Here is a 126,789-nt window from a genome sequence, read left to right as displayed (position 1 = left end):
CACAGTTGTTCACCGGAGCCAGCTCAGATTAGACGCAAATTTAAACATTGAGGTTATGTCTACACGGCTGGGCAGATAAGCTCATGGGGAGCTGCACCTTCTCTGCTGGCCAAGGGAAACTGCAGCATGTGAGGATCTAAGGGCCCTTCCCAGGAGTGCTCTCACACAGACAGACCTCGGTGGGGCCACCTGGACTCCCTCCGACTCTGTCAGGTATCGAGGGCCTCTAGGTTATGTTGTGATGCCTTAGAGGCAGTGAGGACCTAGATGTGACTCCATCGCACTGAGATGCTCTGCAGAATTTACAGCTCACAGAAATGAGCACCAGCCCCTTGTGGCTTGTCTCTTCAAAAGTCTCTTTCGCCACAACATGCAAAATTGTGACTCAGCCAGCCAGCCAGCCCCACAAAGGCAAAAGCAAAGGGAAAAAAAAATCATTGTGGCAGGATCCCCTGCCAGCCTCCAGGTCTAGTACGTTCTTCATTACCCAGACCCACCATTGCCAAGGGTTAGCCTCAGGTAGGAGATAGCCCTCTGCAGAGGCTGAGGAAATCATAGATGTTCCCTCACCCATCTGCTAAAGGTAAATCCATCTGCCTGGACTCCCTAGGGGTCAGATAAACCCAACAGCAAGATGCCCAGGTGGCTGCTTGGCAGAGCAGTGGGGATAAAGAGGGACCAGGATGAAACAGCCAGGGCACTGGTGAAACTGCACCTTGTGGGCATATGGGCACAGCTGAGGGCTGAGTGAAACTAACACTCGAACGAAACCCATGTTTGTAGAAATGAAGTCGTCACAGGCACTAACACAATACAGCATACATTTTTCTGTGGTCTCAATGCAAGACTTAAGTCTGAAAAAAAAAAAAAAAAAAAAAGCAGGAAAGCTCTTGAAATAAGCTTTGCTATCTACCTTTTGGCCAAAAGTTGAGTTGGCATCAGTTATTTAAAAAGAACATGTTTTAGGAAAGGAAACATATGTGCTTAGAAAAGAAAAAAGAAAAAGAAAGCATAGGTTAAAAACTTCATGATCTCATTTGGACCATTTTATCTCAGTTACTGGCCTGGAAAGCAGTAGAGAGTCTTTGCTACTGAATGTAGGAGGAGAAAAAAAAAAAGGTCTATAGTCTATACATTCTAACATAATTTGCCAAAAATAAAAAAATAAAAAATTGAAAGACAAAATAAAATTCCTTAAGCTACAAGTACTCAAATACTAGAGAATTTTTATACATTGCCTATTTTGGCAATAATTTTATAGCTGACAACAGAAAACAGAATATCCCTTAAAATACTCTCTCTCAATAAAATGAGGAGGATTTGTTCCTGTTTGGATCCCCAAAGAAGCATTCACTATTGTTTAGCAAACATCTTTTTAACTGCTTTTGAACAAGTAGGCATATTCAAGGCTTTTATGTCAAATTATTCTTGTCAGATCTTGTCTCTGAAATATCTTCCCTCTCCATATGTCTAGTCAAGAGAGACACAATATGCTGAGATACTCACTATGTTGTTCCATGGGACTGAATTCCCTATAGAGGATAGATTGGTTTTATGCTCCCAGAATCCATTCCTTTTACTGAGACACTGGAGATTGTTCCAACACATGAAAAGCTTCTTGTATTTCTGTTGTATTTTAGTTACATGCATCAAACATGACTGTTGATTAGTTTTTCAACCTGAATCTTTTCTGATGAGTTAAATTTCTCATTTTCTGATTAAATTTCTCATTTAATTCTGTGTTGTAAGATATGTGAGGGAACATCTCCTTTGTTTGCATACTGTGGTGACTATTTAAAATAATAAATTAAAAACAAAGGAACAATGAGAGGTCATCAAAATATCATCTGGGGTGGAATCTCTCCTTGCTTTGGGAGCCACTACAATGATACAGTGATTGCACTAACTTACCACATTCTCTATACCACATATGGCATGAGCATGTCAAATATTAGCTTCATCAAAATTTTGTACAGTAGAGAACCTCATCTGGGCAGCATTTCCTGTATCAAACCATGCCAGCCAAAATGAAACATGAGCTACAGCTTGCTGAAGTTTTCACTTTTATAGGTAGAGATTTCCCCATTTCAGCTCTTCTGTCATCACAGAGGTCATTTATGTCTTACTTCTGTCTGTTGTGCAAGACTGGAAAATAATTAACACCTATTCCAACCAAAGAGTTTCCTTCATGCTCTGCAAAAGGAGACTCTCGAGGGCTGCCCATAAGACACTGCTCACAGAAGAGCCTCTCCTGAAGGTAGCAGGGCATTTTCTTCCAATACAAAACTAAAATCGCTATAGACCCCATGGACAGAAACAACGCAGATTTTGCTCTGAAGGCCATGCCTGGTAGAGCTGACCTCTGTTGCTAACCTCCAGCCTGGGGACATCACAAAAGCAGGATGTCCTGCCAAGCATGTTGACTACCTCAAATTCCCGCCTGATTGTATCCTGTGCTCATGCCTCAGGAGTCTGACACAATTCCTTCATTGCCTATCTCTGTTCAGTTTTGATCACATCTCTTGTGACCTTTCAGATACAAGACCCCTAGCCTCTCACTGTGTCAGGTGCACTCAGTTCCTTCCTGGCATTTCTCCCTGTCTTCTCCTTGGCCAGGTCTACCACCACCAGCAGGATGTGGCTGGGGATGCTTTGTCCGACCATCCACTTTCCTCCAGACACAAGCAGGAGCCTCCCATGGGCTTTCTCAAAAGGGATATGCTGGCTCCTTCTTCATCTGAAGGGCGTCCAAGCCCACTGAGCTCCAGAAGAGGCTGGAAACACCATCTGTTTCCTCCAGCTCTTCATGATGGGGAACAGGATACAGCCCAGGATCCTGTGGGCCGATGAGATATTTTTGTGCTTCAGCTTTCTGGCGATTTGCTGTCATTCAGGGGTTCTGGTTGTGATGAGCTGCTGCATTTTGCTCTCTCTTGTTGCTCTCTATATTGGGTTTTGTGCTATCCAAAGAATCAATGACCTTATTTTTCAGGTGCAGTGACCTCTCACGGCACTTGTGCTGCTCAGCACCACAGAAAATGTAGCTGCTGAAGTCTGCGGTGAGTTTTATTTACAAAGCTTTTTTCAATCTAAAAGTACAAATAATAGCTCTTTCTCAAGTTCTCTGGCGTCCATATGGCCACGAGCCGCTTCTTCCACATGGAACTTGTGAAAACCCCATTCCAAAAGAAGTTACTTGTACATACACTGAGTTGCTGGGAAGGGACTGGCCAAAGGACTGCTTTTAGTTCACACTTCAGCTAAAAATAAAGAATGTCTGGAACATTTTCCTCTTCCACTTGCTCTGGATTACTAAACAGATCAGCTGAGGAATTATCTTTTTCTCTACAGCACCCACTCCAGCCCAGATGGACTGCATCTTTAAGCCCAGAGAATGACACCAAAGGCTTAAATAACCCATTATTCTTAAATATGAGTGATGTAGGACTTCCAAAGGCATAGTGCCACCTAACTCCATCCCTGTCTCCTGTTCTGGGACACTTCGTCCTGGGAGGGACAGACTCAGAGCCCTTGGGTGTTAAGCAGAGATAATCCATGTTGAATTAGAGGAAGAGACAGTAAACTTCTGAGTGTGAAGTTTACATATCCTTATCAAAAATTCCTTACATAAACCAGATCTATGCCCAGAGCTGTGTCTCAATTCATAGTAAGCCCTTAAGAAAGGCTATGTGCAGCTAATGGAAAACAAATGTCTGTTTTGGCAGGGCCTGCAGCCAATGTCAGTTATTCCCCCTCCTCCACCCCCCTTTGCAGAAGAAATAAAGAAATTGTCAAAATGAAACAGGCTGACTGAAATGTTCTGGTTTACTCTTAACCATTTGAGTGCTTCTCTGATATGCAACATATGCGAAAGACCTTATCTTAGTGGTTCATGATGAGAAAAAAAACCTGCTGAAGAAACCATGTTCTTTTTCATTAAAACATATAATGTCCTCAGGAAGGAAGTTCAGAGTTGAAAACACTGATATGCCTCATAGCCTGATAGCTTTCAGTAAGGACTGTTTTAATTACTGTAGCTTCTAGACTTTGTTTTGCTGGAGTCTGGCCAAAAAAATGAACAAGAGTACCAAGCAATCTTTAAACCATTTTCTAAAGAAAACAAAGCCTAGGGAGAGCAGAATTATTAGCTGTGGCCTAATATCTCAAAGCAAATTAATACAAAGTATGGTTATTGTTCTTGTCTCAGGAAAGAGCAGTACTGTCAACACCAGCGTAGAAAACACCAGAAACAAATTCATCATCAGGATTATGGTCATTATCTCATATGAACTGTATCAAACCACAAATAGTGTTTTTAACCCAGAACACAATTGAGAGTCTGACTTTACCTCAGTAACAACATGAATTCAGGTCCCCACCTGCCTGTGGGTAGGTACATCAGCTTGTACCACAGTTGAAAAATTGGTGCTGCCGAAATTCCGAATCAGGCGGGACTCTTGCTGAGTTTTACCTTCCATGGGTGTGGAGGGTCTGATTCCCCAAAGCCTTGTCTCAGCTGGGACAGTTTGGTTTGCAGATCCCAGAAGCTGTGAGCATGTACAGGAAAAGAATCACTTCTTTTTCACATTCCATTTATTTAGGCTTCAGGAAGTTGAAGACAGCTATAGCCTCTTGACATCAAGTCAGATAGCTGACCAAGTACTTGAGCAAGTATCCTCAAGGCAATATAAGGACACAGGAAAAGCTGCTCCCAGATTTGAAGCAAGTGGATGTAGGGGATGGGCATTAACAGGGTGGCACATCACCAAGAGAAGCACCATGAGAGAGAAAGCGATCATCCAGCACACAGGCACAGGCACAAAGTCACTGGTGCTTGACACTGGGACTAAGCTACCACAGCATTTTCTGGGATAGGTGCTAGAAAACATGGCTTGGGACTGTAAGAAAAGAAACAAGTGTCTACTGTTGGACTTCACTTCTGTTTAAACCAGTGTGCTTTGCAGGCTCATTAAAAATAAGGAGATTTCACCAAAGAAATACCTGATTCCATCATCTATTTTTGTTGGCAATGAAACGACATTCAAACAAATGTTGGCTGTTCTGTAGAACAGAACAAAAAATAATAAAAGTGCAAGAACTAATTTTCAAGGAGAGGCTGTAATGGAATGAAGACAAACCAAACAGCAGAAGCATTTAGCAAGAAAGGGTACCCAAAGGAAGTAAAACAAATTTCAAAACAAAGGCTGGGGATGCTTCAAAAGGCAACTAAATCTATATCTAGAAACCTGTAAACCTTCATATTAGAACAAAATTAAGGCAGGGAGGCATGTCATAGATGAGCTTTCCAAACTCAAGGAGCAAAGCAAACCAGTGGCATGACCAGCAACCTAACTACTGAGGATCAGATTTTCCAAGAAATGGAAGAGGCCAGGAGCTTTTATGCCAGTATGGAAGTTGCTAACATGAGTCTTGCTGGAGTGACTGATTCCTCAGGCAGCTATTCCTCTACCTTCAACACAAGGAGCAATCCTGTGCAAGACAATGCCTCACAGCCAGCAGTGAGCAAAACAGTCTTCCTGAGCTTTTTTTCTGCCCAAACCCTGTCTCTTTGTTGTAAATTTCCCTCTGTGATTCAGCTCAAACGCCTCTGTGCTTGCTTGACCCTCACTGTTTGTCACCACCATGACCACAATATGTGGGCTAATAACCTGAGCTTCAGGTTCAATGCTCAGCATGTCCTTGCTCTGCTCCTGAGCTCATGCTTCTCCTGGTCTCTTTGCTTTTGTCTTCATCACAAAGTCAACCCCAGCCTGCCTGTCTGCTGGGCTTCTCTGCGCATACGCTAGCCCTGTGGGTGAGATGAGCTGCAGCAAGTAGATTTAAGAGGCATAAGATCCACGAAGAAACTAAAGACCTTAGTCAAAAGTCCTCACCAATGAATTGAACACACCAGTGAACTTTGTTAGGACATGGATTTCACAATCTTCTTGTAACCTACAAAGATCCAGGAAGAAGAGATGTGATTGTCTCATCTCAAATAAGGAAAACATCTGCCAGATTAAGGACACTGTTTGCTAACAGAGGCTTATTTCTCTTAGTTTGTTATCCAGCCCACGTAAATTTCTGGGGAGATGAACAGAAAAGAGATTCCATCTTGAAAATGTCAACTCTAAAAAACACTTAAGAAAAAGACAAAAAGGAGACAGAATATTTCAGGACAGAATCTTTAGCTCCCACATTTTAGATTCAGTTTGGCTCAGTATAGCATGGGGTGGATATTAAACAAATGCCTTCATTGTAATTTGAAAATATTTTTTGTTTAGGAATTGTCCCTATCTCAGATATTATCAATTGTATGGGATCAGTGCAGCAAAGACTGATACAGAGAGAAGAGGCTCATTAAACAACCACCTCATCATTTAGTAATTGCAATGGGGAAAGTTGTCTTACAGGCCATTAAAAATTGTTCTAAGATCTCCGGGACATCATTAATTTGGCCAAGAACAAAGACATCAGAGACCACCTAGGGTTTGACAAAGAGAAGTAAACAAAGTCATTGAAAAAATCGTAACCTGTACCACATAAGGGTGTTACCCTGGGTACTGTAGTTCATGCAGTTGTTTTTCCATTATGGGATTTAAAAGCAAGTAACATAGATAGGGGAAAGCCTATAGCACAGGGACTAAGTCAACAGAAAAGGCTGTGGTCACAGCAGGTAGTAGGACACAGAGTTCACTTTGGAATATCTACCAGTTACTACATGACAGGCCTCTCTAACCATCTTTTATTGCATTTAAATTATTACTTGATGATATCTTTGAAAAAATAAAATAAAATTCAGGGAATTGTAATAAGCAAGGAGGGAATTTCCAGCATCAAAAGCAAAATGAGACTGTGCACAACTGGCCGAATTTCCAGCCGTATGGTTGTGCAGAGTTTCGTAGTGTTATGCCATGACAGAAAGTTCATCTGGGGATTTTACAGGATCCTGGATAAGCTGCACGCACTTAGTGAAAATAGGAGAACATTTCTCTGGTCACCAGAATGCACCAAAACATTTCTGGAATTTGAAAAATCTGTTATGACTGCTCCTGTCTTGACTTTGTTGTGCCTCAAAGCTTCTAATATTGGACCCAGATGCTACCACATATGGCTTAGGGGCAGCATTAAGATACAAGAAGAACAACAACAAAAAAACCTTGAGAGAATGGTGGACTGGTACAGTAACCTAAGACCCTGCAGTTAAATAATTATGCTACCCATGAGAAGCATTTGAGTACTGAATGCCCTTGGAACCTCTTTCCTGGGACAATCATGTTTAGGACAGAGCCTCTTTCCCAGCCAGGTCTCTCAGTCTTCAGGAGTACAACGGGACAATTTGCAACCTGTCTGGGAAATCTGGAGCACTATGGTTTTAGAGCCACACAAAGGCTTTGGCATGAGCAAGAGCAGCCAGACAGCCTAGGTAAGAACTGAAGGTGCTTTTGGAGGAGGAAAGGACTCAATGGGTTTCTCAAAGGAGCATGTGAACTTGAGAAGAAATGCTTCTTCCTTCCCTTGGCAATATGTGTAGAACAAGACGTTCTTCCTGGCTACTCTGATGTTTTCTTGAAGGCAAAGGCTAAGTCAGAAAATAGCCTCAAACACACAAACTGGAAAGCAGAGACTTTGACGGCAGCAGAAGTCCTCATAAAGACCTTGTACCTGTACCAGGATCTTCCACACATTCCCATTGTGGGAATCCATCACATTGGACTTGATGATCCTTAAGGGTCCCTTCCAACTCAGGATATTCTATGATTCTATGATTCCCCCTTGGTCTGTGCATACGCTTTCCATTTTAACAGGCTTCTAAAATTCTAGGGGTTCAGAAAACTCAGCTTGTTTCTGCTCTAATCATTTCACCCAGGACCTCACTGTATGCCCCTAATCCAAAGGGAAGTCATTGAAATTCAGATTTGAGTTGTTGGTTCCTGCAGTAGCATTTCTTGGTGGTTTAGCTCTTCCTCTAGCACCTCTGTGCTGCTGCCTTGCAGCATATTCACAAAGTGGGAACACCAGGACCTCGTCTGGCTCATCAAGGACCAAGATCTGATCGTTTGAACCGTTTGATTTCCTGGGACCAGCTGCAGCTCCTTAGGACACAACAAGGCCCTGCACTCCCCCATCACAATTTTCCTGGGCTCCTGGGAGGCCTCCTGACACTCCTGGCAAGCTGCAGCTGCAAGGCCATGAGCTGAGACAGCACCTCAGCAGCACCTCTGGCAGCATCAAGCCATCTGCTGTGTTGACAAGAGCAGAGTTTTCATTGCTGAAATGGCTTTCACTGCCCTCAGGCTGGTGCTTTGCCTTCAAGGTCCGAGTGTAAGCAAGCAGAGGAGGGACATGGCTCCACAGAGAAGACAAATGCTGCAATAGGTTTTCAAGTGTTCTGACTCAGCGAGTTTTAGCAACTCTGCCCTTGTCAAAGATACGACGTGGGAACTATTTTACAAATAAACAGATGAACTTATGAATAAAAAATAGCGTACTTCTTCATTCTTATAATCTGGGAGGTTTTGTGGAAAAGATAACATCTTTTATTCATGTTGCTGAAAACAAGAAGTCTTTGTTCTTTCACCCCCCTAACCAAAGATGGGACAAAACATATCACAAGATCTCTCTGCATGGTCTTGTGTCTCCTGCTTCTTCCTTTCCCTCTCTGTCTGTGGCCACGAGGAATCCTCCTAACCCACCCCTCTGCATGAAGATGAAGAGATCATTCTTAACAGTGCACTTAGAGCAGCTCTCTAAGAATTTTTCCAGCAAACCATTCACCACAGCCCTCTGAAAAAGGTATGAAATAATCTCTCCATGTTAGTCTTACATTATTTATGCTTCATTCCAGCTATCTCCTTGTTTCCTGTGGACAACATGTTGATTTATTCATGCTGTCAGGCAACCTCCCCTGACCATGTTTCCAGTACAAAACTGAAAGGGAGATTTAGCCGCCTACTCCCCAGATGTGCAGTGGCTCCAGCTCTATGGCATCTGTGTAAACATCAGCAATAAACTTCTGACTCTGAGATTAAAAATGGGGAAGTTTGTCTTTTTACCCCATACTCAGACGTCTTGCATCAAAATGTTTTAAAGGCATCTTTGGCATTTTTTGTTATGAATGCATTTTGCACGCTATTCATCAAGGAAGTATGTCCCCTGGAATCTAGCCACCATCAGAGACAAGGAACGATACAGACACCCTCAGCAGAGGTCAAGGCTGTGATGTTCCCACCAGGAATGCGCCAAGGAAGAGCACAGCTCTGAGCTGCTCAGGTACTTGGCAGGGCTGGAGATGGCTGGCTCTGCTGCTGGTATCTCTTAAATGAGGATGCTGTAAGAGGGGTGTCTTAGGGTGTTTAAATATTCTTAAATTGTCATTTAAGTAATGACAAATACATAATGTAAGAAAAACAAAGAAAATAAAAAAAAAAAAAAGCAAAAATAAAGAAAATTGGAAAAAAAAAAAGTGAAACAGAATAGAAGGAAGAAAAAAAAAAAAAAAGAAAGAAGAAAAAAAAATCACCAACTTGGTGCCAAGTGATTAGTTCCCTGAAATCAGTGATCTGTTTTAGTACTTTATAGGAGTCAAAGCAATGCTTCTGTTTAAGCATATGCTCTAGAAGTGGCCTGGAGGAAGGGCACCAGTGGAGCGTAGCTGCCTTCGGTGAGCAGCGCATCATCTGGAAAGCTCTTTTCCACATGAGGCAGGTTCCATTCATTACCCTAATGACATTTTTTGCTCTTCTCATTCAGCCTGTACAAAACACGCCTTTGTACTAGGGCCCATAATTTGCTGAGGGGTAAAAGAAGGGGTACAAGAACAAAAGCAATTATGGCTTGTGTGGGGCAGCCACCAGGGCTAGATGGAGGTTCTCACTGACTCCATCATTTTCCTAATTTGATCTTAATGCAATAGGTTCAGTAGCTAGAAACTGAGATTGCCAACTCTCTACACCATACAGTTCTCAAAACAGTTTTCAAAAGCTAAAAAGCTTTTGAAAATGTTGGCAAAATTTAAGGGTCTGAGCTTAAATTCTTCGTGTTGAGTATTTTCTTTAACTAAGAGTAGTTTACTCTAACTGCCCTCTCGGCACTCTGAATAGATGTGGAAGAAATATTTGTTTCCCTATAATGAATAATTATTTGATGGCTTTGCTGAGGGGCTGCAGAGCCCAGCGGCTTCAGACCCAGAATTTGACCTTCAGGGACTCTGCCAGGCAGAGCTCTCCATTGCCTCCTGTACCATGCACTTTTGGCTGGGTTTTCAAGCTGCCAGAAAAGAGGGCTCTGCCTGGGGGACACTTTGGTTCTCCTGATGCTTCAGTGCTTGATTTTTCAAACACAGCAATATTTTAATATATTTTAATATAACTCTTAGAGCAGGCTTTCATTAAAACCCACCAAAATCACCCTTTTTCGATGATGAGTTTAATCCTTGAATTATTAATACCCACCAATGAAAGACGGGAGAATGATATTACTGCCCTCATTGGTACTGTTGCTGGAAGAAAGCACTACATTAACAGACAACAGACAGACCAAGGGCTGTAGACTTAGCTTGTGTGGTTGTTTTTTTGGTTCAGTAACAGCTGATTTCAATCACTTTTAAACAAACTTCTGAAGTATTTTGTACACCCGGTTAATGTCTCTATAAATATCTTCTGTTTAACTATGGACAAATTATCTCCCGTCATGAAAAGCCAACAAGGTTTTTTTGGGAGGGGAGTTGTTTCCTTCATCTGTCTATGACAAATAATTATCAATAAGAGATGAAATATTGCTTTGGAGCCCACGCCCAGCTGAATCTCACCACGTGTACCACGTAGATATACAGTACGAAATTGCACAGACCTATACAGCTTGGCAATCCTGGAAAAGACCTTCAGCTTTACAATTAAACAATCTGGCTTGCTTTTTGAGCTAAACCTCATAACCTAAGAGTGTCACAAACCTCAAGATAAAAAGAGGGGAGTTTTTCAACCCCGCTTCACTACAGAGGGGAGTGCATGTTCTCCTTGGGGCAGAGCACACCCTTCACCAGCAGACTGACCTCCAGAAAGAGCTGCTCACCATCTGCATCCCATCAAGGCCCAGGATGTGCTTCTCTCAAAGCAGGTGGCTGGCAAGCCAGGGAGGGCACGCAGCTAGATCTCACCTGGCCAATGCTTGGTGAAGCATTGAGCCCCACCTGGTGGGAAACTGCCCCTTGCACAGCCTGAAACCTGCTGCTTGTACCATCCCAGCAGGAAGATTCCCACTGGGTAAGAGAAGGTGATGTAATGCAGGCAACATCCTCCTGTGACCCCTTTATGTTTAGTCTTGTCACCATCTCCCCCGCCAGTGGTGCAAGACCAAGCAATGTAGGTTGGACTTTCCAACTCAGGCAAGCATTTCCTGACATGTTTTACCATAAAAAAGGACCTTTTAAATCGTTGCCATAAAAGCTGATTTGGCTGTGGGCTTTGTTGCATGTTTTATTTGAATGAAGCCGTATCTTCTTCACAATATAATAACTAACAAAAAGCTCCCTATAAATCCTGATGGGAATTACTGTAAGGATGATGGTGTGTTGCACATACCAGCCAAATGTGGTTGCACAACCACAGCCCTGAATAAATGACCCTAGTCACAGCTCTCATTTCCAATGGGAAGTGTGGCTATAGCAAAAAACATGGCTCCTGACGAAGGGTTTCGTCATTTTTTTTTTTTTAAAAAAAAAAAAAAAAAAAAAAAAAAAAAAAAGAACACTACTAGGGCTAAAATCTGAGTTGAAATAAAAGAATTTATTCTTTCTTAAATTCAAAATACAGTGTTTTGAAAGTGCCATATCCAAATATCAAGGAATTGGTGAAATCTCAATTTATGTTACAGTTAAACCCAGCTTTAGAACATCTGCCTATTGCCATACCATCATGAGCAGATGCTGCCTTCAAAGAATAAAAGTAAGTAGGGGGAGGAGGTTTCTCTTTCTCTCCCTCCCGTGTGTGTACATAACACATATACAGCAATCAAGACCAATTGCGCTTGAAAGAAAATATGGAGCTATGCCACAGTACCCTGGCATAATAAACACATATATGTATATAGATATCCATTACATAAGGGTGCTACAGCGTAGATTCATAACTTTATCACACTACAGTTCCCCTTGATTATACTGACAGTCCTAATATGTTTCAGACAATTTGGCCTTCACTATATCCTGCAGCTGAAAAAGCTTGGCAAGAAATAACTCAGCAGAAAACTTCAATTTTCCCCTACATACACTTCACTTGAGAGAGAGAATTTTGGCATACCATCCAGGTTTAAATAATAAATTTTAAAAGTGTAGTAGAAATGAAACCAGCATCTTGCTGTTACCTGCTGGCAATCAGAAGCAAAAATATAGTCTGTGTATGTATTGCTTTCTGTTACCCTCTTTTAAAGAGGTGTAGGTAAGACAATCCTCCTAGTGAGGCAGCAAACAAAAAACCATACCTGGGTCCCCTTCTTTTAAAGCAAGAAATTGTTGTATATTGGAAAGTTGTTGTGCACCATCAGTAACTAGAATGTTGCTATTATCGCAGTTATTTGAGGGATGCGGTGACTGCCAAGCAAAAAGGAACACATCTGGGATATGTCTAGGTAGAACAGAGTCCAAAAAAACATGTGTGCCTTCATGGGCTATGTCCCGAAGAAGACCTACTTATTGTTACTGATCAATAACCACTCCTTTATGAAAGGTGCAGTTAGAAATTCAGCTATTAGGTCTTCACAGGGCTGTGGTCTGCAGTTGCAAAGAGCTCCCAAGCAGTATTTATATCATTGGAAGTACTCAAAAGCACTTATAAAGACTGCCAGCACCATCAGCAAGAAAAGCAAGTTTGGATCTTGATGTCCTGGTTCAGGTTTGGCGTGCTGGGAGAGGAATGCTATTTACACAATAAGGAAAAAGCTTACCCCAAATCACAATTTTTCTTTCAAATGAGACAAATAAATGACTGTAATTGCTAAAAAGGGGGAAACTCACACCTGATTCATGTGGCTGCACTCTCTTCTTTCAGGATCAGGATTTCCCATGGGAACTAACTGGACCAGGGACTGGCTAAATCCAGAAGATGAGACTGCGTGTTATATCAGCAGGATCTTGTGAGTTACGACACCTTCCTCCTTTACTAATGAATCTGCCCCCTCCAAGTGACACAAAACCACTTTTTTCTTTCAGTGTGATTGGTTAAGTAAGTACGTCCTGCCATGCCATAATTTGTCACAAATTCATTTTCCAAAAGAACCACTACCTCATCAAATGCTCATCATTAATACAAGTACACAGGTGAAATCATTTGTTTTTCATTGGGAAAGGTATTTGAAGATTCCCTTGCTGAGTTTCTGTATGAAAATACCTAGTCTGACCTTTTTTTCTCATAAAAAAGGAAGAGCAAAAATCAGTGGGGTCCTCTATATAGCCAGGTGCACATGCAAGTGGAATATCCTCCTGGGCACCCATATCTATGGATGTCCTACCCAGCCAACTTTCTGAAAATGAAACCACTGATATACTGAGTGGCACTCTGTAAAGCATTCCCGGGAAATGGCTTTTCTCTTATTAAACAAGGATTTTTATGGTCCGTGAGCCTGGAGGATACAAGGCTGGGTGTACAGCTGTAAAAAATGTCTGCCTCCTGCTCTCCACACTGCCCTGGCGGCTTCAGTAGCAGGAAGGCCCCAGATGTCAGGCTGCCAATCAGTCCCCACTGAGAACCTTCAAATGTTGACCAAACACATGCATAACCGGGCACTAAAATTTTAATAATCATTTTTTAGAGAAGACTTTGCATTTAATGCCGGTTTGGTGTGACAACACCATTAAAATGCTTTGAAGCTTATGCAATGGAGTAATGGGATTGCCTTTGTCTGACTCCGTCCAGGGTGAACACAGCCTTGCTAAAATGCTGACCAGAGGGTTCCCATTATTTCATCTTCTACATGGAAAGGTAAAAAATCCTAGTGAAGTCTGATGTTTTTCGGTCAGGTATTGAAATCACTTTGTCTGTTTGTAACAGTGACAAAAGGAAACTGAAATTCCTGTTTCTGAGAATCTCCGTGACACCAATAAAACCAGACAGACTGAAAGATTAAAATGAAAGCCTAAAAAATGATGCAGTATAAATGGGCCATCCAAAAAGACTTTAAAGGTGGTTTCAGAAAATGTCAACACTTCCACATTTTTAAAAATGATGAAAAGCCTAAGTATCTAAAAGCATTTGATTTACGCCGCACGGGTGTTCTTATGCCAAAAGTGGATATTAGTCGTAAAAATGAGAATAAAAGACACTTCTGTACTCTTAAAGCAAGATAATGCTTTATCTATAGTCATCCACACTTCTAAAAGCAAGATATTAGACTGTAATGCATTGTGCTAAGAGATACCAAACCTGGAAAACACATCAAATGGCTACAACTTTAAAAAAAAAAAAAAAAACTATTTCAGTGATAATGCTTTGCAGAGAGCAGTGAAAATAATGACTTCAAATAAAATGCCGGTTTCAAATGCCGGTTCCATGCAGTTGATGACATTTGTCTGTGTGCTAGCTTTGTACAAAGTGAAAAGCAACAACAACAGAAGAATAAAAGCAAAAAGCCAAATCCCCTAAAATTTTCAATTAAACAGACCCCGAGTCAAAACTTCAGAGCTGAACACTTTCAAAGAGTGTCCAGAAAAAAAACATAAATCCCAACCTAATCTATGTAGATGAAGTTGATATTCACCTCCCACTCATGGCCAGTCAGTATAAAGAACAAACAGACCAATATCAGTTTGTTATCGGTTTTACATCCACCCAAAGCACCCTGTGGTGATGAAATGTGGCCATGCAGAGGTTGGTGCAACTTCACCTCTTGGTCCTGCTACAGCTCTGCGCAGGACACGTTCTCCTGCATCCTGTGCCAGCTGGACCTCAAATACCACCAAATCCCAACAGCACAACTGGATGGGTTCTGCACAACGGCAGTGAACAGGCACATGTTTATTTGACAAGGAAATAAAAAATAATTTAAAAAAATTGGTTTGCTGATTTTGAAAGGGTCAGACAGGACAACTTTTCTCTAGGATCAGACATTTCCTTCCAAATCACAGGGACACAGCAGAGAGGAGGTTTCAAAGCCCCAGGTCAACAGCCAACCTTTGGACAAGCAGTGTTTGGAGGAACCTCAGCCCAGGTGGACACAGCACTGCACCATTCCTGGGAAAGATGTTGCTGAAATCTCCCCTCTAGAGAAATTGCCACAGATAATTGCAAATAATGTGGGCTTTTTTAGGCAAAAGCAATCATTATCAACCCTAAAATCACTAAGGCAATACAAGAAGTGTTAAACTGTGACTTCAGCATGGAATAGCTGACCACTCAGCAGTTTAACCGAGAAGCTGGACACACTGACGTCTCAACTAGACAGAAAAACACCCGCTCCAGAGCCGCTTGAGGCCTCTCTAACTTCAAACAAACTTAATTACTTTCTTAGAAGGTGAAGGATGCAACACAACATCTCCCTGATGTGCACAGGATTTTACCATTCCTCCCGGTCGGCCCAGCCCTGCAGATTGCCTTGCTGGTCCTCCTTGTTTTAGGCCAAATGCCTTCTCCCTCACAGCACCTCACCATCTGGTCCAGCCCAAAGGTACGTCCCTGCTTTATCAGTTCAGCACCTCTTTTCACATTTCACATGAAAATGCACATGCGAGATAAGGAGAAATCTCTTCCAGATGTCAGGAACTGAAAATTATCAAATCCTTGAACAGACAGAGGTGATACTATGTGACGGGAACACTCTGGGATAATTAGAAAGAGAAAAAAAGTCTTCTTTTAGAGGTCAAGGTTTAAATCTCCTTGAAGACACTTTAAGTATTTAATGTCTCCCCACTACTCCCAGCACTATCTCATCCAGAATTTGTCTAAATAAAGGCCTGGGAACATTTCAGAAATATGTTCTATGTACTGGAGAATGACAAACTGCAAAGACAAGACAAATCAGCCATAAATCCGGACTGGTTCTGGGGTCTGTCCTGCCCAGTCTGTCCTGCCACAGGCTGTGCCCCACAACAGTTTCTCCTAAGGGACTCGGGAGCTCCTCCACCTCGAGAGACATCAGCTCAACCTTCCCACTGGTGGGCTGAGGAGTCGAGAGGTGTCCTCCGAATTGCAGCTACAAGCTCCATCCTGCACACGTGGGGCATTTTCCAGACACAAGGCACATTCACTTGGCTCCTTGCCACCACAACTTTCCATTTACAATGGGAACAAAACAAACGCAGCCCTTGTTCCAAAACCCTCGTGCGGTACATGCGCACAATTGAATGATTGCTGCCATGGTGGTGGTTTATGACTTACTCCATTTAGCCTGGTTCTTTGTAGCTGGGTGAATACATATTCGTCTGCTTCATATGAGAGTAAGTCTGGTTCTGATTAGGCTCACAGAGAGCTGTCAGAAAGTCAGACTCTAGCAAATAAGCCCCTGTAGGTTCACTTGGAAAAGCCCATAAAATGTCTGCTGTTCATTTAAATTAGGTTCAGAAAGAAACACGAACCTGAAAGCTGCCAGTGTTTATATATTTGATTAAGGGTGTTTTTTCTTTGGGGGCAGAGGAGGCTGGGAGAGGAATTATTTGGGGAATGAGCCTCGTCAGAGCAGCCATAGGCCCAGGTCCTCGTTCCTACACACAAAGCGAGGGACAAGCAGGCAAGGGCAGGCACCCTGAGCTGCAGTGTAGCCAGGGAAAAATCCCACCTCTGAACCAACGCCCAGAGGTGGAGGAGCAGCACAGCTACTCGGCAGTCAATTTGAAACCATGAGAGATGTGGCAGTGGCAAAAACAACTTCTCAACATAGATTTCACATCCGTGGCTTAATTGCAGTTTCTCAATGCACCTCCTCTGAGCACATTTGCCTGGGCTGCAGCCCGGATGGCAAAAGAAAAAAAGGCTGAAAACAAGAGGCAGCACTCCTGAGCTCACTGTGTCTAACAGTCTGAACACCATGCGTTGACTACACAATTGCAACTTTAATGTAGGCTCACCAAAAAAATGCAACAGCCTGGGAGTGACAACAGCCCCAAAAGGAGCTGTTCCTTGTGTGTGAGTGCACAAAACACCGCCTGCAGGTGATGCCCTGCATCCATCCTACCACTTCTTTGCTGCTCTGCCTCCTCCAGGGAGCTCGTTCTCCCATGTTGGGATCTCATTTCACAGTTTTAGGGTTCTCTGGGCACTGAAACATGCTACTTTAGTTATTGTTGCTGGCAGGCAGGCGGCAAAGGGCAAGCAACAGGCACTGCCCTTGTTCCAGTCAGACCTTCCTCTGTGCCATGGCAGGGTCAGGCTGCGTTCGGCTGCGCACACGTGTGCTAATTGTAGGAAGCAGTTAACAGGCACAAGGAATTATCTGTATCTTACCCAGTGCCGGCTTTCTATTAATTGTTCCCAAAGACTGAGGCTTTTCAGACTTTCATTTTAATTAGAAGGAGCAGTTGCCAAAAGCAATTTCTCTCAGGCATCTTTCAGTGTGCGTTGAAGTCTTCATTTATCTGATATTATTACAAGGCTGGGTTTAAAAAAAAATAAAACAACAAACATTAGAAGAGCCCATATTTTCAGGCTCTGAGAAGTCTCTCGGACAGCAGCTGGGGGGAAAGCTTGTCTCCTGTCCTTGGCTCAGCCACATCTCCTGAGCAGCTTTGCTCACTGAAGGCACTGTGATGTGTGCCAGGGCGAGCAGCGGAGGCTGCCTTTAAGCCTGTTCAAAAGCACAGGTAAAGGGGATGTTTATCTGCAGGACTGCTTAAAGGCACACTTGTGTTTCTTGGGTGATTTAGGGAAGATTTCTGCAGAGAGGCAATCTGCCTTTTGAGCATATTCCTTCTACTCCTCCCTCCCTGCCTGATTTTAGTCTTCTAATGGTTGCATAGTTCGTACTGATGGACCAAACCATCCCCAGCCTGGGGAAGGTGTCATCCGACCAAGGGAACGCAGTCTTCTAAGCTTGGGGTGGCCTGGGACTTGCAGGGAAGCAGCACAAACCCATGAGCCTTGCAGACAACACTTTCGCAGAGGTATTTTGTCTGTGACAGGTAACATGCACGTGTTGCAGAGATGGCCACCACATCCCCTGGAGAATTTCAAAGATGGATAGATGTGAATGAGAAAAATAAAAACGTTTCTCAAGAAATCAGAGCCATGTCATCAGTCACTGAAGAGGTAAGGAGTTAGATTTCTTACAAAATATTTCAGTTTGAATTTTAGCCCTTGTTGCAAAGCAATCCAGCCCACAAATTACATACTTTGCACGTGGAATTTCTCGTATTTCATTCTGTGAAAAGACAGATACATTCTGTGAAAGACAGATAATTCTCTCCATTAAGCGATGCTCTGTATTTCAACATGTTTGTAGTGACATTTTTAGCATTTATTTCTCCTCTTGGTAAAGTGGATGTAAATAGTGATAAATAAGACTCTTCCCCTCGTAACATCAAGCACCAGGCAGTTTCTTTTATTGCTGCCAAGACTGCGAGGTTCGTTGTTAAACTCTGCTCCACCCCATGGTCATTTTCAGTAACAGCGGCACACACCACATGTGTTATAGCATCCACAGACACCGCTGTCATGTTACGTGTGCAAATGGATGGCCTAAACTCTGATTTTCTAAAATAACCGTGGGAGGCCTTTAGAGATGGAAGATCAAGAGTCCACAAAAAAATAGTATGGTGATGGATTGACGTTGTAGGAGGAAAAAATGACTCATCAGTTTGAAACAATTGAGAATATAAAGCTTATTATATTAATAATAATACTGAGGTCACATACTGAGGTATCAATATGTGGTGGAAAAGATTAATATTGTCCATGATCAATATGATCCTATACGGCATTTCCTGAAGGGACACTGCAATACTACAATGAAACTGATAAACGCCATGATCCAAAGCTCTTGCTGGACCTTATCCTGAATGCCGAGCACCACTCCCAGCCATCTGGGCTCAGGGAAGATGGATTAAAAGAGAAATGCACTCAGGGCCATTCAAGCAGGGTAATCAAGGAAATGAAGAGCTCTACCTCCAGAGGAGATGGAAAGGATTGGCTTTTTAGGACTAAAGAAACAAAAACTAGAGGAGAGATGATTGGTCTCCAGGAACACATTAGTAGGGCAAATGCCAAAGGAGGGAACGAGCACTCCTGCAGATAGAGAGCGATACTGGCAGCAGAACAAAGAGCTACGGCCTGGAAGTGAACAAATTTGGGCTGGGAATCAGAAGAAAGCTTCCAACTTTTTTTTCCAACACTGCAACGAGATAGCACATGGTGCAAAAGAAACTTATTTTTAAAGCAGCAATTAATAAGATTAAGGACACGATTAGCCAAAGCAGTTACAGTGATGGTCAGGCTCAGTGTTGCTCCTGCCAGCACCGTGCTGATGGCTCAGGAGGTGCAACTGAGCCTGTCTTCAATCAGAAAATCAACAGAAGGCACAGCTAAAGGCAGAGAGAGTGCTTCTGATTTAAAGACTTCACAAAATTACTAGGCAAACACCTCTTTCAATCGTGGAGAAAAACAGAGCCTTTCCAGCCAACCATTGCAACTGAACAATCTCTCAAAACAGAGCTGCTTTGTCACCTGATGTTCTTCTTGAACTAGATAAGAAGTAAAAACAGTTTAAAAAAATGGACAAATGCTGAAAGTAGTTCAATCACATTTTCAATGTGATTTTCAGTTCGGGGACAGTGGAGCATGTTAAGTAAAAATTATTTGAAAAATCAGACTATTACCAGTAAATACCATATCCTTTGGAAAGGCTTTTTTTTTTTTTTTTTTTTTTTTTTTTTTAATGACCCAAAACTTTCTAAGCAAAAACCAGCTTCTCTGAATAATGGATTGATAGCGATGCTTATTGGTCACATGTCAGGGTTTTTCCCATTCTTATCAGGCAGCAACCCTCACCAGATCACTCAGCGAGCTACCTCTCTGTCTGACATCTGTAGATCAGCTGCTCAGATCTGTAACATTTATACACGTATCTGCAAACCTCTTTCGGCTGCCTGCTTTTAAAACCACAATTGAAGTTAAAAAGTGCTTTTCTCGGTGCATAAGGCAACAGTGCCACCTCGTGGGAAGCGCTCTGCTTCCTGAGCAGCGCCAGGGGAGAGATCAACAGAGCTGGGATGCTGTGCCAGCAGTGGTACCTAGAAAAAACCACCACAGGCTCACACAGAGCAGATGTCACCCTGAGCTCTAGCACCCGATGCCCGTTTGCAGTAACACCCACTGAGATGCAGTTTATTTTAAGCTCCATGCAGAGCTGCCCAGGTGCTGTTAGCATAAAACACAAAGACAGCGTAGGCTTGGTGTTTTATTAATCCTCTAACAAACGAACCAATTCACAATCCAGTTTTGAGCTACTAGTTTAATACATGACATTTATTCAGGCTAATTGAAATGGAAACATTATTCACATTGCAGTTAGTAACCCCAGAAGATGACTGGGTGAGAACAACATATGGTACTGACTGGTTACAGATTAATCAACTGAAAACGGTGAAATTCAGAATTTCATATGCATTTCATTGATTTCATGGCTGAAGAACCTGAAGACAGTACTTCATTTAAACCACAAGCTCTTTAGGTCAAGCAATACACCATACACTGATTGAAAATGAAAACACTAATTGTATTTATACATAACAGACTGGTACAGCTCATCTGTGCCTGGTTTTGGTTAGGTAGGTTCCTGCCCAAATTACAGCTCCGTGTAGAAATGATCAAGTTTACCTTTTATTAACTGAGTCAGCCATAAGAGATACAAACTGCATGAAAGGTCGTAGGGCAAAATGTTTTCTGTGAATACAGGATGATGCTTCCAAATAATAAACGTTTGTCTTTGTCAGGCTGGTGTGTGTGCATGTATCACACAGGCAAGTTTTCACTGAAGGTCCTGAAAACAGTTTACAAAGGTGTTATATCCGCTTTATGTGACAGACTATATTCCTCTACTCAAAAAGGCTGAACGCCAGTGACCACAAAGAGAAGACAATAGCTTAAAATGATCCCTCTGTATAAATTGTTTCTGTTAAAACAATTCATTCGAATGCAGACCAAAGCATATTAAGAAAAAACAGATTCACAGGAAGCAATACTAGCAGTGCTAAATGGTATCTTTACACTGACACTTTGTTTTAAAACAGTTAACATTTCCTTAAGAACTATGTTTCTGCAAGGCAGAAAGGCTGTATTCTCAAAGCCAGAAGAAAATGTGAATACACTACCTACTTCATTTGCGTCATGCTTTGCTCTCCCAGAAGTTGTATTACAGGGTGAGCTCTAAGTCTGTGCTCTGCCTCGAGTGAAAGGTACAGCTTCTATGTAGCCAACACACCTGTAGATCAGTGAGAGCCTGCCAGCTTTGCTTACACGTGCTGTTTTAAGCTATCAAAAAACTGCTTCCAATTTTTCAACCATAAAATGAAATGTACATTTTAGTAAAATTGATTAGTATGCTGTATGACTGAAAGAAATGCAGTACAGTTCTGAAACTTAAAACAATCTGAACGCATGCTCATATAGCTGCAAGCCATAACAAAGTGATTTTCACTTCTTTAATACAATGCTAGACTACTTAGTGCTACAATAAGAAAATCATTGTGCAGTTAGTGCCAGTCAAAACTGGCTGGTGAAGGTTACATAAAGCTGAAGGACAGCATTTATTTCTGATGGAGCTGTTACTGGATGACAAACTTCTGCATTGCATACATGCAGTATAAAAATGAAGTTAACAGGCTCAAGTCTTGGATGATGTACAGGCACATGTTTCTCTAGGGAGCATTTGGATAATTGTTGCCTTCACATTTACTTTCTTGGAGCCGTGGGGTACGTTTGCTTTAACTTACCACTCATGTCTGGAGCCTCCCACAAGGCTGAACCAGCAGCACAACTCACAGCCACCTAGATTAAGAGGGAGGGCTCCATCAGCTCCCAATTTTGTTTCTCCTATGTTAGCAGAATCCATCTAAGATAAGATAATTTCTGAGTTTGAACCTTCATCGTGCAGTAGCAAATTTAGCTGAGCCATTTGTCCTCAGTATCTGCCAGCTAGGCATGAGTTTGCACTTCATGTCATTCAGCTGCAAATACTGAAGAAGGAAGGCTGAAGATATTTTGATGACATTGTATTTTCCCAGAAGCGTGTAATAAAATACCCACATCTTTAGACTAACTGGGAGTCAGGCTTTGAATTAAGCCAGACATCATCAGCCTTCACAAAGCTGACGTGTGGTAGGAATTCTCCAGCAACCTCAAAATCCCTTACAAACACGCAATGGTGTCCTACAAGAAAATCTTGGCCCACAGGTGGTGCTTTTTTACACCTTGTACAGTCTCACTTCCATCAGTTCATCTCCAAAAAGTTTAAATAAGCTCAAAATCTAACCTTATTTCTCCTGATTATCACTTTGATCATAGGTCATACTATTCTAAAACTCTCTTGTAAGATAAGCCTTACTGATTTGTTATTGGTCACCTGTTGGCATCCATCCTTATAGTACTGTTTCTACTTTGCTGCTTTTACAACTGTGGCATTACCCATTCATTTAGAGAAAATAATTAAAAAATAATAATGATCTTACGATTTAAAAAATTCTTATTAAAATATCAAGTCATTAATTTCATATTCATTCTCCATTCATTCATAGGGTCTTGCAAGCAATTATAAGAGTCCTTTATCAAAAGAAAAGTCCTTTGCAATAGTCTCTTACAAGCTGTTTTGCATTTGATGGTTAATTACATATAATCTTTATTGGTATGCATTCTCTGCAGTTCTCATGTGGACAGAAAGAAGCACAGGAGCTCTTAATGTCTAACATGACACCAGCAGCAATCCCCTGTCTGAGCAATGGATTTAATTGGCTATAAATCAGCTGCACCGGCAATAAGTACAAAACTATATTCCTATGAAAAGATGACTTGCTGCAAAGTACAGCAGAGTAGAGTAAGAATTGTTTAACTAAGTGCTACCATGCTGCAGACTTCTCACTTAGCTGAGAATTGTTTGCTCTGCTCTGAAACATTATGCAAAAAATTCCTAAAGCTTTGTCACTACAAAAACAAATCGTTAGTCATTTCACCGGTTTTCTATTTTACCAAGCACTAGGAATCTCTATTTTATAGCATTTTTAACACCTGTTCCTAGTGTCATCATAGGTGTGTGCAAGTCTGGAACTACCCTGCCTCTCATGCTTGTCAAGAAAAAACATACTTCCTTGGTGTGGTCTTAAGTTTTCTGAGTTGGTATGGAAACTTATTTCAACTCAAGAACAACACAGACATGCCTTGGTAATTACATGCAGAAGACAAAAAATATACTTTCCAGTTTAAAAAGACCTACATCTCTTCAGCCTTTCCTAATTAAAAGATTTTGTGGATTTCTCCATTTTGTTGCTCAAAACCATACTTGGGATATCTTATTATCTCCTGTTGCCACACAAGTTGCAGGTGCTCAGTTTTTCCACAACTGATGTTTTGAGTCATGAGATCAGTGCAGAAATATGCAGGTTTACTGCAAGCCCAGATCCATGGCTAAGACTAACAAGTTGGCTCTTAGAATATGAAACATCTCGCTTGGCATTTTCTCTTGTGACTTGCTCAGATAACAAGACAGTACATATATACATACACCATTCATTTTTCATTTATTCAGAGAATCTTCTTCATTTACTCAGAGAAGCTCTGTGAATGACCTTCTGTGCTCGGGACTGCATTTTGCTTTTACTGGTTCCTAACAGGCCTAATTCCAATGAAAACACATTTGTAGAACAAGAGGCACAGCTGATCCATGGTGCATGAGGGCCAGTGCTAGTCTGCCTGAAGTTTGTCCCTGTGCCAAAGAGCCTCGTGCCAAAGTCTTAAACCACACAAGAAGTAGAGAGAAAGAGCATGGACATGTAAATCTGTACAAGGGATCGTTCCAGGGATCACACAATTTGTTCCTGTAACATAATTTTAAGGACTAAACAATTTTAGAACTAATAAGAATATTTTTGTTCATGCTATTATAGGAATACTAATGAACTGTCATGTTCCACTGCATAGGCTACTGCAACAGGAGGCAGAAAGGATTTCTTCTTGATTCTAATATATCAAAAATTGCAGATGAATTCCAGGTAAGTTCCACAGTCCTTTGAAACATCAAGTATTGACTGGAATGAGATGGTGGATTTGATGAATTTTGTATCAGATCCATTGTGACAAATCTTATGTTTCTATGTAAAAACACAAGACAACCCCAAATGGCCCCCTTTGTGGCTTGTAGTTAAGGCTGGTCCTATAGACAAAGTTCAGAGAAAGACTACCAGTTCTCCAGAAGACAAAAATGCTGGTATTAAAATAAATTTTTACAAGTGGAACAACCAGTATTTAAAATGGAAGAATGAAAGCCTTTCAGGTCTTCAATTTTTACATTTAAGATGTGATAAATGCGCACAGTAAGTGATAACTGGGCAAGTTCTTCGACTGTGTTTATAGGAACTACTAATTTATCAGGCTAGTATGAAGTCCATCAAAAGCAATACTGAATAGATTACCTCAAGAAAATATTTCAGGCCTACATGTAGTCATTGGCACACTTTTAGAATACTTTAAGGTCCAAATTAGAAATGAATATAAAAAAAATGTAATTTAGAAAGGACTATTACTACTTTGCTAAAACCACACATCCATGCTTTCAAAAGTAAAAGTCAATAAAGTCCTGGAGACTGATAGAGTATTGGTAGTTTATCACTGTTCTGTGCGAGTTTTGCATTGTAGCTAGAAAATTTAGATTACTGAAAATTACTTAGAGATGTTTCAGAGGATGCTGAGACTTGCACATTACAAGCTGATTGCTGCTTTCTAAAACTGTAAACAAGCACCAGATAATTAAATTGTTTTCAAGTTAACAGCTAACCTCAACATGCTGTAACATTCACCATTTAGGTTACATTAACACCCTGTCAAACTGTATCATTTGGTATCTAGGGAAGCCATTCGAGGTGCAATAATTCTATCTCCATCCGTAAGATTACAGCATGGGTACCTCAGTGCTCTGTAAACTTTGATAATTAGTACAATCCTGTATTGCATGCAATTTGTTTTGTTTAAATCAGAAGTGTTGAATTAATTTCTAAAGTCCTAAATAAGCCTTCCATAATAACAAAAACACACAAAAAACACACAACATGTAACGCTCCTTTTGGAGGGACAATTGCTGTTCACATTGTTACATTTGAGGTATTCCTTGAAGAGGAGAAGGCACCAGCAAAGTTGATGGATCCAGATGTACAGAACCACAGAAACTTATCCAGTTATCTTAACGTCCTGTTGGAGAAAAATGCACATTTCAGTACAACTGTTTTTCCTAAGTCTCTAAACTCCCTTGGCTTCAGCGTGCACACATTCATACTGTTTGAGATCACCCTCACCTCTTTGGATTTTAAAAGGCATGAAGCCGGCAGGCATGCAGCTAACTGTATCTCTTGTGAGGAAGAGAAGTCTTATTACTATAGACCTGGTCATGGTAAAGGCAACCAGCAGAGACAGAGCATGTGACAGTGGTCTGAGTAGAGTAAAAAGCATCTTCCCACGCAGAAATTTCAGCCCTCTCCCACACACAGAGAAAAGGGCTACCCATTTTAAAAACAAGACTTGGACAAGCATTATAGAGTCAAAGACCTTCAGCATATTATTTCTTGTCTTTGCTCAGTCTTTCAAGGGCTTAATTTGAAAATCATGAGTCATTAAGTACTAATATGCCCACGTACTTGGGCTTCCGCTCCTCAGTGGTGAAGGACTGCGGCTTCGAGATAACTGCAAGACAAAAGGAAAAGGGAACTCAGATGTGCCATAATACTGTACACAAGAAAGGCATCTGGGAACCCATCAACATTCAGAAGATTTGCACACTTTACTACATCAGTGCAACTCCACTGGTACAACATAAAATTCAGCAAGTTCCTAGTTTCTCTGAGTTTAAAGTATCTGATGCTGTTTGCACCAACAGCATTCAGCTGGGGCTTACATGAGATAGAAGAGGACTCACGCTACGGCTCCGGCTTCTGCTTCTACTTCTGCTCCTGCGAGACCACTACAAGAGATGAGATTGGCAAACCTCTTTTGAGAGAGGGTATTTATTAAAGGCAGACTCTGCAAGTAGATATGTCATGCTGGAGACAAGGCGTGAGGACAGATTAAACACAGAGAATTTTCTTCCTAAAAAAAGGCTCTGCCAACAATCATACACCTTTTACTGCATGATGAATACACAATAAGGTAAATGGAACTATTCACCCTAAATACTGGATGAGGTTTTAAACCTAACCAATACATAATATATACCACTCCAGCCACATAGGGGGATAAAAAATAATCAAGAATTCATCTTTTTAAATTTGAAAAGAGAGTTAAAATCTAATGAATACCCTTAACACGTTTCCTAAGGAAAAGTACATACCAGAGCTCCTCTTTTGGTGACTGCCTCTCCCTTCACAATTACAACATCATTTTCCATCAGAGCAGGCCATACGTGATAAGCCACCAAAGCAGCTGTGAAATCAGAGTCCAAACTACGATGGTACCTGTAGAAACAGAATGTAAGACATGTCTGCATATAAGTGCCTAAAGATAAATATGAATCTTCGAGTTACCAAGGCAGAATATTAGTACAGCTCATAATCTTTCTTGACAGTATTCACATATCACAAAAATAAGTTTTCTTTAAGTGAACTTCCAGAAGTAATGCATTTGTAAGAGCGACTTAACAGAACATATTTTCTATTTATACAGTCACCTCAATAAAACCTTCTCCCACTTCAGCTGGCTGATAGGCTATGATATTCTTGCATATCCCCAACAAAAGTCAAGGTCTTAGGACCACTGACTAAATCTCCTGAGCAGCATTTTGGCAGTCAGTCATCCTATCTTCTTGAAATTTCTTGTCAAAACAAGATCCATATAAAGGACATTAAAGAAATGCCCAAGATACTAAGATGTAAATTTATGGCCAAGATTACGTGACACGAGAGGCAATTTTATTAGCAAGATCTTCAGATACTGATAACAAAATATTGACTTTTCCAAAAATGATTTGGAAAGGCTGTAGTAATGCAGCAGATATCTTACCCCCATTACCTCCCAAGTCTACAAAATTGGCTGAATAATACATATATGGTTTGGTGAATTCAAATTCAAAACAATTACCAGATAACTGAAACAGAAAGTAGCAATGCATATATACATTAGTAATGTATATAGAATAGTAATTCGTAAGAACAATGTCATAAACAGGAATGAAACTCTGCTGGAGGAAGGTATAAGGTAAAATGAGGGTTGGCCAGCCCTTCTATAGAATGGCATTGCACCTGACTAACACACCTATTTCAATTTCCACAAGTTTTGCTCCATTTAAGTGTAGGACACACATGATATACATGTAAAAATATTTATGCCACATATCTATCCATACAGACAGTTATATGTATGTGTGTATGCACACACACACACACCTCCCACAGCAGCACATGTAAACACGTACACCCATTTTTTTGAAGGCCATACACATCAAGTAGGTGGCAAAAGTATCCCAAGACAATACTCTAGCATTGCTACCTTCTTAATTCAGAAAGTTGCTTTGGGTATCAAATAGCTAACTGCCCAATATTTGGACAGGACCATTAACTAGTTAACAACTTTGTACTCTGTTGAAGGACTACTTTTACCTTCCCTACTTCTCTCATTGGTTTCTCAAGCTCTCTCCTATATGGGATCCATTCTATTTTAAATTATTATTAGAAACCTCCTCATTTCTGTGGCATCTCTTGCTTTCAGAAGCAGTGTTTTTTTGGAGCTATCTCATTAGTTTTCTTGAAGGCCCAGGAGTACCCTACAGTTCTGTCAGCTAACAAAGCAGCCAGTCCTAACCCCATGGTAAAAAAAGAAAAACTATGTTACTGTTTCTTTAAACAAGAATCATGTTTCTAAAAGGCATTTTCCTTTTTGCTCAACTTTAAAACAGAAGAGACAGGAGTGTATTAAGATCCGTACGTCATGCAGCAGCCACAGCACATGTTGATGATCAGGCACTTACAGCCAGACCTCAGTAGAAATGACTTTTACCAAATGGGCCAAAAAGACAGAGCAAAGATGCAAGCATTTTTATAAACAGAGAAGGCAGACAGAGACTAAGCAGGAAAGGAAATATGATAATTTTCCTCTTAAACGATAAATGAAATAAACTCAAAGAGACAAGTTTATCCAGAAAATTGTTCTGCTATTCATTAAACAAGCTATTAACACTGGTCTACATCCTGGCATTTATATACCATTATAAACCTTAAAGACATACCGAATAGAAAATAGACCAGGAATATTTGCCCCAAATTAATGTTCATCAATCTTAAACCTTCACATTAATTAGGAAAGAAGTAGACTATACAACCTGGTGGATTTTTTTTCCATCTTTGTCTTCTAAAGAAAAAAAAGAATTCTTACTTGGTCTCACTGAAGAGTTCGCCATCTATACCAAAGGCAATATCAAGAGGAGGGGTGAGGGTCTGCATTGAAAAAGCCACACGGCAGAGCTCTCGAATCAAACTGCTGATCACAATGAAATCGACTTCTGGTGGGAATGAAATCTTTGGGTTCATGTTCATGGAGCGAATTACTTCCTGAAAATAAACACAATTGAAATAATCTGAACTCACTAACATTTTTGTTCATGAGGAAGTGTGGAAACCCCTCCTAAATGTGCCTCTCAGCTTTGACACACTTAAAAATCAGTATAAAAGACCCCCAGAAATGTTATCTTAGGCTATTCGAGAAAGCATTAGCATCAGAAAGAATGTGCTGTTGTTTTAGAAGTAGTGTGAGCTACATCATTGACATCAATCTTAAGAAGGAGATACAGTTTTTCAGCACAATGTAAAATTTAAGAAACACTAAAATTTACCTTATATTTACTTGATTAATACAGTTACACTGTATCTTGTCAACAAAATTATTCTGACAGAAACAGACATAGTCAGAGGCAAATAAAACAAGTGATAAGGCCGTGCTGCAATATTATTTTGGAAAATAAATTGCTACAAGACAAAATCCATGCAATACACTTCTCTTCCTACTCCAGACTATGGTTAATTTCTAGTTAGCTCCTCCAAAGTTAGCTCCTGAAATAGAATAACACATCCCTTCCCCAGCACGCTAACTTACATTGACACTGGCTTGAACATCGTACAGATCCTCGTGGCGAACAATATAATCCAGGACAGTGTCTTCAAGTGACTCAAGCTCTGTGTGACCTAAAGACAGAGTCTTTCTTACACGCATTTTGAATTGCCTGTAGGCCATCTTCGCTGTTTGGAAAGACTCCTGGAAATGTACAAAACATCTAGTTTAATCCAGGAGATTGTGAGGTTAGATATTTAGCAACAATCTGAAACAATGAACTTAGACCAATATCATAGCTTTAAGGAGGAAGATAAAACACTGCTGTAGAAGTGAAAGTTAAAAAATAGTCCTCCATTTAGGAGGACTTGTCTTTAAACCAAGTGTGAGTTATTTTTCTGAAGACAGGGTTAAGAAGCTTCCTACCTAAGCTATTTCTATAAAGGATTCCCTCACATACACACACAGAATCAATGGAATTACATTTGGAGATGTCAATAACATAATTTAATATTTGCATTTTATGTGCCACAGCCAAACATGTCAGACAGTACCACTCATCTGTTGGGAATAAACATTGGTTCAGAGGGTGTAAAGTGACTGGAAAATGTGGAAAAAAAATGCACTAAGTTAAACATGCTTGGGATCATATACATTAAAAGGGTCACTGCCTCTCTGATACGCTGATTTTATAGACAAGAAAATTTGCAAACAAATTTATTCAGGCTGAGTTTGTAGTAAGTGTGAGGGATATAAGTAATTTCAAGGAACCCAGCAAAACAGAAAAACACATAGCTGCAGGTAAGAGGAGAGCATGATATGGAAGTCTTTCCAAAAATATTAATTTAAAAGCAGCAGTGCTTTTTAGTGCAGGAACCATCTACTTTTGAAAGCCATTCAGAGTCTTCCTATGTCTTAATCTAATCTAGTCACAGTATTTTACAAAACTCTTCTGTGAAACAAGAAACAATTTTGTCCTTACCACAGCTGCAGTGTATATTATCCTCTGCACCATCTCTTTGTCGGTGATATATGTCCTCAGAAGGGTCTCTGCATCCAGGCGTTCATTAGCATAGATGTCACCAAAGCGAGCCACCAGGCAGGCGTGACGGGAAGCATTTGTCCGCCTGGCTCGGCCAGGTGAGCAGCTCCTCAGGGGGAGCGGGCTGGGCGACCTGCTGCGTCTTGGGGAAGGAGAGCGGCTCCGCACAAGTCTAGGAGAGGTGTGTAAAGAGAGAGGTGGGTAAGACAAGATAGAGACGTAAAGCTGCAGATTATTAGCTTAGCATGAAGGAACTTGTGTCAGTACATCTTATAGGATACATCTGGAATGATAAAATTCAACTGACTCCAAAACTGTATGTAGCCATGCACTGTGTTCTGCAGAAACATACTTAACTATTAAAACTTGAGAGGTTTGTTTGTCTTCCAGTACCACTGAAGAGCTGTAAAGTCCAAGAAATGAGAATATAATAATAATTTCTGCCCCATAAGGGTACAGTATGCACAGAGGACTTATAAACAAAAACTAGCCACCTGTTCCTGTACAGTTGCTCTGTCTATTTTGTAAAGCTGCTTTCTTTGCTGTAAGCTCAACATTACTGTTCAAATTTAAAATACTGGGCACTAGGATAAATCAGTTGAAGTGTTTACAATCCTTTACAACAAAGTACAGAAGTTTAACTTTTCTTCATGCTTCAATTTAAAATGAGGAGAGAATTCATGCTGCCTAACTTGAACAATTTCTCCAATCCAGTTACTTCTCCGGATAAGGCCCTACCTGCTCTGGAGAACAGACTTTTTGGCATCCAGGATAGAAATCTCATCCCGCAGCATCTGAATCTGCTGCTCATAATCATTCCAAGGATCTAACCTCCTCAGAGAGTCCTCCTCTCGGACACGGGAATCCTTCAGACTTAACCACATGGAATAAAGTTAGTCACAAGATGTCCTTCTACCAATGCAAACCAGCTATCAATTAATCCTTAACAAATAAGAAGAGAAAAACAGGAGAAGTATTGACCAAGCCAGACTCCTTATGCTGAAATACTGTGAAATTAAGTGCTAAAAACTCCAAAGCATACTCATAACTACACTTTAAAGAGTAAAGGTGCACTGTAGCAAGAGGCTGAATACACCAAATTGTGTTACAGGAAAGATCACTAACTTCTGGTGTCCATGCACTAGCCCATATGATCAGGCCTGAGAAAGACTTGTTTGTTTCTCATATTTAACATCGTTGAGAGTCAGAAATGTAGGACAGAAAACTGAGCTGACTTGGTTTTACCTCAGGTCCTCAGGTTCTTTTCCTTGATGGAATATCCAGTCAGAGGATGTCAGTAATTGTGTTCTTCATCAATATCAGAAGCTAATGATTCCTCTCTTGCTTCTCCCCATATAAAAAATGTTTCTCAAACATCTGCAGACAACCAGCTAAGCAAGTTTATTTTCTATCATTTACTTAATGTTAGGAACAGGTTCCACGGGAAGGCACAAAGATGATCAGAGGGCTGGAGCACCTCTCCTACAAAAAAAGGCTGAAAGAGCTGGGGCTGTTCAGCCTGAAGAAAAGAAGATTTCAGGGAGAGCTCATTGCCGCTTTTCAGTACTTAAAATGGGACTTATAAAAAGATGGAGAGCAACATTTTACTCAACCAGATAATGAAAGAATAACAATAAATGGTTTTAAACTAAAAGAGTTTAGATTAGATTTAAGAGTTTAGTTTAAACTAGGAGATTTAGATCAGAGGTTAGGAGGAAATTCTTCACTCAGAGGGTGGTGAGGCACTGGCACAGGTTGCCCAGAGGAGCTGTGGATGCCCCATCCCTGGCAGGGTTCAAGGCCAGGCTGGATGAGGCCCTGGGCTACCTGATCTACTGGGTGGCATCCCTGCCTATGGCAGGGGGTTGGAACCAGAGGATCTTTAAGGTCCCTTCCACCCCGAGCCATTCTGTGATTCCACGATTCCATGCAGTCTGCATTAAGACCCATTCATGGAAGTTCTGAGGGGCTTTGTTCTCAGCTAATTGCTTTAATCTGGAAGACAGTAGTCGGGTTACATCTAAGAATCAAGGAGTTATATGAGCTGCTTTTCAACCAACAAATCAAAAGAGGCCATTTTATGGAAATACAAGTTTAGTTTTTTGAATGGATACACAAGGCATAATATCTGAAGCAATGGCTTTCCTGGCAGAGGTTCCACAGATGAAATCTGACAATCAGTATTATTCCAGAAACAACGATAGATACCCAGAAATGAACAAGTGATACTCAACTTCATATAGAAGTTGTGACCATAATGACCTGAAGGATTTTTCTTTGTTCATCTTTACTGGGATTAGCTCATCCCCTTAATTGCCCTAAAATGAAGGAAACTCATGGGCAGTTATACCTTCCTACAGGGAAAGATCCAAGCCAGGTCTCCTTCATTCTGAAGTGCATTAACATTATTTAACTACAAGGCTGCGAGCATTTTTTATAAACAAGTATTTCTTTTCTTGAAGTGTCAATTATCACAAGAATTCACATGCTGTTGGAAGAATTTCTACTAACTTCATGTTGTTTTCTGATACTATAACCAAAAACAAAAAAAATCTAGGCTACATTTCATGAGCATGAAGAATTATTACTGCTTCCAGAAGTTCCTATAGATCAAGCCACAAAAGAAAATTAAAGATTACTGTATTGAAGTGAAACGGTAGGTCCCCCAGGTGCACTATTACTGATCCAGATTAACTCCCCAGATGTGACCAAAACACTTAGAAACTCAAAAAACATTTTTAAAACAGAGACAGCAACGGTACTAATATCCACATCTATTTCTGTGCAGAGAGGCAAAAGGATTTGGAAAGCACAGTCTGAAAGAAAAAGCCATTTAAAGAACCTTATCTTAAGATGGACAAAAGACATTTCATTCTCTCTAACACATGTGCTGCTTCCAAGAGCATCATAGACAGAAACCTTTGTTTGCAACTTGCTGCATTCAGAACCTGGATCTCTCCTATTAACTTCATCTACAAGACTCAAATACTTGATAGCTGCTCATCTCAAAGTAACTTTTCATCTAGTCTAAAGAGAAAAGGGTACAAGTTCAGCAAGAATAAGGGTTCTTCTCACATTTAATTTATGTTAATTCTTCCTATAATGCAAAGGAAAAAAAACAAACAAACAAAAAAAAAAAAAAAAAAAAAAAAAAAAAAAAAAACATGTCCAGAAGCTAGACCTGTTTTTCCTCTGTAGCTTAGGACAGTGTAAAATAAACAGAATTCACTCGGGTAGATGACAGACTGCCTCTGCATGCTGACATCTGCCACAAATACTCTAAAATTAAGATTTTTCTTATGCTGCTCTTAGCTGAATAATTTCAATCTTCTGCTGCCGGAAGAGTAGTGGCTGATTTGGTCTTTGTCTTCAAGAGCCAACTGGGTTTGTGCCAGGCTGCAAGAAACATTAATAACCTTCATGGTAAGGGCAGAGATTCTACCAGAGAATTTAATGTGACAAATCGACTATGTCAGCAGACCAAGTCTGTATCAATGTAACATACAAAAACCATCACAGTGGGCTTTGTGCAGGCTGTCAGCACACAAGCAGTGTGTAAGGGTCATATCTGACTAAGCAATAACAGAATTATTTTGCTACAACTGTTTATTTTTCATTAAGGCTCAACTGCAGTTGCTCCATCTATTTCAACAATTTATAGCACTCAGAATGACTTCACTGTCCATAAATGGGGTACTGAGAGACTTCTTTCATAGTCAAGAATCAAAATGTCTGCATTTATACACGATGAGGCATAACAGATACTAACATGAAAGCAGGAGATATCTGCAAGATTAGGATACAGAATGAAGTATTCTTTCTATTGAATCTCTTTCCTCAAATCCAGCTTGTGCAGCTTGCAGTCTTGAGAACATGATATTCTTGGAACCATTTAATAAATACGTTATTTTATATCACTTTTTGTATCAAAAAGGCCTGTGAACATTCATTGTTCTTGTGCTAGCAGAATGCATGAGAACATGTCTGTCACATGGAGCCACCTCTGAAATGTCCTTGGAGGTGGCACTAACTGGACCAATTTGTTTCTGAAGCAGATAAATCACTCCGAGACTACAGTGCTCCACCAAGTGTTTCATGCAACTGGATGACAACTGTTCAGTCCTAGTGACTTACATGAAAACTCTCTTTCTTCCTCCATCTGAGTTTTGATCTTATTAAATATTTACATGCAATTACATACCGTAACTAGTTATGATGTGGTCCTTCAATAATGGTTGCACTATACCTACTCAATTGATTTTTATCAGTGTTTGCTCAGCATACAACAGTCTGTCAACTATAACCAGTCCTTTTATCTGGAACACTGTTCCGTTTCCCAACTCTTCTGCCAGAAGCAAAACCTACCAAGTCAGTTGATGAAAGCAAGTCTGATTATATCATCTGTACCCTACTTTGGGCAAACACAGACAACCCAGAGCCTAGACATATTTTGAAGCACCGATTTTAAGCCTGAAAGAAAACACTGTACAAGTCTCTATCAGTATTTAGATGTCAAGAGAAAAATATTGAAAAGAAAAAAAGAGTTGCAGTTAATTTCCCTACTCTTGTTGCACTTGGTCGAGCTCTAGGCGCGTTGAAGTGAGTTCTTCCTGAAGTTCTTGCAGCTGAAAAGTCTGACTGGTGGCCAGTTGCCTCAGCTGCCTCTCTTTCTCAACTGAATCCTGAAATGAAACACAAAATGGCACTGCTTGACCATTCTACCTTACAAAACACTTCAACAACGTAGTGTAGCATTATTAGCACACACCTTTCTAAACATTTCTATAAAGATCATTTCCAAGGTAATTGAAAACAGAAGCAATTGTATACCTTCTAGAGACATAAGCAATAACTCCAAGGTGCACAAAATACTTAATTGTATTAGGAAAAATATTCACTTCACTTACACCTCATAATCGAGACCACAGAAGGTCTGCATGTGCATATTTATTATCTGTGTACGCACCATCTGCACATAGTGTTCTTGCACATGTGATAACAGTTTTTCTTAATAAAGTGTTCTGACCGACTATACCATCAACTCAAGTGAAGTTTTGGGGCATTCCTGTACACAGGATAACAGAAAACGTTATTAGAACAGATCAGGCAGCCACTGTACTTCAAGAAGCACATTGCTGTACATGCAGCCATGCCTTTAACACCCTACAGATTTGACTCATACTACCAGATTCAAATAGGCAGCTGTGCAGCAGGCTTTTCTTTGTATTTTGAATGTCATGTCCAATGACAAACCCGTAACAGGTACATAGTCATTTAATAACACCATAATTTTACATTTTGCTTTTCGTCAGACCCCTACTCCTGCAGCACACTAGAATCTGAGGGATCCACTAAGGGATATTACTTTTCATTTGTCTTTATCTTACTTGTGAAAGACTTTGATAGAAGAGGTCTAAAAATGAGAAGTTGGAGAGCATGGTAACATCACTGCCAGATCCCAAGATCTTCAACATTTTCCCCTTGTCTACATCAGCCTACACTCTTATTTTCTTTCAAAGCACACAAGCATGGAGCAACAGCAGATCTGTCTTCTCCTCCAAAGTGCTAGTAATATGACCCTTTTGGTAAATACTAAGTACATACCAACTCCAGATCTCAAGTCAGGCATGTGGTGGTATCATGATGGATATGAGCACTTTCTTTTTCCCCTCTAGAGATTATTATAATGCTTGGATACTCAGAAAATATTTTTTCTTAAATAATAATAATAATAATAATAATAATAATAATAATAATAGGAGCTCACTGATGGAAGTATGGGGTTTTATACACACCTTCAGCTTACATCTGGATTTTTACATACCGATAAATTTTTACCAACAGATATATGGTGTAAATGCTACTATAACATCTTGGCAAGTGTAAATGTAGCTAAATTCTTTGCCTAGAAAAGGAAAGCTGTACAAAAACATTGCTTCTCTTACCACGAAGATTCATCCATATTGCCATTCTTTATTATGAAACAGCACGAGCTCTGGAGGGCCAGAAGTAACCATAATGACCTCTTTGATTTCCCATTCAAAGGAGATGTAAGATGAGACAGAACAACAACATAGCTGTCACCATGAGCAACCAATAACATATTTCATTAAGCAAAATCAGGGAGGGATGCTATTGTTAACAGAAAGTGATTAGTGCTCTCCTGCAGGCATAAATTTACACCATTCTATTTCCTTAAAATAAATTTCCTGCGTACCTGAATGAAAGAGAGGCCGCTTTCAAAGAGCCCTCCTGAAGTAGCACAGGAAAAACAAGTTCCTAGCCATGGCAGAAGACGAGTTTTTATTGTTTCTACACCTGCATAGTGCCCACCTAAGAAAATACAATCATTAAGAAACTGTGAGAACACCTACAGAGGAAGACAGAACTGGAAAAGATGACACATGAAATGTGTTAGTACAGAAAAGGCACTGATTTACCTTCTCGAGACGTTTCATTGAGGATTGTGAAGAGCTGCCCTTGAATCACAGAGTTCATTTCTATTATTTCACAGCATCGGTTCAGATTCTGATCACAGGTATTAATCTGTAAATTAATGTGTATTAATATATCTGCCTGAGGTTTCCTGCATAGAATGACTCCAGTTATGATCACAGTATTAAAGGGTTGTTTGGGGGGTTTTTGTTTGTTGCTTTTTGGTTTTGTTTCCTATAATTATATCTTCTCATCCTTTTCTTACTGCATCATCTAGAAAACCCATCTTCAAAAGTGTCACGTTGTTAATAGGCACACAGAGAAGACATCAAAACTCCTAACACCCTGTTAATTCACCACTGGGGAAAACGTATTCCTTTCCCCAGTAATAAAGAAGATGCAACCACAAATAAATCTAAAAGAAAGATCATAAAGATGGGTTAAAATCTTTCAACACAGAATTTAGCATAACAAGATAGATTATTAGATGAATAAAACATCAGTCCAAACTATGACTTTGTGTATTAGCTGAAAGAACACAGATAAAGCTGTTATCTTGCTTTATCAACAGCCATGAGGCCTCCACGCAATTTTGCTTGATTTTTAAGAGTTATCAAGTGAAATAAAAAAGAATCGAGAATGGGCAAACCCCAGCATTAAGCCAAGGAAACAACAGAACAGTAAAGTTGCACCACTTTCAGCAAATACAATTCTAAAAGAGAGTGATGGAGTCCAGGAAGCTACTGCACCTGCCAGGGAAAAAACAAAAACAAACACACACACACACACTTCGTACCCACCACCTTGACCTTTATCCATAGCCTGGGTATCACCTTCAACTTGGATCACTCACCACATGGTTCCATATGCTTTTTAGGAGCTTTGAAAATAGGCACAGTTCTTGCCCATGCCCCAGTCACCCCGCACTGTGATGGCTGTGGCGTGCTTTCCTCTGTCCTCCAGGAGCAGTCTCGCCCTGCTAACATCCACCAGAGCACTACTGCAAATTGCATTTTTCCAGCTCATTACACTGACATGACACCCACAGTGCTCCCATCTGCCAGCTCCTCTCACCACAGCAGACTCAAGCTGCTCCTCTTTGCTTCCCATGACCTCGGGGACTACCCTCACCTACCTTCCTTTACCATGGGGAGCTCAGCTCCTGCTACGATCAGCCACCCCCAAGGCCCATCTCCACCATCCTTTTGCAAGACTAATGCAAGTGCTTCTGTTCTCCCTCTTCCAGCACCCTGCACTCTGCGGTGTCTTTACCAGCTACCTACAGACTCCTCCTTAGTCCCGTCCTTTGCCATGCACCCTGCAGAAAGGCTACCGGGCACTGTAACGCCTACATGTGAGGAGCTGACTTGAGAAGGCTGCAGCTCTGCTCAGCGCCCTCACTCACTGACTGCAGCAGGGCCAGTGCTCTGAGGCATCAGAGACATGGGGATATAGGAGTGAGGATCCTGTCCCGACTGCTTTTGCTGAGAGAATTTAGGATTTTCAAATCTCGGTTCCCTTTCTCACCTCACCTTCCCCTAAATTTAAACTCTTTTCTCCTGTTTCCATTGTAGCACCTCCTCGGTCCCCTGTTCTCTTACCCTGTGACCCTGTTCAGCCTGTCACGCCTGCCTGCAGCTGCCTTCCTCCCTGTCCCTGAAATCTCAGAGTCAGGGAGTTGTGAAGGTTGGAAAAGCCCTCCAAGATCATCTGGTCCAACCAAAACTACCACCAATGTCACCCACTGAACCACGTCCCTCAGCACCACGTCCAGCCTTTCCTTGAACACCCCCAGGGGCGATGACTCCACCATCTCCCTGGGCAACCCGTCCCAGTGCTTGGCTGCTCTTTCTGAGCAGAAACACCTCCTCATTTACAACCTGAGCCTCCCCTGGCGCAACTTGAGGCCATTCCCTCTCCCAGTCCATCCCAGCAGGGGCACCGGCGCTGCTGCCCCGCGGGGCCCCGGGGAGAGGCGGCCGAGGGGGACGGCGGCTGCCCCCACCTCGTAGTCCCGGTACCAGTTCTCCAGCTTCTCCTGCAGCAGCCGGCAGCTCTCGGCGCTCACCAGCCTCCTCAAGCTGTCGGCCATGGCTGGCCGGCAGCTCGCCCGAGGGCTGGGGCCGGGCTCGGGCCGGGCTGCTCGGTTTGCCCCGTCCCGTCCTGTCCCCCCCCCCGGGAGCCCCCGGCGGGCGGCACGGGGGGCGCTGGTTGTGCCGGCCCGGCCCCGGGCTCGCCGCTGCGGGCGGGGTCGCGGCCCCGCCGCCTTTATAGCCGCGATTGTAACGTGGGGCTCGGCCCGGCTGCCACGGCGACGAGGGCAGGGCGCGCCTCCGTTGTGGTAACGGGGCGGCAGCCCGGGGACACGGCACGGCACGGCACGGCACAGGGCTCCGGGCAGCGCTGCCCTGCGGCTGAGGAGGAGGAGGCGGTGGTGCAGGAGGCAGAGTTTCGTGGCGTTTCCCCATGCTGCGCTCTAAAATGGCATTTCCCAACGTGGAAAACAATAATAATAATAAAGGGTTATTTGGGCTAAGTCGCCTTTTGCCTTTCTTTTTATTCCAGTGACCACAATCTGCTCCCCGAGTGCTTCACCTCGGAGCGGGGGCACCCAGCAGCCCGGCTCCGGACCCCTCCCGGGGCCATGGCGGGGCGGTAGGGAGCTGCCCAGGCACCTCCCCTGACGGAGCCAAGCGGGGTCTCGGAGCCGGGCTCGCCGCCCCCCTCCCTCCCTCCCTCCTCGCCTCCCTCCGGCAGGGGGAGCCCAGGGCAGCCGCAGCGGCTGCGGAGGAAGATGGCGGCGGCCGCCTCGGAGCAGGTCTGTCCCCGCGGGCAGGGGCCGCGCCGGGTGAGGGGGCCGCGGGCGGGGCCGCCATTTTCGCTGCCATTTGGTGCTGGGCGCGGCGCCAAATAAACGTCTTCTCTCCCCAAAAAATATCTTGAGTTTTTGGCGTGGACGTGACCAGGGACGGTGCCCTGGGGGAAGGAGGGGCGAGGCTTGGGCAGTGCCTGAAAAGGAGCGGGTGGCGCGTCCCGCCCGTGTCCCGTTCCGCCCAAAGGGAAAAAATGTTGTCCCTTGTCGAAGCGAGGCGTTGTGGCATTCCTCCACATGAGCGTAGCGGCTCTGTGCGAGGAGGTGTCAGCCGCTAGTTTGTGATCCCAAGCCGTGAGTTGCTCGGTCAGTATAAATAGAGCGGGTGCGTGAGTCATCGGACGAGGGTGTGCGAGTATGGGAGCGCGGTGGCGATGTATAAATAAGACATCGGCTCTAATTCGGTCTCGGCCTCTGCATTGGAGTTTGCATGCTTCAGTGAAAGCTAAATTTGTGCAGCTTCAGGATTAGTTTCGGGTGAACAAACCTAATATCATCAAAAAGATCAAGCTCCTTTTTTGAACTGGATGCTTACGGTGCAACCTGCTGCATTCAGGAGAGGTGGAACAAAATACTGTACAAAGATACAGAAATACACCAAGGTTTCTTTCCTTCCCAATCAATATCTACAAGAGTTTCCCTTACATCAAAATTTGTCAAATTGTGGGGATACACTTTGCAATCTAAGCACTTCAAAGGAGTAAGTTAAAGCTAGGCCAGTCAAGTTCCCCATGCCAGCTTTGAAGCTTTGCAGTATTTTTTGTAATGCTGCATACAAGTCATAGAAGTTGAATGCAAACCTCGTACTGTCACAGCAACCTGAAAGCTGTCTCCACTACACTTCTTCCTGCATGTTCTGATAGGCTCCCTACGACTCTCCTGCATTAGTGCCGGGAGAACTAAAATCCTGTTCATTAGTACATGACCTGCAGGATCATACTCCATATCATCCCCAAGAGGTAGAAGCCTGATGAAGTTAATTACAGCTATTTTTTTTGTACTGCAGCAGAGTTGTAATTCCTAACTGTCATGATAAAAATGAGATATAAAAACAATTTACAAATTGTCTATAAATACATGGATTTTCATTTTGGTCATTGCATTAGAAGAGATTGCAGTGGTTGTAAAGTGTAAGTACCTAGCAGCAGACTGCAGTATAACATGATTCTGGATATAACATGTTCCACTAATCCATTTTGTATTTTTTGCATATCGTTTTGGTGGATTTACATGCCTTACAACAGCTAACCCATGCTTTGTATTACAGCAAAGTTCCAATGGGCCAGTGAAGAAATCTATGCGTGAGAAGGCTGTAGAGCGAAGGAATGTTAACAAGGAGCACAACAGTAACTTTAAAGCTGGATACATTCCAATTGATGAAGACCGTCTCCATAAGACAGGCTTACGTGGCAGGAAAGGCAACTTGGCCATTTGTGTGATTGTTCTTCTTTTTATTTTGGCTGTCATCAATTTGATTGTGAGTATAATGCTTGGGCTGTAAGCAATGTTAAGATGTCTATTAGAGAAAGAAAAGCTATTCCACTATGGCTGAAGGAGACTTCTCCTTTTTTCCTCTCCTTTGTGCTCCTTTGTAGTCTGAGCAGGATTAGACAGAAGAATCTTACCATTTTAGTCATCATTACTTCAGTATTGTGGTCCCATGAGGAACCTCCAATTTATCAAACAGAGGAGAAGGATATGCAAAGTGTTATTAGTGCAGTAGAAATGCATTTGGGATAATCTGGTAAGCCAGGAATATTGTATGTGTAATAACTGAGCAGCACATGAGCATTCAGAATTAATCAGCCACTGCACTTTAAACATCCATTGCTGTAACTACCACCTTTTTATTGCTTGGTCAGAGAAAAGCAATGGGTTTTCTTTTTTTTTTTTTTTTCCTGTAATGAGACATGCACATCAGAAGGTGCTTTCTTGTAGTTCAAAAGTATATTCTAAACTGAGATATTTTGTTCAGGGAATTTGTTTGGCTTATGATACCATGGCTACCCTTAAATCAGAAAAATATTAATTAAGGACATGATTTAATTTCAATTATATAAATATAGATGAATATTTTAGTTACCCTTTCAGATGAGTCTAGAAATCATGGAAAATGCTTTTAATAGTTACAGGTATTCCGACATTTCCAGCAGGAATTGCACACACTAAAGTAATTCACACCAAAAGCTCACTTAAATGCTAGCATTAATAATTACTTCAAATAAAACAACTAATTCATACAATAATTTTTGTGGGACTATCCAAGCAATAAAAGAAATCTTTGAAAATGTGTGTTTCTCTTTCAGATTACACTTGTTATCTGGGCTGTGATTCGAATTGGCCCCAATGGCTGTGACAGTATGGAGTTCCATGAGAGTGGCTTACTGCGGTTTAAGCAAGTTTCTGACATGGGTGTTATACATCCCTTATATAAAAGCACTGTAGGAGGCAGACGTAATGAAGATTTGGTGATCACTGGAAATAATCAGCCTGTAAGTTATATCATGAATTGAAAGTGTGTGAGCAACACTATGGAACTTCACTTGCATTATTTATAAACATTAAATGTGAAACATTGTTAACATAAAATACTGTTTCTGCAGATTGTATTTCAGCAAGGAACAACCAAGCTTAGTGTGGAAAAAGACAAAACTTCCATTACCAGTGATATTGGCATGGAATTTGTTGACCCCCGGACACAAAACACCCTGTTCAGCACAGACTATGAAACTCATGAGTTTCATCTGCCAAATGGAGTTAAAATCTTGAACGTGCAAAAGGCCTCTACGGAGAGGGTATGTCATTTTGAACTTTTAAAACTCTTTCTAAAAGGTAATTACTGAATTGCTCTAGTTGTAGAACAAGGAAAAAAATACTACTTTCAAGTATATTTACAAATTTGACTAGAAATGCAGCTCTGAAAACATAACTGATGCTAAAAATTAGGAATGAAAACTGACATTATTAAATGAGTATGACATTTGGAATACCATACTAGCTCCATTATCAGGATTAGAAAACTTGTGTGACTTTTTATCAAGCATTTATGCACTTCCTTGTACATGGATAACTGTTCCAGAAATAAAACCACTATGAAAAGCTTTTTTGTTGTTTCTAGCAAGAACTTCCAGAAGTAGCTACCAGAACTTCAAGTTTCTATTGGTGATAAATGTTAGTACATCAGAATTCCAAAAGCCTGAGTGGAAGTGTGGAGAACAATCACAGCATTACAAGAGTTGTGTTAGTTCACGGCTTCCAGGTTAAACGTGTTCTTAGTTTGGTTGCTACATTAAATATGCTTGATTTACCAGAGAACTAAAAAGCCTACATACTGGTAGGCGGGCATATATGTCAAATGTCAGTTAATGTCAGACTGAAATTTCTTGCACTCATAACGTCACTCATAATAAAGGCTTTTTAGACAGCAGTGCCTACAGTTCTATTTTGCAACACTAATGGAGCAGTACTGGTGGTTTTATAGAGGGTTATGTGTTATAGGAACAAAAAAGAGTTCAGTTTGATCTTCGTGTTATCTCTGCAGGCTAACAAACAGTAAACACTGGAGAGAAAAACAACAACTATATCCTTATATATGTAAGAGGAATAGATTAAATAAAAAGAGAAGAATACGTTTACATAATCACGTCTTACAAGGAAGCCTGCAATTGCTAGCAGTGTTAATTGCGCATCCCATGAAATTGTCGTACAAATCATTTCGATCACAATCAAACCATATGCAAACAAACAATTTTACTTACCTTCCAAAATTAAGTAAGCCATGTTTATAGACATAAATGTAGAAAATAAAAAACGGGCAGAAGCTTCATAGGCATAACGTGAGAGGGGCATAAAATACATTGAAGTTTTTTTTATTAAATTGTTGAGTAACATTCTTAAGGTAATTAAAATTACCTAGATAAACCCAAGTGGTACATTTTCATTGATCTCTAATACTTTTATTTATTTACATTCTCAGATTACCAGCAATGCAACCAGTGATCTAAACATAAAGGTTGATGGACGTGCTATTGTCCGTGGAAATGAAGGTGTTTTCATCACAGGCAAAACCATTGAGTTTCGAATGGGGGGTAACATGGAACTTAAAGCAGTAAGTATTTCAAAACAGCGTTTTTTGAATGTCTTAGTTTCAAATTCAAGCTGATAGTAAACTCTTGTAGCTTTGTATGGATTCAAATTTTATATAAAATAGGCATAAAAGTTTAGTTGTGGTCAGCACACGTAGTAGAATTTTAAAAGGGATTGTTACTTTGCTTTTAATTAGTGGTTCAGTGGTTTTTAGGTTACAGTGATTTATTTCTGTAAGACACGAAAAACCCACAAAGCAATTAAGGTAAACTATTGGTCTTTGTACTGAAATGAATACCAAAGGGAATATATATTCCATTCTGGAGGCCTTATTGTGGACAGCAACCTTTGACAGAGGAGCAGAGACTAAAATTAGGAGCACTGCCTTCCTGCACTGTCACAGCAAGGCTCACCAGCATTCATTTAAGTTTTTTGGAGATTCTTAACGACACACAGCGTATAAAATGATGGAAAAGTTTCAGGAAGGGGAAAAATGTACTTTGATTTCACGTGTGAATGAATTTCATGTACAAATTTGAACACTGATTCCCATTTCGTATACTTTTTTTTTAAATTCACTTAAGGTCCCTTTCAACCCCAAGACGGTCTATGATATGTTATTTATTGTGTAGATTTCTACAGCCATCTTAAAAATGTCATTTATTGGTTAAACTAGCTTATCCTTTTTAAAAAACAGTCTGCCTTGTTTAACTAAGAAGTTACACTTTTCTTTCCTCTTTCTTAATAGGAAAACAGCATTATCCTGAATGGAACTGTGATGGTCAGCCCATCGAGACTGCCAAGTTCTTCTTATGGGGAACAGTTTAACAATGGCAACTGGCTGCGCTTCAAGCTGTGCATGTGTGCAGATGGAACGCTGTTCAAGGTTCAAGTGACAGGTCATAACATGGGTTGTCAGACCTCTGTCAATCCATGTGGAGCCACGCACTAAAACAAAACACTACCAGGAGAGTTCTCTATGTGTTTACATATATTTGTATGAAGTAACTGCATGCCTTCAAGGATTTCTGTTTCTACAGGAGTTTATACTGTTTATTACATACTATTTTTAAGCGCAGACTCATGTTCAACAGTATTATGTCATCATCCTGCTAGCCATGATAGTGGCCCTGTTTTAGTAAGCTTTCAGTTTACACACACACTGAAATACCTTCTTGAATTGGGATCAGTAGAATACATTTAAAGAACATGATTTTAGCAACAACCTCACCTGGCTTCAGTTGCCACTAGGAGAGGTTTTTGGCCTACATCCCAAAACCTTGAGGATTGCTGAGAACACAACTACAATCTGAAGTACTTCAACAGGAGTGCCTGTTTGCTGTTGGATGTGCATTTTTCCACAGGATGGCTGAAGTGGCAAATTTTTGTCTTCTCAGCATTTACTGCCAAAGGTTGCTGTAATGATCCCCCCCAAAAAATTACGTGGATTACTGTATGTGTACTAAAAGAAAGCTAGTGGCAGATTGGCTAATGGTACATTATAATATTGCAGTAAGTCTGTCATCTACCGTCACATTGTTAAAAAAATAAGCTAGCACAAATAATATCTGCAAAGTAACATGGAGCATGGAAATGTAACTTCAGTTTTGAAATAGTGTAGCTGGTAAAAGTGAAAGTTGCAATTACCAAAGCATTGCTTTAGCTCCCCTTCTGTCTGTGGAATTGAGGGATTCTACACTTAATTTATGAGAAGTATTTATAAAATGTGCTTATGACAAGGTACGTTCTCAAAGATGTACTGATAATTTGCTTGGTGCCCAAAAAAGTGTCTTCCTGGGTGCTTTAATGGGAACAGTGTACAAATCTATTACTCAACAGCTAATAATCCGAAGCATGACTGCAAGCAGCCTCATCTAAGATGCTGCAGTGTCTAAGGTCTCTTTTTTTCCTGTGAATGTCACTCCTGATGCATTACTGAACACCTGATAATTCAATTCTGAAGCTAAACTGCAGGTCTGCAATTCTAAACGTGATGGTACTGGATGCCACTACAGCAGAGTAAATACACGTGGATCTGAACTTGTCAACAGTGAAACTGAGCTGGGGCCTTATAAAAACTCTTACTGCCTTAGAACTGCTTTTGTAGAGGCAAAATTTGTGGTCTGTACTAAAAATAGACTAGCTCATTGTAAGATTCCTCCTTCCCCCATGTATTTTCTTCAGTTTGAAATAGTTTGGGATTTTTGTGTGTTGTTTTTTTTTCCAATATAATCAAATAACCTTAATAATGAAGGCCACAAAGGTGACTTCCACAAAGGTGACTTTGCAAGTACTTTTTTGACACTAGGCACTAAGCATGCACTTCTCTTCCTAAAAGCTGTGCAAATGTTATACATTAACTTCAGAATTGGTCATTTGTTATGGGAATAAAAATTACCTACCCTTGTTTTATAGCTCTTAGAGTATGCAAACTCCGCAGACGAGTCAGCTTCTGCTGCAAAGAAGTTCCTGTCTAAGGTCCCAGTTCCTGCATTTACTGCAAGTCAGTAAGTCCTGGTGCAGGATGTGTATGGGGGGCAGTGATTTTTGGAGGGGAGCCTTTAGGTCAGGCTTTAGGCTGCTCTGGAGGTCAGAGGAGTCACGTTTCCCTCACTGGTTAAAGGCAAAACCAAATTTTGATGCTATGTAGCTGGGGTTTTGGGGGGTGGGCAGCAGTGGAGCTGTCTAACAAAAATGGGGTAAAATGCAGCAAAAGCCATTGAATTACACACATTAAAGATTATGGGAGAGTACTAAGGTACGTTTTGCATACTGCCTTCATGACCTTCATGGTTTCACTGCAGTTAATATTTATTAGTCATTTCAAAAAAGATTTTTAAAAACCTTTGCTGCTCTAAGTAGTGTCCCAATCAAGATGTGTAAATTAGGAGAAGGAAATAAAATGGTTACTTTTTCAGAACTTTCACTCAGTTGACAATGGCAGTTTGTCACTTTACTTACATCTATATGCAAATATATATTTATGTACATTGTATAATGCTGCTTATATTCATATTATGCATACACATGTAAACACTAACATACATGTCTGCCATTAATTCATACTGACATACACATATTCATGTATACATAAATATAAGCAGCAGCATCCTCCAAAGCCAAACTAGAATTTGGTCAATAACAGACACTGCCTCAGTCAAGTAGAATACTCATGAGCAGCACGTTATAGCTCTTCTTTGGTTAATACTGACATGCCTACATGCTAGGATGGGATTCTTGACCTGTAATTATTAAGAATTCTTATTCAAATACTGTATGCAACATAGCTGAACAATGCGTCACAAAGGTACTTTTAAATCATGGTCTGAAGAATTGATTTCGAGGTGTGGATTTTTAGTCAAACGTAGCAAAATCAGTCATATAAATACCAAGTGATATAAATTATTGACTTGCTGGCCACTATTCATGTGGTGTTCATGTATTTTGTTGCCTTCATTACACGGTTTGAGAAATGTTGACATTATATATGCCCTGTGTTGTGCAGTAATTTGTTTTTTATATCTTCTAACTGCCTAAAGTACATTTTTCAATGCTTATTTATAACACTGTGTGGCACACTGCTTATTTAAATCCCACAGATGCACTTGAGATTCTGTGTTTTTAAAGTACATTCTACGTACTCTGTGTAAAAATACCATACTGGTTACACTGAAACAACTTCCATGTGATGAATTCTCAGCATTTGTAAAGGTGGTTGTTGTTTCAATAGGTGGAAGACAATTGGATTTCTGATCTTTGTTTTGAAATGAAACAATAAATTCTAAGACACAGCTGTGGTTTAGAAGTGTTATTGTAATAATACAGCCTCTGATTAAAAGACGTTGTTTTATTGACAGTGAAACTAGTGTTTTATTAACTGTAAGTATGAATATCATTCCACATCTATTTGTCATGGATTATACAGCTAGTGGACTTTGCTCAGCGGTAATTGCGTATGATACCTGAAGTTACAGTTCAAAAGTCTCTACTGCGTTTAGTTGGGGAGTACCTGAGAAGCTGCGTTTCTTGTATGACGGGCTGGAAAAGAAAGAAAAGGTTTGGGTTGTCTTTTGGGAGAGGTGGTGGGAGGGGGAAGCTTACCAATATATGAACTTGCTTTTTGAAAAATACCTAACATGCCAAACCTGTATGTTTGAGACAGAACTGTGGTAGTGGTTTGGGTGTCTCTTCTGTGTTGACATTTTTAACGTCCAAGTATTTCCGCCTCCTATTTTGACTCCTGTTATGCTGAACTTACCCTAATTTCACAACTTATAGATACTATGGATAACCTTCATTTGAGCATCATAGCTGTGGTCCTTTACTTTAACATTCCTGGATTGGTGGGAACCAAGTCACAGCAGCTTCTTAATGCACATCACCACTCAGACTGCCGGTGGGACGGGAAGTTCTCAGTGAATTGCTCTTTTGCTGGACTATCTGCTATTCCAGAAGATATATCACAAACAGCACTAACAGCTGACTTCAGTTACAACAACATCACAACTTTACTGTGCGCCAACGGGAGAAACGAAGACTGGATGCTAAAACATCTGAATCTCAGTAACAACCTGATTTCTGAACTCTCCATAACTGCTTTTAGAAATGTACCTGCTTTAGAAACTCTAAACCTCAACGGTAATTCTATCAACACCCTTGTGCTAGACATCCCTACAGCTGCACATGCTTCTAAAACGTATGGAAAAGTCCATCACTTCCTGCCTGCTTTGAAAGTGTTGTTGGCTGAAAGAAATTATCTCAATGCAGTTCCAAGAGGTAAGCATCTCAAAATTTTTAAGGATCTCGCTCCAAGGAGTAAGTTGGTTTTTGATATGATATGGTACTTGTTAAGGAATTTAGAATATGATTGTTTCACTTATGTTTAAGGTGAGGCCAAATTTCACCTCCATGCAATAACAGACTAAAGCAAATGCGTTGTTTGGGATTTGTTTGGTTTTATACAGTCTTAGCAATCATAACACTTAATGGCAGTCAGGTATAAGCAAAATCTCCAAGAGGCACGGGAATAGTTTTCCTTGTTTGTATGAAACAGGAAGTAAGGATCTTTGGAAAAACACCAGCCTTCATAACTCAGTCATGGACCTTAACATTTAAGAAAATTACAGAAAAATTTCATACCACACTTCAGAAGAAAGTCAGTAGCCTTTAAAATAAACTTGCTCCAATTTCGGTATTTCATAAAGACAGGAAAATACATTTTGTTCAGTCAAAGCAATTTTGCTACTACGCAACCAAAGTGACACCTTCCATTAATAAGAGAAGGATTTAAGGCTTTGCTAACCTTTTAGAAAGTGTTTCTTAGTAACTGAAGCATGCTAGGCATCACAGCCTTTATGACGGTCTGTATCTTCATAAACAGAAGATCCACATTGTCCAAAAAGTGTTTAAATGAAGTGAAAGCTGCAGTACAAACAATGCTATCTTACACACTGTTTGCTGTATTTAGTCAGTCCCTGATACCATCAGATTAATTAGCTTTAGACTTTGAAAACACCAGGAGAAAACAAAATAACCACACCTATCAAACAAACTGGAAGGGAGTGATTTTGCAGTTACACAGGGTCCTACACTTTCTGTCATTCCTCTTTTTTTTGACACTAAGTAATTCTTTTCAAACAGGAAACTTTCAGTTCATTTTTTACAGTGTCTGTGAGGTTCCCACATGGAAAACATAAAAACTTTGTACTGTAAAATACACCAATGCAGATTTGATTGTTCTGACAGCTACGTAGAACTCCTTTTCATAGACCAACCTTTTTCTCTGATTGTCAAAATTTAATTTTTAGATCTTAGAAGTCAAATTGTTGTGCATCGTACCCCCACACTTCAAGCAGTACTTAAATCCCACGCTCATTTAAATGCATGTTCAGAGCTTCATATTCCCTCTCCAAAACACTTCACCAGTGCTCTGGTTCAAAAGCTCTTGTTGGAGATTCTGCAAGAAAACACAAACCTAAAGCAGAGGGCTTGGGCCATAAAGAAACCCTTCTCACAGCTGATGCTCCAGGTATCAGGCTGCTACCTACTGGTGCTGTATCATGGTGTACTTCTGGCATAACTTCAGCTTCAGGGCTGCATCTGAACTACCATTCTTCATCCAGGTACAGGGAGTAATTGATGGAACTGCCAGCACTTCTGAATGCCTTTCCTATCAGCTACCTCCAGCTTTACAGCAGGAATGAATCATTCTCTCTGCTTTTCACAATAAACCCGGAGATCCATTACTCAGCAAACAGCAATTACAGATTTCCTATAAACCACATAGCACCAAGGGCAACATTTTTAAGAAGCAGCAGCTTCTCAGCAATGCCCCATGACTAGAAACCACTTGAGAGCAGCATGTAGGTGTTACAAAGCTCTGGTGACACTGAGCATTCAGGTTCCCATCGGAACCTGCAGGCTACAGCTTTAGGGACTCCCTGCAGTGTGTAAGAAAAATAAGGGATCTCTAGCATTCAGAAGAACTAGTTATGCAAGACAGATGCTGTTGTAGCTAGGATATGCTGTAAAACATACTGACACACTGAATTCACAGGCAGACAGGCATAAATAATTTTGTTTTCAGCCAGACATATGTCCTATGAATATGGTTCAAGTAATTCCCCATATGAGAAACGTGTGTGAACGTGCAGCTGGCAGTGAACAGGAGAAATTGTGTCACCTTTCGTATCTCTATCTTTTATTTGCAATTAACATTCTTGTATTTTATAAACTGTGTACATTTCACCTTTTCACACCCCTCCTTCCCCACCTCAAATTCTCCAGAGTAGCATGCTCAATGATCAGTCAATGATCAGTACAGAGATCAGTCAAAATGATTTTCACAGCATGAAGGAATGCTACTGCTCTTATGGACATGTGAATTAAAAAATAAAAAAAAAAAAATGCTTTGATTGTGTGTATATTAAAATGCCTTCTGTTGACGCTATACAACTTTTAGGATGGGTCACCTCTTCAACAGAAAAGGCAGGATAAACCAAAGCCAGCAGCCACTACTTGCAGTAGACAGTAACAGAATGAATTTCCTTGCAAAGTTTTTTTTTTTAAAGCTCCTTGGCCCACCCAAGAACGCAATAATATAAAATGTAAAATAATTTTGCTCTTCCTAGGGCTAGGACTGCTGCAATCCTTACAGTCTGTCCATCTGTCATTCAATGGCATACTACAGATTGACCAGAATGACTTTCAGGACTGCTCACAGCTGAAAACCATCTACCTACAGAACAACAAGATAACTACAATTCATCCAGATGCCTTCCAGGGTCTCAACAACTTACAGGTTGCAACATTACAACTGTTTCAATGCTTTCTGCTAATCACCAGTAAAGATTGTTAATAATCAACTACTCAGTGACAATTATATTGGTCTGATTTTGATAAGAGTATAAAATTATGAATGAACGCAAATAGTTTAAATAACATTTATATGTAAATACTTGTTTGTATATTCAGGAACACACACTTGTAAATATACAAATAGAACCGCAAAATTACCCACTTAACTATGCCACAAACCCCGCTATAATTGGCATAAACATACACCTCCTTTTCTTCCCCCATTCCTCCCATGTGCACTTTCTTTCCACTCTGAAAGAAAGGCAAAGCCCTAAAATGCTGTCATGGGCCCTCATCAACTTTGCCACAGTCAAGCCGAGAAAGAATTACATGTGAGTTTCAGAGGAAATAAGGCTGAAGAGGCTATTTCCAAGGAGGCTAGAGAGTCGTGAAGAAGCACAGGACATCTTCACAACTGAAAAATCCCTTGAGGACACTGCTCTCCTGCACTCAGGGACATCAATGCAGGAGGCACTCCAACAGTGCAAGACTTGCAGATTCCCAGTCACACAGATGTAATTTACAACGAAGGGACTACTAAATGTACCACAGTCCTTTTTGTTTAAATCAAAAAAGCTTAGTGCAATATTATTGAAACATTAAACAGATGTATTGTTCTCATTCCTTTCAAATGCTTGTTTATTAAAATAAATGCTGTTGTTGCTATTGTAATTCAGACTCCATTCTAAGGCTTATCGAATTAATTCTGAATGAATTATTTCCACACAGGTCGTGGATCTCCGTGAAAATGCTCTGACAACAGTCCTACCGCAGATGATAATCCATCTGAACATCTTTCAACTTGAGGTGGATTTGTCAAGTAATTCCTGGATATTTAACTGCAGACTGAATGCTTTCAAACATTTAATTCCTTTTCTTTCTGACTCCACGAGGAAAAAAATCAGTACTTCATACAGTAAATCTGCCAACAACTCCGAGAAACCTCTACTGTACCTTTCCAGTTTCCATCTGAACTGCAGCGAGGGCATTTTGTTCAAGACGGCTGCAATCCCAGCAGGGCAGACATCAGTGCTACGCTGTGACACGGACAACACAAGGGGTGTGTAAAACAGGGACTCTGTCCATACGTGCTGCTGACATCCAAACGCATGCAGAATGATCAAAGAAATCTGGTTTGAAAAGTGGATTTCTAAAGATGCTATTTTAAAAATAATTGAACAAGAATTTAACATGTCAGTTAATTCAGTAGAAAGTATTACAGCGGAATATTTGTAAGTTCTAGTTCCCAAAGAAGTCTTCATCTCCTTTGTAATATTAAACTAGTAAGTGACACTAACGTCCAATCATACACAAATTTCAGTATGTAGTATATAAATGTGTACATTACCTATTGGATGCAAACAAAGGACAGAATAGGCTTTCCTCTTACTGTGATTAATAGCTGTGGGGTAGTAATTCTGGGTGAACGTAGAAAAATGAGAAGGATACAATATTGCTTCTAGTATTCAGTCACAGCAGAATGAGTGCATTTGCACGTGAGAGGGTAAAGCCAGCAGCAGCTTCTAGCAGGACCAAGACCGTACATCATTTCAGGGACTTCCTCCCCCACCCACACCAGTTTTCGTGGAAAGTCTGCTATTAAGACACCACGTGTGCTCTATTTGAACGTAGAGGAAGTACTAAACTGAAGATGGTTTGACAGATACTTGGCACAACATCAAGTAACTATGGATAAAAAGAAAATTGATGTTTATAAAAATAACATTAAAATTATCACAGATAGGCCAGAATATCACTTTATAGAAATAACGTGACCCTGCAAGCCAAGTATCCTCTACTTTTAAACATGTTTTCATTTGTGTTTTCTTTTCTTTCAGGCAATGGAGTCTCTTGGTGGACACCTAAAGGCAGGATTTCAGAAGGAAGTAGTCTTCCTCACATGACACTGGATAAATGGAGCAGTTTAGTAATACACAATGCCAAAAAAAATGCTGAAGGATTATATATGTGTACTTTTAATACAACAAAGAAATACCTCATCTACAACGTACAGGTGAAAGAACAGGTTTCAACATCTTTGGTTAGAAAAACCCGGGACACGAACCCTGATTTTAGACAAGAAAGAGCAAAGGTGGACTTTACCCTGGCCATCTGCCTCTCTGTGTTCATTACGTTTTTTTGCGCTTTTTGCCTGGGTGTTTTTGCTAGACCCTACCTTGCGCGCCTGTGGATGTGCATGCACAGAAACAAAAGTAGAGGTTCGGAGCATACTTATTCCAATGAAGCTTTTGCAGATGAAACCCTGAGAGGAGAGCGCTATACAAGCCAACCCCCAGCCAGGCAGCAAAACCTGTCCGCTATTTATGAAAATTTTTCAAAACGCACACGCGCTGTTCCTGCAGACGCTGACCATTTGTATGAGTGTATCACTGACAGCATGGTGCACACACCGAATGCTGAACAGTACCCAAACCAAAACAATAAGAAGATTGACATGAAGAAAGACCCAGTGCTTTCAGACATCAGAGCTAATTCCAGCAATTCCGAATTTATGAAGTTCGGACAACCTTCTGCAAGGACAGATAACAAAAACAACAGGGAAATAACACCAACAAAATTAATAAGCAATGATACTTCATTATGGGAACACTCACAACATGCAAATTATGAAGATGTAGAGAAGAGCAGGCTCCCTCCTATAGCCAGCAGAACGAATTCCAACATTTATTCGATTCACATTGACTCTTCAGATTCAGATTTATCCTACGCAAGAGAAGTTGGCATTCCACTTCCCAGAGGACAATCCCACACAAGTGCACAGGATTCCAGGAACAGCGAGGTGGGAAACAGCGCTGAGCAGATGCAGTCTGAAATTACAGAGCCTGCACCAGTCTCTCCTGAAAGAAAAGGTGTCGTTTCACATAATGAACCCCTAAACGTGGCAAAACTTATGCCTGGAAGGCAAAGATGGGATGGAGAACTTGGTCTAAATGGCAATATAAATATAACCGGTGATCTCGGAGACTTGACTTTATCTAGGAACTGTACGAGAGATACAAAGACTGAGGATTTAAGTGACTACCAAAAAACAGAAAACTCTCCTCGTGCACAGTACGACCGCACAACAGAAGGTGCTGCTGAGCGAGGTCATATAGCAGATTTCTTCGGTGACAGCTCCTCAGATGAAGGGACTGCGTTCACAATGAGTGATGAGAGCTCCTTAGAAGATTTTGAACCGGAACAACCTGGTGCCAGCAGCAGCCTGCCAGCCCCTCAGCCGTCACTAGAGAAAGCTGATGCTGACAGTGAAAGTGTTTATTGCTCAGCACGGCCAGAGCACCCAAACACTGCTGCTGAACTTGAGCAAGCTAGAAAAAATGAAGACAAGCACAATGTAAATCTTGAAAATGCTACCGATGGGTTCAGATACTATCAACTACCACGTCGCTACTACGAGTCAAATACTATCACGGCTAAAGAAGCATCACCTGACACTGATAAACGTAGCAATCGTGTAAACACATCAGATTCAGACTCAATTAGTTCAAGTCAAAAAGTTTCTGAATCATTTGACTATTTTACCAGTGAAGAGTCAACCATACAAAACTCTATTTCAGATTCTCCCCGCAAACATGATACAGACTTTAGTAGCACATCACTTTCATTAAAACCTTCTCCCTCATATGCAAGAAATACAGAAAATGCTCCTGAGGACACTGACTTGCAGCTGCAGTTTCCCATTCGGCCACAGCATTTCCCCAGATCCAGTCCCACTGAACAGAAAGAGCGTGCACCAGAGGTAAGCACAGAAGAGCTCACGGATGGGAGCTCCTCAGAAAGTGATCATGATGAAAGGGACATTACAGTACGACAAAACAGCAGTACTTCCCAGAACAGTTCTTTTACTTTTGCTCCCATTGATATTGGTTTGAAGGAAACTGTTAAAAAAGCACCACTACTGCATGCCAGCATAGGCAGCAATGAATCGCCTCTTCAATCCCTGCTGGAAGACAAAACTGAAAAACCTTTTAAGTTTAGCAGTGAGAAAGAAGACTCATTACCACACGGTGAGCATGGGAACAGAACTAAGACTTGGGGATATAAAATGCAAAGTTTTAATGAAGAGGAGTATGATGAACATGTAGAATTACAGGATAGCAGTAGCTGTAGCTCTCCTGAAGAAATACAGCCTCGTAGTGTTATGGCAGATTTGCTGCATATTGAATCTTCTGGGAAAACAGAGCCAGCCTTCAACACAGAAAAGCATTTCCAGTTGGATCCAAGTGAAGAGGATGCATATTCCTTATCAGTCCCATCCAGTTTCTTTAAGGGAAGCCTACAGCACAGCTCATTCCCACAAAAGAGTGCAGGAGATAAAACCCCCAGGAACACTGATTCCAGTGAGAAGGAGGATGGCACTACCTTGCCAGGACTGAAGAACGATTCTACAACAGCTGTCAGCCTCCCAAATTCAAGTGAAAAACTCACTCCAAAACCTCAGACCAGACAGGGCCAGTTTTTTGCTAAGAAGAAAAGAGCATTTGACGGATTTGCAGTCATGTTGCGAAGCACAACAGACTGCAGCAGTCCAGACACAGAAGTGTAACACATACATTTGTCATACAACAGGTGCAAAAATGTCTGTGGACAAATAAGCCAGATACTTCGGACTTGTGCTTACAAGGGTATTTGTGTGTAAAATAATAAAAAGGGGTAGGGAACATGAAAAACTACTCTGGGATACTCAAATGAGTGAACTCGGTAGTTCTAAGTGTTAATAAAGGTTTGCTGAGTTATAGTAATAGTATATAATCACTGTCTTATTTATTCTAGTTATGAAGATACTAGTTTCCTTTGGAAATTCTCACTGATATGCACTGTTTTATTTCTCTGTTTAAAATAAACGTAACACTGAAATTATTACATTATCGCTATTATTGTGTTTTCCTATTGGAATCCCGCTATACATGAGACATGAGAGAGGATATTTTAGCATCTTCTGCTTTTTTGAACCAAATTTCTGGGTTAGAAGTCTCTAAAGTCCACCGCTTTTGCAAACACAGGAATATTTTGTCAGTTGCTTCCACTACGGTTCAGCAGGCTTTCAAAATATATATTGGAAAAAATGTTTCATCTTTTTTTTTTCTGCCCAGAAAGCTGCAGTAGCAATGCATACCGTACGCTACTTAGGAGGAGCAGCAAGTTTTCTAAGCCTCCCTTTGTGCCATAAAGCTACAGGAAAAAAAAAAAAAGATTATCTTCTGTTCTCATCACATCCACTAAGAAAATAAAAAAATCCTTTATGAAGGAGTAAATTAACGACTAAGTAGAATGAATTTTACTGTCAGAATAATGTTGATATTGTCTGAAACTTACCTTCACATTTCTGTCTAAATCTTGCACCTTTGCTTTGCTGCTGAGCACTGCAGACACTCGTTATCATCAGCTATTCATTCAAACTCAAATATTCAGCTCCTTCCCCTTTTCATTAGTTCCTCATATCATTAGCAACTGCTCTCAGAAATAATACAAAATCTTATATATTTCCCATGGCTTCCAGCCAATACTCTTTATACTGTGTGCCTTCAATGCTCTTTTTTCCCTACACCCTATTTCTCCAGGCCCTTCAGTGCCCAAAAGGTAAGCAACCCCCCACTCACTGAATCCCTCTGAGGTTCTATCAACACTCACTTTTCTTTACCTTTCAGCTGTTGTAATCAATCGTATCTTCTGGGAACTGAAAACATTCCTCATTTGGCTTGTTTGGTCACTATTTTCAGGAATACTTATTCTAGTACAAAAACAGCTGCAGACATAGGAGTATAAATGTACATCAGACAGGCACGATTTTTTTTTTCCCTCCCGCACAGAAGTTATGCCTGCAAAGAGGTGTGACTGGAACTGCTCTAGGGATGCTGGAACTTCTTTAGCTTCATCAGTAACTCCAGGTACCAAAAAAATCACAATCACCTAAGATATAAGTTACTACCACAGCTGACAGCAAGTAAACGAAGTCACAGAATATGCCCCATAAAAAAGCAGTCAGCATTTGCTGGATGAACTCTCAAATGAAGACCAAAGAGCTGACTGTTTTGGTAACAGTTTGGGCACACCCTTCTTTCAGGGTGTAAGCCTCTTCCTTTATTCTTTGTCGGCTTCACAAGAATGCTTCCTATTCACCACCAGACTTCGAATTCTGCAGCCAGTATTAAGTAGGAAGGTTAACTCATGGCTGTTTTAAAAACTGAAGTCGTGAATGTACTAGAGACATTTAGGCTGCAATTTTCATGTCTTATTGCTAGCAGCTTTTCTATTGTTCCGCTTAGATATTACCCCTTTTGCTTTGAAAAGGTCAACTCAACAGCCCATTACAAGTCAAATAATTGACAAACTCTTCTAAAAGCTAAGGAAAACAAGAGTATTTGAGGTCATGAACAGCCTCAGATATAAATACTACCACATTCAACTACTACTAGACTGATGTTCTTTTCCAGTACAAACAGTATCTAGAATTTTAGAATTTATGCTTCAGATCTTCAGGATCATAGAATGGCTGAGGCTGGCAGGGCCCTCTGGAGGCCGTCTGGTCCAACCCCTGCTCATGCAGACACCCACAGCAGGTTGCCCACGACCATGTCCAGGTGGCTTTTGAAGATCTCCAAGGAGGGAGTCTCCACAAACTCTGTGCAACCTGTGCCAGCGCTCAGTTACCTGCACAGTAAACAAAGTGCTTCCTGATGTTCAGAGGGAACCTCCTGTGTTCCACTGCCTCTTGTCCCATCCTTGGACACCACTGAAACGAGCTTGGCTCCCTCCTCTTTGCATTACCTCCCTCATGACACCTGTTGGTGACACTTCTGATGCAGCCAGAGATACTGTTAATTAGCCTGTTGAAAACTTCTGTATTACAGTATTTTTTTATACCCGCACATCCCATTTGAAACAAACCAATTTCCAACAGAGTGTTTTAAATATTTGATTTGCTGTAATATTGAGAATAAGGATCATGTGATTGCATGTATTCTTTAACAGATTTTTTCAGCCCAGAAAAGTTTTCTGCTGCTAAATGATAAAGGTCACCAGCTGAGGTCAGGCATTCACATACAAGGAATTTCCTTAGTACAGACCACAGAAAAACCTGAAGTCAGTTTCTGAAACCAACACAAATACTGTTTATTTGTGAGATGCCATTTTACATCAACACCAGCAAAAGACCTAAAAATCAACCGGGTGAACTCATGTTAGGTGGTGTAACAGTATTTTCACTGGGTTGAGAGTCACAGGAGTTCAGCACACCTCATGTATGTCATACCCAAGTAACTAAGACATAAAGCATTCATGATTACAGGTTAACTGCTGTTCCTACAACAGCAGCATCGGTAAGAACTATTTGGTGACAACACACATACACGCACAGGGGAAAAATACTGAAAAACAACCCCATGTTTCAGTCTCGATTACAGACAATTAACTGTTTAGTTGGTGGCTGGATGGCTGGATTCTACACGCTTTTATAGCAATATGAAAGGATAAGATATAAGGCTTATACGGAGGTATTTTAGCAGTTATAATTAAAAGCAGGGCACAAGCTAACCTTTAAAGCTGTCTACATGAATTTCAGGAGTATTCAACAATGTTAGGCTTGTGACCAAGAGTCAACAGAAATCTGGGAAAGCCTTAACACAACTGAAATCCTTTTTTTTTTTTTGCCCTCCAAAAAAGTTAACTTGGGGACATTAACCAAGTAACAATGAGCTAAAACTACTTTTGATTGTGCAAGTGTATTTGTGATGAAATAAAATGCATGTATTTCTGACAAAATGGGGTCTCCAGTCCTCTACATGTGTAGGAGGCCACACAAAGGTGACCCAAATATTTATTGTAGCTTAAAGGCAACCTTAAACAGGTTTCAGCTGAAAGCTCAAGTACATAAAGAAATGCAAGAAATTCCATCCTCCTCGCATTTCTTGAAAAAGAATTAAAATTCATATTTAAAATACTATCTTGCTGTAAAATGAAATATACACAAATCTAATTTGTGAAATGTTTCTATTACTAATATTCTCTACAGTTATTTGAATAGTAAAGAGCTCCAAATGTTTACCATCTATCAACTTAAAGCGTCTCCGGATGTTGTTTTCCTTTAAATAACTGGCTTTCTACTTTACGTCTTCCAAATACCAAGCATGAATTGTACATAGACGATCAAGCTTCTGCTAATAAGAGCAGTTATATTACCCCAGAAGGATTAGCACAGGACTTGTGGCATTTCTGCCAGAATGACCTCTCGGTTTCTTGTTAAAGCTATCAGGATATGCTGGATATTATTATTCAAATAGGTGTGTGTGGGGGAAACTAATTACATTACAGCATAACAAACAAAAAAGTAAACACCAAACTTGTACTAAATACACAGTAAATTGAGTGGCTTAGTTAAACGTCCACAATTATTTAAAAACTACAGGGAATTTCTGCAAAACACAAGACTAGCAATGTTGGGCTCCCTTGCCGGTCAGCAAACATAGCAAAAACAGAAGGATGAGTAACACAGGGGCAGTTATCAAGCCATACATGTCTGTTTCAGTCCATTTACATCTCTGTAAGTTGTCAACTTGCATCTGTGATTTATTTCATGAAGTTACTTGTTACAAACCAGCTGAACACTACAGATTCATCTTGGTTGCAAGTGGAAGATAATATGTGCAGTATCTAATCCATTTCTAAGCACATTCCTCCTTTCCATCACTCCCAATCACTTTTACCCAAAGAAAAAAAAATGAAGTCTGTTTATACAGCATGAATACTTTCTGAGCTTTGTTTTCCTCTGTTTACTTCGCTGTTAAATTTTGTATTCCGCTAAATATTAGCGAAACTTGGAAAAAGAACACCTGGTTAACTGAGGAGATTTCTGTTGACCCTGTTATGTGAAAATTACACCTATAAAAATAATGGATTAAAAATGTCTTTGGCTCTTGCTTCCTTTACTGGAAGGCAAATTATTTGTGCCATACAAAACATTTTATGCAAACCTTGTATTTGAGCAGTAATTCATGCCAATTTGTGCTAAACAGTCCTCTAGAGTCAGTAACTAGCCTAACTTTTAAGAACAACTCCAGTATTTCACTTAAAATTTTAGCAAACACAATTTAGCCTAATGTTATGAGTTATATTGCTTCTAAGTTAATTCTTTTAAGAACTAAACCAGCAGCTCCACTGATACTTACGGTGATTATACTATGGTAATATACACATTTACATCAGAAGTCTTAATAAAACGTGTGTTTTAGTAAGAGGCTTATTGTAAACATTAAATACCACTGAATTAAATTCTTGTGCAAACTGGCATCCAAAGTGGAATTAAGGTTACATGTATTAGGACAAGAAGAAGCAATGACTATGTATGTTTTACCACTACTAACTTTAAAGAATGCTATTTATTTAGTGTCATGGAAATCCGGACATGAATTTTTCATGAGGAAGAGTAGTATTTTCTCATCAGCATCTTGAAATTCTGGGGTTTGTATATGTATACAGACTGTATATTTATGTATATACAAATATACACAAACACACACAAACAATTTTTGTCTTTGGCAGCTTGTTCTGACAAACAAAAACCGTCAACAACAAAACAGATTTGAACAGAATCAGACCACCCATAGCACAGGTGCAACCTCCCAGTGCAGGACAGCAGACGAATGCGCATTTCCTAAACTAGACCTTGTCCCGAAAGTAGTCAAGTTAATAACAGTTGTTCCCAAACTCGGTTATAATAGGATCTTCAATACAGCTGAAAATTTCACATATTTCACATTCAACCTAAGACTCATCTTCCCCGCCCCCCCCCAACACCCCAGTTTGCATTCTGAAGAAATGTCAAAACCGCCAGTACCTTGTCAAATATTTCTACAGAAAAGTAATGTTATTCTTTGTTCCAAAACATCCACTGGCCCTTTTTTGTTAAATGTTCCATGAATGAGTATGGAACATTTCACTATATCCTTAGGACTCTATGTTTAGTAGCACCAGATAATTAAAGAACCTATTTATAAAAATCAACACTAACGTTTTTTAATGAAGAAGGGTAAGGCAAAGACTGTGTGAGAAAAAAAAAACAAAAAAAAACAACAGAAATTAAACATCATTCCTCTCACTCATCTTCCCCAGAGTTACCACAAGAACTCTTCTATGCAAATAAGGGAATTAGTAAAATAGGATGTATGTGGTCCCTAAGAAAAAAGTACTGTCGTGCAATGCTGGTGTTTAACATGCCCATTGCCTGCAATGGACATCCTGCTAGGAAATTTCAATCCCTAGCGTGAAAGAAAAAGCAATGTTTTAACTACTTAATCTAATAGGTTTAATTACTCGGAAACACAAAAGTTAGAGACTATGGAAAAGACTTATATTACAAATCAAAAAAAAAAAAAAAAAAGAAATCTGCACTACCTATGTGCTAGGGGTGAGCAGACTATTCCCCAGACCACTAATTTTACCTAGAACTTTAAAATTTCACTGTATTGCAACATAGTCCAAACACTCTTGGTACACCAAAAATTAAAAGGAGTATGCCAAAGGCAATTTACAAAAGTCTAAAACCCATTTTTAAAAGGTACTTTAATTTGTTCATTTGTACCTGTAATGACTACTGCAGTTTTAACATTAAAAAGTCACTTTTTTCTTCAAATGGAAATCATCTGTGGCATATACAACTATTACAGTGTTTTAATATTTATATATATATATGATTATTTTTTTTAAGACACCAACGTTTCATTCCTATTAAGCAATAGGTTATGTTTGGCGAATTCCCGTGAAGAAAGTCACAGCATGTCTTCTCCCCTCAGAAAATGGCATCTCAAACAGTAACATTGAAATCGACAATAGTTCTTCAGCGTAACTATGTCCAAGCAGTCTGTTCATTTCATTTTCTGAAATGCTACATTTGAGACCAAAAGAAAAGCAAAAGAACTAAAGTTTCAACATGTAAGTGATGACTAGAAATATGCCACAAAGTTATTTTTACAATACGTTTCTGCAGAAATAATCCCTAGTTGAAGCTTTTTTTTTTTATACACATATACAAAATTTAGACAGCAATATACACATAATCACAGTGAAGACGCTGGCAAGTTCACCAATCTGTAGTGTAAATACAAAATGCAAAGCAGCCTTCAAAGAGAACAATGCTACACAGCAAGCAGAGCTAGCTTGTTAAATAGCAAACATCAAAAGTTCCCTGCAAAAGGGACGCAGTGCAAGAAAAGCAGCATGCACTTTGATACAAATAGCAGTTTATGGCTAATGGTTGACATTAACTGTGGTAACAGTGACTCTTGAGTGGCTGTGCATAGTTAAACTCCTATGTCATCTGTTTTCCTTTATACCATTCCACAAACTCATCCAACAATACTGGCCCTGTAGAGAGATCAAATAACTGCATTTTACAAAATTTTGTAAGAGGACACCAAATGATTAATCTCAAAGAAATGAATTACTTTACAACACCAACATATGGCAGTACTTACAGGCTCCATCTTCATCATAATTACTGAGGTCAAGGTTAATTGTTCTGCTGAATTCAAGAACATTACACCATTGGTCCTTATTGATAACTTTGTATTTTGATTGCTGCTTAAGGCAAGAAACATGAATTACTGAAATATATTTTCAACTCCCTCGGCTTCAGATATTCTTACAGAAAATTTAAGCCTTTTGATGAATTACGATTTTATTTATATCAACTAAAACTAAGCAAGATTTAAAAAGACAACAAATAGTCAACTCAGTGTTGAATATGTCATGTTTCCCACTAAGGCATCTTTCAGTGAACAACCATGCATCAACAGAATACAACTCCAGAAGGAAATGAAAGACATTCTATACTTTGTCCCATGTTAAATAAACCTTAACAGCACAGGGATTTGAGGAACAGGATGAAAGTAAAGATAACCAGGTACAAGTACAGTATTGGAGGGGTTGGTATATTTTAAAAATCAGGAAAAAATCATAGCTGTTTATTTTATATCTAATTAAACTAGTGTCAGAGAAGGCAGACAAAATAAAATAATTCCATTTCAACCTTCTTACCTCTAGAAACTGGTGAAATACTGGAAAAAGAGACCACGTTTTTCCTAAAAGAAGGCCCAACATACACTTGGCAGTGTTTATGTCTAGGCTGCGCTGGTCCTTTTCCTGTGTCAAACAGAAAAAGTTAAAAAGTCAAGGAACAAGAAAGCACAATCTTGGGATTTTTCAAGCATCCCCACCGCCTAGACTACAGTTCACACATTCATAAAACCTGTTAATAAATAGCAGTGTCTAACCTTTTTTTTTTTAATTATGTAAATGTAACTCCCTAGTAAGGCTTCCTTCCTCGCAGCTAATGGCCTGCTATAAAGATAGGATGCTTTCTAAAACAGTGACAATTTTTTTGAGAAAGTATTGAGAGGAGGAATATACTCTTGCTCACAACTTAAGACCCTTTAAGAAAACAATGGCCATTACACCCCTACCGACATTGCATGAATGCATCTACATAGCCATAAGTGTCTTAAAATAGTACCACTACATATTTCCTGAGGTATTCTTGAAGCTACAGGAACCAAAAGACGATAGCTAAGCAGCTATCAGTTAACACTACGTGAGAGTGCCCAGAGGAGGTTCTTTGCTCTGCTCTTCAACCGATGACAAGCAGAGGGAACACAATATTCTAACACCTCACACGTGCAGACTCATCTCAAAACTAACCCAGTTTTGTGTCAACATCACAGCGGTATTTTATGGCTTGTGGAGAGAGGAGATTTTTGTTGATTGCTGCTGCTTTTGTGGGGTTTTGGTTTGTTTGGTTAGTTTGTCTTCTAAAGAAGAACAAGAACAATTTGTACCTAGCAGATTCATTACATCTGATTAGTGGAAAAGTTGATGTTGATGTATTTGATAACATGACTTCTGCACATTTTGAAAAGTAACGCATACATAGGTTTAAGTAGTTAATCCGTCTACATTTGTTGCCTTGAAATTAAACACATTTTTATGACAGATTGGATATAAACCACCCTTTTATATATTGATTATAGCAATTAAGCTACCAATTCAGAAATGAAGTCACAAAAAAGCCTGTATGGACTACTGTTGACCTTGGTAGCTTTTGCACCCATGACTGCAAACAGGAATGTCTAACTTCAGAAAAAGCAGGGGTATAGGGAGCACCTAACAAAACAGTGCAAGACAGCTACATAAAACAAAGAAAATTCAGCCCTATGCTTCACCACTGGACATGCAGTAATGTGTCTACATGTAACAAAATACACAGGGGTTTTGGTGTTTTTATTTTTAAAAATATCTCAAAACATAAGCAAATTGTCTTTATCACACAGGAAGGATGTGGTAAAGCAAGACCCCAGTTCTCTGACAACTTAATGCTTTAGCCACAAGATTTCTTCTTGAAACCATTCGAAACACAAACACACCTCACTTCTAAAATTGCGTAGACAGAATTGAATGCAAATTCATTCTGGAAGGGAAGTGGGGAGGCCTGCAAAAACGCCATAAACTGTTTTACATTCTCATAATTAAGTATAAGAGGGACATCACTCTATCTGACCTAGAGGGATAAAGTAAATTCTAGGATGAACAAAGCTTTTTAATTAGTAATAACGCTGAAGGAGAAACCTGCAGAGGCATTTTTGTATTAGCATGATACAAACCTTTCACTTATTTCCAGCATCAAATAGTTCTAAAAACTAAATCTCTTTCCAAAGTCAGTTTACACCTTACTTGTCACCAACATCTTTAAGTAGAAATCACACTGCTGTGAGCATACATCTTATTTTCAGTACTACTTATATACTTTAATTCTTCCCACACACTCAAGGATTAATGAAATCAGCCCCTATTGTCTTTACTTTGGCCATTTTTCATTATTAACATACATTCCAGATGCTTGTAATGTTTTTCTTGGATCCCGCAGACAGAAAATATTGGTAAACTCTGACAAATTTCAGTGTTTGTTTTTACAGTACTATTAGTCTTTTCAAGATCTTTTTCCCCCCCCAATATTTTGGTTAAAAATCAAGCCATGAAACACCTGCATCTCTTTCAAACAGTATCACAGCATCTGTCTGTCTAAAAAGTCCTTAAGACCTACATTTGTCAGATCAATTTGGAACCTCTTGAAAATTCTCTACCCACTGTCCTCCTTTAAAGTTTCTTCACTTATTTTGGATAGGCCACCAGCTAATTCAGATTTGCTATTAGTAAGACTTTTCAATCAATTCAAAATGTTTCATCAATACCTTGAACTTCTTTGTTAATGTTAGGTATTTCTAGCCTTTGCATTTTACTTTCAGCAAAATCAGTAGAAACCTCCCCACGGTGTACTGGGTCTAGCTAGGATGGAATTAATTTTCTTCACGGCAGCTTCTCTGGTGCTGTTTCACATCTGTGACCAAAACAAAGCTGATAACACAGCAATGTTTTAGCTACAGCTAAATTGTGTTTGCACAACATCAAGGCCTTCTCTGCTTCTCTCTCTGCCCTCCCAGTGAACAGACTGTAGTTGTGCTAGATGCTGGGAGGGGATGCAACCAGGCAGATGACCCAAATCAAGCAAAGATGTTCCTTGCCATATAGCAACGTGCTCAGGAATAAAGGAGAGAGGAGCAAGTTCAGGGAAGTTAACTGTCTGTTGCTCCAGAACTGGCTAGACATTGTTTTACCTATGGGAGGTGGTAAGCAATTGCCTTTGCATCACTTGTTCTTTCTTTCTCTTCTTTCACTTATCCCTTGCTTAATGAACATTTATCTCAACCCACAGACTTTTTTTTTTTTTTTTTTTGCTTTTACTCTTCCTTTCCCTTTCCCCTGTCCCACTGTATGACGGTGAGAAGGAAGTAAGCAGCTGTGTAGTGTTTAGCTGCCTGCTGGGGTTAAGTACACAGCAAAGGAGGTATTAAAACATTGATATGTCTTTTGTTTCTCACATACTAATTCCATACATTCTCATATCCAGCTTGGTTAAAAGCGAGCTACCACAAAACTCTCCATGTTGACTTGCAGGAAGCAATGCTATACCAGCATGAGTTATTTATGAGAGACTTAACCATCAGAATTGCTAGCAGTTCAAATTTTTCCTATTATGTTTTCTTATATTACCTCAGCAAGAAGGCTGTTATCAGGATATTGTTCAATAAATGCTGAGAACATCATTGAAGACCTTCGAACAATTTTCTAAACCAGTATTTGTATTATAACCTTATATTATTTTTACCACTTGCAGAAATGCCTCCTCATTTTAAATAAATCTATGCTCACAAAAATCAAACAATAAGGAAAAAAATAGGGTAACTATAAAGCCAGTGGAAGTAAATTCAAGAGAATAAGGCCTAAATCATTTTTTCCCATTTGAAGCAGAAAGGTGACAATGTGACTAAACACTAAAACAAACATCCTATACTTTTCCTTTCCAATTCTGTCAATTTGCATGTACTTTTTTTAGGAACATGAACATTTCCATTTGTTGAAAGCATGAACATTTCCATTTGTTGAAAGCAATCTTGAGTATCTTAAGAGAAACATACTTAAGAGAAACATAAGGTCTTTTAAACATTACCTATGAAACCAAAGTTGCTGGCCTTCTGCAATACTCACCCGTGCAAAGTCAAATGCATATCTATAAATAAGTTTAAAATTGGTAGGCTCATTTAATAAAGATCTCAAGTAATCCAGAGAATTTCTCAATTTTTCTGTAGTATCACATCTACAAGAAAAGCAAAGAGTGAATTTACAGCATACATTCTTATACAAATGCCTGGTGTTTTTAAAAGAGAATCTGTAAAATGCGTCCCCGTAACTCCACAAAACACAAAAGGTATGAGTTTATGTATATAAGTAAGATGCCTTGATTTAACCCACAGCATGAAATGGATTTAGATAAAATAGTGAAGTATTATGCTGTTACTCTGATAAGAAGTTGTTTGGGTTTGCAGAAAACGCACTCTCCAATAGATTAAACCAAGATCTTGTCTACACATCGCGATACCAGCAAACCACAGAAGGGAAACAATACTTCTATAGCATCAGCAAAACTATAGAACTTATACACAGTCTTCGTGATTCTGCTTTGTAAGGTAAGTCTTTCCCCCACACTCTACGAAACATTCAACTACTTTTATGTTAAGTATGCCATAAAGCTCTTAACTCTATGAAAGAAAAATCCATTCACAAAAAGGGGTTACACTATTAAGCATTTTAAACTGCACATAATCTAATAACATGGCAATATCTAATTCATATGCAATGACAGTAAAGGTTAGAAAGCTAATATATAAATCCAGCGACAAAGACAGATGCAGTTGGGGATAGAAACTATGTACCTCATGACATTTGTTTTCTTGAGACTGCAGACGTTTTAAATCAACTGTATATAACATGCAGCTGTCAGATTTCAAGCTGTCTCTGAATAACCATAAGCAGTAGGAAATACTATTAAAAAAACTTAGAGGTTTTTCAAAGCACTTACTGTAGCGATGTCATTCCTTTCAACCATTCTTGTAATGTAAAGTAGCCCATGTTTTGTGCATCCAGCTTCCAGGCTAATACAAGCATAACTACCTGTTTAAGAGAAAAAAAGACTGACTGAAGAATATTGACAGAATCATCCACACATTTTTCAAACAGTTGCTACAAATATTTTTTCATATAAACAGTATTTTCAGGACTTTGCTAATGAGCAACTGCTTTAAAAGTTAAATTATTTAAATACCACAAACTTACACATAATTAAAACAAAATGACAGCTGCACAAAGATAGGCAATATCAATCAGGTTACTAGTAGCCACCTTGCTTCTTCAAGGCAGCATTCATACCATGCCACTGTAGTAATGTAGAATATGAAGAATATGAGACAGTGTACAAGCTACAAAACTTTTACAAAATTTAAGCACTAAATTTGAGACAAGTTACATTTGACATTAAAAAAAGAGGAATATAGATATACATATGAGAAAGAGAAACATATACTGTATACATAAATTGGAAAATGTATACAATATTCTCTTTATTTGGGTTTTGATATGGCATAATGGGAGTGCTAACATTGCTCACAATATTTGAGATCACCTTCTATCATCTAGTCTAATCACCTAGAAAAAAATAGCTTGTAGCTGTTCATTAAACCTCCAGTGTTATCTTAGAGAAGACACCATCACTTTTTCTTTATTTTTTTATTTTTTTCATTTCTTTCTTGTGACAGGAGGGAAGTGGGGAAAAGAAAGAGAAGGGATTGCTGCAAAGCCAAAATAGATTTTTACTCAAGTTAAAAGCTTTGGGTTTAGAATAAAGGCAAGTTGGTTCCAAAAGTGTATTTAAACCTGGTTTATATTTGTCTTTTTTTGTTTTCCCCTCTAAAATTTCCATTTGTAATTTTTGATGGAAAATTAACATAACTAAGACATCTGTGTTCATCTACATCATAATACACCAAGCTCCATTCAAAAGGTGCCTTAACTTACATTTTCTGGTTCTACTCCAATGTCTTCACAAAATTTCTCCATACCGTCAGGCCCTACAATGTCATCAGTGCCTGCAAACAAAATACATTTTACATATCTCTGAAAATTAAAATGGACTGATCTTTAGAGCACAAGAGAAATGTAATCACACAGTACAACATGAACTTCCATACACTTTAGTTTGGTTTGTTTTGACATGCAGTATTTCCTCACTTACTATCAGACCTGGATACACTCGTATCTTTACCTCACCTTTGCAAACAAATACAGAAAAAAATAGAGAACAATTTTTCACTCTTGCAAGCATCCTTTATTCTATCCAGTTACTGAGACAATCTTGAAAGAGTAAACGAGTAAGATCTTTAAGAATGCACTTAAGACTAGCAGAACATCCAAGTAATATTAGCATGGTTAAATGAGCGAACAGTGATTATCGAAACTCATTTCTCAGCTTGAATCTTGTTACCATAAAATCATATCACATAAGAATATGTTTAGAAATATATGATACATGAGATTAACATTCCCAGAATCTTATTCCTTATTGTCTCATTTATACTCTATCTTTATAAAATGTCATTTACGAAAAAGACCCTGAAATAAAAACCTCATGCTCCTGTTTATTCATATGGCAATAATAACATGGCTGCACATTATGTCAATTTTAGTAATTGCATGGGGAAGGAAGATACGAATTACATGCAGCTATTTCTTTGCTGATTTTAAATTAAAAAAGGTTCAAAACCAAATGTTATTAAAATGTACTACCATTAGATCAGGTGCTATTAAGTCAAGATATTCATAGCTTCTCCCCTATGCTGTTGACAAAAAAAAACAAAGGCCTTAATTGCATTGTGCAGTTGTTGTGCTTTTTTTTTTTTTTAAGCATGATGAGTATTTGAACTATTTTGTTATTTTATTCTCATTAAAAAGGGGTCATTTTGAAAAAAAAAAAGGCATTAGAGGCAGAAATCCTTACTTTCATCCAATGTAAAGATCAAGTAAGAGGTTTTATAGAGGAAATATCAGTATGTTTTATTATTAGGTGACCCACTATACTAGAAATAACAAGGTTTAATAATATCTTTTCCCATCTTCCTATGACATCTTCCCACTCACACTTCTGAGTGTACACAAGAACCTTTAAAAAAACACTCATTCTGTAACGTAAAGACACACCAGGGAAAAACAAAAAACAAATGCAGTGTCAACTGTCTGCATACATAAAGGAGAAGACTAAAGCAAGAGCACAAAAGAGATTATTATTATTTGAAGTTTCATTTTTTACAATGTTATTCAATACAGTAAACAAGATCATACTCTCCACTTTTCTCTGTTTTATCTTGGTGTATGCAGCCAATGGAAAACCAAAAGTTCTTTCATACACAGCCTTCCTTTCATCCCTTCTCTCCACCAAAGTCTTGACAAAAATGAGTTATCCCTGTTGCTAGAGTAAAAAAAATAAATCAAGCTGGTCAGAAAGGCGCAGAATCTAACAGATTAAATTTGGCTTGAATTTGAATCTCCTCTCACAGACTGCAACAGACAAGTGAGATCTCTAATTAATTTAGTATATATAATTTTATTAGAAGAGAAAAATGATTTTATTACATCAAATTAACTCAATCTTCATTACATGTAAGAAGCAGACAAAACAGAACAAACTGTGAGCAATGTTATCCAAAACAGCATCAGAGAACTGCAAGATGACCTCATTTCTTTTGTCAACCACCTATTTCATTTTCTTTGGGTCTTCTTTAGAGTCATGAGATTATTTTTACCCATACTTCAAGTCCTCCCCTTCAGAAAAGCACGTGTAGAAAAAATGAAAACAAACAACACCCCATGATTTTACTGTTAAAGGATCATCTCGTGACCATAGGTGATAATTAATAATCCTAAAACAATACATGAATACATACACAAGGGCAATGATTCAGTCAACCTTCCATATACTCTGTAATGGAAAAATGCTCAAAGACAAGACTGTTATGGAATACTTGAATTTATTTGCTTCTATGCTGAAACTATGACCACATTTGGCAGCAACATAACTTATTTTATTATTTTCCCTACCTTTTATTTAGTTAGTTAGTTTTGAATTACAGACATATCATCCCTTAAAGCTTAATTCTGCACTACTCAGTGCTATCATGGTAGCTGGTATGACCTCTAAAGCCAGAGAGGTAACATTTTGGACAGAAGTACAGCTTTACTATAAATTGGAATAGTAAAGTATTCGTGTTCTAAAATATTTCAAGATACACACCTCCTCCATTCTTTTTATAGAATCGAGACAAAGACAAAATTACCCCTTGAACTCTTCAACAACTTCATGCTATGCAAAACATAAGAAAAGCTTCTTTAAATCTGTTACAAAAAAAGTCTCCGTATTTAGTCTTGGAAAAGATCAGTTAATGCAATTTTCATATTCCAATGTAGATTAAATTGTTATCGGGAAGAAATTTGCATTTCACCCTTACCTGCATATTCATAGAACCATTCTAAGCATCTCTTACTTGAAAAGACTTCTTCTTCTGCTTTTATTCTAGTCGAATCATATTTTCTATACATACTTTAAAAAAAAAAAAAAAAGAATTCATCAGTTTTTTTAAAGCAACCTTTTAGTCAACAGCCACTATAAGCAGCAACACATTTTCTTTCATTAACTAGTTTACTCAACATTCTGACCTCATAATCAGTCATTCTGGGAACTGCTTAGCAGAATAAGAATTATTGAACCTTGTGTATTTGCTCAGTCTGTCACAATTCAACTGGTCCATAAGCTATTCATGTAAATGAACTTTCCTAGCAGAGTTTGGTTCAAATTCAACCCCAAAGCACTTTGTGCAAGTAAGACTTGTGCATACTAGCAATCACCATAATCAACTGATGGGCTGCATCTTGGCTGTGGGTCTAAACCCACAGTGATTTCACGTCACAGTCAATACAGGTCCCACACAGACTTCAAGTATTTTTGATTATTTAGTTAATGAGGAGAACTTCACATATTCTTTTTGCCTCCTCAAAAATTCCCTAAGAAGCATAAGGACTGAAATAGACACAACCCACACACTAACATTATTAAAAGGCCAGTAAGTTGGTAACACAAGAAAAAAAGAAAACTAACAACAAAAAACAACCCCCAGGTTACAGGTCCCCACTGACAGTAACTTCATCATGGGGTAAACAATTAAGTGAAAAGCTAAATCAGCAGCACTGCCTTCCCCGCAGAGATGACTGCTGGGGTAATGCTCTCCTCAGATGAAAAGCTTAAGGAATTTTGCCTGCATTCAAGAAATGCCACTGAAGTACCAGTCTCCTGAATTTAGTATCTGAAACACCTCAAACACAGAATGTGCAATAGAAGTCGATGAGTTTCTCCATCCTGTTTAGACTTTCAGTTCTGAAACAGAGACAATACCACTTGTGCCAGCCTGCTAAAGGGAAGAGACTCAGCAGTCCAAGTAATTGCTCACTGCTGCATATACACTCTCTGAACCATTTCCATCACTCTGCAGTAGCTCAGGCTCAGAAGCTGAAAAGAGCCAAGTAACAAATGGCTTGGACTAGAGCAGGTAGCCAGGAACATCTCTGTAAATGTTCCAAGCATGCTGCCCCTTCCTCTTACAGTGTCAAACCCTGCTGGGGGAGGACAACTAAGTGCTCCTTGAACCAATTAGCCAATCTGAAATAACTTGATAAAATTAATTTGGAGTTGATTTCATCACTACTTTGTCCTTCTTGAAAGGCATGTAAAAGACGTCTGTACTTATGAGCTTGGAGTACACTGATCCCAGCATCTTCTACCTTGATGCCTGTTGCTATCAGCTACAAGGAACCCTCTCTAGTCAATGGCACACATCACGCTGACAGGAGCACACAAACTACTTCATGTGTATTGTCATAGTTCTTCAAAAGCAATTAACTATTAGAAAAGTAATACTGGTCAGAGCAAAATGAAACTGCTAATTGGAAGACAAATACCAATGAAAATTTGAAGAAATTTCAAGACTGAAAGGAAAATTACCACCGTACTGAAACATGCTGACCTTGCAACAAACTGAAACCTTGCAGTCAAATGCCATCCATCCACATTTCAGGAACAAATATTTATATACCCAAGACTCATAACACCAACTTTAATACAAACTTGAAAACTGACTGTAGCAGGAGCTGTTCAACATTTTTATTCAAGGAGTCTAAGTACCTAGTCTAAGGGCCTAGAGCATGGAAAGTTAGTGTGGTTCCCTAAGACAGATTCTCACCACAAGAATAAATGTATTTTTCTTATGAAGGGTTGATAAGAAAGTGCTTCACCTGCTTGTTCACTTAACTCACCAACACACTAGCTGTCAGTAGGTGAACAGCAGGTCTGGAAAGGAACCCTCGAGAACCATTTATTGACAGAGCTCTGGATCATCCAAGTATTTCAGAAAAAGGATTCCTGCATCTTCAAGTGGCAGAGTTAATACTGTAAGCCTGAACCAAGACACCAACAATAACAGTTGGTGTAAGAGAAACTGTATGTGTAAGAGGAATGGAAAATTAGAACAAAAAAGCACCCATTTTTATACTTTCATTGAGTCTAAGCATAACAAGTTTTCACAGGACTGATAAGCAATTGCAGCTCATTTGCTGTACTAAAGGCTAAAGACAGTTAGGAACTGGAAGAAACAACAATATTCATGAGTACATGTAAGTCCATGTGTGCCCAACACACAGCCAAGTAACTCAATGCAAAATGCTCTTTCCTCTAACTTAACGTTCAAGAAACTTAGTATCAGGCAGCTGGAATCTTGTTTCTCAGAAACAAGAATTGATTACAGATCTTCCAAGCTATGATGGTAAGAAACTACTTCACAAAACTCAGAAAACAGAAAGGATATCATCTTGGGCCATCCTAACCTCTGCTACAAGCTAATTACTACACATCAATTACAAGTGGATGTGACACCTTATCGGTATAATGAAAACAGGCTACAAATAATACTACGCAACAAAGCAACAAGAACAGTTGGATGATTCACAGATGTTGTTCTATCCACCTAAAGGAACTATCAGCAGAGCACGTATTCTGTGAGACGAGGATCACTTGAAAAGGAAAATGACAGAAGCAGGTAACACCAAAGCAAACCTGGTATTAGTTAGCTCTCACGTATAGATGAAGCCCATTAACTCCCTGCTTACTCTAAATACCAAATGAGTTTCCCCTCCCAGTCTAGACAAACCAGCTATTTTTACTAGCAAGAGACTCCTAAGCCCTGAATTGCTTCGGGAAGTGAGATGAGAGGGAGATACAGACAAGTAACTAGACAAGCATCTGAGATCATAGCCGAAGGAAGCCCAGTTCAGCTGTCACAGCCAGCCCAACCTGGCAGCCCTGGGTAAAGGTGGTTCCAAAGACTGTGCCCTCTGAACTACCATCAGTCCAGATCTGATTGTCTCAAGAAACGAATGTGCAGAGGTGAAAACCACAAACTGACAGAGAAGTCTGGCATGCATGTTGTACCTTAGAATATTTCTCCTGTCTTTGGAATGTCTCTGTACGTACTGTAAGATGATGTGCCTTGTCTTCATGCTAAGGACAGCGTCTCTTATTCATCTCACAGATGAATACAAACTGCCAGAGCGCACAGGGTAGATGTCTGAATACTTTGTTAACCCCCAGCATCCACTGAACAGATCTGAGGGTTTAAACAGCAAGTCGTCAGCGGCTCACAGCTGTCTCAAGATGCCAAGCACCAGTACCTTCAAAGAGAAGCATGACAATTACACTGACGACACTACAGTTTGGTAACTTGTTTATGCGCTGATGGTCCATAAGAGAAACCTGTAGAATTTCAGTCACAAACCAGAAGTGAATGAACTGCTCAAGTATACACTGATATCAGTGTACACTTTGTTTTGTGTGAAAGAGAGAAAATATGTACTTTGAGAAAGTGTGAAGATGACCCAGGACTTGGAGACATCTAAAGGATGATTAACTAAGGAACTGCTCATCAGGAAGACCATTACATTGACATTTTTGAGGGAAACATCCCGACTTAACATGTCACCAATCAACCTAACCTGAGCAGATGGCTGAAAAACAAAGATTAGAAGAATTCTAATGTGAAGCATCCTCATTATAATAGTAAAAATCACACCCCCGGGATGGGAGACCCTGGACCAACAAGGGACCCTTCGTCTCTGAGGATAGGCAGAATGACTCTGTTATGTCAGGTAATTTGTAGCCATTGGAGGCTAGAGGATTGTACAAACATGTAAATGGAGTGATAAGGGACGGTATAAATAGTGGCACAGACAGTTCTTAGTGTTGCCAGCTTTGCAGTAAACCACCTGGTACCTAGACTTGTGCAAATCTGATATAAACAGTATCTTAACATAGCATGCAGATTGGCTTACTGCACAGCGGGCAAGGAATCCCAACTTTTTAAAATCAGACACCAACCTCACAGCTGACTCCTCACATTCATTTCTTATTTTTGCATTACTCTTGTTAGCTATGAAATGGAAATATCCCTGCAATAAAGATGAAGCATTCAGTTTATCACTCAAAAGGCCATGTTTAGACTGAAACAAAATAATACAAAACCTGAATATCTAAGCCTTTCACATCCTCTTTATGTACCTGATTTGGTGGGAAAGTAAAAGCATGAAGATTCCACCTAGGTATTATGGGGTGACTAAGACCCCATCTTAAGAGAACGTGGATACTTCCAGCAAAAGAACAAGTGGTAATTCTCTTCAATTTATTACAGTTGAATCCAGTCGTGCTCTGAGCAAGCTTCAGCTGTACTGGAATTTGTTAAGCTCCACCTACCACAGCAAATTCTGGGCTGCACGGCTCTGAAATATTCAAAATGAGGTCAGTGAAAGTACAAAGCTTAGGTCATACAAAACATTCTCTTGATTGCAGAATCTGGTCATTAGCTTATTTCAAAAAAAAGGAAAAATAAATAAAGGTAACCCCCTCCTGAAGACTTACACCCTGCTCATTTCAGATGTCCAGTTTCCTGAATGAAAATACTAACAAGTTTACCAACTGCAGCTTTGCTGGACTGCTTTGTTTCTACGCAACCAAAACTTCACCTCCTTTTAAGCTTTGCACTGCCTAACTAGTTGCTTTCAGATTATTTATTTTTTGAACGTTGTAAACTTTTGATTGAAGAAGATGCCCCTACTACTTTCATTAATTGCAATTAAACTATTTTAAAGCTTTAGTTGAGAGTTTTCATCCGTGCAACAAAATGAAAGGATTTTTTTTTTAAGCTTAATTTATTCACAACAACAGTTTTAGCAATAGTTTCATAAATATGATGGTAGAATCAAGTAAAAAGATTTTTTTGTAAGGTATGACAAAGACCGTCTAAAGCAACTTGCAGGACAAATTCACTTGACTGGTAAATTGTATACATTGGTGTCTTATCCCTCCCTATGTAAAGGCTCACAATCATCCCTAAACATTTTAACTGATGTTCTGAATTTAACAAGGCTCGCTTAAAAAACAGTATAACAGCATACATACTGACAAACTTCCAGTTAAGTTTCTTTATAACTATTAAGTCACTGAAAAGGTATAGAAAAAGGCATTTACATCTGTGCCTACTTGAAAACATCTGCTTCCAAGGAATACGGTCTAGACATCCATGACAGTACGTAACACAGGCTGCCTGCATGGCAAGCCAGCTGATAAATGGCAGAGGAATGAAGAAGCCTCTGAATACTAAAGGTTTTGAAAACTTCCAAGGTTAGTTATGCTCCTATTTTAGTTTCCCATATTAATAATATTGTGTTAATTGTGTTTCCGAAACTTCAGTTTTTCACTATACAGTACGGGGCTGATAACTCAACACAAATTTGTTTTTCATATTACTATGTCTTTACGTGATCCACACACACATCCAGGATGTGTTAGACCTGTGGATCTAATTGCTTGAAAACACAGCTTTCAAGGAAGCAGATATACTTCCCTGGTTTTCATCACTCTACAGTCCAAATATCTATAACTGTAAGATTTTTCCCCTCAGCACAACTCTGGAGCAATGACTAGAATTATTTTCTTTTCAGATGAGACTATTGGAAAGAAGACATTATGTTACAAGGCTCATTTTTCTCAAAATCCAATCTTTGGCATAACAGATACATAGAAATATACTCTTACCTAGCAACTATCTTCAGATGAAGCTTGTTTTTACCTTTTCTATGCCCTTTAACACAATGATGGAAGAGTAACATACAGAATACAGATTTGCAAGTCCAATTTGAGAATATGCCAGACTGTGAGAGTTGTAAGAACAATAAGGTCAAGACGGTCAAACCAAGAGGGAAATACAAACCAAGTCTTCAAGTCATTATTTTCTGGTGTGTGCACTAAACTGTCTACTTAAAATGCCATTCTCTAAGACAAGATGAATTTTATTGCTATCCAGAGATGAACACAGTTATTTTCACTGCTTATCATCTGGCAAAAAAGAAAATCCCTCCCACTCAAATACTACATGCATGGTTCAAGGTGAAAATATTAATAGAATCCAAGCTCCTATTGTGCACAGGCAGGATGCTAAAGAACAACAAGATCTTTATTTTTTCATAGGTAGTCTATGCATGAGAACAGCACTCCCAAATAACTTCACTAACATTTAGATTTGTTCCTATAAATACTTTCCTCAATAGCCAGCATCGTTATTCCACTAATCATTTCAAGATGAGGCTGTAACAGCCTGGAATTGAAAGTGAAGGCTATTACAAGCTTTTCGTTACCATACGTATTTAGGGTCTGTAAGTTTAAAGAGCCTTTAGAAATCTCTTTCTTTCAGCACAGATCTCTGCTGAACTAAGCTTTCTGGAAAGAATAAATATCTCAAAAACATTACTGTCAGTATTCCATAATTGAAGTGATTATAGGAACACAAACAGCGAAAACTGAAAGTATCATCCAACAAAACTATCCATGAAAGGATTAAAATATAATTTTTTTTTGTGCAGACAAACCAGGAGAAATCATCAACATTCGGTCTCTGCTGTGATGACACCCTTAATAATGACACTCCTTTGATAACCTGCAGAGTACTACCCAACATTTCCACACTGAAAGCAAATTGATGAACACTTACTGCATTTATTTGTTAACATTCCCCCTGTGAGCTGGCTGCTACAACTCAGAAACATACAAAATATGGATCATTCCACAAAGATCTGAAATCACCCCTCTGTTCAGGAGTGCTGTCTGTTCTTAAGAGCACACTTTTTGTTTTTCATTGAAAGCAGACATTCAAGAACAGACTCTGACTAGCTTTTTTGCTTCACATTTTGCTACACATTCTACATAGGCTAATGTCCCTTGAAGAGAGACGTGAGTTACCTGCATGCAGCTTCTAGGAAGTCTGCCTCTAAAATGGCAGCAATGGCACAGAAATGAGCCCAGAAACCTTTTATTTCATATACTGGCATTGCACTACCCCATACTGGTTTTATTATGTACAGCATTCTTTGTACATAATGTCAAAGGAAAGAGTTTTGCAAACAGGTCTACAAGAGCATACTGCTGTACAGGTTCCTGATTTCCAATAGATTCCTGCTTAACACATTGAGATGTCCAACCTTGAAAGATCAAACAGAACAGGCATGAGCTCCATCTAAAAGGCATGGAAGTAAGGGATGGCTTGCTTGTTGTCTAACCTGTTCACAGGCTACAGGGACATTAGCCAACTTTGAAGAAATCTTTCCTTGAAAGAAAATACGGTTCTAAGACTAAGCTGAATATGCAGGAAATGAATTCATGTCACCAGTCATGATGAAATTCAAACTACTTTCTTGGAGACCAAAACGAAAGGAAGCTTAAACAGAGGGAAGCTGAGATAGCCCCAAAACCTTAGAAGTTAAGGAATACAGAAATTGGAACCACATCAGAAGGATGTTCCCCTGTGGCCCATGGTTGTTAAATCTGGTTTCACCTCCACTTCTAAAGGGGGAAACCTCAATCTGCTTTAAGAAAACTTCAGACTGCAGTAGAATGAAGACCAGATACATTAGTTACAAAAAAATACTTCCAATTATGTTTTCAAAAAGCTCTTAATGATTATATGTAGTACTAACAGAGTACAAAATCAGCTTCTCATTGTTTTCTTACAGATCAGTATCTCTTACTACAGACAACCTTACCTTCTAGGGGCTTTGGCTTGTCTTATTGTCAGGGTCTTAGCAAAAGGACGTATATTAATTTCTGTAAACCTCTCTACATAGATTCTAGAAACATTACTGTATTTTCACTTTTAACTTTTCCAAAAGCAGAGTAAATATTTAGAACATGCACTGCTTTTTTGCTCTTGCTAGTTTCACATATGCAAAGTGATGAAAGGGAAAGTTAAAAACTTCCTTCTGCTCCAACAGATCACTTAATAAATACCAGTGCAGCTATAGTTGTGCAACCCTATTACACACAATGGGGTTATAGAGGCATAACCAGAGGCTTAATTTGGCTACCAGCATTATGATTACTCATGCTAGTGAAAGAAAAGGAAAGTACACAGCCTCATTTCTGGCTGATGGAAGAGAAATGCATCTTTCTGCCTATCTACTTGTTATGGAAGCTTGTGTTTTCTGAGGCACCTGCAATACTGAGTGTAACAGAGCTCATTGCTCACTGGCTTATGCAGTGGCAACCAAACTTTCTGGTTGCCTGCATCCCTTTTCTACATCAGGACACTCGTATATACTAGAGGCCTGCCGCCAAGGTGTGATGGCAGCTGTCATGAAGGAGCGCACTGCCCTGTAGTCCCACAAGTTCTGAGTTCAGTGCACTAAGTAACGGCTGCATCTTGCAGACAAGGAGCACGCTCAATGGCTGCTGCGTGATGCAAAGGAGGCTGACTGAGCATACACAGAAAATACACCATCTCCAGAAGTGCAGCACCTACGCCAAAGAGCACACTGATCGTTCACACAGTTAGAACCCACTCAGAGGGAAGCTGAGCAGCACCACCTCAGTCACCACCCGGCCATCAGCTATCACCTTGCCTGGCAATCTTCAGCACAAAACCAACGTGAGAGGGACAGACTAGCAGAACTTCAGGTTAGAACTGTGGCTGCAGAGGGGCTACAGTCACATTCACTTTTCTGACAGGCTATAGATTGAGAATGCCCAATCTAGATCTTATGCACATATAGAGGAAGACATTACTGTATCCCTTAGAAGTCTTTGAACAAGCAAGTACATCTCTTTTGACAGCTGGCAAACAAGATCACAAGTTCCCTGCAAGCTTTTTGTATGACTAGAAAAAGGTAAGGAGCAAACTGAACTTATTAATATCCCATAGTTTAATCACAGGCCGTGGTTCCACATCAAGAAACCAAATTTGAATACCATTCCCATTAGTATTTGAAAACATGATCATATCAGCTGTTCATCTTTAGATATTCCACCAGTCTTAGCCCATGGTAAGATGACATACCCATCATGTCTACTTTTCTTAGCAGATAAATCATCTCCTGCTGCAGGTCTCCTCTTTTTCCTTGGAGGCATCACTTTACTAAAGCAGTCTGATGAACTGCAAGACCGGAGACTTCCTACAGAGGGAATTAAAAACACCAGTACATAGAAATGAAACTGCTGCAGACCAGATAAACTGCATCCACTAATAGGCATAATATTACAAAGGAAAGGGAAGGGAGGACATTAGTGGATTTAAAATACAAAATAAACGGTCCCCTTTCCAGAGCAAAATCTGTTTTACATGGTGTTCTATGATCAGATTTCAGTTGAAGTCAGTGCTATGCCAAAACTATGCCAAAATATACATATTTGCTAATGCTACTTCAGTCTAACAAAAGGCAAGAACTATCCTGAAGATGTATTTTAGTTTTCAGTCCAAATTTTCTGTAATTAATTCAAATCACAACTTTTAAGAGTTGTTTTTTTTCTTAAATACAGACATGACCCAAATACTAGAGCAGCATACCTCTAGAAAACATAACCTTTTCACTTTTAAGCCCCTAGTTTTCTTTGTTATACAGAGAGCAAGGGGAAAAGAAGGTTCTGTTCATTTCTTGGTTTTGTTTGATAGATTTGCTTTTGGTGAGGGGGATTGGTTTTGTTGGGTGATTTGTTTTGTTGTTGTTTTTTTGTTAGTTTTGAAGAGCTACAACAACAAGTAAAAAAAAAAAAAAGTAGCTGTATCATTTGGATTTGATCGGACCGGATAGTTCTCAAACAGTGAGGAGTTCAAAAGTAGGAAACTGCCACTTTAAAACACATGATGGTCAGGTCAAGTGGCAGTCCTCCATTCCCCTTCTCTCAGCTGCATATTCCTATTCCTTCATTTTGTCAGCTTCAGTGTGTTAATCCAGCTCACCAAACCTGTAAATAATTAACCCAAGCAAAACCAATAAATAAATGAATAAATAACACAATCCTGTCTGTGCATTAGCACAATGAAGAGCACAGGATCAGCCCTTTTGACCACAGCAAGTTGTTTGTCTCTGCGGCCTCATGAAAGCAACAGGCTAACACTCCAGGCAGAATTTTGTCCTACTTTCATATACTGAAGACCGTATGGGACACCCAAGAAACGAGCTATCAAAGCTCTAAGTGTTATGCAGAGAATTTTAAAAGGAAAAGAAGGGAGAGGTGAGGTATAAAAATCCAGACACAAAGCAATGCCAAAGAAACTTGCAAGGAAACATGAAGAAATACAGCATGCCTAGGCTACCTTCTCTTAGCTTCAACAGCATCCAAAGTTTAACTATGCTTTATTAAGATGTCCACAAAATCTTTTATTTTAAAACACAGCACAGAAGCAAGCAAAAACACTTTTACTGCTTTTTGACACCAAGGGAACAGACTGAAACCAGAGGCCCAATTCCCAACAAATACTAACAGCAATCTTATGCTTACCTATTCTTCGTATCTTTGAAAGTCTCTCTCCTGTTATAGGAGAAACACATGTAAGGAACCTTACAGCCTCACAGGCCTTAAAGTACTCTACATGTACTTTACTTTAAACATGCACTGAAGCTATGATGCATATGAAAGTAAGGATTTTTCTAGTGTTAGGCAAGATGCTCAAACCAATTATTAACATTAACTAACTTGGTTTCAACTAATAATGGTTTTGCACTTACTATGCCTTCTATGATTTTACCTTTACAATCACTTTTATTAAGAACAGTTAATCTCTCCAGTTCAAAAAATACTCTTTCCACCCTTTCCAGTTCAAAAATTCTTCCTATACTTCTTTATTATTATTTTTACTATTATTTTCTTCCCCTCTTTTTTTACTAATGCTTCCCCCATAATTGCATCCTCCCAGGAAAGTATGTCCATAATGACACTACCTTTTCAAAAGAAAGCTTTAAGAGTACTATGCATTGATAATATCATTTAACTAGTTATAAAAAAACTTCCCAGCATTATACCCATAAATTCCTACCATATGAAAACATAATAATGGCTGGATATTAACAATAGTAATATTCATCTTCTCAAAAATATCAGGGATAGTTGAAATGGGTAAGCCAGAGATTATCAAATATTCACAGGACGCCCCAAACATTTGGCTACCCAGATTAAAGAAACTAAGGGACCTAATCTGCTGAATGTTACCTGTTCCACCTCATTATGCCTGCAAATTAATGATACCACAAAACTGTATTCCCATGAGTTACTCTAAGTATGATGCTTTATGGCTTCTTAAATCACATTTTACATCTTGCAGTAAGTATTTATTTGAAAGCCTACACAAACTAAAAACACTTAAGACAACAACAGAACTTAACAGATGGCTAAAGACAGCCAACAGATTCAGATCTATGAACAAAACCCAGACACAAACTAAACTTAATAAACAAAAATATGTGCTAATGAACACATTATTTTGAAAAATATGTATGTACTTGAGTACTTGGAAGACAACCTGCAACCACCTCACTCCTTTGACAACAATTTGATTTTTTAAATACCTTTCTATTTAAAAAAACTATTATGATGGCCACAGGCATTGGATGCTGGTAAAACGTAACAAAAAACACCAAACCAAACCCTCTAGGTTTTTCCCATTTACTTCCACTAATGCTTGTTATTTGATTGGGAAAAGAAATATGCAAGGCTTCTGTGAAAAAGAGATGCACAGCAAAAGATGAAAATAAATAAATGAATGTTACAGAATGGGACAATCATTTTGTCAGCTCTGCAACCCCAAACAAACCAAAAAAAATAATCCAAGAATTCCTGTTTGAAGTCCTTTTCTCATTAAATAATAGGACAGTTTTAGGAAGATTGCCAAACTTGATAAAAAGGCTTAAAGTGATAATAGATTTCATCATACCCCAATTTCTCCAATAACTCATACAAAAAACTTAGAGCCTTTCTTGGTTTGAATGTATCTAGTTGCAGTTCTCAAACTGACAGAAAAGGGAAGAAAAGAGAGGGCTCAGAAATTGGTAAGCGGCTATTAAATACGTATGTACACACACACAGACACCAGGTGGACAAACATACTGACTGCACTTGCTTTCAGAGATTTAACAACTTATTAACTAAGTTTTGGACCAAATCTTCACTATGTTTTAGCTGTTGAATGATCTATTAACTACTAAGAGCATGACTATAAGAACATTACTTGAGCAATATATATTTTTGTTACCGGAGTCAGTATACTGAATTTGAAGTGTAGTTATAATTTCCTTGTAATAATTTCTGGAAGGTGAACAAAGCAGGATATTTCTGTTACCCCCATCTAATGCTAACAACTATCTGAGTTTGGGTTTGTTTCAATTCCTGCAATTTCTGATTTTACAGAATAACTTAATAACCTTTTCCAAACAGACCTGTCTAATCCTACATGTGAACTCTAGGTCTAGCTATTCACAACTTATTTCACTTCTCACAGGCCTGATCATCTGCAAATGCACATGCAGCTCCCTCTGACTTCATGCAAAGTTTGACAGGAACTTTACTTACCAAGCGCAGCTTCTCTGATGTGATTATCTTCAAAGTTTCTTACTCCTGGGTCTCAACTCAAGATTGGCAGAACCCTCCTAGTTCTCACTGTTTTTTTGACACTTGAAGCTAGCATTTGCAAGGTAGAGCCTCCAAATGGCTGCTGAATAAGCCACCATCAGCCAAAAGCCTGCCGAGTATAAATGTTGTTTGCCAAACGTTCTATTCAGTACTTCCAAATTTGCAGGAGACGATTTGCAGGAGACAAAGGGAAATATCAACTCAAGAGCTAAAATCCACCCCAAGAAATTTAAAACAATGCCCAAGATAAGCACCACAGAGAGGGACACTCTTAGAACAGCAACAAAACCAAAATAAGCAAAAAAGAAAAAACAGTGGTCAATAAAAACGAATTCTACAAGCTGTGTCCCTATAGAAGTGATTTACTGACATAATTTTCACCTTCTTTCTAAATAATGCCTGTAAACATTCCTGTTCTTCTGATGTTTAGGTAGATGGATGTTTCAAAAGAAAAATAATTACAAACTGTGAATGCTGAAGCAGCTGGAAAGATACAGCTGCTCACTTAATGATGCAAGAAGACCACCACAAACACAGTTAACAGTCATTGTTTTTCAGATACGAGATGAGAAAAAAACAAGATACTCATCAAAGCATCAAAAAATTTGCAGTCTTCTTGTAAAAGCAGGTATACAGGAAAAAAGTTCCTCTCTATCTTGAATTCCAGACTACAGAATTGCTTTGGACTCAAGAAAATTTTCTTCTTTAAAACAATTAAAAAAAAAAAAAAAAGTAGTGGCAAAATAACCTCCCCACCACTCTGCCCCAAGCTTCAATAAAACCACTGAAGCCTTGTTTTTGTTGAAGGCATTACCTCCTTATGTTAAACCAGCCAGGTGACAACAGGATATGTACTTATGCACTTTTACTTTTCAAGACATTTTAGTCGGGATAGGTAAGCAAGTTACAATTTAATAATCAAATCATTACTTTAATGTATGCTATTGACAAGCTGCTAATTTCGTAGTCATGACATAAATGACTACCATTTCAAAACCAAGAGCCAGTTTTCCAATTCAATATGTATAATCATAAAAAAGGAAAAAAAATACTTAATGAATGCCCGTGATTCTTACCAACAGCTGATAAAGCCCCACAACACATTTACAGTCTTATTTTTCAGATTTATAAAACACACTGAATGCTAACACATGTACACATGTTATGTGAGTGTAATTACAGCAGGTGACACGTATTTTGAAGTGAGGTCTATGTTAGTTCCCGAATCACTGAAGGAATTTTGAAAATTCCATCTTCTAACTCTTAGATACCTATGTTCTGGTTCCAGGAAAAGAAATACTAATACTTAGAAGAGAGATTATTGTCCAAAATAATTTACATGTCCGGTACAGTTATTGTTAGATCAGAAACAACTGCTTTAAAATAAATGTAATAAGCATTTAAAGTTCATTACAAATGTTAACCTAAAATTGAAATACTCCATTTTTCTAAATAGCTTTTAGAAGCCTGAACACAATTTAGATGTGTATTAAGTCACTCCCAAAACAGGGCCCCCACTGTAATAATATTAACCATGATATACATCAGAAAAAGCATAGGAATCTCTAAGGACAAGGCTTGCTCCAAAAGACTCAGAGCGTGAAAAAAAAAAATCTCAAAAAACAAAAATCACCTCTAGATTGGTTCGGTAACACCCAAGGAATGTTTTGTAGACCTAACATTACTGCCAAATGAGTTCTGGATGGAAAACCTCAAATAAATACACAGCATCTATTCACTACTGTGAAGTCTGTAACAAAATGAATAGGTCTTGACAGTTCTTATTGGAGAACAGAAATTATTAACATTTAAATACATCAAACAATTTGTGAAGGTAACTTTTTTTTTTTTTTTAAGATTTACATAAGACTCTTGTGTAAGATGTTTCAGAATTGTCAAGTCCCATATGAAATGGACACGAGATGTCACTGCACTATCCTCACAAAGGCCATAACATCCCCCTGCATGTCTATCTGTGCTCATACGAGGGAAACCAAAAGCAGATTTCAACTGAACTGAAGGCTAGAACTTATGCATATGCTGGGGCTTCATCATTTTCTAAAAGGAGATATAAAACAGGGCAGAAGCATAAAAAACATTGGAATGAAATCTAAATATATTCTAATCTGTAGAGCAACCTCTATTTTCAACTCTGATTTCATACTTCCTTCCTGGTTTTAAAGGTTCTTTCATAGCTACTGTAAAAAAATTACATTCTTTTCTAGGATTTTTGCCCAAACTCATTCAATGAACATGCTCAAGCTTAATTAAAACAAATATAATGCAGGTAATGAGATAACCACAAATGTCAGAATAAAGCATTTCATTAAAATCAAAAACATGCTCAAACACCTTCCAAGAAAGATGATGAGAGCTCTGAGGCTGATTTCTTACATTAACCTTTCGCAGTAGAAGTGCCAAGCAAGAGATAGGACAAATTGCAAATACATTAAGCACACCTACTCTTTTCGATTAGTGATGGAAGGTGACTGCCTCGAGACCAATACCTCACGCCTCACAACAGCTTTTTGTGATCAAAGGTAAACAAAGATTACAGAATGTATTTCTGTACACAAAATCAGGATGTATCTGTGTTTAGTTCAAGCACCTAGATCACCACAGGGATTGGTCCTAACAAACGGACAGTAGAAGGGCTGTCTGGAACTAGCTGCCTCAGCCTCTTCTGATGAAGTTTAATGTGATGAACTCATTTCAAATATAAAACCACTGAGGACACTGACAGAAAATATTTGATAGAAGCCTTTTATGGGCAGGGTAAGACAGTGCAACTATGAAATAAAGTCACCTGTTGCAGTATGGAGGAGGGCATACAAGCCCCAAGTGAGCTCAGTAAGATCCCAAACAACTCAGTCCTACATATCTCTTACTGCTCTAGGCTAAGAGTGTGCTAAATTTACAAGGTTGTCCCAGAAATCTCCAGGAGGAGCTGACAGCTCTCTCCACTCTCCTAAGTGCTCAGGGTAACATCAGCACGCATAGCCAGCACCTCAGGATAGAGAACAACTTCGAGACAGATGGTAGGACAGATATGGCCACTTTTAAAGAACTGTTCTGCTGAATGATCGGGGCTTGAAGCCAACAAGTTATTTTCCTTCCTCTTTAGGTATCATGCCTGAAACACAGAAAGGAATGAAGAAAAAGAAATAAAGGCAGATGCCAGCTCATAAGGAACAAGTACAAAAGAAGGCAACAAATGCTGCAAGTTATCAAGCCGCAAAGCTCAAATGCTGGTGAAGAAGAATTGGCAGCAAGCTAGTACCAGGCACCTGGAATGAAGGCTTAAAAAATGATGACATTTTATAGAACAGAAAACAAATTTGGAACTAAGAAATAGCCCTCAGACATCTATTGAAAAATCTGCACAAGAACCAGGAAAACATTCTCTCCATCAAAATCACTTGAAAAAAAGGTTGGGAGGTTGGGCTGTTTGGAATACAGCATTTAAACTCGGTCACAGGCAACACAATAACCCCAAGAGGTCTTGCTTCTGCTCTGTTCTCACTGATGCTCTTTCAAGAGTCAAAACACTGTAAGAACATGGATATTCTGCTAGTCTAATGGGTTGAGTCCAAGGAGTGAGAGAAATTTTTCATAAAGTCTTCTAAAGAACTTGCACAGAAATAGTAAAAATGTCACACAGCTGAAACCTACGTGAGCTCTTCACAAGTGGAGAAATTGAAAGCATGTACAGTTATTTTGAAGAAACATTAGAAAAAAACTGGCAGTTGCTTTCTAGAACTCCCTTAGCTGCCTAAAATTTCAGTTTCAATGTTAAAGAGACTTATTTCACAAAGCGCGATTACATTGTTCTGGTCTATTTCTACTACATCCCTATTAAATACCTGTCTGGTGATCGTCTTGACCAACGTCCTCTGTCAGATTCTGCAAGAGAAGAGGAGCGATACAGTTAAACAAGATAGCGACCTTCTTCGATCAGTAATGCTTTTAACCTTTACTTCAATTTGATATTCAACTTCATTATTTAAGGAGCATCTAGCTAAAACTGCAGAGACTTTGTTCTGGATTTGCATTTATCTAAACAAATTACCCCTGCAAATTTATCTAAGAAATCCAATAATAATCTGTACATCATTTGAAAAATATTTTGAAATATTTTTTAAAACAAACCATGCTTGAAGAGTGAATATAACTATCCACTGAATGGGGAACTTCACAGTGCTGTTCTAAACAATCCCATTTAAATCCAATTTAGCATTTCCCATAGAAGCGGCTTTGCTTAAGGATAAACACCCCTACCTGTTCCTAAGAATACTGGTTACAAACAACTGCAATCTTGGAAACAAATCACCCCCTTTCTAGGCAGTGTCTTTTCCACCAAATTTGCAATGTACGAACAAAAGCTTTATAGGCACTTCCAGATATGGTTGCAGTAAAACCAGTGTAAAAGCAGCAGGGACACTCTTCAAAAATCGTGTTTCACTCTTTGCATGGTTGCAAGAGGACAGCTCACTCATTCAGTATTTTCCACAAGAACTGTAAGAAACTGAATAATGAGGATTATTTTCATCAGTATCTGACAGATCTAGGAAAACTCAGATTGAAAAAAAACTTCTGAATCCAACGTTGCAGAGAACACTCCTCAAACTCCATTCTGACCCCTGGTGAATAATCTTTCAACATACTGGTCATCTCCTAATTCTTCTATTTGAAACCCACAGCCTCTCAGACAGAAAGGCAGTCATAGTTTTAGGAAGTGTAACCATGCAATGATTTCAACCACAGCAATGTTCTAGACCATAACCCTAGCTTAGAGAAAATGGCAAGTCATTACCAGCCTATTGAGGGTGTGGTAAATCTTGTGAATATTTGCCAGTGTTGATAGGTGAGAATTCAGTTGAAAATCTAGAGGAGAAGAGAAAAAAAAGTTTTAAATTGCCTGTTTTCCAGCTGTAGCATCCAAGGTCTTCATGTGTTCTGGTAATTTAATAAAATCATCACAAGTCTATAAGCCAAAGCCAACTCAATTCTCCTTCAGGATCAACATTTTCAACATCAAATGGAAATGAGCAAGTTAAACCTGGAGGAGATCCTACGTGCACATTGTTCTTATGGCATGGATGACTCCCAGCAAAACAGAACTATACCCAAGTACAAAATTATACTGAAGTTGAAAAATTTAAATATTTACAACTTTTATCCTTAAAATCAGGTGTCATTACAAAGTTTCCATGCTTCTTAATCCTATCCTTCCAGCTATTCCAGAAACAGTTTAATTCTCACGTAACATTCTAAAGTCACTAGTAATAATACTTGTTTTTTAAAAGATAATAAACAAGTACTTGCATCCATGCTCTTTTCTTGGCAAAACTGAATTACTGGAATACACTTGCAGAGTTGAAACATGACTTTTGTGTAATGAACCAAAAGTCACAACACAGCAGCTAAGACCAAAGCCAAAAAAAAAAGAATTCTGACACTTCACGAAAGAAACCTTAACTTAGGCACTGACTGCTTCCATGTTCCACAAATAAAACATTTGAGCTTGTTTTGGATGAAAAAAAAAAAAAAAGAAAATCGACAAACTAATCCTCCTCTATTCTTTTAAATCACCTATTTTTGCTAGAAATGTGCCAAGAACAGAACTAGAAATGTAAAATGTAAGAAATTTCCAAAAAAAAGAAGATCAACTTGGATCCACTCAGAGAGGATGCAAACCAGCAGGAATCTCAGAAGCTGGGCACAGACCAGCTGAGAGAGATACAGACAGCAACTACTAGAAGATACTTCCCTTTAAACTGAAAGCAAACTAGCAACTCCACTGGAACTTGTGTCGAAAAGCATGCTGATTACACAGCCAGAGGCACGTTCTGTGTGACAAACACAAGCCTCCCAAGCAAAATTCCTGTGTGTGCCCAGAGGCACTGCTACCAGCTGAGGCACTGAAGCATCTTTACTGGGAAACATTGAAACTGGCTTTCTGATTTAAGATGCAAGTAAGGAAAAAACTGTAATTCCCCCATTTCCATCCTTTGCATTTGGAAAGAAGCTCTCAAAATACACTGGAGATGACCCAGAATCTATGGCAAAACAATCTGCATTGGACCCGAGGGGACAGCGTGGAGCTGGGACAGAGGAGGGTCAGGCTGGGTGTTAGGGAAAGGTTCTGCACCCAGAGGGTGGCCGGGCACTGGGACAGGCTCCCTGGGGACGTCGTCATGGCACTGAGCCTGCCAGAGTTCACCAAGTGTTTGGGCAATGCTCCCAGACACATGGGCTGATTTTTGGGTGGTCCTGTGTGGAGCTGGGTCCCAGCTGAGAGTATCCTACCACTTTATGAAACGTCAAATACCCCGAAAAGCAAAAAACACCATTATAAATTTAAGAAGTGCATTTGAAGGAAGTGCCTGCTGTAACCATTCTTGTAGTGCATATCAGCATGGAAATCTCTCATCAAGGTGAATAAAAGAATTTCCAAAGATACCTGTAGGAATCACATGAATCACACGTTGCATTTACTGTCTTATCTGGAAAGTCTCATTTCAGTAATAGCTGTCTACTTTTTAGTGCATTTTCCCCAATTCACCATCACAGCAAGACAACTTCTCTAAGTCAGCTGTGCCGACGATGGTATTTCACACTTTAGATGTGTTTATCATTTATATCAAGACAAAGACAAGCCGTATCTTCTTACCACACCATGGTAGGAAGATCTTGCATCTTGAACAGGGCGCTACATTTTTTCTGCATTAAGTGCTCAATTAAGTTCCATTTTTGTTAGTCAAACAATACTAAGCAGAACCGTTCTGCAAAAAGAAAGAAAAACAACCCCGAGTTTCTTAGCTGGCCTTCAATCCAACACGAGAAAGGAATTTTTTTTAAAAAGGGGGAGGAGGGGAAATGGGAGGATTGGGGGAAGACTACCATTAAAGATCAAAATGTAATTTTCAAGTTTCCCTTGTTGTCCAGCCTAAGACCTACGAAGAACACAGGTCTTCAGAGAAAGCAGCTACACCTGGAACTAACAAGTTGAAAACACTGAGCAAATATTTTCTTCTAAATTAATACTAAAAAAATTTAAGATGGTACTTTTAAAAATATTTTTTCTATCGTTTTTAAACTAGGATTACATGGACTAGTTATTGCCTTTGAAATAAAACATTCCTAGGCACTTCCAAACATATCACCCATACCAGCGTGTTTCACACCTCCACTGGAAACATCTTTACAATTTTAATCTGTTACTTCTAAAAATGTTACATAATTATGAGGGACTTCCAGGAGTTATACATTTGTCTTACAGCTCTTACACAAGCATCACCCTGTAGTTCCGCACTGCCTGGTTACCCACAGGAACATTGAGGCTTCTAGAATGAAACCAGAGTCTCAAGTGTTGTCCCTCCCACATGGGAAGCTGGCAAAGTCGGGATATTATCCTAAACAGAAAGCAAGCTTCTGTTCCAGTTACTGCTACAAAAGCAAAGGTGAGCAGCTGCCAATGAATTACCCAGTTAAATTACAGCTCAAGTCCCCTTCTGAGCCACTCTAAGCCTTAGTTGTATGTGTATTGCAAGCAATGGCACACAAAGCATCCTATACCACTGAAAAGGCATACTTAGAGTTTTTCAAGGAACAAGGGGTGAAAAATCCTTCCTCCCTCAAACAGGACACAGTGCTGCTGCCTCTGGTTTTATTCCTGCAGAAAAGGAAAAATCTTGACCTGGGACCAAAAGAAGGAAACCTGCTTGCTGCACAAACACTGAACAGAAGATATGCTGGGATGCTTCCCGAGGTACAAACTTCAGAAGGTGCACGTCAAACAACCTACAGAAAATCAACAAAAATATATGCGCTTATTTTTCTTGCAGGTCTTAGCCTATCTTTAGCAAAGACTGAAGCAATAGAAATTCCGAATTCTGTTAAATAGTTTGAAATAACCATCAATGAAACACCTCAGAAAAAAAATATACATCTGAGTGAAACAACTCCAGTACTACAGGAAACCAGAAAGGAAAGATGCCAGAAGCAACCTAACACCACAGGACTCGGTCTGCAGTTTGGCACTCTGAACAAGAGCTGAAGTTCAGGTTAGTCAATTAGTCCCAATCAGATACTAATTAAATGTAAACATCAACATGTTTAAAAATAACCTTTAAAATACTTCAGTATTACAATTTACAACACAGACCTGATGGTTACAGAGAGGCAGAAAGAAGCAGCAGCTGGCTGGGCTCATTTCCTTACCAAACTAAGCTAAACCTCCTTCTGCTCCCCTCAGCCAGACACACCCAGAAATGCAATGAACACAAACCTCAAACTAGCTGATATTAAAACCTCAATACGTCTCTTAAGTATAAGCAAATGGCAGAGGTGAGGGAAGCTGAATGCCCTAGTTTCCTATCTGAAATGCCAAACTCAAACCTGTCAAGTCACATTTTTAGGAAAAGACGACGACCATGCTCTAATTTTTGTTACAGGAAACAACGTGTTGGCAAACTATTCACACGAGACCACAAATGAATATCTAGATAAGGAGTATTTCCAGCTATGTGCCTCCCCACACCTTGACACGTACCTGCCTGACATCTCTTAGTTCCTGCTGTCAGAATTATCACCTCCAAGCTCTGACAGCCCCCAGCCCCTGGGCACACGATCATCGTCTCCAACATTTGCAGTAGCGCTAAGGCAGCAGCAGCAGCCTCTGGAGTTTCCTTTAAAAGCTTCTAGATTGGTTCAGCACACAGAAAACCTCCAGTAGCTGCACATCTAAACAGTAAATCTGAAAATATTATCCGAGACAGATGCAACACGTAAATGCTCTAGATAAAACTGGGCATTAAAAATTTAGTATGGAAGTCGTTGTAGGAGTAATTCTCACGGCTGCTAGGATTTCTCTGACTCAGCACAAAATACTGTGATGCTTCTGTAAGCTTCCCAGAAAACAATTAGATAGAAACACACGCTGGACAGATTCACTCCTGAAAATTAAAGGGGAATGTTTGTGCTTGTACTTTCATTTAATATAATCAGTCCTCGGCTTCAAATAACAGAACTGAAGGAAATTGGCAGTAATGGGGGAAATAATACTTCAAAGCACTGTCTTCCTCACCGGTTTTAAATAAGCTTTACTTTTCCAAAAAAGAATCACTTTGGCATCTCTGAACGCCACGATGTCACACTCTGTACTCTGCTGACAGAATTACCCTAGCAGTAATCAACTAATGAATTCTGCAGTTCCGATCTGAAGTCTGTTGGGTGAAAGTCCTCAGTCCTTCCACTCAGGAAGCAGAATCCCTGTACTCAGTAATGAGTGCGTTTTGTTATTAAAGGAATGCATGTCTCAGTTTTGCTTTCTTTTACGCAGAAGTACAATCCCTCTAAAGGCAGAGATGCCCCAAGTGCAGCGCACTGAGCAGCTCAGAGCTGACCTCCTGTCAAAGCCAGGATTAAGAACTCATTTCCACCATCCCCAGCTGAATCCCCTCAGGCAGTGACACCCTGTACCTCGACAGCCTGCAGAAGATGCATCTCTCCCATTCCACCATGCTGGAACAAGCAAGCAGGCAAGGAGAGGCAGAGAAAAAGGCTTGGGAAGCTGAGGAACATCTTCGCTTTGATGGGATTGAACATTGGGCCTGGTTCAGAAAGGAAGGAAAATAGAACTGAACTCCAGCCACCACAGGACCACGAGGGCATCCAATGAGCCAGACAGACAAGTTGGGTGCCCGTCCTACTCGAGCCCAGCAGGAGCCAGCTGTTAGAGCTAGAGCCGTGGTGCCACTGGGCTTTTCTCCTGCGTGCACACGTACCTATGGACCAGCACCGAGCTCAGAGGTACAGCTGACACCAGCTGTATCTGAACCCACACCCGCAAACTTGAGTACATTTCCCAAATGCTACACCCTAAAACATTCTGAAGCAAAACAGAGTGGTGTAAGTAGCTGGAATAAAGGCCCACCACCAAAACATGGCTGAAATAACAGCACACTAAAACACACTTGTCTTTAAACATACCACTTTAACGTAAACCTTCCCTGCAACATTACCACTTCACCTGTAACAAAATATTTCAAAAATGACGGCATGCTACGCAGACAGGAAAAAAGCATTCATCTTTTTTTCCACAGGAAGAAATCCTTATTTTACCTAGGTGCTTAATGTGTACCCTGACCCAAAGGCTTGTTTACAAGAAGAGCTACTGCAGATTAAAGTTCATTGAGAATTTTGGAGCAATTTAAGCAGACAGAAGTTGCACAGCTACTATTTAGTTTGAACGTATTTCCATTTATCCTTGATTGACTTGGAACAAGTCAGGCCTATACCAACAGATAGTCCTTAAAAACCCTGCACACTGCCTCATGTTTTGTGGCTTTTTAAAAAAAAAAAAAAAAAAAAAAAAACAGCACCGAGTGCATTTATGGTGCAATCTGGCTGTTGCTGCAAACACCACCATTTGTGTACCCACTGCATGTATCTGATAAGCATTCCTAGGGGAGATTCCTGCCAGAACATAACAACGCCGGAATGACCTGCCACAGCTGGAAAAGAATGAGTAAAAGTGCTGGAAAATTAGAACCAATTTAAACCTCCTTCTAAAGCATATATTACCCAATCAAACAGCCCTCCAGTGATTTTGTGCTGCTGAGGTTGTGAACAGACATTCTTTCAGCCTACAGCTCAAGATCGTGGACAGCAGAGTTACGAGGCATTCCATACAGAACCAGTTTTACACCCATTTGATGGGAAGCACTCGTCCAGCCTAACTCACTCTACCACCGAATTCATTTTGAGAAGCATCAGTGAGTTAATTTTGAATCACTGAAAGCCATGGCCACAGAGCAGTTTGCCAGCACTGCTCTCAACTTCACGCCAGATTAGGTGGTGTTTGTCATCCTACAAAGGGCACAAAGCTAATAAAAACTTTGTATCCTGTATTCCAGCTGCTTCAGCAGAAATGCAACCCTGTCCAGATCCAGTGCAGGCTGCCAGGGCACCCAGCACCACATGGACCCGCTATGCATCATGAGGGAGCTGCAACAGCCTACGAACAGCCACGCCAGACCCCAGCGTTACTGCCCAAGCTGCCAAAATTACGGATCCCACAGCTCTGCCAGCAGCAGGGGCCATTTCCTAATCCACTGCAGGCAAAAGTCTAATGTGTCACTTCAGCCATCGTAATCAGGGGGCGAGAGCTAACCCAGATGAATTTAACTGACCGGATTAGAGAGCGCTCCTGCAAAGCCCCTGACCAGCGGGGCAGTGGAAGAAGAAATCTCATGGGCAGGAGCGAGCCCCTGCTGTAGGCAGAGTCCCAGGGTCTGGGCAGCTGTGCATCTGCAACAAGTGGCACAGAAACATGCCATGGCAGCTCAGTCTCGATAGCAAATTAAAGACTTGTGACCATAACAACAATGTATATTTAAAAATAAAATAAAATACACATACTGCGATGTGGCTTGTTGGGCTTTTTTAAACCACTTTACGAGGCAAAATTAGATATTGTATTTAATCTCAGACTTAACATTTTAAATAAAACGTTTTAGTTGGACAACATGAAAAAAAAAACATTTCTCTGGGATTTGCAAGCAGGTACATTTAAAATAAAGCTTCTGCTTGAAGCCTCTGTTAGTAGATGCAGGGAAAAAAAGTCTTTGTTTTCCTATTTCCAAAGTGATAGGGGAAAAAAGCAAAATACAGAATTAGTAACTCACCTAAAGTTAACACAAGTTACTCAGACAAAATCAAATGTGAATCAAGTGCTGAAACAGCAGAAATAAAAACCCATGCGGGTACAAAAGAATAAATAAGAGACAGTGAGAGGACTGCTTAGTTGCCTAACTCAGCTTACTGCATTCCTCGCAAACAGAAGGCATTTCTGTTTATTCTTATTGGAGTTGAAGAAACTTTTAACCAAACATTTGCAACGTCGAAAAGGGAAGTTGTGCTTCTCATCTAATGTGGAGAAGCATTATGCTCAGTCTCAGCAAGAAAAAACAAACAAGCGAAAAAATGCAACAGCAGCTTACATCACAAGGGCAGAGAAGGATCACAAGGAACGTTCTGCCACTTACCGTGCAAGCATTTAATCAAAAAAAAAAAAAAAACCACTGCTATGAATCTACTGATAACGAAGCGTGTTAATTCAGGAAAACATTCCTTGCTAAATACCACATAGAGCAGGTAACGAACTGCCTGGAGCGTGTATATATATATACAGACGTTGGGGTGGGAGATCCGAATACCCCAGGGGCGGCTGTGAAAGGGCAGCAGCAACAGCTGACGGCTGAGATACGATTTTTGTTTTCTGTGGAGAAATTTGTAAAAAATCGCTGCGCAGCCTTCACCCCCCGCCCTGAGGAAGCGCCGGAGCCCCTTGGGAGCGGTTTAGGGTTTACGTGCCTCTACGGGAGCCCTCCGGGTGTCCTCCTGGGGCAGGGCTCCCCGCCGGGCCCCCCCGGGCGCATTTTCTAGAAGGCCGGCGGGGCACGCGGCGGCTGGGGGGCTCTAACGGCAGCCCCGCCGCCGGGGAGAAGCGGCGCCAGGGAGCGCCGCCGCGGGGCCTGCTGGGAGTTGTAGTCCCGCGGCCCCTCCCCGCGCAGGGGGGCGGCGGCGGGCGGGACTCCACCTCCCACAATGCACCGCGCTCTCTCCCCCCCTCAGCGTTTCTCGCGCGCGCCCCCCCCCCAGCTGGGGGAGCTGCGTCACGGCCCCGCGCCCCTCACGCCCCCCCCCCGGCCCCTCACGGCCCCCCCCGGCCCCTCGCAGCCCCCCTGCGGCCGCGAGGAGGAGGGGCGGCCCGGCCGCTACTCACTGACAGCGGCGCCATCCGAGTGCATTTTCGTGCAGCGCGCACGCACGGCGCGGCCCGGCCCGGCCCGGCTCCCTCGGCCCCTCTCTCCCAATCGCACGGCACAAGCGCGGACACCTCCCGGCCCCGCCCACCGCCGGCGCCCATTGGCTGGCGCCGCCCGCGGAGGCCGCGGGTTGTGCCCTGCGATTGGGTGGCGCTGCTGTCACTCTCGCTCCGCCGGCCGCGGCCGGCTCCCGCAGTCCTATTGGGCTGCAGCGTGGGCTAGCCCCGCCTCTCTCCGCTATGATTGGGTGCACCCGCTGTCACTCATGGCCGGCCTTGAAAGCGCGTGCAGAGAAAGCCACTTTGTGTCAGCCGCGCCTCCCATTGGCTGCGGAGGCCGAGGGCCGCGCCCACCGAGCGCTGCGATTGGATGAGCGGGGCGGGGGGCGGGGCTCTGCTGCGGCAGCGGGGCGGGGAAGCTGAGGGGGGCTGAGGGGACGGGGGGGCGGCAGAGCGGAGGCCCGGCTCCACAGGAGAAAAAACGGCGAAATTGGTTAAAAGGGAAAATAAATAAAACTGGACAAGCAGGGGTTCACTTCTCAGATGCTTCCAATGTCCCTCATGCCATTGGCATTTGTGCCTGCCAGCCCGAGCTCACTCTCACCGGGCACCGCTGCGTTACAGCCCATGGGGTAACGCGGGGCTGAGGGGAACAGAGCCCTCAGGGGCCCGGCTGGCGGCACGCTGAGGGGAGAAAGTACACGGAATAAAAACTGCGTGCTGGGAACGACTTAGTTGGGTTCAGAATAAAAATACATCCTCACACACACACAGTCTTCACCCAAGCCGTATGTAACCGATACAAACCTCAAGGAAGGTGCCACCAAAAATAAAGGGAAAAAATCACACTTATTTGTTTATATCTGAAGCAATTTGTTTGAAAATAAAGGTTTTTATGGTTTTCTTCATAAGTCTAAAATGACAGATACTGCTTTGTTCTGCAAACCCTTCCTTAGACTGCAGCTTCTCCAGCTGCTGCTATCCGCAGCCGCGAAGCACATCACACCGTCACTGTGACACATTACAAGTTCACAATATTTCTGAATAGGTGAATGCACAAGCATAATCTCTGCTTCATAAAACTAGATCTGCAAAGAAATCCGTAGGGAAAGACAAAAGAGGCTTTGTTTGTGCCTGCCGAACGATGGCACGTGTGCTCCAGCCAGGAAACGCGAGGCCCCTTTGAGCTCAAACCTTAGCACCTCGGGTCCAAACCCAAGGAGGAGCAAATTGCCACCTTGCTGCCACTTGTTGTAAACTACTACACAAGCTTCCAGGCAGGGAGATGTTATGTCATCAGGCCTGTGTTTTACTTCTGAGCCTCTCTTCAAGCCTGAGTTTACAAAACATAGAAACCCTTGGAATAAAGCACAGCAATTAGGTCGCGGTTCAGCAAGCGTTCTCTCAAGGGCAAAGGCACTTTCAGGAGTTCTGGCATTAGCCTCTTAATCCTAGCCCTCCTGGCACCCTTTCTTTTGCGCCATTACAGCTACTTGGACAGTTAGATAGCGGGGTAGCTCACAGAGCAACACTGCCCCTGCCCTACCAAAAAAAGAAAACAAGAGGAAAAAAAGTTGTGTTTTTGTTTTGCCTTTTTTTTTTTTTTTCAGCCAGATCAATATCCTTTCATGGTTCACTAAACACACATGCAAGTGCTCCCAACAACATGCAGAAGAGGAATAATTAACCGAGACCTGGAGGGGCAAGAAATGCAGTAGCTGATTGACATGCTGCTGGGACTAACCTAAAGCTGCACTCATTTGCAAAGGCCTTCCCAAGGAGGGGAAAGTGCACTTTTTTTTCTTTTTAAAGGAGAAAGTCATTGTTTACTTTTTCGGTTTGCTTGCCTTTTTTGATAGTTTAAACTGGCAACCACATGAAAAGCACCATTGACTGTGAAATACACTGCATAACATATAGACAGAAAGGCACCATACACTTAATTTAACCTTTTTCACTATCAGAAACGTAGTGTAGAAAGGTCTTTGAGAGAACCCTTTGATTCTAAAAGTTACCAAACTCCAAATTGCTAAAGTCACTGCACATCCCAAATGCCTGTGTTCATCTTGCTTTGCTTTAAAATGAACTTGAAAGTTCATTTTAGGCACCACACTCACAAACTACTACATGCTTTTCAAGTCAGAGGGGGGAAGAGAACTGTATTGAAAACTAAAACGTTAATAAAGCAGAATTTGCTGAACATTAACAAAGCAGACAAAGTATCAACAAAGGACAGTATGGGGCATTGAAAGAAAAGAGACAAACTACCAGAAACCCAGCAATCATGCTTCTAAATCTAGTAGCTGACACCCAAGTCAATACAAACAGCTTTATGTAAGCTTTCTGAGAAGATTTTTCTCTTTCAGAATTGCAAAGAAACACCTCAACAGTGCGTTATTCTTGTACATACTGTAATGTTCTCCACCAGCACTACACTACTGATCGGGGATAAAAGAGGACCTCAGGTGGCAGAAAGTAGCAGCTGCAGATTATGTAACTGCAGCTTTCAAATCCCTCCTCATATTCAGCTGATGTTAATTGCCATGTCCCATGGACTCATACCATGCTCATTGCTAAGTAAAAAGGCGTGTTTTGTTACTCTTACTTAACAGGTATGTGAGTTTGACCCTGAGGGCCCTTCTGTAACACCATGCAAACAAATATAATATTTTAGATACCTAAGAAAGAAAAAAAATCAGGGCTTTTGGTCACTCCTATTTAAATCCTTGAATTAGATTTTGAGGTTGTTTTTTTTTTTTCAACTTTAGTTTGAGATCCTTAAAAAAGTCTGCTTAACCCATAATTAGGAATGCTTTACGCAGCCAAGATTCAGAGAGCAGCTCTGAATTTCTGCCTGAACTTTGGGGGTACATCAAATCAAGCAGCACCTTTGTTTGGGGCCACAAAGGTCCCTCCCTCCCTGTAAGCAGAGGACCCTGAACGTTTTCTGTATTCTGTTTCAGTGAGATAGATACGTGGGAGCTGCTCTCACCTGCACACTTAAGCTGCACCCAACTCCTTTCAGTAACATCAAGTGTTCAACTGAAGGGTGTGCCCAACTTCTGTTGAATAAGCTTGTAGCTGCAACACCCCTTTTAGAAATGGGAAATAAAAAAATCAGGTCTTTTTTAGCTCTAGAGTTTTGAGCTGCAGCTCCCAGGTCTGAGAGTGCTCTGTGACACTTGTGCCACTGCTTCTGAAGCTGAGCTTACCACACACAAAAATGTCTGAGTCGAGGTCTCAAAGTGGGAACATCTGTAAGAGGATTCTTGAGTCTCCACCCTGCTGAAGAATCCAGTACAATTACTCTCAAAAGTTGCTCTCTTACAAGATAACATTGAGTCCTTGTTATTCTGAGGTATTCATTGTTAGGCTCCTGATGAAATGATGTCTCTCTTCCTTTTTATTCCTGGAAACTTTAACTAACGTGCACAGAATGCCAGGGAGGACGGAACTAGAAGTACAACAGAATACAAATTATTCGGAAGTCAGACTCATAAGCTAGACCTTTTACAGCCAGGAAAAGTTCAAACATTCAGCAAATAAAACATGACTATTTCATACATTTTATTTTTTCATGTCTCTGAATGTACAGTGGAAGATATCCACAAACATTTTATAACGTAGTACCTTTTGAAAGCTGGAATGACAAGAGTGGGATTAGAAAACAACAGGACTAGTCACACGCCCCTGCAGCAGGACCTGTTCTAGCACATTTCTTCCATAGTTTGAGACAGCAGTTGCGACTAAGAGGTGTACTGCACTGTTTTCTAAACCAGATACAAGAGTGTTAGGACAACATGCAAATTCAAGGACAAATCACGCGTGGGTTTAGCTTTAGCCGTATACATACAGTCCATGGTCATAGTTTCTCCTAGTCGTTCTGAGAAAGTAATCCAAATGCCAACATATAATTGATACTTATTATATTTGCATACAGTGGGATATGTGGACATTATGAGGTACAGATCCACCAACGTTACGTTACTCAAAGGAACAGAGTATTTTAACTTTAGCTTTCAGGAAGGGGAGAACATTTCTAAATCCTGTGAAAACTGAAAATCCATTCAAGTATGCACACTGATTTGGAAGAATACACACAGAGATGATGTATAGCCTGATCTATTACCACAACTTGTGCTCTGGTGTCTGACTTCTTGAGAAATGACCTGATTCTATTTTTATAATCGTTAAAAAAAAATAAAATAAAATAGAAGGTTTCAAGCTTTTATGCTTATGAGTACTGTTTCCTGCATCTCACATGAATGTTCATGTTACAAGATATTTGTAGAGTCAGCCTGTGGAAAATATTAAGTAATGTGGCAAGATAATGTTATGTTTTGTACATGCTGTGGAATGTCAGACCTGTGGCTGGACATAATTCAGAGCTAGCATCAGTGCATGCAGCAAGAAGTGGGGTTACTCAGCACCACTGTGCAATGCTGGTGCCAGCACCAGCAGCTGATGCAGGCTGTGAGAAGGGAGAGACCAGGGCTACTGGCATCTACAAAAGAAAACTGCTGAAAGTGCAAGAAATAAAAATTACAATCAACTTTTGTCTCTTCACAGAAACCTTGTCATGGTAAGCAAGAGTTTTTGAATACGTTCTTCTGCAGCGTGCCCGTGGATCATAAACAACAGTTATTCAGAAATACTTTATCCTTTTTGTAAAAACATTGCAGTGTCTAATATTTTGTTAAAGCCTGTAAGAGTCACAACGTTTTCACCAATACTATAAATATCAATCTGCAAATTGTGCTATAAAACCAAATTTCTTTAAGAATAAAATATGGATTGGCAGCAGATTCAAGTCAAAAGTGCACACAGTTTTTAAACACAGTTTTTGCATATTTTTGCATGTAATTTTTCCAAGGAGCTACCAGGAGAGGAAAGGGGTCACATCTGAAAAGGATAGGTCCATTTAACTCTGAAACAGTACAGTATAGGATACGTTCAATAAGATTGCGGAAGTTATTCCAAATCAAGCTCCCACCCATGCCTGGATGCATACAAAACACGTCTGCCCCAGGTGGATACCAGTTTATCAAAATGTTTGCAACTTCCCTCTCTTACAGCGATGACAACTCATTAAAGAAGAGAGTCACCAACTATGACACAGAAGTTCAGTGTTGTTCAGCATGGGAGTTCCTCCTTCTTAAACAATGTAGTCTTTTTGGCTGCTAGGTCAGTGTCAAACAACAAACCTTTGTTGGTCCCAGTGATATGTTATTTTCTCATTCTAGTTTGTTTGCTTAAAATATTTCGGAGTGCTCATATGAAAGTGGTGAATAAGCTCATAATTATGTCCATCTTTGTAAGATCCAAACCTAAGAAAAATATTCAACAAAGCAAAATCATCACAATAGGATTTAACCCACACAGTCAAGTCATGCACTTCTGTAGTATAATTAATATTTGTTCTTAATGTTCTAGACAGCTTTTTTCAGGAATAGACCATAATCCTACTTACATATAAATCATAATCTATGTCAGCTAACTAGCTAGAGGTCTCTGAGGATGAAGACATTTAATTACACTGATTGGATTAATGCTACAGGCGCTCTATAAATGGAACTCCAGCTGACAAAGGTGAGGGGGCTTTTATCCAGTAAAATTCTGCGCTCTTTAACTTTTTTCCACTGACTTCAGTGGAGATAGTGTTTTGCTCTCCACAGTATCCAAATACTCAGCTCTATTGTCAATATCACAGATTTTTCTTTGAAAATTATGGTGAAAATTGTATTTTTTCATGCTGTATTTAAACCTGAAGATTTGGACCACTGCCTACTACAGTAGATGGATTTGCAAAAGTAAAACGTAGTACTTATGCAAAATATCAGTGCTAAGTAACATGTAGAAATAGTACCATTGTGCTTCAAATGAACTACAATGGGAAAAGGTTAAACTTATTGCTAAAGATTACCATTTTTTTTTCTGCTTATAGGCAGCCATAAAGAAATCAGGAACAAAAAAATAGTCTGTGGTGAAATCAACTTTGAAAAATTTGAAAGTGTAATTCTAACTTTGGGCAAGTTTCATCATGTGCAAAAGACTAGGCAAAGCCCTGCTTAGGCAGGAAGCCAGTGACTGAGTGGGTAACAAAAAGTAAGTTCAACTGTTCGTGCATATAAAATATATGTATTATATGAATTCTGCACTGTGTAATGTAGAAATAAGTTAACTTAGTAAGTTCAACACTGTTGGAAATTGTCACTTTGTGGCAACATCTATTTCAAACCTCCTAACTCTCTGCTGATATTTGATCCAAAATAAACACCTTTCTCTGTGTTTCTTAGTTATGCAATGCCAGTAGAAAAATAACATCAGCTTAAAACCTTGTCCTTTTTTTTTTCTGGACATATGTAACAAACTGCACTAGGCATTCTGTTTGACATTTGCTACAGTTATATTCTATATTTTAAATACTTTTTGCATAAGTATTTTAACACATAAATTGTATTTTGTGTTCTAAATAGTAGAACATTTAAATCTACATCTAGATATTTTAAGATCCTGATCCTCCAAGTGCTGAGAAGCATGGGAGATCTCTCATCATCTATAAGAAGAGTTACCACACCACTTGGCAAATATCCCTATCAAACAATCTCAGAAATTAATTATCTGGGTGAAATAAACATTACCTTCAATTTATGGTGCAATGCAGCAGACGGATTTTCCCAAGGCACATGCCAAGTTAATGGTAAAAATGGAATTACAAATCAGAAGTTATTGCCTCCTAATTTGGTACGGACCAGTACCTCCCACTTTGAAAACTATTTTGTTCCTGGATGTCATGTACATCATCCCCTTAACTTCTTAGGAGATATACTGACCTGGGATTGAAATGGATGTCCTCAGGAACTTGGCTGGGATCAGTAACAATTCTGTCATTATCAACATAGTTATCTAAATCATCTGGGATCCTAAATTTGGCCATTTGGACTTCTGAATCACTTAAACCAGCGTGAGATATGCGGGCATAGCCCAACCTGTCAGATTCAAGAAGAGTTAGCTTGAAGAATAATTCAAAGCAGTCTCACCACATTCTTAAATCATGTCACTTTTTCCCAATCTTATTATTTAACTTATCAATGTAACTGTTCATGTCAATGAATCTCACCTTCCAAAATCTTAACATGCTGCATAAACACGTTCATCATAACACAATGTCGCAAGCAGAAAAACTGAGAAAGTTTTAGTGCTTGACAACAAAAATAAATTCTAGATATAGGAAATTAATCAGTTCTTCAGTTTTAAAACTTTTCAGTTTTAAAATCACAGTTTTAGCATATGCATATTCATGCAAATTCACCAACTTCACTGAAGAAATTCTGAAATTCAAGCATGAGCGACATGAGCCACTAATAAAATGAGATTGCAAATGGTGGGCTATTTCTACTCAATACAGTTACTTAAGACAGCCATCTAGTTTACCGGGTTTACTCCTGTTAACACTGCAGAATTTACATAGTTAATTTGGAATAAGCTTAATTACATTCTGGAACATACATCACCAAGAGAATGATTTACAAGGAGCTTGGTATTTAGAAGACGTGGAGTGCATGGGTCCCAGCAGAGCAAAATGCTTCAATATGGGTTTACACAGTCAAGATTTCCACTAAATCCAGCAGAAATCTTGGTTCGATTAGATCAGCATTTTGCTTGAACAAACCCTACAATCATAGTTTATAATTTGTATCTTCTGTGTCACATACAAATTAGGGCTTAGCCTTCACATTTTAGAGTGATGCTGCAAAGCCAGAGCTTGGATCTTGGAGAAAAAAAGTATTTTTAAAGCAGTTTAGGTCTGAAGGCTTTTGATACAGAAGGATGAAACTCTAACAGTGCCTTTGCTAATTATATTTGGAAGTACACCAATTATTTCTGAGATCAATGTTTCACATTATTTCATAAGATACCTAACACTCCATACACATGTAATGTGATGTAAGACTATTACACAATTACCTACAGCAAGGTGTAAAAATTATTGTCATAAAGATATTTAAAGCAAATTTCTAAATGTTCCTCTTTAACATACCTTATTACTCCTCGATACATAATATAGCTACACCACCTGTCACGATCTGTATTATCAATATCCTATGAGTGAAAGAAAAAAGAAGTCAAATAAGACAACCTCTCCTTATGTTTAGGCTTTAAAGCAGCTACAGAACCAATGTATAAACCTGGTGTAGAAAAGTGTTTTGCCTAAAATGTGATAGCAAGGTAGAAAGGAAAAAATCCACTATGCTAGACACAAACAGATCACTTCATTACACCTCCTGACAGACAGCCAAACTGCAGAACTGTTTTAAAACAACACAATCACAGAACTAGAGGTTGGAAGGGACATTTTGAGGTCACCCACTCACAACCGTATGTTCAAAGCAACTTTGAGCAGGTTACTTGGGGCCTTATGCAGCCAAGCTTTTAAGATCTCCAAGGACAGAGATTTAACAAATTCTCTAGGCCCCTCTTCTCACGCTTGACAATCCTCACTGTGATTTGTTCTTCTACCATCTTCCTGACATTTCTCTCATGGCAGCTGGAGCCCATTGCCTGTTATCTTTTCACCACATAACTCCATCTTCTCTACAGCATTTCATGAGGCAGCTGAAGACTGTCTGAAAATCTGTGTGCATCTTCTTGTGTGTCTAAGTTACCACATTGCAACATTAAATTGAATGTTGAAATATACATTACCTCTCACTGTTGAAAGAAGCACTATTTTTATATTACCTGGACATTTCCATTTTTTATTAGTTCAGTATAGTCTCTGGATCCAGGAGCTGAAGTGATGTATCCTAGGAATACAGTTTGGTTAGAGCTAGTCTTCAACAACTTGGAAACAGCTATGGCCTGAAGTTTTCTGTCCAAGTCCTCTCTGAAAGAATTGGGAAAGACTTTAACATACATATATTTAAGCCCAGATTCTGTCTGCTATATCATAGCACACCAGAGATTAGTCTGACACCTTTTTTATTCCCCAGTATTAGAGAATATGGAAGTTAACAGCAAGCTTGACGATTCCAAATGATCACCATGTTGAATAAAAGCCACGTGGTAGTGGTGGATGTAATCACGGCTCTCTTCCTAACCATTATGCAAGCAGCTTTTTCTATTACTGTTTTGTTTTTTAATACCTATCTCATTACTAGGAAATGTGAGTGTAAGTTCTTTTGGTTATCTGAGGCTGTGTCACTGCCTGCACTTGAAATGCAGTTGTGCTAGTACAGACTGTCTGCTGCATAACAAAGAGTTCGTACGCCTACAAAACCTTTTACTTTTCTGATGGACAGATCATGGTAAAAAGTAGTCTTAAAGTCTAAGTCACGTGATTTATGAGACATAACTTAAGAGCTGTGTCATCCCATTAACACTTAGAATATTTGCCAGGTATTCTCCATCTTTTTAACAAGATTTACACAGCAGTTCCAACATGACCAAAAGTGACAGTGTAAGCAGAGCCTGGTAGCATGAATACTGCACTGAAATCCAGTTCCTGTCCTTGGATTTGTCATTATGCAAAGATGCTTCTCTTTCCATGATTCTGCACTTTGAACAGTTGAACAAAGCATATTCTCTTCTGTATTTTGGTAGACTGGGCTACATAGCATTGAGACAGCAAGTTGAGAAGACAGGGGCTGAAATACTGTGCTTTTAAATAGCAGTCTTCTGAGTGGGCCAAATGCGTAAGGGAGAAGGAGCAGATGGAGAGGAGATAAAGACCAATTCAAGAAGCCTGACTTATGTATACATGAAGTTGTCTGCTCAGCTAGCTGCTCCTTCTAGACATGCCTCTCAAGATTTTTTTTTTTAAAGGACACCATTGACATATTCCCACATTTTAGAAACAGTCTTAAAAAAAATCCCCAGTTATCTAGTATCTTAGTTTACGTCATTCTAAGCAGCAATGACAGATGAAAAACAAGCAGTTGTACATGGCAATTAATTATAAAATCCATTAATCTCAAAACACAATCTAATTTGTCCTTGTTTCCCATGTGTCTCCTCCTATTTTCTCCTTCATCTTTATCTTAGCTCTCTGTGAGAGGGGAATACAGAGCTATTTTCTTATGCTTTGACAAATAGTTTCTCAGAGAGGCAAGTCTAATCATCTGTGTGAAGCACAAAATGGAATTTCTTTGTAGACTTCAGATTGGGAGTGGTTCCTGACAATTATATGTGCTTAGTAAAAGGGGATCTATAAACGATTTGCATGCTTGCAGCACAGCTTCTACAAAAGGAAAAGGAAGGAGGAAGCTTGGTATGGGATAATGAGAATTCCTACTGCTTTCTGAGCAGCTTCTTTGTGTATTATGCTCTGCACCCAATCCATAAATTTGTCTCTCTGTAAATTAAAGCAAATTAAAAATAAATGACAAACATAATTTTAGATATTGCAGCAAATGGAAAATACAACTATGTGGAGCATCACAAAACTATCCCTTATTAATATTCATTACACAGTAACTCAGACATTGCTTTAAAGTAAAGAACTGAAAGATACCCCTTAGTCTTTTTCATCACATATTTAAGTTACTGATATAATAATTCTTTATTTCAGAATCCAGAGATCAGATTTTATATTTCCAGTTTCATATAGTCAGAAAGACATTGATTGTACATTTTTGTTGTTTAGACACTGTCCTTTCTTGGAGGCATCAGAATTGTTACTTTTTATTTTAATAAACATCAGTTGTCCATTCATGCTAGCTATCCATAACTATTTGCACTCAGTGTGGAATATAATGGATGCAGAAAGTCAGAAGGATGCTCTCATGGCCTGAGATGTATCGGTAGCCCTGTTCCTGTTTTTGCAGAACAGTATTTTTTTCATATCTCTGTTAACCTGGATATTAAGCTCAGCCAAGTTTTGCATGACAAATTCATCCCTTAAAAAAAGGCTTCAGAATTTCTATCTGCTAGTTAGATCACAGTATTTCCTCCAATGTGTATTGCTAGAACCAGCACCACAGCAGATTTTAAAGAATACAAAAGAAACCCCAGAAGTTGATGACAATTATGTTTAACTTAGCACAACATACATAACAGGAAATAAATAGAATACCCACTCTTCGTTTCCAAAGTGAGCAACAACAAAATCAACCAGTTTCCCAGTGAAATTGACAGTCATGGAGATGGCAGGTGCAATCTCTCCCTCTGGAGATGGAAGAAGGTGGTGGGTAGATTTTACAATGGGATACCTTGACAGTGCCATAATGCTACGTGAAAAGAGGGAAAGAGTTACTTTTTCTAGCTCACAAGCATTGCTGATCTGAACTAAGCAGATAAATGTGACCAAAATAATTCAAACCATCTCTAGAGGATTTTTCTGAACTTAGATTTGTTTTTGCCTAAAATATTACTTAATCGCACATCTAAAAAAAGTAAAAATAAAAATTACCAAATTCATTCTAACCCCCCAAAAAATTGGTAACAAATGTGATATGAGTAGGTCATAAACAGTGCAGGAAAAAAAATTTGCATTTAGTATCACATAAAGATACAGGCTCTTGAAGAGGAAAGTTACTGAATTCTTCCCACATACAGGAAGAATAAGGTAGCCATTGCAACTTCACTACAAGCTCCACTTACCACAGAGATCTGCAAATCCCCCTAAAAAACCACCACATCATAAGCCACTATTTTCCAGACTGCAAAAATATTCAGATATCCAGCTGGTAGTTGGCCAAGAACACAGAAGTTCTGGTCAAACAGGCATGTGCCTTTCTATGTCCATTTCCCACCATACTCCCCAAGCTGAATTTAATGAATTCAAAATTTGTAATTATCCAAGTGCAGTTACATTTTCCAACTGCTATCACATGTTGAAGGCTGAAATCTAAAGTTCTCAAAGCTGACAAGAAAAGGGAATCAGAAACATAATTTGGAATGTCAAACTTCCAAATCCAACTTCCAAACTTCCATTGAGGGCCAGGATGCCATACCCTGCATCACCAATACCGAGGCAGCTTGCAGGCACAGGCACCAAGAACTGATCACTTTTAACAAACAGAAAACCAGATCTGCATTGCGTTGTAAGGCTAGGGAGTCAGAACATGTTCTTAAAGACAAGCTCCAGCAAGTGACTATGGTGATTATTATTTCAATTACTCTTTGTCTGTGTTCTAGTGGAGTATTTATTTTCATGTCCTGTCACTGTGCACATAAAGGTGACTCACCCCCAAGTATGATCTCTTGTGCTTGGACCAAAATCTGTGTAAAATCCTAGTCTTTCTCCGAGCCACATTGTTGGATCGTTGTTCCCAATAAACGGTTTAGAGGCATCACTCTCCAGAATAGTGATGAAATCTGCACCTAAAATGAGGGGAAAAAAAAGAAATCTTTACGAATTTATAACTACGACCTACAAACGCAAATCATAAATGACTACAGAATGCACTTTATTTCCCTTTTGATTACACAGGGATGGACACAAGTCCTTCAGGAGTCAATTGGGGCCAGTCTTACGCCAGCAACAAACTGGTGCCCACACTTCCAGTTGCCACAGGCTACACAGCCTCCGATGGAGACATCCTCATGCCTGGATGCCAGAGCTCCTCCCTGCCACATAACCAGACACACAAGATTGCACTGTACAGCTGGCCTGCACATACGTAGTGTGGTGCATTTCAAAAGCATTTAGGTATTCTGTATGTACACAGATTAACAGCACAGTAGGGTGTCTACTGCTTTCAACTTAATGAACAAGCACTGCACAGTACATCTGCATTTACCTTCATCTGCCAAATCTTACTCCATTCCAAAGGCTCGTGTGCAAGAGGAAGCAGGCTGCTGCTGCCCAAACAATTCATTAGCCTGCAGCAACTTGGCACTGGCACACAAGCATGGCAACAGAAGGGTTCCCAGTTCCAGTGAATTGCAGACTACCCACGGTCATCTCACTTTCTCAGGGCACTGATGTCCCTCCATGTTTACATACTGAGGTGTTGTTTTGCCACCGGACAGGTTCTCCTACAGATTTAACTGCCAGGAAGACATCTGGTCTCTGAAGGAACCCAGCAGCTAGAAAAGGCCTGCCCATGCCTGAAGGAAGGTTACCTATCATTATTTCATTTGTGCAAAGCATTTCTGTATAGATAAGTGACTCACTAGCAATATAAGAGATAACAACACAGCAAAAATCAAACAAACAAAAAAAATTACAGATAGTGAAGTGTTTCCACCAACCAAAAACCTCTTTAAATCTAAGAAAAAATGACTGCCTCTGCAAATAGCTTTTTAACTGAAGTGATTGAACTGGAACAGCTCACAAATTTAGGAGAAAACCATGTAAGAACATGGTTTTTAATGTTCTTAAATTAATGTAAGAACAGACTCAACCAGCTAGATGTTCTTGCTTCTTTCTGTTTCTTCATATGTAGCCTCTCACATATAAATTAATTGGGAAAAAAGTTACCTGTCTGATTGAGCAAATTAGCTGATCCTTCCAAATTAGACCATCCTTCATTGTCATATGCAAATCTAAAAGGCCAGATCATAGCAGAGAAGTCTCTTTTTGGAACCTCAAAAAATAAAATGCGGAAAAAAGTTAATTATGATTTGACTTCCATGTACATTTACAGTCATCAGTATCAGATACATGGTGCCATAAAAGATACCCAAGAGGGGATATTTTAACCAATATATTTTCCGAATAAAGCTGTCAAGATTACAAAAGTCTACAGGTATTTTTTAGAAAAATCTGTGCTGTTATCATGACGAGAAAAGTCACTGAAGTTAAAATGAATTTGTACAAGTAACAGTAAATATACGGATATGAAAAAGACCAAGAATATTGTCATCTTTCTCAGATTAACTACCTATTTTCTGTACTACAATCCTCAATGAGTTTTAAAAAGAAAGCCAACTGTATGCGTGCACACATACTTTCTACTCAGCTCTCATCATCTTTTCTGCATCTTTTCCTGCATTTGTCATCAGAGACTTCTCTAAGAAAGAAATTACCAACAGGAAAACATGTCAAGAGCAAGCTTCAAATATCTATTTCTGGATTACCACCAAGAAAAAACAAGTTTAATTCATAATTGCAACCACTTGCATCAAAAGTTTAATTTTACAATAGCAAAGTCATGGAATAGAAAGGTTCATTTATGTCTGATAAAAACAGCTCTAATTTTGAGTTAAAAATACTAACTATGTAAACAACAGCCTCAGACAACTTGTAAGTAACTTAATTGCTAAACTTTGTGAGCATGAAGCATCTGAATTGTTAATGTCTCTCCAACACTCGATTTTTTACTAGATAGGAAACTGAAATCTTCTGATTTTTATCCAACTTCCTTAATTAGCCTAATCTAGGTCAACCAACTTGTCAGAGAGGTTCAGTTCAGACTTATGCATATAAATACGGAAACAAAGAGTACCTTCAGCTGGAAAGTGCCTCAGGAATTTATCCGGGCATACCTCTCTGATGCAAGATCAAGCTGCTAATGGTATTGACCAGTCCAGTTTTGAATATAATTAAAATAAACTAATTTATAAAAGTAGTATTCAAATCAAGTGTATGAGGCAAGAATCTCTCAGCTTTCTAGAACGTTTTTATTTCCTTCATAGCAGCACAACAAACCTCCAAAGACCCAAACGTTTCCTGTATTCAGCATGAATTCACAAAGCGAACTTCTTGCATATTCATTTCTGAATTACTGCTGCTGAATATTTGGATACTGCCATAAAGACAAGCAATAAACCAAAGATATCACAAGCACATTTCACTGTATATTTGAAAGTTACCATCTTCACAAACATGCTACTCACCCCTTGGCCCAACTTCTTCTCATAAGCTTTATAACGCAGACCCAATCCTAGCAAACCAACACCAACAAACAGCCACAACACTTGAAAGACAGAAACACAGAAAAGTTTATTTTAAAGCAAGAAGAAATAAAGTTCTCATTGCAGTTAAACAGAACTGGATATATGGTCATTCTAAGGTGTGCTACTCATAGGATGGAGAAAGTATATATTTAAGTTTCCACACATGACAGTGATAACACCATTTCAACGTTGTGTACTAAAGAATATCGGTATGTGTGCAGCTACACACTTCCATTCTCCAAATCAGCAGACACAATACACCAACATTGCCTGGAATATTTGTGTAAAAAACATACCTACCGAAGAAGACATTATAGGAGATAACAGCATCATGTAAACTTTCCAGTGTTTCCTTCATAGTGTTCCAGATATGCATCTATAGCATGCATCTTTTATTTTGCATTAACATAATGTGTGGAATAAAATTTAGTTTACTTCACAAGCCACTAGATGTCAGAAAGATATGATCCCTATCAGACCTCCAGGGCAGTTCTTGTTTAAGTACCCGCATTGATGTTTTTTTGGAAAGGCACTATGGCTTCACACAATGCAAATTCAGAGCTTTCCCATTGCTCCTGTAGCCTTCCAAATAACCACGGTGGACACTTAGGAGCTGTCAGTGTTTGGCACATTGTAATTTGATGAAAAAACTCCTCTGCAGTTATTTTGTTTATACGGTGGCATACAGAATCTACAATGACTTCAGTAACCCCAGTTTATTCTTTCATCAAATCTTTAAACAGACATGTAACTATTTTTATGCAAGTTTACTGGAACAACTTTGTCAGATTTAAATAAATTTCACTGTGGATGATGTCAGAAGGACAGACATGCTGTTTGTATTAGTAAATGTTAAGCAACTTCATAGTCTGTCAGATGCAAAGGTGCTTAAAGGGGAAGCTGAGAAAAAAATGTAAGTCTGAGCACGATGGGGAAATGCAGGACTTACTGTTGAAATGTCAGAAAATTAGCTCTGCTTTGTCACAGACAGTATTTTAAAGTATGTACTCATTTTTGTGGAATGTTTTTAGTGTAGTAATGTTTAAACCATTTGCACTGGTGCTCGCATTTCCTCTATACACAAATGTGCTTTGATATTCTTCTGGCCCTTGAGTATTTAGGGTAAACAGCTTCACAAAGCTTTCAGAAATAGCTCTGTAAAGCAGGAAAGCACTATTGCCTCCAATGTCCAAACAAGGTAAAATGAGGCACACAGATGATAGACGATTTGAGCCAAAATCACAGAAGAAAAAAAGATAGAGGAGCATGAACATTTAGCATCCTGATCTCTGTGGGGTTATCATGCCCTAGCCACTAGCTATTTTTTCTTTTACCAAACTTTACAGTATCAATAAAGCAGAAAAATTCTGCCTGATTTCTTTAAAAAAAAAAAAAAAAGTTAACAATGGAAACAAATCTAAGGTTTAAATAATCATAGCCAAATACGTGAAAGCATCACTTGGATGAATTCCAGAGGTTTAAAATCCAAAAAGAAATTAAAATATTTTAGTATCTTTTCAAAACCTAAGAAAAACAAAATCAGACCTGAAACATACTATCTGGAAACTTCACAGGCAGATGACAAAAGTTTCATGACAGGCCTGGTCTGAACACACAGCCAGGAATCAGGGTGGTCATTCACCATCAGCTCTGCAGGACTCCCACAGAAGGGCAGTCATGTCAAATAGTAGCTCCATCCACATCCCACCCCCTTGCCAGCCAGCTAACACAGCTCTGTGAAGGGCCGACATGCCCAAATCAACATACTGACTGGGCTGGCAAGTCTTTCTTCTGTGTACACATGCAATAGATCTCACGATACAAAGAGACTGGAACCTGGGCAATACCAACCTCAGGTCTGACTCTAGAACCAGCACCAAATCCCACCTTTGTAAAACATCTGAGCAAAGCACTGCACTGCTGTACTCTTCTTCCTCAGGCAGTATTCTTAGAGTCATGGATGAGAGGGAGAAAAATTATACTTACGTAGTTTAATATATTTTTTACTCCTTTTGAACAGTGGCTTTTGGTTGCTTTTCACTTCAAAAATGGAGCTAAGGTCTTTCTTGGATCCTGTTAGAAAGTCTAGCCCAATGCATAACATAATAAAACCTGTAAAAATATGTCATTAGTTGTTTTTTTCAGAGTTTTAGCATATTAAACATTGCTCATATATGCATCATTTATAAACTCCCAGCTGCTGTGTTACATTCAACCTTACAGCTTCACCAACAGAGGCAATTCAGTCAGTGCCCAAACAGATAAATGCCATACCAAATGTAGTAATGCAGGCAACACGAGATTAATTGTTAGAAAAAAATCTAACTTATCATTGTCAGTATTCACCTCACCTATCCCTGAAGCACTTCAACATTAATAGTGTTAATTTACATTGTAGCATTTACTGCCACAAGCACTGCTCCCAACAAAATTGGCTTGTGACATTATGCATGGCACTAATGACAAATACTTCCAAAATGTTATTTCAAAGCAGTAACACCGCAGGAAGGATTCAAAGCTAAAAGAGGATTTAAAACTCCACTGAACACCTATCCTACACAAAACATTATTCCACAGAACATTTAGCCAGCTAACACAAAGCCTGACCTTAACAGCACTGCAGTACAGTTTTGTGGTTCCAGGCCAAAAAGGCTGGTGCACAGCGGGCAGGACATGCTAAGTACTTCCAGGCTCCTACTGACAGCTCCAGCTCTCAAATCAGCCCAGTGCTTTCAAAGTTTTCCAGAATTAATCCAGACAAGAGCATTTAAGTAACACTTATATATTACAATTCTTGCAGCAACAGCTTGATGAAATATAGAGATATTAATTGTTGATTCTAGATGCCTGTTAACTCTGCAAGTTTAACTGCTTTGTCACCAAGATAACAGTAACATGTTTTTATCCAGGCACTCCAAGAGCAATTGCTCAACAGTTCATTCGGACACAGTGTAAGCAGACTGCAGCAGGACGGGAGGCAGCATCTTGTATTCTTTTCCTCCACAGTCAACAGAAGCAGCTGTGCATTTTAGAACAGACAACTAAGCCCACCTATAGGTACATTTTAAAAGCTAGTTAGGCTTCATTAACTGTTGCAAGGCACCATGATGGTATACTTTCCTTTCCATAGGTAGTGCAGAGTAATATTACAACCTCTTATCCCATCCCTTATGAGCTACAGCATTCCATCACCTGCAAAGAAAATGTGGGAGCCTAACAAACTGGCTTAGAGCTCTGCTGGAAGAGGTCTACATCCTCAATACCTGTGTGTTGTAATTAACTATAGAAGTCATGTTTTATTTCAGAGTTAGAGCTGAAGATAACATAACTGTTCCTCGTTATTTCCTTACTGCCCTTACTTGCTATGTTAGGTGTAAAAGTTTGCAAACCAGGAAGCTGGGTCTAGTCTAATGAAGAAGTGGGAACAAACAAACCTTTCTCAAGGGGAAACTACTTCAAGGGCATTCAAGTCAATGGACAAGCAGGGCTCCAACCCCGAGCATTAGGGTACATCACAGTGAAGTAGCACAGAAGTTTTGAACAGAATGATCTTACTTTCATCGTCACTTCTCCCAGTGCAGTTCCCTACCCAGACTGCGGCAAGAGAAAGGCAGGATATTGGACAGGAGGAGAAAGCAAGAAACAACACTTGCACCTGAAAGAAAGCAGAAGAAAACAAGCAGTTTGCCAGAAAGGCAGGCTGTAAGGGAAGAAGCACAGCAATAAATACTTAGCCTCACAGTATAATTTGTGTATCTTTGACAGCTACGAGATGCCATCAAAAAGCCAGAAATTGGATTCTCAGATTGAATAAGCTCGTGTAGTGCCATCAGCTGAGAGAGGGTCAGCTCACCAGTTTCTTTTAGCCAAAGAGAAAGTTAAGGAAGGCCATCTCTGTGTTACTATCCCATGATCCAGCCAGGTGACTTAATCATCAGTGTATTCAAAGGAAGTGACAGAGAGAGATTTTGTGTAATAGCTTTTCTTTTGTCAAAGCATTATTCAAGAAAGCATTTGACATTTCTCTACCACGTGCTTTCTTCCTATAACTCCAAAAAATAAAATGAAATGAACTGAGGCAACCTTTTCTACAGACTACCCAGATTGCTTTCAGAACACAGAAAACTGCAATAAACATAATGGAGCACTCCTCAGAACACAACAATCTGAAACTGGAGCGATTGCTGTAATACCTGAAGGACTACACGCAAACTAGGAACCTGGACTGACGGAAAGGGCTTGCAAAGGCACTTCTGAAATCTGAAACCACTGAAGCAACAAGTCAAACTCGGCATTCCTTAATCCTTTCGAAACAAAATATGGATGATGTGTCACATTCTCAAATGTGCCATACACCTAGTCCAAGACAATGTTTAGCATTGTCTCAGTATGATTGGTGAAATATGCTATTGAAACACATTCATACCTTTTTAAAAAGTTATTTTGGAGACAAAACCAGAAACGGTTGGTTTCCCTTCTACCTCCCCACCTTCGTCAAGGGAACATTTTGCTAAAACCTTTATGTTTGCTCACCTCAGTTCTTCCTCATTGGCAAATACCTGACAATTTCATTTCTTCTCCCATCCCCCTCCTGTTTCTCTGCACATTTCTGACACTGCAGGACTATCAACATCCCTCCAAACTTGCTGATATGTCCACACAGCATAAGGTACTGTTACAGGGAAACGAAGCCCAGGTCTCAACTGCAGCCTAGCTAGATCAGCAGTATGCTGTACTTAGGTCCTCAGAGCAGGACTAATTAATGCACTGAATTACATTACTGGCAACATTTCACAGCCCTCCTGAACCCCTGAGTTTCCAGCAACCCCATTGTTACCTGAGGTACAAACCGCTATCAAAGGCAGCTAGCACAAAGGTGCAGTCACACCCTGAACTGCAGAGCAGCCTTATTTTTAGGGTGACTGATTAACACATTTCTTCCTCAGACGTCTACTTAGTTATCAGACTTCCTTTTCACTTTTTCATTTTCCTTCAACTAAATTCTATCTTCTGCCCACATTTTAAACTATTTCTAACAGTAATAAACAAAAACTCACTGCTTGTTTCTTTTCTTTTTGTGTGTGTGTGCGCGTTTTGTTTGTTTTTCATGTCTCAATAATTTTCTCATAGAAACTCTTACTTCAGTAAATCAAACAGAAGCTGCGCATTTAGAAAAACTATACACTAGGTACAGTTTAAACATCTGAGTCTAAAACAAGCATATTACTAGTAGTTCATAGTCACGAATGTACCTAAAAGAAGATGGGAGCTTTCTCTGGCATAAATTCCTCCAGGAACAAATTTATAAGCTGTACACCATACACAGAAGAATAATTCAAGAACATAGGCAAACATGGCTGCACTCATGGCTTTTGCAGGATGCAGACAGCTAACAAAGTGTCCAGCCAGCTGAGGCCACACACACATCGTAAAGACAGCAAGAATGTTGCCTGCAACAGCAGCACTCCAGGTCTGTAAATACAGGAGACCAGCTGCAGACGCTATACCTGGGAAGGGATAGAAAAGAACAGTGAGTCAGTCAGCTATATTATCTGCCCTCTTCTTTTAAACATTCTCTCTGGGAAAGATATTTAAAAGAAATAAAGAGTCTGTGAAATATAACTGTGCTTTGCAGACACGAGAACTGTACCACTAGGACAGTTATTCCCAAAAGCCAAAACCAGCCTCTCACTTTTCTCAGAGTTCTTTTCAAGTTTGCTTCTTGAACTGACAACAGTGCAGCAAAAAGACTGCAAAGAAACATCACCAAGAGCCGTATTACAATTCGAATACAGATCTCTGAAGCCTAACACCTGAACCTAAAGGTAAATTATTAGGGCAAACAATAGTTTAAGCATTGCCAAACTCTTGTGTCTTTACTGAGATTTTTCCAGTGTTTGATATTTGATTTTGGCTCCCACAGAGAAGTAGTCCTAAGAGAAATGCAGTTTGCGTTAAATTCCGTGTTTTAAGGATGCAGAGAATAATTTGTAAGTGTTAGTTCTTGAATGCTCTAAAAGACAAGGTGAATGAGAAAAAAGCAAATCATAATGCATCGCATCCTTTGGAATCCATATGTTGAGGTCCCAATTATTACTAAACCTTTGAAGAGAGTACTGCTTTGTCTTCTTGATAAAAAGATCCAAAAGCAATAAGCTAAAATAGCTAAGACAGTAAAAAAAAAAAAGCAGACTCTTAAAAAAAACAAAAAACATTTATACCAGTAAATTTCTCTTAGAGGGGCTTACAAATTACAACAAACTGCATCCGTGCTGGGAAAGTATAGAAAAAAACACTTCTCCACCAGTCAAGAGCAGAATAATTTCCATCTCTGACTTGTTCCACGGCATATCTGTTCCTTCCAACTGAAAATGTCGTCTAGATGCAGCATTCGGATTCTCCCTTTTCCCATCACCCAAGACCTGCTGTATGCAAACTGATTCACAAATACAGTACTTCAGCACAACTGCTTCAATGTTCATATTATTTTGCTGCCTGGAGACCTCGGCAACTAAGGAAGCAGGCTGCAAGCTTGCCTTTAGGTGAACTGCTCTTTATTCTACAAGGCAGCGAGTATGCTACAGGCAGTGACAGAGAAAAGCAAGCTCTGATTAACGACTGACTTCTCTGACAAGCAGCATAGGGTGCAAGGGCATGACTATAAGGAATAAGGTAATAGAAACAAAAATTCTGTTCCAGATTTGCTCCTACCTATAAGAAACCAGGCAAAATTGGCAACAGAAGACCAACTCCAAAATGAAAGCATCAATCCATGAGCCAGGCCCAACAGAACTGTACCTCTGATACAAAGAAAAAGAAAGGAAAAGAAATTGTACATTACTATAATTTTATAAACACCTGACATTCAAAAAGAAGCTTTTAGACATACAAGTGAGGATGGTTGGTATTATTCTATAATCCTTTTATTTTAAATAGTTCTCAATTTCAGCACAAAATACCTTCATCTCACACCCTGCTACGTTAGTTCCCCTTTACTGGTTGTAAAAAGCATCCAGAAAATAATGGCAGTTCATCATAGTGTATAAGCAAGCTGTGTTCAGCAGCAGAAGCTTATCACTGAAGTACTGGGTACAAAAGGAAAAAAAATTAAAAAATCCCTCAGATCAAGTGAGAGGGAGGAATCCCCCCTCTCAACAGAAGCATTTTCTTCACTTCAAATAGGAACCCTGCAGCATCTAACATTGCTCACAATCTTGAGCAGCTCTTGTGAGTGCTGATTCCAAACTATGAACTATCTCACCTGCAGCTACACGTAGTTGATTATCAGAATAACTAATCCATTCTCTTTCTAGATTTTGGAATGTGAGGGAGCAATTCACAGCATTAAAACTATATTCTTAATGCCTAAAACTTCTAGAGAGGCATATTATTTAATATTGCACACTTTTTGTTCTGTTGTTGGTTTTAGGTTTTTATCTGCACACATCTCCAAGGTGTATTATTTTGTACAACTTTTTCAGTTAAGACAACAGCTAAATTCATTTACTGCCTGTTGTATATACACCTCATTCATAAGCCCTTCGACTTTAGTCTTAATTTAAAAATCATTTTGCAGGGTGACAGATCAGGTTTTATTATTGTTGAAATAAAAATCATTCTGGAATATAGAACATTTAAGATTTTTTTTTTTGGTATACATGCAATGCTGAGAAATATCTGCAAACAAGAAGGAATAAGACAGAAAAAGAAGGACTGAGTGAATACTCCTAGGCCTCTATCCACAAGTCTTCTGCATGAAGTACCTTCTATTCTATACAGATTTTTATACCATCATCCTCTCCCTAGTAACAAAGCTCCTTCCAATAATGCATGGTAACTTAATGCATAAGTAATTTAACATGTCTGTCCTCTTCCTTTAGGCAAAAATAAGCAAAGTTAATTGATCTGGTTGAGTTTTAATTTGTAACACACTATGGCATTGGGTTTTGATTACTTTTTTGTTCAAATCGTTAAAAACAAAAAACAAAAACAGGCACTCACCCATATGGATTAGGATCTGGACCTCTGTGTGGATGCCCACTTACTGCCCATCTAGAAATTAGCGAGACCTCGCCAAATATCCACACAGTGAGAAACATGAGGCTGCCAAAAGCAATTCCTGTCAAAAGCCAATTAGGCTGGGAAACCGTCTCTCTAACTCCATTCCCAGTATTGTTTGCTTCTTGTTTCCTCTTGTCTCCACCTAGATTAAGAATAGGAATATTCTTAATGCAAAGTGTCAAATAAAAGTAAAAAGGGTTATTGAGAAAAAGCAATAGCCAAGATTACAAAATTACCAGAATAAATTACTGGCTCAAACACAAAAGCTAACTTATCTGATCATCCATGAAAATTGATAAGGGAAAAAATCTCCTAGAAAGAGAAGGTCAGTAGCTTTTCCTGACAAATGTTTTAAGTGTACAAAAATGGCAACCTGCTCATATGACTCATATGATTATCCTTCATGCTACTGGGATTTAAATTGTTAAATTGGCTTTGAAAATCAGCAGAACAGTTATGAGAATTCATTCAGAGGACTCTGTTCTCTGAAACTCTAAGCTCCGATAAGAACAAAACCCAACACTTCCAAAGAAGCCAGAAAACTCCCTTCCTTCTCTTCTCCTTTTTCCATGCACTTGAGATCATCGAAGGAGATGATCACTTGAGACTCATCTAAGGAGAAGGCAGTGCCTTTAGTTGCATAGACATTCTTTTGTCACCTAGGAATAAGGGATTCCCCTCCTAATTTCCTGCAGTAGATTCCCTTCCTAAATTATTATGAAAGTGGAGGCTTAGTTTGTGTCATGCAATACAAGTCTACAAACAATACACACAATGACAACTTATACCCACTTACACATAGACAAGGTTTTACCTTTCAATTAATTCATTCAGGTTACACTGAGAAGGAAGGCACTGCTGAGGATTTAACATGAGCTGCCCTAACTAACCAAGCCAGCCTCACTGTCTTCCTTGGCAATGCTACCTTCACAGTTTTAAAGAGACCATTTAGCCTATGACAGCCCCAACTGCTGTATAACTGGCCAGACACTCCAAGAACTTGAGCAAATTTTGAACACACTCTTCTATTATTTTTTTAATGATTATTTTCCCACATCAGCTGTTCTTTTTCTTTGTCTTGTCTCTGTCAAAGAAAACACATTGGCAGAGAAACTGAAACAGCAGACTGAATTAAGAAAATAACAGTTACATGACAGATGTTTTCTGTTGGAGAAAGGGTAATCCGTTCTGGGTTTATATGTCTAATATTTTTCTTATAGGTCTCTTATTTCTTTGTTTGTTTTATTGCTGCATTGTTGATACTGCAATTAGTTGGTATTTCCAACTTACTACAGCTTGTATGAATTGTGACACTGATTCTGCCATGTTAGGGGAAGACGAAAGCACTGTTGTTTGTAAAGTCTACACTGCTTGTGCATCTGATCTACAAACAGACAGCTGAGGAAAAAATGAAGGAAAAAAGGGACACAATGATAGCTTCCCTTTAGGATGTTTTCATAACTGCTTTCTTTGCTACAATGCCCTTACCTGAATAGATCCGCTCCACCGCTGCTATACAACCAAGTGTCAGTATGACTGTGTTGGCAGCTTGCGAGCTCCAGACTGGGTTCAGTGACGTATACCAGATGCGAAGAACAAGAAGCATTATCTTGCCCAGTATGAAGCCCCATATCCTGATGAACCTATTAGAATCAGTTGTAGAATACTGATGCATTTGAAGGTAAAAAAGACCTTATTTTTTGAGGGGAAAAAGAAAGCCCACACCTTTCAAGATGGAGAGATGTCATTTATCATGCCATCAGTATAAAAAGAAATACCTTTGTAAACTGTTTCCTGACCACCACGTTACTGTTTGAACCAGCAATGAGGAAGAGACACCTGCAGACAAGATGAGGAGTCTTATCGGAGCATTCGGTGCCTGGTACGATGCTAAGCTGCCTACAAACAAAGACACACACACAAACAAGTTCCTTTAATGGGCAGCAGGGATCAGGTAATAAGGATTTCCTGTGCATTAGTTCAATCTCGTTTGTAACTTGAATGGCTACACCGCTCATCGGAGAACATGTGGCATGACATACTTTTAAACAAACCAAAGAAAGGTTTGGATAGGAACTGGGTATCTGTGACATTATAGCAGTTCCCCCCCCCAAAAAAAAATTCTCCAAGACTCCAGTGATGTCTAAATTTAAATACTTATGGTCAAGTACCTAAGCAGACAGATATTCCAGAACCAAGCACTTGCACAAGAACCATGTACAGAAATAAAAAGCCATAAAACTTGAGGTTTATCCTTTTTAGAAAGGAGCAGCCACCATACATTGCATAAGGATTATTAGAGCATTGGTCTTACTGGTGCAAAAAAGACCTTCTCTGGCCCAGAATCCTGCTTCAGAGCCAGCAGCAGCAGCCTGTTCCATCTTGTTACTGAGAACTGTGACTCCTCCAGCCCCGAAGGAGATGCTGCGTGTGCATCTCCCCCATTTCCCGAGGCACAATGACCTCACCTTTATCGGCAGTTTCAAACTCAGCTAGCAGGTTTGCAATCCAAGTGAGTGTGGGTCATGCACATTCTTATAACCTCTCAGTCGGTGTGTCAAATTCTGGCCCGGTGACAACGTTTGACTAGCAGCAAACAGCAGGAGAAGCAATGCAACTTGCTAGCAGCCATTTGCTAAGAAAGTATGAATCAAACATCATGAGGCATTAAGCAAGGAAGGGTAGAAATGGAGCTGCCGATCCTGGCAATGCATGCTGGAATCCTCCAACTGTCTATTTCCGCATTCTGCTTACAGCAAAAGATGCAAAGCCAAGAGTAAAGATGTCAAAATGAAATGGCCAAGTGAATGATGTGCTTGCATGGACTTGAGCACAGGTTGCATGTACAATGCACACAGATTTCTTTTGCTATGTTGTGCTGAAACCCACAACTGCCTCTTCAAATCTTTTGTCATTTGTGCTAGCTGGATTAACGCTAGCATGGGTCTGCATGCTTACATTGCACACACCTTGGGCTGCTCAGCAAGTACACCCAAAACATACATACATCTATCCAAACATGTAAATCCACTCCATGTGCTATCTGAAGACATAGATTCAAATGGACGCTACCAGAAGGTCTGTGTTGTTGTTGTGTTTTTTAAATAGAACACAAAGTCAAGCAGTGTGAAAGGATACAGAAATCAAAAGAAAAGCTTCAGAGAAAATAAATCTTCCTGAAAAGATGAAAAGAAAGTGAGCAATAATGTTGGATAAAGGGAAGTCTTTATCATTAAAAAAAAAAAAAGTCCTAAATATTCTGGTAAAGAGTGAGAATTACCACTAGCTGCTAAACTCATTGCTAAGGACAAAGAGGGTGAAGAACATGCTTTTATGTCTACCGCAAATACTGACTCTCACTGTAGAGCAACAGGAAAGGTGAATACAGTACAGCAGAGCTGATAGAGAATATGGTGTTGAGTTGCCAAAGGCAATATTAGGAGTGTTCGGGAGATGGAAACAGCAGGAGGACATGGTCTCTGTGGGCTTCAGATACCCTACGCAGGAGCGAAGGGGAGATCTCATCTGCATATAGCAATGCTCAGGTTAGTCCTGCCTGAGGATGCTCACAGCTTCAGCCTCCCCACGCTCTGGAGTCCTCCCACAACAGTCTCCACCAACACATCCTTTCCCCAGATAATTACCAAAGGTGCTAATTTCTTGTTCACAGTTCGTATCATCAGGAGCCCCTCATGCAGGTAAGCAAACATATAAACCAGCAGACTTTACACACCACTGCTCTTTATTTAGCAGAATGTGAATTACACTCACTTAAGCAATTTCCATCTCTTTTGACAAAGTGAACTAGTAAGAGCAGCAAGATGATCTGAATGACTAATCTTAAATAAACATGGCAGATTTTGCATTACTGTGATATCTGAAGGAATGCAGAGTGCAATTTGAAATGCTTACACGTTGCTACTAGGCTCTAAAAGCAGATTTTGTAGAAAGCAATGCACTGAGCACTGCTGCAGAAAGGTGAAGCGGAAGACTGCTCACTGAAAAGCTTATCAAAAACATAACTAAAAAAAGGATTAGGATGGATAAGATGGAAAGAGCAGAAAATGAAAATAACATGGTGAAATTACTCTTCATCTGAACTGATGACACCAATAAGCTGTGTTCTGTTCTAGCAAATTTCTAGAGATAAGAAACAGGAATTCTCAGAAAAGAAAGAAAGTCATGCAGAGAGGGTATATACGATCATCCTGTTCTGTCTTCTACCAATAAAAGAGGAAAATCATACGGAAAGGGATTCTGTGGTTATCATCTTATATTGATAAATGAGAAGTCAGGAGCTGCTGCTTCAGAAAGAGTCAAGACATCACTTAGCAGCAGCATTTTCCCTCTATGCAGGATGGATACCCTCATCTCCTCTGAGTTCATCCAGGTGTTGCAAACTCATTAGCAATAACCTGCTTCTGAACTTGGAGGTAGCTGCCAAATCTTCTCCCAACAAACTTCCAGAATATCAACAAGAGATAAGACTTGTGTTAGTCTGCTGAAGACAAAAGAGGGAAAGAGGGAATCCCAGCAAGTCTTGGCTTAGGAAGGGGCATGTGCAATGGGTTGTGAGGAAGTTGTATCTTAAATTTAACATCAAATGTTCTGCCTGTGCAACTGATGGAATATAAGAGTCATTTCACACTCAGGATGAGCCTATAACCCCAGCAATACACTACAGGCACATAGATGGATTTAATGAAGAAAAAAAAATAATTCCAGAGCTTCAAAAGTAAATGTATTAAAGAACATTTCACTTGCAGCACATTACATTTATATTACATAGCCCCAAGCTGTTCTGTAACACCTCATCTCTAGCCATTGTCAGAGACACAGAACTGCTATACAAAAAGCACCTGCTCTACTCTTCTCCATGCAATATTGACAACTTTTGCCTGTTGGGCATGACTTGTACTAATTTAAAAGCCTCTAGAAATACAAGTGAAATGAGATTTGCCTTGAATTATGCAGTACAGGTCTAAAAGCCAACATAATGGATGCAAACAATATTCCTCTGACCATATCCACAGGCTCAAGAACAAAAAATAAATAAATAAAAAAAAATGCACAAGTTTGTGAGAGCAAGAACTTCTTATTCCCATGTCTATCCAGAATCCTCTGAGTCCTGAGGCAATTTGCCATGTTTACTGCTATGCCTTGATAAGAAGATGCAATCTGTAAGTCACTGCAGTGCATACTTACCAACCGTAGTCAGTCTCAGAAGGGCTAGGACGTACTTGTTGTTAGCCAACCTCCAGAAAGGACCGATTATCAAGAGTACTGGAGAAAAGAAGGCAACTGCAAAAACTTCTAGACCCGTGAGCGCCAGCGTCTGAAGGGGGAAGTAATAGATCATCGGTGGCAGAGCATGGTAAAGAGACCATGAAATGTAGCCTTAAAAGTAAAGAAAAAATACATTGTACATTTTTTACAGCAAGGCTTCCTGGAGATTTCTAAAAATATCATATAAAACATCATATAAATATCATATTACTAAAAATACCATGGTTGATCTACTCCCAAGGGGTGATCTCAGGGGCGCCCCGGAGCCCCCGGCTCCCCTCAGCCCCGCCGCGCCCCCCTCGGGGCACGCCGCCTGCTCCCCTCAGCCCCCGGCGCTGCCCTCCGCGGCCGTGAGGGGGGGAGGCTCGCCCCGGCCACGCCGCCACCTACCGAGGAGGCTCTCGGAGACAGCGGCCCTCCACAGGGCGCCCATCGCCTCGCCTCGCCGGGGGCTTCGGCCCCTCCTCGCCCGGGAGCCGAGCGCCCGGATCGCCTCAGCGCGGCCGCCTCAGCCGGCACGAGGCTGGCGGGCACCGGGCGCCGCAGCGACGCCTGCCGGAGTGCCCTCTCCTTCCCCTTCACCTTCACCTTTCCCTCCCGTGCTGCTGAAGGAGAGCACTGGCCCCAACCTCAGCCCCCAGGGTGGCTCTGAAGCTGGGCAAGCCCCAGCAGAGGCGCAGCTGGAGGTGCTCAGGGTGGCCCGGCATGTGCCGAGGTGGCGCCGTGGTGAGGGGATGGCAGGGTCAGCATGATGTGAGGAGATGTTCGCTTAAACCAGGAGTTCCTTCATAGAAGTCACACTTTGCGAGTTAGAAATGGATGGCCCAAATTTATTCTTCACTGCTTGGTGACAAGAAAGCGTGAGCAGATCTTGCCTCAATGCTACTGAAGGAACGTTCACCCACCATCAAGCACAAAAACAAGCAAAGGATTGCCATCCCCTGTGGAAAGCAGGAGGTGACTCACTTGCTGCTTGCATAAATACAAGATTGATTACCCCTTAATACATGGGGGGTGTCAGTGGTGTCTCCTGCTTAGCCCTGTGCCCACCTGAATGAAATATCCCCAGACTAAGGGCTCCCAATAAGAAATACTGTCTGCAGAAATCCTCTCAGCATTTAGCTTGCTGAGGTTTCTGGGTTGAGGCTGAAGCCACAGTAGTTGTCAATTTTAGAAGAAACCCTCCATTATACGAGCCTAGCCATGATTACTACAGCCAGCCTATGGCAAAAGGATTACATAAACAAAAGCTAATTTTTGTAATTTCATTTTTGGCATAAAACATAAATTTGTAACTATGAACTAAGAAGTGCTTTTGCTGTTGGAATACATTGCCTTCTTAAGTTCTATTAATCTTCATACACTACCCTAGGAAGCTGCCAGATGTATCTTATCATTTCTGTTAAACTGCTGTCCCACTCTAAATAAACCTTATGATAAGCATTTTCTTTGCTTTGCCTGTGAAATTCTAAATCCATAGGAGTAAACTTAAAAATAAATAAATAAATAAATAAATAAATAAATATATAATGGTGTTTTGATCGAAAAGTCAACTTCTCTAGGGCAGGAAGAGTGAGACTCAGGCTTAATGGGCCTCCTTCTCTTTTCTTCGAGATCCATGTCACTAAATGCTTCTTTCATTTGCTTTATTTGAGAAAATGTCTCTTATGGCTGGTTTAGGATTATGCGAGTGATGACACCATTTCACCTGGCTGTGGCACAACGCCAGTGGAACACATAAGGTGCGATCAGAGTAAACACAGAACATGGCTGCTTCTGTAGCTGCACAGCACCAGTGTGATGCTCACAGGACATACTCAGCCAATAAATATTTGAAGCAATTTTGCAAGGCTTTTTGTAATTATAGTGTAGTATAGTGTGTAGTATAGTATCTTACTTCATGGTTTAGGAGTGGAGTTCCAGAAAAACTAGACACATTTGGAATCAGGAACCTGACGTGTTTACGTGGCTTCCATTAAACTCATAATTCAATGAAAATAATGCAATTCCTGGCAAAGTTAGCCATTGTATCCTGAGTAATCTCTTGATGAGATTCTTAGTAGCTACTACGTTTGGCTTCAAACATAACAAAGTCACAATTCCAGTTCTCTTTGTAGAGCTGACAAACAAACAGGCATTTGCACTTGGGAGGGAAGGGGGATTTTTGAAGTCTAATGTATTTTGAAATGAAAACAGATGTCTTAAATATAAACTTTCAACACTTACAGAGTGTTTTGTTATGCATACATGCATAGGAGTTCTTTTTCACTA

At 39.8% G+C, this 126,789-nt stretch overlaps 5 protein-coding genes across 18 annotated transcripts; 2 read left to right on the top strand and 3 right to left on the bottom strand.

The window, feature by feature from the left end:
• Nucleotides 1-20,360: 20,360 nt before the first annotated feature.
• On the bottom strand, nucleotides 20,361-39,138 carry SPATA18 (spermatogenesis associated 18). 7 transcript variants are annotated; one of them, XM_068680314.1, is made up of 12 exons: nucleotides 38,690-39,138; nucleotides 36,690-36,795; nucleotides 36,467-36,582; nucleotides 34,813-34,931; nucleotides 30,988-31,122; nucleotides 30,190-30,421; nucleotides 29,253-29,411; nucleotides 28,536-28,711; nucleotides 26,500-26,623; nucleotides 26,089-26,133; nucleotides 25,811-25,856; nucleotides 20,361-25,367 (listed from the first exon to the last, which is right to left on the bottom strand). In XM_068680314.1, exons 1-12 carry the CDS (start codon nucleotides 38,774-38,776, stop codon nucleotides 25,360-25,362), a joined length of 1,353 nt encoding a protein of 450 aa, XP_068536415.1. In that variant the 5' UTR covers nucleotides 38,777-39,138; the 3' UTR covers nucleotides 20,361-25,359. The 7 variants fall into 7 exon arrangements, with proteins under 7 accessions (XP_068536415.1, XP_068536414.1, XP_068536417.1 ...); XM_068680313.1 differs by having other exon boundaries at nucleotides 26,068-26,133; nucleotides 38,690-39,135; XM_068680316.1 differs by lacking the exon at nucleotides 26,089-26,133.
• Nucleotides 39,139-39,340: 202 nt separating this feature from the next.
• SGCB (sarcoglycan beta) lies at nucleotides 39,341-47,433 on the top strand. Its single transcript, XM_068680321.1, has 6 exons — nucleotides 39,341-39,502; nucleotides 40,824-41,033; nucleotides 41,863-42,048; nucleotides 42,160-42,351; nucleotides 43,533-43,664; nucleotides 44,391-47,433. The coding sequence occupies exons 1-6, from the start codon at nucleotides 39,479-39,481 to the stop codon at nucleotides 44,592-44,594; spliced, it is 948 nt and encodes a 315-aa protein (XP_068536422.1). The 5' UTR covers nucleotides 39,341-39,478; the 3' UTR covers nucleotides 44,595-47,433.
• On the bottom strand, nucleotides 45,186-96,441 carry DCUN1D4 (defective in cullin neddylation 1 domain containing 4). Of its 7 annotated transcripts, none has more exons than XR_011095925.1 (13): nucleotides 96,286-96,441; nucleotides 88,309-88,379; nucleotides 87,359-87,398; nucleotides 81,372-81,401; nucleotides 79,930-80,044; nucleotides 70,957-71,048; nucleotides 68,474-68,544; nucleotides 67,482-67,573; nucleotides 66,611-66,719; nucleotides 63,050-63,154; nucleotides 62,488-62,593; nucleotides 57,671-62,377; nucleotides 45,186-57,630 (listed from the first exon to the last, which is right to left on the bottom strand). XR_011095925.1 is itself a non-coding variant. In XM_068680322.1 (12 exons), the coding sequence occupies exons 1-12, from the start codon at nucleotides 96,308-96,310 to the stop codon at nucleotides 62,322-62,324; spliced, it is 912 nt and encodes a 303-aa protein (XP_068536423.1). In that variant the 5' UTR covers nucleotides 96,311-96,441; the 3' UTR covers nucleotides 45,186-62,321. The 7 variants fall into 7 exon arrangements, 1 of the variants encoding a protein (XP_068536423.1); XR_011095926.1 differs by having other exon boundaries at nucleotides 62,488-62,590; nucleotides 96,286-96,440; XR_011095929.1 differs by having other exon boundaries at nucleotides 96,290-96,380.
• On the top strand, nucleotides 47,620-55,580 carry LRRC66 (leucine rich repeat containing 66). The gene is made up of 5 exons (XM_068680312.1): nucleotides 47,620-47,698; nucleotides 47,921-48,418; nucleotides 50,773-50,942; nucleotides 51,728-52,058; nucleotides 52,837-55,580. The coding sequence occupies exons 2-5, from the start codon at nucleotides 47,926-47,928 to the stop codon at nucleotides 55,563-55,565; spliced, it is 3,723 nt and encodes a 1,240-aa protein (XP_068536413.1). The 5' UTR covers nucleotides 47,620-47,698; nucleotides 47,921-47,925; the 3' UTR covers nucleotides 55,566-55,580.
• Nucleotides 96,442-99,879: 3,438 nt separating the features above from the next.
• CWH43 (cell wall biogenesis 43 C-terminal homolog) lies at nucleotides 99,880-125,112 on the bottom strand. 2 transcript variants are annotated; one of them, XM_068680310.1, is made up of 16 exons: nucleotides 124,909-125,112; nucleotides 124,438-124,629; nucleotides 121,011-121,131; nucleotides 120,721-120,875; nucleotides 119,173-119,374; nucleotides 117,883-117,971; nucleotides 116,424-116,678; nucleotides 113,158-113,283; nucleotides 111,112-111,191; nucleotides 109,754-109,859; nucleotides 108,516-108,651; nucleotides 107,406-107,555; nucleotides 105,070-105,214; nucleotides 104,369-104,430; nucleotides 103,161-103,316; nucleotides 99,880-101,654 (listed from the first exon to the last, which is right to left on the bottom strand). In XM_068680310.1, the coding sequence occupies exons 1-16, from the start codon at nucleotides 124,949-124,951 to the stop codon at nucleotides 101,567-101,569; spliced, it is 2,106 nt and encodes a 701-aa protein (XP_068536411.1). In that variant the 5' UTR covers nucleotides 124,952-125,112; the 3' UTR covers nucleotides 99,880-101,566. The 2 variants fall into 2 exon arrangements, with proteins under 2 accessions (XP_068536411.1, XP_068536412.1); XM_068680311.1 differs by lacking the exon at nucleotides 124,909-125,112 and adding an exon at nucleotides 124,739-124,863.
• Between the last annotated feature and the right edge of the window lie 1,677 nt (nucleotides 125,113-126,789).

The sequence above is a fragment of the Anas acuta genome, chromosome 4, assembly GCF_963932015.1.
Source record: "Anas acuta chromosome 4, bAnaAcu1.1, whole genome shotgun sequence".
Classification (NCBI taxonomy): Eukaryota; Metazoa; Chordata; class Aves; order Anseriformes; family Anatidae; genus Anas; species Anas acuta.
The sequence above is the reverse complement of the archived record's forward strand: the minus strand, read 5'-3'. Positions and strand labels throughout refer to the sequence as shown.

Coding starts and splice junctions, on each gene's coding strand:
- SPATA18 (XM_068680320.1), bottom strand. CDS start 38,776: ATGGCCGACAGCTTGAGGAGGCTGGTGAGCGCCGAGAGCTGCCGGCTG. Junction 36,796..38,689: donor ACTGGTACCGGGACTACGAG/GTGGGGGCAGCC, acceptor ATTAATTTACAG/ATTAATACCTGTGATCAGAA. Junction 26,624..28,535: donor GAACTCTTCAGTGAGACCAA/GTAAGAATTCTT, acceptor CTGTTTCTACAG/GTACCATCGTAGTTTGGACT.
- SGCB (XM_068680321.1), top strand. CDS start 39,479: ATGGCGGCGGCCGCCTCGGAGCAG. Junction 41,034..41,862: donor TGGCTGTCATCAATTTGATT/GTGAGTATAATG, acceptor TTTCTCTTTCAG/ATTACACTTGTTATCTGGGC. Junction 42,049..42,159: donor TCACTGGAAATAATCAGCCT/GTAAGTTATATC, acceptor CTGTTTCTGCAG/ATTGTATTTCAGCAAGGAAC.
- LRRC66 (XM_068680312.1), top strand. CDS start 47,926: ATGGATAACCTTCATTTGAGCATCATAGCTGTGGTCCTTTACTTTAAC. Junction 48,419..50,772: donor TCTCAATGCAGTTCCAAGAG/GTAAGCATCTCA, acceptor TGCTCTTCCTAG/GGCTAGGACTGCTGCAATCC. Junction 52,059..52,836: donor TGACACGGACAACACAAGGG/GTGTGTAAAACA, acceptor CTTTTCTTTCAG/GCAATGGAGTCTCTTGGTGG.
- DCUN1D4 (XM_068680322.1), bottom strand. CDS start 96,310: ATGCACTCGGATGGCGCCGCTGTCA. Junction 66,720..67,481: donor AAAGGAATGACATCGCTACA/GTAAGTGCTTTG, acceptor CTTTTCTTGTAG/ATGTGATACTACAGAAAAAT. Junction 63,155..66,610: donor ATGCATTTGACTTTGCACGG/GTGAGTATTGCA, acceptor TGTTTGACACAG/GAAAAGGACCAGCGCAGCCT.
- CWH43 (XM_068680310.1), bottom strand. CDS start 124,951: ATGGGCGCCCTGTGGAGGGCCGCTGTCTCCGAGAGCCTCCTCG. Junction 111,192..113,157: donor TAAAAAATATATTAAACTAC/GTAAGTATAATT, acceptor CTGTCTTTCAAG/TGTTGTGGCTGTTTGTTGGT. Junction 108,652..109,753: donor TAATTTGCTCAATCAGACAG/GTAACTTTTTTC, acceptor CCCTCATTTTAG/GTGCAGATTTCATCACTATT.